This window comes from Triticum urartu, chromosome 3A (assembly GCF_056163025.1).
Source record: "Triticum urartu cultivar PI428250 chromosome 3A, HENAU_Tu73, whole genome shotgun sequence".
Classification (NCBI taxonomy): Eukaryota; Viridiplantae; Streptophyta; class Magnoliopsida; order Poales; family Poaceae; genus Triticum; species Triticum urartu.
Genome location: NC_141875.1, coordinates 700,727,884 through 700,872,062, shown reverse-complemented (window position 1 = coordinate 700,872,062; position 144,179 = coordinate 700,727,884). Strand labels below are relative to the sequence as shown.

The following is a 144,179-nucleotide window of genomic DNA, read 5'->3' as shown; positions in this document are numbered from 1 at the left end:
CCTGATATTTCTTCTGTCTCATTAAATATTGATAACCCAACTAAGATCCAGGAGAGATATGAAAAAATTATGATTGAAGAATTTTCTTTAGAGGAAATCAAGAAGGTTGTCTTTAAAATGGCACACAATAAATCACCTGGACCAGATGGCTTCACTGCTGAATTTTATCAGCACTATTGGGAACTGGTGAAACATGACCTAAAAGCTTTGCTTGATGATTTTGCTAGTAGGAAAATTGATATAAGTAGATTAAACTATGGGATCATAACTCTAGTCCCAAAAGGAAATGATGCTAATAAAATACAAAAATTCAGGCCAATTTGCTTGCTGAATGTTTGCTTCAAAAATTATTACAAAGGTGTTAATGAACAGGTTGAATTTGGTAGCTGCTGATGTTATTTCTCCTGTATAGACTGCTTTTGTTAAAGGCAGATATATTATGGAAGGAGTGTTGATCCTTCATGAGGCTTTGAACAGGATAAAAAAGAAAAAGCAAAGTGCTCTGCTTTTGAAAAGGCATATGACAAAAATCAAATGTTCTTTCCTCTTTCAAATGTTGAAAATGAAAGGATTTCCACACAAATGGATTGATTGGGTTATGGAGACTATTAGAGGGGGAAAAGTCTGTGTCAAAGTCAATGAGAACCTAGGGAAATATTTTCCTACTCACAAAGTATTAAGGCAGGGAGATTCCCTATCCCCTCTTAATTTTGATTTGGCTGCTGATGCCCTGGCAATCATATTAGATAATGCCAGAAAAAGTGGGCTGGTGAAAGGGGTTTTAAATGAATATATACCAAATGGGGTTAATATGTTACAATATGTAGATGATACTATATTTCTATTATAAGATGATATAGAAAGTGCACATAATTTGAAATACATTATGTGCCTGTTTGAGCAAATGTCTGGGTTGAAGATTAATTTTCACAAAAGTGAGCTATTCCTGTTTGGGGGGGGGGGGGCATTGACAAAAAAGATGAATATGCAAAAAAATAATCACAAGTCCAGTGGGCACCTTGCCTATGAAATATTTAGGACTGGCTATAGATAAAAATACAATTTTTAATAAACATTGGAAACCTCCGGAGAGTAAGATGGAGAGAAAGTGTGAAACCTGGCAAGGCAGACTGCTTGCTAGCGCAGGGAGGGTTACGCTGATTCAGTTGTCTCTGACGAGCATACCCTATTTTATGATGTCCTTTTATGAGCTCCCCATTGGGGTGGAAAGCGCATGGATTTCTTTAGAGCCAAACTTCTATGGCAGGAGAATGACCAAAAAAGAAAATATTTAGAGAAGTGGTCTGAGGTGTGCAGACTAAAAGATATGGGGGGTTTGGGAATTCAAAACATTATGCATATGAACAAAGCATTGCTATGTAAATGGTGGTGGAAATTATACACAACTGAGGGTTTGTGGCAAGATATTATTTGGAAAAAATATGTTAAAAATAAAAATCTGGGCAGTGTACTTGCCAAATAGGGAGATTCCCAGTTTTGGAGGGAGTTATTGAAACATAGAAACCATTTTGCCTCTCTATGTAAGTTTAGAATTGGAAATGGAGATAAACCACGTTTTTGGGAAGACTGGTGGATTGGCTCTGCCCCACTCAGTAAAAACTTCCCTAGACTATATGAGCTTTGTTTTGATAAAAACAAAACAGTTAAGGAGGTGTTAGAAAACAGCTTAGATAATGTGCATTTTAGAAGAACTCTGATAGGAGACGCTAGAGAGCTATGGGAACATATTAAAGAAGCTTGTAGTTCGGTGACTCTAAATGATGATAAAGATGAGGTGAAGTGGACTCTGACCAAAAAAGGAGTATACACTGTAAAATCCTTTTACAGACACTTGATTGAAAATGGTATCAAATATCCACACCATTACATGTGGAAGATTAAAATGCCACCCAGAATCAAGGTGTTCATGTGGTTGGCTCTTAGGAATAGTATACTTACCAAAGACAATTTGCTTTGTAGGGGATGGAAAGGAGATGATAGGTGTCCCTTTTGTGGACGTAAAGAAAATATCAATCACCTTTTCCTATCTTGTTCAGTTGCTACATTGTTGTGGAACATTTTGAAATGTGCTTTTAATTTGAGAAACATTCCAGATAACCTGGATGCAGTAATGAAAACCTGGGTAAAGACCTTTGGAAAAGAAGAAAAGGCTTTGGTCATGATAGGCATCTCAGCAATTTGCTGGACCATTTGGAAACTAAGGAACATCGTTATTTTTTATAACAATAGGGTGAATGACCCTTGTGTGCCTGTTAACCTGCTTCTCAAAAATCTAAATGATTGGAATGTTTTGCAGACAAACCCCGTAAGAAGTAAGATGACGGAGGCTGGAGTGAGACAAGTAAGCGAGGTGGCGGAAGAAGTGTTCAAAGCAGCTCATGGATGGTGCCTGAAGACCGGGAGAATCCTGGGGTGATTAGCTAATCTACTTCAGGACGAATTCTGTTGCTGCGAAGAACAACTGCTTCCACTGCAATAAAACTTGCCCCATTCTGTTTTTTCAGTCAGCCTTTGATCTTTCGATGATAAGACTTTAATCATGATGTATGCCTCTGTTAAAAACAAACATGTTTCCATTCCAGGGCTGAGTTCTTGTTCTGAATCCAGGCCTTGGACCACTCTTGTAGGTTATTGCCTTGAGGATAGTTGGGAGGGAAGGGATGGCTTTCCTCCCCTCCTCAGTAGGGCAGTGATAACTACGTAGGGGGGGGGTGGAGTTTTATGATGCATCTTTAGTTTCTCCGCTTTGCCTGTAAGACATGGTGATTTCTTTTAATGGAAATCGGAGAGAGTGCTCTCTTTTGTCAAAAAAAATCATCCAAGAGCTGCAAGTGGCTGTAACAAAAGGGAATGATGCGGCTGCTCAAGCCAGGCTCCAAGCTTACACACGCTTGTCGAAGAAGGCCAAGAATCATTTCAAGAAGACCGCAAAGAAGATTTCTGCAGATTGAAGGATGGTTATGCTGTTTGCCAAGGCCAGAGAGATCTCCTCTCTGCTGGAGACCACACTCCGTCTATTGTCGAAGCAAATCGAAATGCCTAAACAGTCTCTTGTTTCCAAGGCATTTGACAAAACGAAGGCAGTTGCTTGCAAGGATGAACTGTCGGAGTTAGAGCGTAGTATCGGAGAAAGCGGAGCAGGACATCTATTCAGGAAATTAGCCCAGAGCAGAGTTTCTCTACTCAACATCCTTAGCTCATAGATACTCCCAAGTCACTCTTGACGCCCTCCTATTGGCATCCGCCTTTTAAGGAATAGCAGAGTTTCTCTACTGAACATCCTTAGCTCATATATACTATATAAATATACATGACACTGTAGAAAGAGAAACAGAAGTTTTGATCCATTTGGTCATTCCATGCTTGAAGATATGTTTGTTTCATGCTCCTTATGCATGAAACATGCCAGATCAAAGTCAAAAGGTCCCTACTTGTAGTTAGCAGAATCAGTGATATTACCCATACTCTCCACCACACCACATGGTGTGCAGTCTGGCACTACAATTGAATACATTTTTGTTTCATACGACAAAGTCGAAATTACTGCACTCAAAGTTTAAAATCGTCAACATCTATATCATCCAAGCATTTAGGGAGAAAAAGTATCAAAAACATTTACTTTAGAACCCCAACTTTTTTTGCATGTTCTACGGGATTAACAATAATCTGACAAAAATGTAATCCGAACTTGCCAGTGCTCAAAGTTTTTGTTGCTTCCCATCTAATAATATCACTAGAAACTATGTTCAAATACGAATCTAACGATATAACTTTTTATCACAAGCATTATCAATTTGTTAGTTAAACCAATGGTCAAAATTTGGCATAAAATGTCAGGGGACCAACAAACCAGGATGGAGATAGTACAAAAATAATAAGAAAGAGAAAATATAGTATACAAAAATAATGAGAAAGGGAGCCTCCCCGGACTTGTAGTACTATAATAATTGTATTGATCTACTTTGATGTTGTGTGTGACCATGAGAAGTGTGAAATGGAGGAGTGGAATGTTCAAACCGCTGACACCGGTTTCACAAAAAAATTATTAGCAGTTCGGCTCTACCATTGTCGTCTGACATCTTCACGTACCGATACCCTGGTTGACCAAACTACTAGTAGAAGCAAAGGCGCGCATTGCCGTCCCATTAGTTGTCCTTTATCGCTTTAGATAAAGTATTTTTTTCCTTGCAATGTCTGTTGTATCGTATATCTAGGTCAAATATAAATACAGTGCACGGTGTACCAATAACTCTGCTATGTAAGAAAGAACACAGTCTCAGTGTCGAGTGCGGCGTTTCGATGCCCAGACTCATCTGCACCCGTCCAGGACAAAAATCACAAAAAATTCAAAACAAACTTAAAAAATTCCAATATTTTTTTACATCATAGACAACTTATCACGTGAGGTCGGCTCCAGATTTGAGATCATTTGGAGTTCTGGGAAGCTGTCAGCAAAAAAGACAAATCGGATCAGAACAGTGCATGAATAGTAAACATTTTTACAGACTCCGAATTTGTCTTTTTTGCCGAGAACTGTTCAGATGTCCAAATGATTTGAAAATTGGAGTGTACCTCATGCATCAAATTATCTACCCCACACAAAAATTTGAATTTTTTTTGAATTTTTCTAATATTGGTTTGGATTTTTTTCATAAGGGCGGGTGCAGCTGAGCCTGGGTTGAGAAGTGGATTACCGCTCAGTGTCTCACTATCATAATTTTTTTTCTCTTTTCATCGAAAACATTAGTTGTAGGGAAGCAGCTCGGAGGACTTGAAAGGCATAGCTAAACATGAGACAAAAAAGGAGGAAGACGTCCAGAGTATATCTTAGCTATTATATCTCTCACTACATTTTTAGCTATACCTAGTTACCAGAGATAATCAATTCTACACCATGCTTTCATTGTCATATATAGAATACGTGTTAGGTTCAAGATAGGTGCCCTTATACACACGTGTAATTCTCCTACCTCTGTCTAGAAAGTTTCCGCATGTTCACGTGAGTAGTACTCGCAACTAAGAGCATCTCCAACCGCGTCCCCAACAGCCCCCCCCCTTCCCGGCGATTTTTTAGCGTAGGTGGGCGAAAATCGGCCTAGTCACGTCCTCAGAATCTCATTTAGCGCCAGTTTGGGCCGAAATAACAGTCGGCACACCCGAGCCGAACCTAAGCGCCCGGGTGTCGCCTAGGGGCGCCGGCAGAAGCGAAAAGGGGCGTGGGCCGCTCTGTCGGCGAGAGGAGGGCCTTTTTCCGCCGTTTCCTCCCACTTTCTCCCCTCGGCTTTCCTCTCATTCTCCAGTCCTCCTGCCAATCTCCTCCTCCTCGCCTCCCAGCCGGCCTCCATGCCGCCGAAGAAGTACGTGGTCCCCCACGGCATGACGGATGCCACCGGCGTCGCCCAACCGAAGCAGAGGAAGCAGAGGGCGCCTCCGTCCAAGCTCCCGGGGATGTCTAACGCCGACTTGAGACCGGAAGTTCAGCGCTGGGAAGCTGTCACCACCAACCGGCGGAACAGGGCCAATGCCAAGAAGGCCCGGGACAGTACGGCGCTCGCGGCTGCGGCGGTGGCGGAGCAGGCGAAGCGCTCGGCCGAACAAGCCGAGGTGGCTCGCGCGGGAATGATGAATCCACCTTGCGGCCACGGCCCGTACGCGCCCTGGAGCCAGCAAAGCGTCGGTTCTCCGGCCGGCTTCTCGTCGTTGCCACAACCCTGGGGCGGCACGCCGTCGCCGGGCTACGCCGACGGTGACGCGCACGGTGGGTTCAACCCCAACATCACCTTCCCCCATGGTCACCCGGCCCAGCGCACGCCCTCGCCCGCCTTCGCCGGCATGCAGTACCCTCTATACACCTACTCACCGCCGGCCTACACATCCTCCCCGATGCCACCTCTCCGCCGTGGCGTGCTGCCCTTCTCACAAGCCTCCTCGTCGCATCTCGGCGACACCGACGCGACGGAGGCCGACATGGACGACATCATCACGACCGGCTTGGCCGCCGCCGCGTCCCCCGGGTTCACTGACCAAGACGACACAATGGACCTCAAGGGTGACATGGACGGCGAGCTCGGCTAGGGCGAGGAGGAGCTAGAGGAGGAGGTGGAGGAGGAGGAGGAGGAGCCGGCGCCTGCTCCGGCGAGGAAAGGGAAGAAGAAGAAGGGGGCAGCCTGGACCGGCGAGCCGCGCATCAAGTGGGCGTCCAAGGAGGATGAGTGCCTCGCCGAAGCGTGGAAAGTCGTCTGCCTTGACCCGATCACCGGCACGAACCAGAGCATCGAAACATATTGGGACCGCATCAAGGCCGAGGTCGACAAGCGCAAGTTTGTCGACCCCTACTTCAAAGGCGTGCACATGCAGCGCGGGTCGAAGGAAATGGCGAACCATTGGGGGCTCATCCAAATGGCGTGCAACAAATGGCATAGGATCGTCGAGGAGATCGCGGCTCGGCCGGAGAGCGGCGCCAGCATCGAGGATCAGGTATGCCATGCCAGGCTCTCCCTTTTTGTTTCGGCTTGTACGCGCGCGCCGACTGTTGTTTCTCGGCGCAGCTGGTGCGGATGTTCGCCATGTTTTGCCAGGACAATAGCGACCAAGACTTCAAGTTCCTTCATCTCTTCAAGGGGATCCAGAAGTGCGAGAAATGGGTGGATGCTAGGAGCACCCTCGCCAAGGCTAAGGAGACGTACAAGCCGAATGCACCAACGCCGGGCGCGGCCGACGGGCGCCCGAACGGCAACAAAGGGGCCAAGAAGGGGAAACACGCCGAGTCGGCTACCGCACATGTGCATGAGTCCATCGAGCATTGCCTCGCCGACACCAAGACCCGGGCCGCCCAGCGGGAAGAGAAGACCGAGGCGCGGTGGTCGGCGTTGAGGACGAACAGCGCCTTCAAGCTCGACCTGCTCCGGACCAATGTCGCCCCGAAGAAGAGGAACACCGAGCTGGCTTTCCTGATGGGAGGGGCGGACATGTAGGCGATGGACGAGCAGGTCAAGGCATGGTACATGGCGGAGCACGACCTCATCCTGAACCAGATACCGTCGACGGCGCCGCCAACTCCCACGCCGCCGCCAAGCCCGAGCGATGATGCCTCCACGACGCCCAGCAGCACAGAAGCTGCGCCGACGCCGCCTTGCACAGAAGAAATCGCGCCGACGCCGCCCAGCCCGCGCACGCCGACTCCTCCGACGCCGGAGGCCGACACCGCCGTTTGATGCGTTGAGTCTTTTCTTTTTTGCGCGCCGAACTACGGTGATTGCCGGACTTGTGGCGTTTTATGGGGGCGGGAAATGGACAACGTTTGAATTTGTGATGCCTTGGGGGCAGCACCTGGGACCTAAATCACCCCTAGGACCTAAAAATCGCCAGGCGGGCGCCCGAAAGAGCGCCAACCTTTGTGCTGGGGGTCGAACTAGTGGAGATGCTCTAGGAATAGAAGGGGCCAGAGATTATGGTACTACAAGAAACCAGCAAGCAGATGAGAGAGAGAGGGAGAGAGAAAGGCGTGCAGCGGTACAACCATACACAATTTTGAAAACATAAAATTTACACGATGACAAAATAAATTATAACGTTGTAGACAATAATTTCTTTATTAATTAATGAGTTGCACAACTCCACTAGTCATGGTTTTTTCAACACAGCACAGACCATATGTCAGACACTCGCCCCTATGAATGTGAGCATGCACACCCTACTCGCACCTATGAACATCTTCGTAGTCGACGAAAATATTTTCTCTCACTGAACACATATCGCCGGAAGGCCTAAAATAAATCAAGGAAAATGTGACCACCAAGGCCAAGTCAAGGACTTGAATCATGGTGGGTTAGTTCCACCACAATGAACCTAACTATCTGAGTTACGCTTAGTTCGCGTTAGTCATAGTTTACTTAAAGTCACACTCACCCCATGTGTATATATCTTTCTCTTGGAAATATTTTGAAATTAGCATATTTATTATACTTCCATGTCTATGTGTTTGTATCGATCTTAGAGAAACCAAGTTAATGGATATTAACAATTTAATTACACAATAAATAAAATTGACATATTTCCCCTGCAAAAATTACATTTCGCAACACATACATATGCTACATTTACTAGTACACATAAGGATGTTAACCCAGATTAATATATAGGATTATACTCTCTTGGAGTCTTGGTTGTTCTCCGCTTGTTAGGCCTTGGTTTTTTTTGGCACCTTGGTGACTAAACGGGCAGTGGACTCCCAGATTCTTTGAGGCTTTATTTTAGGCTAAACGGGTAGTAGGCTCCAGGATGGGAGCTCCTAGTCAGCGCCTTAGGCACCAATTAGGGGTTCCGGCGCCCACGCAGCCACTCTTGGGCCTGGCTCAACACACACGCTCATTGGCTCGGTCACGTCGGTTCTGTTGTTGACTAGTCACTGGGTTCGCCGCTAACTGGTCACAATTGACTGGTCAACCGTTAACTTACAAAAACAAAAAAAGTAACAAAATACTAGAAAACATCTCATGAATTAAAAAATGTACATGAATTTTGAAGAAAAGTTCATTGCATTTAGAAAAAAGATCATCAAACTTGAAATTTTAAAAAAGATCATTGAATTTAAAAAGGTTTATTGAATTTGAAAAAATTTAGAATAGTTCATCATTTTTAAAAAAAAAGTTCACAAAATGAAAAAACATTGATTTTGCTAAAAAATTGTTTTTTCAAATCACGCATTAAAAAACGTAAAAAGAAGAAAATCCGAAGAAAACCTTATAAGTAAACTAAATCACAAACCGGGGCTTTTGCGAATGTGAAGAAAAGAAAATAAAACAAAAAATGAAGTAACTTTGCGCCAACGGGTCAATGGCCTAGTGGTTAAAGCGGAGCCCTCACAATGAAGAGGTTCCGAGTTCAAATCCCAATGCCCACAACTTTATTGACGTTTAAAAACAGGAAAATAATACAATGGGCCGTCCATAGCTGAGGCGGCAACCGGGGGCGCCCCTGTGTCTGAAATCACTGCTTAAGAAGCATTCTTTGTCAAAGATCACTCACCATCCTAGGTTGTGACAAGTCACATTGCAACCCGAGAGTTTTTCCTTTTTTCGTAGAATCATTTATTCAAAACGTTTTATCTCTCAAACCATGCGTCCAAATCTTGAACCTTTTTCACCGTTGGATTCCTCGCGTGGAGATTTTCAAAAATAGATCACATGTTGATAGGTTTCAACGAACTATTTTTTTTTTCACGAAAATACCCCAAACTTTAAGTACGTTTTTTCCTTTCCGAAAAGCACGACCGTGCCTCTGCCAAAAGCAAATTCATGTCTATACGAGAAGCAAATCCGGGCCTCTTGCGGAAGCAAATCCATGCCTTTCCAAAAAAACATGTATATTTCCCCTTTTCCGATAGACACGACCGTGCCTCCACGAGAAATAAATCTGTGCCTCTCACGGAAGAAGAAAAAAAAGAAAATGCATTGTTCCCTTTTTCGAGAGGCACGACCGTGCATCTCGCGGTAGCAAATCCGTGCCTCCTCGAGAAGCAAAGCCGTGCCTCTCTCGGAAGGAAACAATGCGTTTATTCAAGGGGAAAAACTAAATTTATTATTTCAAATGCAAGGAAAAACCGGGGGAAACCAAATAGCCAAAATACCAGGAAAATTTCATCTAAAAGCCAAAAACGAATATGAAAAATAAAAAATACCGAAGGGAGCGCACAGAGCGCGACACGTGACAGACGTTGAGAGCACACCAAGTGGCACGCTCTCAGCCCCCCCCCCCCCCCCCCCCCAAGTGACCCTTGGGAGGCTCCAGAACGTGTGCTCCTCCATTAGTTGCTCCCCCCTATGTCTCGCTGCCAGCGAGACCAAAGGAACGCTGGCTGAAGAGGAGGGGGGGGGGGGTGGGCAAAGATGGTCCGGCCCATATGCGCGGGATGCCATAGCTGCGTTTCTTTTTACATTTTTCGTTTTTTGCTTTATTTCTTACTGTCGTATATATTTATACATGCTGAATATAAATATTACAAAAAAACATTTGAGAAATGTTGACCAAGAAATTGAAATATGTAAAATGTGTATAGAGAAAATATTTATCATGCATACGAAAAATGTATACAAAAAAATGTATATGCAAAAATTTGATTATATATTTTAAAATGTAAATCAAGGCATTTATAAAAATGTGGAACCAGTATTCAAAAATGTTAATCAAGCATTCTAAAAATGTTAAATGTGTATAGAAAAAATGCTAACCATGTAAATGATGAAAAAAATTGAGGATGTATATAAAAATGTTAACCAAGCATTTGAAAAAAATGTTGAACAAATACTCCCTCCGTCCGGAAATACTTGTCATCAAAATGGATAAAAGAGGATGTATCTAGATGTATTTTAGTTCTGGATACACCCCTTTTTGTCTATTTTTATTACAAGTATTTTCGGACGAAGGGAGTAATAGAGAAATATTAATCAAGAATTTGAAAAATGTTAAATGTGTATAGTAAAAATATTAACCATGTATTAAAAGAATGAATGATGTATATAAAAATGTTAATCAAGCATTTAAAAAAATGTTGAACAAATAAAAATGTTAATGAAGCATTTAAAAAATGTAAAATGTGTATAGAAAAAACGTTGACCATGTATTAAAAAATGATGTAATTTTTTGATTATGCATATAAAAATGTAAATCTAGCATTTGAAAAAAAATTGAACAAGTATTTGAAAATGTTAATCAAGCATTTGAATTGTTTTAATATTTATACAGAAAAATGTTGACCATATATTATAAAATGTTAATCTTTTATTTGAAAAATGATAATTAAGCATTTCAAAAATGTTATAATATATATAAAATAATTTTAACCATGTATTCAAAAGGTGTTAATCTTATATTTAAAGACTGTTAATCAAGAGTTGGAAAAATATGAAAAATATGTACATAAAAAATGTTGACCATGTATTAAAAATTGTAAAACTTGTTTCTAAAAAAATTAAATGTTTATTAGAAAAATGTAGAGTACTTGATATATACCAAAAGTGTGTATAGATAAACAATAAAAAATAAAGGGGGAGCAAAAAGAACATGTGAAAACGGGATACAAACAAAACAAAACTAAAGAAAAATGAAGAAAAAGGAAAGAAAAGAAAAAAGGCATTGAAAACTGGAGTAAAAGAAAAATAAAAAATAAAAGAAAAGAAAACACCAACGAGGACCGTGAAAAGAATTAAATAAAAAGAAAGAAAAAGAAAGAAAATAAATAAAAAATGAAAATGGAGAAATTAATGAAGAAAAACCGTGAAAAAAAGGAAAACCCTATGGAAAACTAGCTCTTGTCTCCTTAAGTGGATCGCGCCGTACATGACACTAGTGCAATGGTTTGCAGCGATACATATCATCGCTGAGACCCAGGATCGAATCCAGTATCTCCCCCTTTTTCTTCTACATTTCGGCCCGAAACAGTAGATGCTTAAGCGAGATATCCTATTGTCTCTCCTAAGGCGAGATATAGTCGCCGTGTGCAACCTGCGCGTAAGCGCCGTATAGGACACACCCTCCTGACTGGCCTTATCTGCCCAATAGCGGAGCTTAGGCCATGATCCTGGTGGGTAAATGGACTTTGAGGGCAAGAAAACAAGTTTTGGACTGTTTTTAGTAGAGATTTAGCCCGTTTAACAATGGGTATTCGGAAGAAGAAAAAAACTTAGGCTACCAAAGCTTTGTCACTATAGCTAGCTTGCAATCTTGCCTCAAAAAAAGCTAGCTCGCAATCTTGCCTAAAAAAAGGTAGCTCGCAATCTAATCGCGCCTGGGCTATATATGTCCGTTGCGAGGCGGAGTTATGTTTCGCCTCTGGCAAGCACTGTACTAGGTCGGCCCTTTACTGTAGCTCGTTTTCTTTTGGTTTCCACCGTTTTGCATGGTTGCCTTCGGTTTTTTTCAGCTTCCTTTTTCAATGTATTTTTTGTTCGGTTTTCTTTGTTTTCCTTCTTTCTCGGTTGTTGTTTCTTTCTTCAGCTTTTACCGTTTTTACTAGTACACATAAGGATGTGAAACCAAGCTAATCCATAAGGATGTGAAAAAGTATGGCTAGGACTCGCTGTTGGCGGCACCCATCTAATCGGGGTGCAGTGATGCCTCTACTTGATGCTTGCACCATTGATGCTATATATGGATTGTGTGGGTCGAAGATGCATGGGGAAAGGTAGCTAAAGCAGTGGAAGTGGTCGATGGCTCTAGACAACAAAGTTTATATATATGGTAAGAAATTATAATGTGCCCTATATATGTATATGAAATGAAAAAGAAAAGTATAACATGTGAACACTTGTAAGTAGAACATTAACCAGTACCAAGAAAAAAGACAGTGCAAATTTAGCAGGATACACATGTATACGTTTTAGGATGGAAAACGAACTTGAAAACAAAAGAGGATGTAAAACCAACTAACGAACGAAGAGCAACTGATTCAAAGAGAGCTGTTTCCCGCTAGCCCATTTTTGGCACCTCATTAAACCTTCCACTGGCCGGAGCGCAGCCGCGTCGCCGGACCTGGAGCAGCTACAAATACCGGCCCATTCCCCATCGACCCATCATCTCTTTCTCGCTCTCTCCGGCCATCCATCCATCGCCTATCTAGAGCTAGCTAGCTACCTTCTCCGGCCGGCCGGTGGAAGCAACCAGTTAACCAGAGTAACCATGGTGGCCGTGACAGTGCGCGACGTGCTGTACATGTACAGCGTCGTGCGGCAGGCGTACGAGCGGCTCGTGTCCGTGTGCGCCAGCCCGGAGCAGGCCCAGAACGTGGTGGCGCTGCTCCTGTGGCTTGACCAGGGCACCATCTCCGCCATACACCACGTCCCAGCCATGGCGCCCGACGCCGTCGCCGTCGTCGCAGAAGAGGCCAACGCCGTCTTCAAGTGCCTCCGCCACCAGTTGCCCGTGCTCCCGCCCATCCCGCTCATCTCTGCGCTCTGCATGCAAGGCGGCGTCCGCATCGAGCCGGCTTTCTTCACCATCCACCAGGACCTCATCGTCCACGGCGTCGCCCACTTCCTCGACGGTGCCGGCAAGTTTGTTTTTGATGACCGCTTGCACGTCCTGCTCCGGAAGTCCGAAACTGGGCTGGTGGGCAACCCGCCGGAGCTCATGGCGCCCTATACATCCCAGCTTGTGGCCGTGCCGGAGGACTGCCGCTCCATGTTCATCACCTTCTCCAAGGGCATGCCACCCCACCGTGAGGAGATCTTTGAGTACTTCAGAGAGTAAGTGTGCACCGAGAATGAGATACACTCTACTCGATGTCCGAACTACTCCGTATTTATTAAGTTTACATACGTGGATCTACTAAGATCTGCATGCATACATGCATGATGATCATATCTGATGATTGGAGGTGCATGCGTGGGTGCAGGAAGTGGGGTGACTGCGTGGTGAGGGTGCTGATGGAGAAGACAAAGGGACGCCACATGCCAATGTACGGCCGGATCATCTTCAAGACGGAGGCGATGGTGAGGCTGGTGCTCAATGGCGAGAGGCTCATCAAGATCTCCATCGGGCATCGTCAGATCTGGCTCCGCAAGTACGTCCCCAGGCCAACCAACGCCACTGCCTGATCAAGGAATCCATATAATCAATGTTCATGCTAGCTAGCTAGCCAGATCTACCAATTATGGATTTGTAGCGCACAACTTCAAATAAGATTTGTAATGTTGTGTTTAAGGGAAAGAAAGATGTGCTTGAGATTGGAAGAAAAAGTTAGTTGCTCTTAATTTTATACTAAAGAAACCATTTGATCACATCATCGCCTAGCTCCTTCACGTCACGAAAACCTTTCTTTTTGCGGTGTCACGTCACCAAAACCTTGATGGGCGATGACATCATCGGCTAGTTCCTTCGCGTCACCAAAACCTTTCTTTGCGGTATCAGGTCACCAAAACATTGACCGGTAAAAGTTGTTGGTTTTGTTTTTTAAACTACGCATGTCGGACCAAGCAAAGATCTTAACTGTTGCACAACGGTCACCCATGTTACAACGTAGATCCCTCCATCCCCTACTGCCATGTTCCGTTATTTGGACATGAGCACCTCCATGCACCTTCCGGCCCCAACCGTGGTCCTCCTCTGATTCTCCGAGTCCATCTCAACTTTACTTCAATCCTCGCTCTATATATAGCTCTCGTTATTTTTTGTCATTTTTGGTGCATGACACCAATTTGGGAGCCACGTACGGTTTCTGCTCTACGAATGGAGGCATGCCTAATTAAGCTTGCTGGCATGGTAGAAACATTTGTCATTGTCTCAATATCCTTTAGGTTCTTTCCCAAATCGTTGGTGCATGAAAGTTGTAGGTTTTGATTTCACATTGCATATATATTGACACCTTTGATTTTTTTTTTACTTCTTATTTTTTGGCTATTGGATCAAGCCACATACATACCCCACATGCATTGCATATTTCTATACTTGCATGTGCTTTGTCATATGTTCTATACAAGGCCGTTTAGTTGTTTGTGGTTGAGACAATTTAGAACCGCATGAGACTGAACAAAAATGCTTGTTCCTCCTTATCTTTGGTGGCATCGGTATTATTGAAGAAACCATGTGACATCATTGCCTAGCTTGCGAGCTCGGTATTATTCCCTTCCTCCCCACAAAACCTTGGCGTGCAAAAGTCCCTAATTGCGATTTGAAACTGCATATTAGACCGAACAAAAAGTACAATCATTATACATCGGTAAATATGTCATGATATAGATTGTAGGGTTCCACTATTTGGATATTTACGACCTGCTTACATACCCCCACCCCCAACATACCGCCATCTAATTAAGCTTGTTGTTCCTTTGTCGCTTGTCGGTATGGAAGGAACCACATGCCATTTTCTCGATATCCTTTGGTTTCTTTCCTAAACGGTTAGTGCACATAACTTCTACTCCCTCCGTTCCACAATGTAGTGTGCATAGATTTCTTGGAAAGTCAAACTATGCAAACTTTGACCAAGTTTATAGAGAAAAATATTTATATCTGCAATATATATATATATATGAAACTACATCTCATGATGAATTTAATGATATATGTATGGCATTCTAGAAGGAAATGATTTTTCTCTACAAACTTGGTCAAAGTTTGTGAGGTTTGACTTTAAAAAAATCCATATGCACTAATTATGAAACGGAGGGAGTAGGTTTTTATTTCACATTGCATATTTGCGAGCATCCTGCTTTGTGCACATTGTTTCAAATAATAACAAACTATCTATTTTACTATTGGGTCAAATCACGTGAGACATGTCTGACTTGCATCACATGTTTTCTATACTTGCCTGTGCGCTTGCAGCGTCCATGCTGCCACTGAAGAAACCACATGTCACCTAGGTATCCTTTGCTTCCTCTCCTAAAACCTTCATGCACAAAGTTATTATAATTTATCCAAAATTGCATATCTGATAGAGCAAAAGCCATAATCGTTATACAACGACCACCCCATTGTTTGGACATTGACCACATCTACATACACCTTCCGACAATGCCCCGCCTCCTCTAATTTTCACTATCCATTTCCACTTATTCTAGTCCTCTCATAGTCCTAGTTCTTACATGTCTTTTCTTGGCGTGTGACACCTCATTTGGAGCCATGTACCACGAATATAAAATCACCTTTTACTTATGGGCGGCTAAGCACCTCTATTGACAGGTTCAGTGCACGTCGTTCATCAGCGGAGATGTTAGATCACTATTGAGTGACGATTTTATACTTGTCAGTAATGACTTGGTATACTCTTTTTCGACCGCCAGCGAAGCTTTTGGGCATTTAAATCTGTTTTTCTTTCGCGAAGTCCAATCCCTATGTTTAAATAAGTTTTAGCTGCTGAAATAGAATCTAATTGTGCTTGTTTATGGGCTAAACTCACAAAAGTTGAGTTAACTAATAGAGAAATTAAATTAATCTTGCAAAAGGCTGTTAATAATTCTAGAAAGAATTGGTCTAAGAAACTAATGATGCACTATGGGCATATAGAACTACTTATAAAAATCCTATGGGAATGTCCCCTTTTAAAATAGTTTATGGAAAAACATCTCATTTACCTATTGAGCTAGAATGTAAATCCTATTGGCAATTAAATAGCTTTACTATGATTTCAAACTTAATGGAGAAAAGAGGTTATTTAATATGAGTTCTCTTGATGAGTGGAGAACACAAGCTTATGAAAGTGCCAAGTAGTTCAAAGAAAAAGAACAAAAATGGCATGATAAAAAGATTTAGAAATGACATTTAAACGTTGTTGTTTAATTTCTTTGGTACAAGTCTCATTCCAGACATTTTGTAGGCAAACTTATTTCTAGGTGGGTTCATATATCATAAAAGAAGTATACCATTCCGTAGCTATCAAGATCAATAACGCTAAAGGACATAAACCGAAGGTAGTTAATGAGCAAAGACTAAAACATTATATTGTAGGTAATCCCATTCACATAGATTCGGACGTTATCAAGTAATTAGACCAGAAGAATGCATAGAAGAAAACATTTGGGAAGCCTCCAGAACCCGGGAAAACGAATAGGTACGTAGTACACTAAGTAGACTGATTTTAAAAATTCAGAAAATAATAATATATGTGTCAATTTTGGAATATTTAATAATTTTTTGGGAAAATAAGGAGCCTGGGGTGCATGAAGGGCCCACACACGCCCCTGTGGGCCCCCCTAGGGCACGCCGTGTGGCCGTGTGGGGCCCCCGTACACCTTTCTGACTCCGTCTCTTTCCTGTATGCTTGTTTCGCGCAGAACAATTCCTATAAATTCCCGTGGATGTTTTGATATATGTATGGCATGTTTTCCACCTGTTTTCATTTCAATCTTGCTTCTATCAGGGTTTCGAGAGCTGATGTCGCTTGAACTACGTCAGTATTTCCCCAAAGAGGAAGGGATGATGCAACACAACTACGGTAGGTATTTCCCTCAGTGATGAGACAAGGATTATCGAACCAGTAGGAGAACCATGCAACACTATGTAAACACTACCTGCACACACAAATACTTGCAACCCGACTTGTTAAAGAGGTTGTCAATCCCTTTCGGGTAACGGTGCCAGAAATTGTCAAGTTGACGGGATAAAAATTGTAGTAGATTGATAGATGTAAATAACAGAAAATAAAACTCAGCGAGGTATTTCTGGGTTTTTGATAATATAGATCTGAAAATAAAGGTGGCAAATAAATAAAAAGGCAAATAGCAATATAGATCTAAAAATATATTACGAGAAAATAGACAGGGGGTCGTAGATTTCACTAGTGGCTTCTCTCGAGAAAAATAGCATACGGTGGGTGAACAAATTACTGTTGGGAAATTGATAGAACTTCAAATAATTATGACGATATCCAGGCAATGATCATTATATAGGCATCACGCCCAAGATTAATATACCAACTCCTGCCTGCATCTACTACTATTACTCCACACATCGACCGCTATCTAGCATGCATCTAGTGTATTAAGTTCATGGAGAAACACAGTAATGCAATAAGAACGATTACATGATGTAGACAAGAATTATTCATGTAGGAATAGACCCCATCTTGTTATTCTTAATAGCAAGAACACATACGTGTCATTTCCCCTTTTGTCACTGGGATTGAGCACCGTAAGATCGAAGCCAACACAAAGCACCTGTTCCCATGGCAAGAAAAAATGATATAGTCGGCCTAACTAAACCAAAGATTCGAAGAAGAAATACGAGGCTATAAGCAATAATGCATATAAGAGATCAAAACTCAAATAACTTTCATGGATAAAATAGATCTGATCATAAACTCAAAGTTCATCGGATCCCAACAAACACACCGCAAAAAGAGTTACATATAATAGATCTCTAAGAGACCAATGTATTGAGAATCAAGAGAGAGAGAGAGAGAGAGGAAGACATCTAGCTACTAACTACGGACCCATAAGTCTATAATGAACTACTCACGCTTCGGAGAGGCACCAATGAGGATGATGAACCCCTCCGTGTTGCTGTCTAGATTGGATCTGTGGTTTTTGGAATTTGCGGCGGCTGGAATTAGGTTTCGTCGACTCCCCTAGGGTTTTTGGATTTTCGGGGTATTTATAGAGAAAAGAGGCGGTGCCGGAGGCGGCCGAGCTGGGCACAACCCACCAGGGCGCACCTGGGCTCCCAGGCGTGCCCAGGTGGGTTGTGCTCCCCTCGAAGCCCCCTCTGGTACTTCCTTGGCCTATCGTGTGTCTTCTGGTCCAAAATAAATCTCCAAAAAGTTTTTCTACTTTTGGACTCCGTTTGGTATTGTTTTTTTGTGAAGTAAAAAATAAGCAAAAAATAGCAACCGGCACTAGGCACTATGTCAATAGGTTAGTCCCAAAAAATGATATAAAGTTGCTATAAAATGATTGTAAAACATCCAAGAATGATAATATAACAACATGGAACAATCAAAGATTATAGATACGTTGGAGACGTATTAGCATCCCCAAGCTTAATTCCTGCTCGTCCTCGAGTAGGCAATTGATAAAAACAGAATTTTTGATGTGGAATGCTTCCTAACATGTTCATCACATATTCGTTTTTTGTAGCATGGACATTTGGACTTTTATATGATTCAAAGCAATAGTCTTGTTTTGACATGAAGATTTCAATACTCAAGCATATCAACAAGCAACCATGTCTTCCAAAATATCAACACTAAAGCAAGTTATCCCTAGCCCATTATGCCCAATCATTGATCCATTCATGAAACACACTCACATATTAGCTACACCCAATGCTCAAGTACGATCATAGTGCCCCTTAGTTGGTGCTTTATAAGAGAAGATGGAGACTCAAATAAAATAATAATTGCATAAATTAAATAGAAAGGCCCTTTTGAAGAGGGAAGTAGGGATTTGTAGAGGTGCCAGAGCTCAAAGTGAAAAAGCTAGAGATAAAACATTTTGGGTGGCATGCCTTTCCTCTTAACGAAAACGATCGAGTAGTTCCCAATACTTTCCATGCTAGATATATCATAGACAGTTCCCAAACAGAAAATAAAGTTCATTCCTTTTTCCACCATACTTTCACATTCCACGGCTAACCGAATCCATGGGTGGCGTCCATACCAACACTTTCCAAGGAGTTTATTATTTGACAACAAAAATTAAATTCATTTTTCATTCGGGATTGGGCATCCCTAATACCTTTGTTGTATTCTCGTGCACTGACAAGTGAATAAACACTCATCTTGAGAATAACATATCTAGCATGAAAAAATAGCAGCTACCCCCTACCATTTCATGAGCGGTACGAGCACACAAAAAGGAAATTTATTTTGAAAATAAGAGATGGCACATACAAATTTGCTTATAACAACACGAAAATACCGCATATAGGTAGGTATAGTGGACACATATGGAAAAACTGGGTTTAAGGATTTTGGATGCACAAGTAGTACTCATACTTAGTACAAGTGAAGGCTAGCAAAAGATTGAGAAGCATCCAACCAAGAAACGAAAAATCTCATAATCGAGCATTAATCATAACTAACACCGAATAATGCACCACAAGTAGGATGTAATTTCATTGCATAACTATTGACTTTCGTGTTTGCATAGGGAATCACAAACCTTAACACCAATATTCTTACTAAACCACAATTACTCATCAACATGACTCGCATATCACTATCATCATATCGCAAAACTATTACAAAGAATCAAGTTTATTTTATCCAATGATCTTCACAAAAGTTTTTATTACATCCCTCTTGAATATCTATCACTTCGGGAGTAGTTTCATATGTTGCTTTTAATAGCTCAAACAAATATAAGTGATGAGCATGAGCATACAAATTTCTTCTCTCAAAATAATATAAGTGAAGCATGAGAGAATTTCTTAAATTTTTTTGCTAACTCTCAAATAAATCTAAGTGAAACATGAGAGCATTTCTTGAAAAATAATAAAGCAAACCGTGATAAAAATATATAAGTGAAGCACTATAGCAATTCCATGGCTCAAAAAGATTTAAGTGAAGCATAGAGAGCAATTCTAACAATCATAGCATAATTTTGGCCCCCCAAATAGGTGTGTCCAGAAAGGATAGATGACAGAAAATAAAAAGCAAAAAAGCAAATACTCATATCATACAAGACTCTCCAAGCAAAATTCATGATATGTAACGAATAAAAATATAGCTCCAAGTAAAATACAGATGGTCGTTAGAAGAAAGAGGGGATGCCACTCGGGCATCCCCAAGCTTAGTTGCTTGCTTCTCCTTTAGATAATAGCTTGGGATTCCATGGGGCATACCCCAAGCTTAGGCTCTTCTTACTCCTTATTCCTTCATCCATCGTGATCTCACCCAAAAATTGAAAACTTCAATCACACAAAACTCAACAAGACCTTTGTGAGATCCGTTAGTATAACAAAGCAAACCACTACTCTAAGTATTGTTGCAAACCCATTCATATTTTATTTTTGCATTATATCTACGATATTCCAACTTTACCATGGATTATACCTCCAATACAAACCATGGATTCATCAAAATAAGCACACAACGCAAACAAAACATAATTTGTTAAAAACAGAACAATCTGTAGCAATCTAAAAACTCCATATACTTCTGTAACTCCAAAAAATCTGAAACATTAGGACAGCGTGGGCAATTTGTACATCAATCTTGTGTAAAAAAATCAGGATTTTATCGCGCTTCTATTAACAATTAAAATTATTTTACTGGGCACAAAAGTTTCTGTTTTTCAACAAGATCAAATCAACTGTCACCCAACATGATCCCAAAGGCTTTGCTTGGCACAAAAACTAATTAAAACATAAAAAACACAATCACAATAGTAGCATAATTACGCAAACACTCAAGAACAGAAAGAAAAAGAAAAGAAAATAAAATTTATTCATTGGGCTGCCTCCCAACAAGCGTTATCGTTTTATGCCCCTAGCTAGGCATAATGCATAGATCTAAGTATTGGCATTTTTATTTTCATTTTCCTTAGAGGTATTTTTGTCAGGAGGTTTTGCAAAAACAACATAAAACACCTTATCCATTGAGACTTTATCACTATCAAGTTGCTTATCATCATATCCCCTTTGATTTCCAGCAACAATCCAAGAATAGTGTTGAATAACATCATTGAAAACTTGTTGGATTACGTCTAAAACAGGGACTTCCTTTTTAAGATTCACATCAAAGATTCGATTATCCCGAAGAAAATGTCTTAGCACATAATCACTGTTATAAAGAATCTCATCTATCACCGGTTTTTCACGATCCATACCATAGAAATCAAAATTTTCCCTGGCTTCCCGTATTATGTAATCAAATTCATTCATAAGAACAAGGATGGCCAACTTTTTAGCTTTGGGATTCTTTATAACGGGTAACTCAAAAAACAATCTTTGCAAGGTAGGGTGGGTATGGATAAATTTATTTTCAAATTTCAGAACTAGTGCTGAAATAGCTTCCGCATAAGATTTAGTCCTTTTAAGTATGGGAACATCGTCAAGACTTAAATTTCCAACAAGATTAAAAAAAATTCTTGGATACGTTCTTTTCCTATAACATTCCCTTGCCCCAAAACAAAAGTTTAGCATTCAGATTACCAGATCGTCCAATTTTAGGAGTTATGCACTCATGATTGCAAGCAAAAGAATGGATCTGACAAGAAAACGGCAAATGAAAAAGAGGGCGAATAAACCGGCAATTTTTTGTGAAGTAGGGGAGATGAAAACAAGAGGCAAATGGAAAATAATGTAAATTGCAAGGAGATTATATTTGTGATTAGGAACATGTTAGATGTTGATGATGTCTCCCCGGCAACGGCGCCAAAAATTCCTTTTGATGTCGCTTGAACTACGTCGGTATTTCCCCAAAGAGGAAGGGATGCTGCAGCACAACTACGGAAGGTATTTCCCTCACTGATGAGAACAAGGCTATCGAACCAGTAGGAGAACCAGGAAACAATATGTAAACGGTAACTGCACAGAAAGAACAAATACTTGCAACCCGACGTGTTAAAGGGGTTGTCAATCCCTTTCGAGTAATGGTGCCAGAAATTGTTGAGTTGACGGGATAAAAATTGTAGTAGATTGATAGATGCAAATAACAGCAAATAAAACTCATCGAGGTATTTTTGGGTATTTGATAATATAGAAATGAAATAAAAGTGGAAAATAAATAAAAAGGCAAATAGCAATATAGATCTGAAAATATATGATGAGAAAATAGACCCGGGGCCGTAGATTTCATTAGTGGCTTCTCTCGAGAAAAATAGCATACGGTGGGTGAACAAAATTACTGTTGGGAAATTGATAGAACTTCAAATAATTATGACGATATCCAGGCAATGATCATTATATAGGCATCACGTCCAAGATTAGTAGACCGACTCCTACTGCATCTACTATTATTACTCCACACATCGACCGCTATCCAGCATGCATATAGTGTATTATGTTCATGGAGAAACGGAGTAATGCAATAAGAACAATGACATGATATAGACAGGATCTATTCGTGTAGGAATAGACCCCATCTTGTTATCCTTAATAGCAGCGATACATACGTGTCATTTCCCCTTCTGTACTGGGATTGAGCACGAATATAGAATCCATCACAAAGCACCTCTTCCCATGGCAAGAAAAAGCGATCTAGTCGGCCTAAATAAACCGAATATTCGAAGAATAAATACGAGGCTATAAGCTAGCAATCATGCATATAAGAGATCAAAACTCAAATAACATTCATGGATAAAATAGATCTGATCATTGACTCAAAGTTCATCAAATCCCAACAAACACACTGCGAAAAGAGTTACATCAAATAGATCTCCAAGAGACCAATGTATTGAGAATCAAAAGAGAGATAGGAAGCCATCTAGCTACTAACTACTGACCCGTAGGTCTACAATTAACTATGCATGCATCGTTGGAGAGGCACCAATGAGGATGATGAACCCCTCCGTGATGGTGTCTTGATCTGATCTGTGGTTTCTGGAACTTGCGGCGGCTAGAATTGTGTTTCGTTAACTCCGCTAGGGTTTTGGATTTTCGGGGTATTTATAGAGCTAATAGGCGGTGCGGGAGGCGACCGAGGTGGGCACAACCCACCAGGGCGCGCCTGGGCCCCCAGGCGCGCCCAGGTGGGTTGTGCTCCCCTCGGAGCCCACCTCTGGTACTTGCTTGGCCCATCATGTGTCTTCTAGTCCAAAAAAAATCTCTGAAAAGTTTCGCTACGTTTGGACTCTGTTTTATATTGATTTTCTGCGAAGTAAAAAACAAGCAAAAAACAATAGCTGGCACTCGGCACTATGTCAATAGGTTAGTCCCAAAAAATAATATAAAGTTGCTATAAAATGATTGTAAAACATCCAAGAATGATATTATAACAACATGGAACAATAAAAAATTATACATACGTTGGAGACATATCAAGAGCTAGATCACTTCGTCATCGTCAAGCTCCTCCAAGGATCAGCTCTTTCAGAAGGTCATCAACCCTTATCTCCCTGTGGTTATGATGCATACCAAAACCTTGGAGTATGGGGAGGGGGTGTTGCACATCAAGGATCTTGAAGGGCCCAAGAAGTATTGAGACGAGAAGGCTAGGGTCAGGGACATGGATCAAGAACTCTTCAATTGCCAGAGGATGGTGTATCATCGACTAGATGCAAATAACACCATGATCACATAATTGCTCCATGAACAGAAGTGAGAGAGTGCCAAGACTTGGGAGGCAATTGATCGCCTCCACGTCAAAGTTGAAGATCCACAAGCTCAAATTTATGATTTGCATAATCAAAACTATGAGTATGAACCCAAGTTCAAGATGATGGGTTTGGCTGCAAATTTCAAGATCCCTGAGACTACTTATTTTCTTGATGGAGAACCTATTCCTTGGAAGAAGGATGACAAGCGTGTTCCATCACCACAGCCATCACCAAAGAAGGAAACTTGAGTACTTGGGTATGGGCGCCACCCTTGGCTTGTGCCAAACTTTGGGGGAGGTGCCCTAGAATCGTATCACAACATTTATCATTGTTACAATCTACTATCGTGGTTTAGTAAAAGTTGTAGTATGAAACAAATTTCAATGTGCGCTATTGTTCCTTCGTGTTTTCGTTGTATCTGTTGGTGAGAGTATCTATAATAAAGAATAGCATGAGTATAATGTTTGCTTTTTCTTTATTGTGTATCCTAGCATTGCAATTTAATTTCATATGTTGATCTTATGGGAAGTAGTGTCTTCACATTGGGTTTAGGAAGTAAAATCCATTGAAATTTGTCAAACACAGCATTGTTCATTTGAACAATTCATGAAAGATTAGTACAAGGAGGAGGAATTTCACATGCAAATATACTATCTTGGACATATATTGTGATTATGAACCCTCAATGAATATTTCCACAATTGATCAAATAGTTGATGTTGGACAAGAAAACAAGGTAATGAGTTATATTTATGTATATTTCCATACAAGTTATATTGTCATGGATCCTCCAACATATTGTATTTTTTATAATCTTTGCTAGCCAGGTACTTCTACACTAAGTGGGAATACCACTTGTGTATAAAAAAACCCTAGAACCAATTTCTTCCCTAAAAGTCCACTATAACTACCTATGGATTGATTAAGATCCTTCAAATAAGTTGTCATCGGTGCATGCAATAAAATTTGTCTTTAAATATGTATGATCTTTTATTGGAAGGGAAATAAGCTTTGTATGAGCTTGAGATAAAGTAATAAAATATATATAATGCTAAATATTGCTTAGTATCACAAGGGGCAATGTTAAAGTGATGTTCATTTTCATTAAAAACCCACACGTCTAACTCAAAAGCACATGACAACCTCTGCTTCCCTATACAAAGGGTAATTTTTTTTCTTTTTCCATCAACTTTATTTTTATGTTTCAGTCAACTTCTCTTATTCCTACCTCAAATATTCTCCACTTGGCAAACATTGTACTATGTTAGGGAAAGATCCTGACACATATATCTAGTTGAATATATATGATCATGAGTTATTACTGTTGACAATTATCTCTGTGATAAGTAAGTTGGGTTGTGCATCATTAAACCTCTATCTTCCTTTGTGTTTGATTGAAACTGTTTGTTCTAAAAATATGCTCCCGAGTGCCAGCAATCATTAGAAGACTATATGGTATTTGAGTACGTGAAGTTTGCTAAACGAAAGCTCTTATAGACTCTTCTGAAAAATAAGATGAGTTGTAATTATTTCATGATTGATAACATAGTTTGGAAGATTTCAAGAGAATTTATTGTCTATGCATTAACATGTTAATGGATTGCTACTTGATCATTAGAAGTTTTATAAGGAAGAGTTGTTTTTTATGGTATATAATGGTGTTAGTAAATATGATGTTGTGATGTCTGTATTTTTTATTATCAACACCTCTTTAGTAAACTTGTGGTCATGTTTACTAAGCTCAGTATTTTCTTATGGATAAGCGGAGTCTAAGCTCGGGGGACCTGACACGTCCATTTTGCATCACTATTTACTAGTATAATGTGTTCTATTAAATGATATATTTCAAAATATGATGCAATTCTAATTGCTTCTCTCTTAAAATGCAAGGAACACAAAGGGAGGGTGATTGCTGGACTACTGGAAATCTGACCTGAAAATGCAACAGAAGAGAAATCAATTCTCCGGCGCTCAAAATGTAGCTTTGATTTTTGGAGAATTATATTAGAATATATGATGAATTATGGAGAAAAAATGGACTGGGTGGGACCCGCCGGGGCGCCATGGGCCCATGGTGACTTATCTCTCGATGTCCTTTGGCTATAAAATCACATTTTCCCTAGAAAAAATCATAAAAATATGTGAGGCTGAACTTGGGCGGATCACTTTTCTCTAAGGTGGAGCTATTCTGCCGGCGAAACTTCCCTCCGAAAGGGGGAATCAAAGCCTTCATCATCACCAACACTCGTTCATCTTCGGGGTCATCATCTTCATCAGCACCATCTCATCTCCACACCCTAGTTCTTCTCTTGTTCTCAATCATTGTATCAAACCTCTGATTGGTACCTGGAAGTGCTTGTAGATGTTGATGCTTATGGTTTTATTGGTGGAAGATTGTTATGTTAAGATTTTTAATCATATATTTATACCCACCGATCATGATCAATTTGATGAGTTGTGAGTACTTCCATTAGTTCTTGAGAACATGGGAGAAGTCTTGTTACTAGTAATCATGTGAAGTTAATTCCCGGTCATGTTTCGATATTATGTTTTGTTGTTCTTCCTCTACTGGTGTTATATGAACATCGTAGATGATCATTCACCATCTTTGGGCCTATGGAAAGGCATTGATGAATTAGTTTGTATATGATGGGTTGCGGGAGTGATAGAAACTCAACCCTAGTTTGTGAATTATTCTGTAAGGGGCCCTTTTGGATATAATTGTTTAATTCTATGGTTAGACTTATCTTTATTACTTCTATTGTAGTTGTGGATGCGTGGAGAGTTTAATCATAAGTAGGTTATTGTTTAAGTTAGGACAACACCTTAGCTCTAGTTCACCCACATAACACTTATCAAGACAATGAACGTTAATTCAATGAATCATGGTGAAAGTAACTTGGCAATATTCCCATGTGTCCGGTTAGTCACTATAAGAAACACCACCAGCTTGTCCTTAGCACTATTAAGGATCGGGCCACTTGCTACACTTTTTTTTACTGTTGTTACTTGTTACCTTCTTACTATTTATCTTGCTGTCAAATATGTATCAAAACTATCGTACAACACTTGAAGTGAAACCTAGCTAAAAGCTGCCTATCAATTCTTTTTGCTCCTTGTTGGGTTCGACACTCTTACTTGTTGAAAGGAGTACGTTGATCCCATATACTTGTCGTTCATCAAGGTGCAGCTAGATCATAGCAAACCTGTGGACCCGACCGACTTCGAAAACGAGTCGTCAATCAAAAGCACCATAGAGAACATCTCTACTTCTCACACTAACCTTGACGGAGATAGTCACTGGAGAGACATAGAAGAATTGTAGAGATACAATAGGGACAAACGAGTGATGAGATGGGGGAGAAACACTCATACTATAAAATAGGATTCATGATTATACTCCCATGAAACATATATGTGAAGAACTCTTACGAGCTTTATACAAGAACATTGTGTTATATCAGGGAAAAAATATCCAACTAAAGAGAAGAGATACATTTTAAAATCTATTATACAAAAGTAATGAGAAAGATAGCCTCCCTGAACTTGTTTGTGTTGACCGTGAGAAGTGGGAAATGGAGTGAAGTGTCCTAACCACTGACACCAGTTTGACAATACATTATTAGCACTTTGGCTCTAAAACCATCGTCGTTGACATCTTGACATATCAACACCCTGGTATACCAGACTAATACTAGAAGCAAAGGCGCATGTTGCCACACCATTTCTTTCCTTTGTTTATATATATGGAGTTGTTTTCCTTGCTATGTCTATTGTATTGTATATCTTCTACCAAATTTGGTAGGCCACACAAAAATACAGTGCACCCATACCAATAACTCTGCTATTTAAGAAAGAACATGGTCTCGCTATCATAAATAAATTTTCCTTTCCATCTAAAACATTAGCTGTAGCGAAGTTACTCAGAGACCTTGAAGAGCGTAGTTAATTAGACATGAAAAAAAACAGGAAGACATCAGAACTGTCATTGATTTTCTCCTTTTGTGATTATATTTCTTTGTATTCAAGGCTATATATATTCATCACCCAGGCTGCAGAATAAGTTATTCTTCATCCGAGGTAATCTTACGATCATTTCATAATTAAATTATATTTCGAATTCAAATAGTTACATTCCTATTGATTCACTACGTAAAATTTGACATAAGAAAATAAAAATATAGGTCATAAGACAAGAAAATTTACAGTTTATGTGTATTTTAGACTATGTTTTTATGTTTAATTTACATAACATAAAATATTTTTTACGGCAATTATATTTTTTTTACGGTCCCTTTTTGCGTCGGAAATAAGACAAAACTTACGGAACGTAAATTACGGTGCATTGATGGTAAAATAGAGGGGGGGGGGGGTGAAGAATAACTAGTCGTCACCCAGGGTGACGAATAGCGCGACCCTATATATAGTTGTATTAGGTATTCATGTTTTTTGTATTAAGTTTAATATGAAGTACCTAAAAGAGACACTTCCAAGAGAAAAATGTGGTAGATATATTTTACCAGAGTTTTTTTTAGTATATACCATGACGTTTTCAAGTAATTTGCAGCTATAATATGCTATTTTTTATGGAATGGGATAAAATAACTAATATCCTTATAGTTCATCCATGTGCCTAAAAAAATTATACACCTATTACAATAAAATATGTCAGCATTTGGCAATACTTTGATTATCTAAGTTTTCATGTGCAATGCACGTATTACTTAGTAGTGCACACAAGGCTGTGAAACCAAACCAATCCACGGGATGAGACTCTAGGACTCTAGGTTGTTTCCCGCTTTGTTAGGCCTTGTTTTTTTGACATCATGGTGGTTGAACGGGCAATGGACAACTAAGCAAGCTTAGCTCGCCAGTAGCGGAGTTTGGGCCATAATACTGGTGGGTAAATGGACTGGGAGGGCAAGCAAAACAAGTTTTGGACAGGTTTTAGTAAAGATTTAGCCCATTTAACAAGGGTTATTGAGAAGAAGAAATATCTTGGGCTCTGAGGCAGCGGCCCAGGATGTGCAGATGATATCTATCAGTCAAATATTCAAATCGCTTCAGATTGTCTGACGGCGGTGAATGACATCAATCACAACTCTTTGGCATTATATGGAGCGATTGTACAAGAGATAATAGAGAGATCGATGAGTTTTACTTCTTGTAAAATATTTCACGCGTTTAGGAGCTCGAATTTCGAGGCTCACAATCTTGCTAAGCACGCTTTAACCCCGGAGGTTGGTCGCCATGTTTGGTTAGGCGAACCGGGGATCTTCATTTCATACCTGTAAATGCATTGGAAGTTTGAATAAAGCTTAGCGAGAGTGTCTCAAAAAACAGCTCACAATCTAATGGTGATGGGGGAAGCAGGTAGCTAGAGGGACAATAAAGTTTATATAGAGAGTAAGGAATCACAATGTGCTCTATATATGTAAATGAAATCGAAAAGAAAAGTATAACATGTGAACTCTGGTGAGTATAAAATTAGCCAGTACCAAGAAAAAGGTAGTAAAAATTTAGAAGGATATACAAATGCTGCGCCCCATCCAAAATTGTTAAGCAACGACATATGTATACGTTTTAGGATGTAAAACGAACTAAAAACCAAAAAAGGATGTAAACCCGGCCAACGAACGAAGAGCATCTAGGTCTACACGCTGGCGTTCGTAACTGATTCAAAGAGAGCTGTTTCTCGCTAGCCCATTTTTGGCACCTCATTAAACTTTCCACCGGCAGGAGCAGCTACAAATACCGGTCCATTCCCCATCGACCCATCACCCCTTCCTCGCTCCTCTCTTGCTAGCTTCTCTTCTCAGGCTAGCCATCCATCGCCTCTTCTCCGGCCGGCCGGTGCAAGAGCATCCATGGCCGCAATGATGGTGCGCGAGGTTCTGTACATGTACAGCGTCGCATGGCAGGCACACGAGAGGTTCTTGTCCGTGTGCGGCAGCCCGGAGAAAGCCCAGAACGCGGTGGCGCTCCTGGTGTGGCTGGACCAGGGCATCATCTCCGCCATCCAGCACGTACCAGCCATGGCACCCGACGCCGTCGCCGTCGTCGCAGAAGAGGCCAACGCCGTCCTCGAGTACCTCGGACGGCGTTGGCCTGAGCTCCCGCCCATCCCGCTCATCTCTGCGCTCTGCATGCAAGGCTGTTTCCACATCGAGCCGGGCTTCTTCGCCTTCCACCAGGACCTCATCGTCCGCAGGGTCGCCCACTTCCTCGACGGTGCCGGCAAGTTCGTATTCGACGACCGCCTGCACGCCCTGCTCCGGAGGTCCGAGACTGGGCTGATTGTCAACCCGCCGGAGCTCATGGCGCCCTACACCTCCCAACCAGTGGCCGTGCCGGAGGACTGCCGCTCCATGTTCATCACCTTCTCCAAGGGAAATGCCCTCCACCGCGAGGAGATCTTTGAGTACTTCAGGCAGTAAGTGTGCACTGACATACACTACTCGATCTATTGATTAACTTTATTTGTACACATGGATCTACCAAGATGTCTGCATGCATGATCCATGATGATTGGAACTGGATCATGTCTCATGGTTTGCATGCATGGGTGCAGGAAGTGGGGTGAGGGTGCTCATGGAGAAGACGAAGGGAGGCCACACGGCCATGTACGGCCGGATCATCTTCAAGACAGAGGCGATCGTGAAGCTCGTGCTCAACGGCGAGAGACTCGTCAAGATCTCCATCGGACAACGTGAGATTTGGCTCCAGAGGTACATCCCCAGGCCAACCAACGCTGCCGCCTGATCCACGATTCCATCCATCGTCGTCTCATCTATGCTTGTCTATGCTCATGCTAGCTAGCCAGATCTACCAATGGATTTGTAAGGTACCATTTCAAAATGGATTTTGTATTGAAATTAAGGGGAAGAAACTAGAAAGGATTGCTTGAGATTTGAAGAAGAAGTTTCTTATCTCTTACTCAATTTGATAGCAAAGTAACAATTTGGCGACATCATGGTCTAACTTGGTATACTTCGCATACTCTCCCAAAATCTTGGCGCAAAAATGTTCTTTGTTTCAATTTTTAACTAGAAATGTCAGACCAAATTAAAAAGCCCAACTGTTACATAATGGTCACCCATGTCGCAACGTGGATCCTTCCGCCACCTGCCTCATTCCGTTATTTGGAGATGAGCACCTACATCCACCATCCCCCCTGTAATTCTCCCCGTCCATCTCAACTTTACTTTAATCCTCTGTCTACAGATTTATTGTTATTCCTTTCCTTTTCTTGGCATGTGACACCTCATTGCGAGCCACCTACCATTTCCACTACATGGAGAGAGACATGCCTAATTATAAGCTTGATGCTCCCTTGCTGGCATGGAAGAAACCACTGACATTGTTTGAATATCCTTTTGTTTCTTTCCCAAATCGTTGGTGCATGGAAGTTGTAGGTTTTAATTTCATAGTGCATATATACGAGCACCCTTGATTTTACTTCTTATCTTTGACTGTTGGGTCAAGCCACACAAGGACATACCCCACATGCATTGTTTTATTTCTATACTTGCATGAGCTTTGTCTTATGTTATATACTCGCATACACCTTTTTCCAAAAGTTGCGCCCAAATTCGTTTTTACAGTGTCGTTAGTTGTTTGTGCTTGAGGCAATTTATAAGAGAACTAAAGAGTTGCATGATACTGAACAAAAAGTTTGTTGCTCCTTTCATTTGGTGGTACTATTGTCTTATTGAAGAAACCATGTGACATGATTGGCTAGCTTTCCAGGTTGGCATCCTTCGCTTCCTCCCACAAAAGCACAACCATTATACAGCAGTCAACCTGTCGTAGATCCTTTGTTCCATTAGGCCATGTACAACGGGGGCGCTTAGTCCGATTTGGTCAACCCCCCCCCCCCCCCCCCCCCCCCCCACATCCCAGGATTTGTGCTGGCATGATGCCGAGCCAGTCGCCAAGCGCTTACCCTATTTTTTGCACGCGAGCCTTTTTCTTCGTTCGAATCTGGCAGCAGGCGCTACCTAGAGCGCTACAAATCGGCAATTGCTCAACTAACTCAGCTGGTCGTTGTACTAAAAACCAGCTCTACTAAACTAACTCAGCTGATTTCCTTTTGAAGATGGACAAGTAATTATTTTCTTTCCTCTTCACGCACAACAATAATGTACAATAAACTATAGAGCTTATTTATCTATCATAAATCTGCATGAAACATGAATACTTAAAATAAAATTGAATTGATACAAAATAAATGTGTAAAAAATGAAATACTTGTGGTTGACAAGCTGGTCCAACAGGGACAAAGATCACAATCTTAAAACCTGAAAGCACGGTGAGATAAAGTTAGAAAAATATATGTCAAGTTACTTCAACCATTCTTTCAATCATACACAGTTAAATCGGCCTAACTAAATCATGCATGCAGTGCTGACTAAATCATGCATGCAGTAAAGCTATCTCGTTATATATAGTCCTAGTTGCAGGTTCTAGTTCCACGCCCATCCCAAGATTTTGTGCTCATACACAAGCACAATCCTACTCAAATCTGATACAAGTTTTTGTTCATACACATCACATCTTTCAATGGATATCGGCCACGCCAACATCGGAGACATACACTTACAATGGACTGAAGAGGATAATCTATGCCTAGTAAGTCATTTGTTTAATTATTAGTAGTTACTATATCATGAAAAGCTTGGCCTAACAACATTTTATGAATTGAGTAGGTAAATGCTTGGTTAAATGTTCCCACTGATTTTGTTATTGGCAATGAAAACGCTGCACGGGATTACTGGAATCAAGTCGCTGAAGAATATAACGCAAATACCGCCGATAATCGAAGAAGACAACCTATCCAAATCAAACGCCGTCCGGGTAAGATGAGCTCGAAAATTCTGCTAATCGATGGCATGTGGCCCAGGGTCGATGATGCATCCGTAGTTACTGGACAATATAACCAGGGCTTGGTTTCCAAATCTCTAGAGATGTATAGGTTAGAACAAAATCAATCATTCAAATTTCTCAAGATGTGGATGTCCATGCGGAACAATCGCCAGTGGTATGCAATGTACTGTGAAGTCAAAAAGCCATGATTTAATCCTCTCTCTATATAGTTCTTGTTATTGCTTGTCTTTTTTTGGCGCATGATACCTCACTGGGAGCCACGTACGGTTTCCACTCTATGAAGCGAGGCATGCCTAATTAAGCTTGCTGCTCCTGTGCGAGCATGGAAGAAGCATTTTCCATTGTCTGAAGGTGCAATGTGAAATCAAAACCTACAACTTTCGTGCACCAATGATTTTTGAAAGATACTACATAAAACGTACAAAACAAAACGGGGAGTAACCACAAACAATTGTCCTATATATATACTTCTCAATTTTTAGCTATTGGATCAAGCCACATACATATCCCACATGCATGCATTGTATATCAGACCGAATAAAAAGTAGAATCGTTATACATCAGTCAACCATGTCACGATATAGATCATCGGATTCCACTATTTGGATATTGACCACCTGCTTACATACCCCCACCCACCCACCCCCAACGTACCACCGTCTGATTAAGCTTGTTGGTCCTTTGTCCTTTGTTAGTATGGAAAGAACGCATGTCATTTTCTCAATATCATTGGTATACTCTTGTTCGCTCATCAGCGGAGCTTTTGGGCATTTAAATCTGTTTTTGTTTCTTTCGCAAAGTCCAATCCCTAAGTTAGAATCTGTTTAGCTGCTGAAATAGAATCTAATTGTGGTTGTTTACGAGCTAAACTTGCAAATGTTGAATTAACTAATAGAGAAATTAAATTAATTTTGCAAAAAGGCAGTTAATAAATCTAGAAAGAATTGGTCTAAGAAACTAGATGATCTAGTCTGGGCATATAGAACTGCTTAGAAAAATCCTATGGGAATGTCCCTTTTAAAATGGTTTGTGGAAAAGCATGCCATTTACCAATTGAGCTAGAACATAAATCCTATTGGAAAATTAAATATCTTAACTATGATTTCAAACTTGTTGGATAAAAGAGGTTATTTAATATGAGTTCTCTTGATGAGTGGAGAACAGAAGCTTATCAAAATGCAAAGTTGTTCAAAGAATAAGATAAAATATGGCATGATAAAAGTATTTAGAATGGCATTTCAACATTGTTGTTAAAGTTCTTCTGTACAAGTCTCATTTTAGACATTTTGCAGGCAAACTTCTTTCCAGGTGGGAAGGTCCATATATCATCGAAAAATTTCACCATTCCAGAGCTATCAAGATCAATAACGCCGAAGGAGATAAACCGAAGGTGGATAATGGGCAAAGATTAAAATATTCTACTCTAGGTAATCCCATTAACATAGATTCAGACCTTATTCAAGTAATTATACTAGAAGAATGCATGGAAGAAACTACCCATGAAGCTTTGAGAACCCCGTAAAAGAAATAGGTACGTGGTACATTAAGTAGACTAACTTTCAAAATTCATAAAATAATAATATATCTGTCAGTTTTGGAATATTTAATAATTTTTAGGAAAAAGAGGGAGCCTAGGGTGCACCAAGGGCCCACACGCCCTGGTGGCTTCCCCTAGGGTGCGCCGTGTGGCCGTGTGGGGACCCCGTACACCTTCCCAACTCTGTCTCTTTCCTGTATGCTTGTTTTGCACAGAAAAAAAATCTATAAATTCCGCCCGGATGTTTTAATACATGTGTCACAAGTTTTCCTCCTGTTTTTGTTTCGACCTTGTTTCTGCTAGGGTTTTCGGAGCTAGATCACTATGTCGTCGCCAAGCTCCCAAAGGATTAGTTCTTTGAGAAGGTCATCAACCCTTATCTCCCTGGGGTTATGATGCATCCCAAAACCTTGGAGTATAGGGATGGGGTGTTGCACATCAAGGATCTTGAAGGGCCCAAGAAGGAGGGAGAAGAAAAGGCTAGGCTCAGGGATGTGGAGCAAGAACTCTTCAAGTGCCAGAGGATGGTGGAGCGTGGACTAGATGCAAACCACACAGTGAGCACGAAATTGCTCCGTGAACAGAAGTAGGAGATTGCCAAGACATGGGAGGCAATTGATTGCCTCCACATGAAAGTTTGAAACCTCCAACCTCAAATTTATGATCTGCATAATCAAAACTATGAGTATGAAACCAAGTTCAAGATGATGGGTTTGGCTGCAAATTTCAAGATCCCGGAGACCACCTTATCTTTTCTTGATGGACAACATATGACTTGGAAGAAGGATAACAAGCTTGTTTCGTCACCACCATCATCACCAAAGAAGGAAACTTGAGTACTCCCTCCGTTTCTTTTTAGTCCACATATAAGGTTTGGTCAAAGTCAATCTTTGTAGAGTTTGACTAAGTTTATATTAAAAAATATAAACATTCACAATATGAAATCAATATTATCAGATGCACCATGAAACGTATGTTCATACTATATAGTTTTAGTATTGTAGATGTTCATACTTTTTAATATAAATTTGGTCAAACTTTGTGCAGTTTGACTTTGACTAAATCTTATATGCGAAGTAAAAAGAAACAGAGGGAGTACTTTGGTATGGGCACCACCCTTGGCTTCTTCCAAGCTTGGGGAAGGTGCCCTAGTATCATATCACAATCTTTATCATTCTTATTATCTATTATTGTGGTTTAGTAAAAGTTGTAGTATGAAATAGATTGCAATGTGTGCTATTGCTCCTTCGTGTTTTCGTTGTATACCTTTGTGAGAGCATCTATAATAAAGAATAGCATGAGTATCCTGTTTTCGCTTTCTTTATTGTGTATCCTAGCATTGCAATTCAATTTCATATGCTGATCTAATAGGAAGTAGCATCTTCACATTGGGTTTAGGAAGTAGAATCTATTGAAATTTAACAAACACAACATTGATCATTTGAACAATGCATGAAAGATTAGTACAAGGAAGAGAAATTTCACATACAAATATACTATGTTGGACATATTTTGTGATTGTGAACCCTCAATGAATATTTTCACACTTGTTCAAATAGTTGATGTTGGACAAGAAAGACAATGTAATGAGTCATGTTTATCTATATTTGCATAGAAGTTATATTGTCGTTGATGGACGACATAGGAATTCCGCTGCCTATGAACAGTTGGATCTTCCAAAATATTTTTGAGTTGGCCGCTGTACCCCTTAGCACAAATTCGTCCAGATTTCTGTCCAGTTCAATAGGGCTCCAATGTATCGCAGATTGCAGGAGATTCCTCCATCAGAATACGAGAAAATTTACAGGGTTGTTGTAGACTCAATTTTGCACAATTCCACCAAAGAAATCGTCAAAGCGACGTTCGAGGAGATGGGGACGGCGAACGCAATTCCGCCATCCAAAAAAATCTCCACAGTCGCCCGAGGGTAATGTTGACGTCGAGCCCCTGAGCTTCATCGATGATTTCACCATGATCTTGATGGAGATTGGAGTTAAAATTGACGAGAGCGCCCGTCCAATCTTGACAAGCCGACACGACCCACAATCCTAGGTCAAGCTGAGGTGACCAGTCGAGCCGGCGAGGAAGGTGCTGATGTCGACGATTGTTGGTGGGAAACGACACCTATGGGGTCACTGGGATCCCTTCTACGGTTGGCGGGCACGGGGTTGTGCAAAGAGCGGGTCTGGCGGTCAGCACGCAAATCGTTTACCCAGGTTCGGGCCAAGGAGACTGATGACCCACAAGTATAGGGGATCTATCGTAGTCCTTTCGATAAGTAAGAGTGTCGAACCCAACGAGGAGCAGAAGGAAATGATAAGCGGTTTTCAGCAAGGTATTATCTGCAAGCACTGAAATAACAGGTAACAGATAGTTTTGTGATAGGATAATTTGTAACGAGTAACAAGTAACAAAAGTAAATAAAGTGCAACAAGGTGGCCCAATCCTTTTTGTAGCAAAGGACAAGCCTGGACAAACTCTTATATGATGTAAAGCGCTCCCGAGGACACATGAGAATATCGTCAAGCTAGTTTTCATCATGTTCATATGATTCGCATTCGGTACATTGATAATTCACTACTAGGAAAAGGGCTATAGATGATATGGCCACTAATGGTGCACCAGAAACATGGTGCGCCACTACTATATAGTAATGGCGCACCATGAGCTGGTGCACCATTAGTGTGGTAGACACTAATGGCACACCAGACCCACGGTGCGCCATTAGTAACAATTTTTTTCCAAAAATAGTAATGGCGCACTAGCTCCAGCACAGTGCGCCACTACTATATTTTTTTTTTGCAAAACTACTATCATTTTTATTTTTCGAACTCATGAATATTTTTAAATTTAATTCATGGGCACGTTTTGAATTCATGAATATTTTTTCAAATTTGATGATATTTTTTCATATTCAATATGAAAAAATATTGAATATTCATGAGGACACTCGATCTCGATCCCCCTTCCATCTCGATCGCTATTCCCCTCGCCAGATCCCCCTCGCTACCGAGCACCCCCCGCACCCACCCCCCCGCTCCACTGCCGCCGACGACCCCCCGCACCCTCCCCCGCTCCACCGCCGCCGATGACCCACCGCACCCTCCCCCGCTCCACCGTCGCCGGCGACCCACCGCACCCTTCCCCGCTCCACCGCCGCCGCCGACGCCCCGCACCCTCCCCCGGCCCGCTCCACCGCCGTCGCCGACACCCCGCACCCTCCCCCGTTTTTTGATGATATTTTTAAATAACAAATTTGATGATATTTTCAATTAAAAATAAAAAAACAAATTTGATGATATATTTTTAAAAAAAATTGATGATATTTGATGATATCTTCTATTCTAGTCCTCATGAAAATAACAAATTTGATAAAAAAACAAATTATTAGATGCAACAAGAAATAATGAAAAAAAGAAGTTACTAACGGCGCACCGGAGGAGGGTGCGCCATTGCTATGAGTGTTTTTATGGTGCACCCCTAGATGGTGCGCCATTACTAACATTCCCCCTCTAGATGGATACCCCTTCGCCCGATCCCCCCTTCCCTCTCCCTCGCCAGATCCCCCTTCCCTCCCCGGGCCCGCTCCACACCCGCTCCGGCTCCCCCGCGCCGCCGCCACCGTGCCCCCGCACCCCCTACCACTCCATTCGCTACACCGCCGACGACCGCACGGGGTGCAAGACGACGACTGCCGCCGACCCGCGAAGCACGTGGGCCCCGGCCTCCCCACGACCAACCGAGGTGCCCAGGAGGACCGCCGTTGTCTTCCTCTTCGACTACGAGGACCCGGACAAGCTCGGACGCCCTCGAGCCATCCCTTCGACGCCGCCGCCGCCGTCGACCCCGACCCCGACCCCTCCGGCGACCGGCCACGCCCGCCCAGGTACCTCTCCTCCTTCCTCCTTCCTCCCTCTCCACCCTTCCTCCCCATTACCTCCCTCCCTCCCCTCGACCGTTTGTATTGGTAATGGGCACTGGACTGCGTTCATCAGTTGGCAAAAAGGAGCGAGATCATTCTGCAGTTTATTCAGTTCTAACCGAATAAATGCCTAACCTCACACGTTCCTGCTCGTTCCAGCCTTTCAGATGACCACTTACTAGCTAGAGTAGATATATTATCAGCCTAGGTACACTTCGCTAACCCATGCATCGTTCGTTTCGTCTTGAGCTAATAAGCAGGTCCAACAACAAACACACATCTAGGTACACCTAGGTTTTTCTTGACGAACACACCTAGTAAGTCCAACAATGAACACACCTAGGTACAGTGGCGGAGCTTGAAAGAAATCTTAGGAGGGGCAAACATTTTTTCTTCTCGAATATGGAATTGTACCACTACGACAAATTAGACACTGAAAACTATTGAGAAACTTCGATAATTATTTTATCACATTTCTAACACTGATTATATATTATTTAACTGCAGCTAGTCCATGAAAAAATACCAAAATATTATTTAACCATGGAGTATTGGGTTGAGTTCTGAGAGAATCCTCTTGGCTTTTGGCTATGGATTGTAATCCTATTCACTAATCAATAAAGCTCTCAATCTTCCCGGCAAAAAAATCAGCTCTTTGTTTCTTTGTCCTTAGTACAAAATCTATGACCTATTCAAAACTTTCCACAAGAAATTAAGATGCAAGAATCTATACAAGGAAGAAATTTCCAGCGGGGAGTGGGTGGGCAAACTGCTCTTGCTTGCTTGCTGCTCACTAGCTCACTGCGTGCGGCGCCGATCTCAGCTCTGACCTCTTCGCCACCTCTGGCTGGACGCCCTGCTAGCTGCCTGCCAACCCACACGCAGGCATGCTGATCAGTGCCTCACCTCTACCTCTATGCAGGCGCTCACCCATGCTCAGTCAACACAAGATGGCAAGAGGAAAGAATAGAAGATGATAGAAATCAGAGTTGGTCGCTTGCTACACTAGGTCGGAGCTAGTTTGTCTCCGTAAGGAGATGTTAAAAGGGCCCTACAGGCTGGTATGTGCAGTGCCGCCTCATTACTATGAAGGGGTATTAAAAAAGTTTCATTTTTGCTGGGGGGCGACCGCCCAGGTTCTTTTGGGGATCGTAGCAGAAATTTAAAATTTTCTACGCATCACCAAGATCAATCTATGGAGTAATCTAGCAACGAGGGGAAGGGGAATGCATTTACATACCCTTGTAGATCGCTAAGCGGAAGCGTTGCAAGAACGCGGATGAAGGAGTCGTACTCGCAGCGATTCAGATCGCGGTTGATTCCGATCTAATTGCCGAACAACGGCGCCTCCGCGTTCAACACACGTGCAGCCCAGTGACGTCTCCCACGCCTTGATCCAGCAAGGGGAGAAGGAGAGGTTGGGGAAGACTCCATCCAGCAGCATCACAACGGCGTGGTGGTGAAGGAGGAGCGTGGCAATCCTACAGGGCTTCGCCAACCACCGCGGGAGAGGAGGAGGACTTGGGAGAGGGGGAGGCCTGCGCCAGAACTTGGGTGCGGCTGCCCTCCCACCCCCCACATATATATAGGGGCAAGGGAGAGGGGGGCCGTCCCCCTCAGATCCAATCTGAGGAGGGGGCGGTGGCCAGGGGGGTTGCCTTGCCCCCCAAGGCAAGGGGGGCGCCCCCTTTTAGGGTTCCCCCAAACCCTAGGCGCATGGGCCCTAGGGGGGAGGCGCCCAGCCCACTAAGGGGCTGGTCCCTCTCCACACACAGCCCATAGGCCCCTCCGGGGCAGGTGGACCCCCGGAACCCCTTCGGTGGTCCCGGTGCAATACCGGTAACCCCCCAAATTATTCCGGTGACCGTATGATGACTTCCCATATATAAATCTTTACCTCCGGACCATTCCGGAACTCCTCGTGACGTACAGGATCTCATCCGGGACTCCGAACAACATTCGGTAACCACGTACATCTATTCCCTATAACCCTAGCGCCATCGAACCTTAAGTGTGTAGACCCTACGGGCTTTGGAGTCATGCAGACATGGCTGAGACAACTCTCTGGTCAATAACCAACAGCGGGATCTAGATACCCATGTTGGCTCCCACATGCTCCATGATGATCTCATCGGATGAACCAATCCTGTATACAATTCCCTTTGTCTATCGGTACGATACTTGCCCGAGATTCGATCGTCGGTATCCCGATACCTTGTTCAATCTCGTTACCGGCAAGTCTCTTTACTCGTTCCGTAACACATCATCCCATGACCAACTCCTTGGTCACATTGTGGACATTATGATGATGTCCTACCGAGTGGGCCCAGAGATACCTCTCCGTTACACGGAGTGACAAATCCCAGTCTCGATTTGTGCCAACCCAACAGACACTTTCGGAGATACCCGTAGTGCACCTTTATAGCCACCCAGTTACGTTGTGACGTTTGGCACACCCAAAGCACTCCTACGGTATCCGGGAGTTGCACAATCTCATGGTCTAAGGAAATGACACTTGACATTAGAAAAGCTTTAGCATACGAACTACACGATCTTGTGCTAGGCTTAGGATTGGGTCTTGTCCATCACATCATTCTCCTAATGATGTGATCCCGTTATCAACGACATCCAATGTCCATGGTCAGGAAACCGTAACCATCTATTGATCAACGAGCTAGTCAACTAGAGGCTTACTGGGGACATCGTGTTGTCTATGTATCCACACATGTATCTGAGTTTCCTATCAATACAATTCTAGCATGGATAATAAACGATTATCATGAACAATGAAATATAATATAATAATAACTAATTTATTATTGCCTCTAGGGCATATTACCAACAGGTTCGCCCCCGAGAAGCTCTGCCGTTGCCTCGGTACACCAAGTTTGCAGGGGCACCATCTTTTCATTTAGACGAAATATATACTTCCTCTGTTCAGAAACACTTATCGCAAAAATAATAAAAACTTCAAAAACATTTATGAATAGTTCATCTGTTTTATTTGGCCAGTTGTGCAGATAGAATGCTAACTAAGTTGGGCCTATTTGATAAGTTATATAACTGCAGCGCCTATTATTGCTACTGATATCATTGGCTCATTGCTGCCTTTGTGCAATGCAGAACTGTTAAGAGTGATTTGGAGGATTCAAGATTCTGTGAAGCTCTTTTGACATTTAAAGCTCAGAACTGAAGGTACTTAATAAACTCAAAAGCTCCAGACCTTGCAATTTCTGTGTTTTTTTGTATTGCTAGATGAATGGTAACATCGTTTGACAGGTGAATGTAGTTTGGTCCTACTTTCCTAATTAAATAGCACATGTTTGGTTGAACATCTAGAGATTGTTGGCATGGATAGACATGCTGCTGATTGTCATAAGTACATTAAAAAACAAGTATAAGACCAACATCCTTGATTTTTTTCAGCTAAAACTATTGATGATTTTTTGTTGGGTGACCTATTAGATCTGGAATGGAAGCTCACATAAGTTGAGCTGATTTTTGTCCATATGAAAGCAGAGGACCATATGGTCTATGGCCTTTTCATCCATATATGAAAGTAGAGGCACATTGTGGTGCTAGTTTGCTGGGTTTTGTCTCCGACCATCGTGTCGTGATGATTTTGCAGGTACCCCGAGAGGCCCTTGAGTTTGCCGGAATGTCGATTAACTTCCGTTCCGGCAAATTCGGGTACTCCATATGTCCTATTTTCAGCAAAGGTCATGCTGAAATTTTCCGTGAATTTTAGCATGAATTTACTAAAAATAGGACATATGGGGTACTTGCGACTAATGCATGGGCCGGGGTATCTTAGTACTTAATTAAGTAGGATCAACTGCCTCTTGTGTTATACATATTCTATTTGGATGGCCCTGCTAACCCTTGACCATAAATACATGACATGGATGTTGCAGGCTTAAAGAAAGAAATATCTTTAGGCCAACTCCACTGTAACACTCCAAAAAAATTGATTTGGTTTTTATCAATTTCCTTTTTCTTTTGATGGAAAGGAGGTTATTAAATTTTTCTAAAAGTCTCTCCTTCTCAAATCCTTTTATGACAAGTATGTCATGGGTTCTTTCCAACCTTGATTTTGGTCTTGAGGGTTTTTCATATTGGGTTGGCTCAACCCAAATGGTTTTTTGGAAAGTTTTTACAATTCCTTCTATTAAAAAGAAATCCTATGGATTATGGATTTATTCTTTTCCCATTCAAACCTTTCTCTGTTGCCATGTCACATGTTGAAATCTTTCTTCCAAACCCACCTCCCTACTTTGGGGTCAAGTCAAACATCCAATTCCTGCAAGTTTTAACCTCTTTTAGATTTTAGTTCTATTTGATTTATCCTCAAACATTTTTCTGTAATTTAGTTTGGACTCTTGGGATTTACAAAGGAAGTACCAGATCCTTTAAGTTTCTGAGCCCAAGCAAATTACCCCAACTAGTCCTTGGTACCCTCAACCAAGATCCATCAAGATCCACTGGTCCACAGTTCAAATTTTTCAAAATTTGCTTACTGCAAGTTTGGACCAGATTTGCCTTTTTTGGTGAAATTCATTCTTTTTCTTTTCCTAAAAATCTGAAATAAATAAGGAAGCCTCTAGATGCATCAAGAGACCACCTCACCAAGTCCCAGCTCCAGAAATTTTTTTCACGTGCCTAAATCATTTCGTCAAACAGTTGGCGTGCACTGTTCCTGTCAAATTCAGAGTTTCAGTGTTTCGGTTCAGTCGTCAGTGTCGTTTTCTTCAGAACTTGGCGTCGATCTCGCCAGTGCGCGCGTTGGCGCCTTGCTCACTGCTCCCCCTTCTTATCCATCGCGCCGCACGGTTGCCTGGACGGTTGCGAGCATCGGCGGTGAGCTGGCAGGGGTACATCACCCCCATGAGCGGCGACAGCAACACTCGTTGTAGCCGCCAGAGAGGCTCAGCGTGGAACGGCGCTGTCCAGCACCGCCCAATCCTCCAAGAGCCTCCGCGTGGCCGTCCCCTTCCCTGTACGTGCTGCAGAGCCGTCGTCGTGGCCTGGAAAGCACAGAGCGCGCTCCCTGCCGCCGACGTGCCTGTGAGGCCGTTCCGTCGAGAGCATGGAGTATCACCCAAGTCATAACAAGTTTAACCCTTGAACGGAACCAGTGGACCAACACGATGATGCCCAATAACCTAAACCTCCAGCCCGACCACTGCATCGTCGGTTCTGTTGTTGACTAGTCACTGGGTTCGCCGCTAACTGGTCACAATTGACTGGTCAACCGTTAACTTAAAAAAACAAAAAAGTAACAAAATACTAGAAAACATCTCATGAATTAAAAAATGTACATGAATTTTGAAGAAAAGTTCATTGCATTTAGAAAAAAGATCATCAAACTTGAAATTTTAAAAAAGATCATTGAATTTAAAAAGGTTTACTGAATTTGAAAAAATTTAGAATAGTTCACCATTTTTTAAAAAAAAGTTCACAAAATGAAAAAACATTGATTTTGCTAAAAAATTGTTTTTTCAAATCACGCATTAAAAAACGTAAAAAGAAGAAAATCCGAAGAAAACCTTATAAGTAAACTAAATCACAAACCGGGGCTTTTGCGAACGTGAAGAAAAGAAAATAAAACAAAAAATGAAGTAACTTTGCGCCAACGGGTCAATGGCCTAGTGGTTAAAGCGGAGCCCTCACAATGAAGAGGTTCCGAGTTCAAATCCCAATGCCCACAACTTTATTGACGTTTAAAAACAGGAAAATAATATAATGGGCCGTCCATAGCTGAGGCGGCAACCGGGGGCGCCCCTGTGTCTGAAATCACTGCTTAAGAAGCATTCTTTGTCAAGATCACTCACCATCCTAGGTTGTGACAAGTCACATTGCAACCCGAGAGTTTTTCCTTTTTTCGTAGATTCATTTATTCAAAACGTTTTTTCTCTCAAACCATGCGTCCAAATCTTAAACGTTTTTCACCGTTGGATTCCTCGCGTGGAGATTTTCAAAAATAGATCACATGTTGATAGGTTTCAACGAACTATTTTTTTTCACGAAAATACCCCAAACTTTAAGTACGTTTTTTCCTTTCTGAAAAGCACGACCGTGCCTCTGCCAAAAGCAAATTCATGTCTATACGAGAAGCAAATCCGGGCCTCTTGCGGAAGCAAATCCATGCCTTTCCAAAAAAACATGTATATTTCCCCTTTTCCGATAGACACGACCGTGCCTCCACGAGAAACAAATCTGTGCCTCTCACGGAAGAAGAAAAAAAAGAAAATGCATTGTTCCCTTTTCCGAGAGGCACGACCGTGCATCTCGCGGTAGCAAATCCGTGCCTCCTCGAGAAGCAAATCCGTGCCTCTCTCGGAAGGAAACAATGCGTTTATTCAAGGGGAAAAACTAAATTTATTGTTTCAAATGCTAGGAAAAACCGGGGGAAACCAAATAGCCAAAAAACTAGGAAAATTTCATCTAAAAGCCAAAAACGAATATGAAAAATAAAAAATACCGAAGGGAGCGCACAGAGCGCGACACGTGACAGACGTTGAGAGCACGCCAAGTGGCACGATCTCAGCCCCCCCCCCCCCCCCCCCCCAAGTGACCCTTGGGAGGCTCCAGAGCGTGTGCTCCTCCATTAGTTGCTCCCCCCTATGTCTCGCTGCCAGCGAGACCAAAGGAACGCTGGCTGAAGAGGAGGGGGGGGGGGGGGGTGGGCAAAGATGGTCCGGCCCATATGCGCGGGATGCCATAGCTGCGTTTCTTTTTACATTTTTCGTTTTTTGCTTTATTTCTTACTGTCGTATATATTTATACATGCTGAATATAAATATTACAAAAAAACATTTGAGAAATGTTGACCAAGAAATTGAAATATGTAAAATGTGTATAGAGAAAATATTTATCATGCATACGAAAAATGTATACAAAAAAATGTATATGCAAAAATTTGATTATATATTTTAAAATGTAAATCAAGGCATTTATAAAAATGTGGAACCAGTATTCAAAAATGTTAATCAAGCATTCTAAAAATGTTAAATGTGTATAGAAAAAATGCTAACCATGTAAATGATGAAAAAAATTGAGGATGTATATAAAAATGTTAACCAAGCATTTGAAAAAAATGTTGAACAAATACTCCCTCCGTCCGGAAATACTTGTCATCAAAATGGATAAAAGAAGATGTATCTAGATGTATTTTAGTTCTGGATACACCCCTTTTTGTCTATTTTTATTACAAGTATTTTCGGACGGAGGGAGTAATAGAGAAATATTAATCAAGAATTTGAAAAATGTTAAATGTGTATAGTAAAAATATTAACCATGTATTAAAAGAATGAATGATGTATATAAAAATGTTAATCAAGCATTTAAAAAAATGTTGAACAAATAAAAATGTTAATGAAGCATTTAAAAAATGTAAAATGTGTATAGAAAAAACGTTGACCATGTATTAAAAAATGATGTAATTTTTTGATTATGCATATAAAAATGTAAATCTAGCATTTGAAAAAAAATTGAACAAGTATTTGAAAATGTTAATCAAGCATTTGAATTGTTTTAATATTTATACAGAAAAATGTTGACCATATATTATAAAATGTTAATCTTTTATTTGAAAAATGATAATTAAGCATTTCAAAAATGTTATAATATATATAAAATAATTTTAACCATGTATTCAAAAGGTGTTAATCTTATATTTAAAGACTGTTAATCAAGAGTTGGAAAAATATGAAAAATATGTACATAAAAAATGTTGACCATGTATTAAAAATTGTAAAACTTGTTTCTAAAAAATTTAAATGTTTATTAGAAAAATGTAGAGTACTTGATATATACCAAAAGTGTGTATAGATAAACAATAAAAAATAAAGGGGGAGCAAAAAGAACATGTGAAAACGGGATACAAACAAAACAAAACTAAAGAAAAATGAAGAAAAAGGAAAGAAAAGAAAAAAGGCATTGAAAACTGGAGTAAAAGAAAAATAAAAAATAAAAGAAAAGAAAACACCAACGAGGACCGTGAAAAGAATTAAATAAAAAGAAAGAAAAAGAAAGAAAATAAATAAAAAATGAAAATGGAGAAATTAATGAAGAAAAACCGTGAAAAAAAGGAAAACCCTATGGAAAACTAGCTCTTGTCTCCTTAAGTGGATCGCGCCGTACATGACACTAGTGCAATGGTTTGCAGCGATACATATCATCGCTGAGACCCAGGATCGAATCCAGTATCTCCCCCTTTTTCTTCTACATTTCGGCCCGAAACAGTAGATGCTTAAGCGAGATATCCTATTGTCTCTCCTAAGGCGAGATATAGTCGCCGTGTGCAACCTGCGCGTAAGCGCCGTATAGGACACACCCTCCTGACTGGCCTTATCTGCCCAATAGCGGAGCTTAGGCCATGATCCTGGTGGGTAAATGGACTTTGAGGGCAAGAAAACAAGTTTTGGACTGTTTTTAGTAGAGATTTAGCCCGTTTAACAATGGGTATTCGGAAGAAGAAAAAAACTTAGGCTACCAAAGCTTTGTCACTATAGCTAGCTTGCAATCTTGCCTCAAAAAAAGCTAGCTCGCAATCTTGCCTAAAAAAAGGTAGCTCGCAATCTAATCGCGCCTGGGCTATATATGTCCGTTGCGAGGCGGAGTTATGTTTCGCCTCTGGCAAGCACTGTACTAGGTCGGCCCTTTACTGTAGCTCGTTTTCTTTTGGTTTCCACCGTTTTGCATGGTTGCCTTCGGTTTTTTTCAGCTTCCTTTTTCAATGTATTTTTTGTTCGGTTTTCTTTGTTTTCCTTCTTTCTCGGTTGTTGTTTCTTTCTTCAGCTTTTACCGTTTTTACTAGTACACATAAGGATGTGAAACCAAGCTAATCCATAAGGATGTGAAAAAGTATGGCTAGGACTCGCTGTTGGCGGCACCCATCTAATCGGGGTGCAGTGATGCCTCTACTTGATGCTTGCACCATTGATGCTATATATGGATTGTGTGGGTCGAAGATGCATGGGGAAAGGTAGCTAAAGCAGTGGAAGTGGTCGATGGCTCTAGACAACAAAGTTTATATATATGGTAAGAAATTATAATGTGCCCTATATATGTATATGAAATGAAAAAGAAAAGTATAACATGTGAACACTTGTAAGTAGAACATTAACCAGTACCAAGAAAAAAGACAGTGCAAATTTAGCAGGATACACATGTATACGTTTTAGGATGGAAAACGAACTTGAAAACAAAAGAGGATGTAAAACCAACTAACGAACGAAGAGCAACTGATTCAAAGAGAGCTGTTTCCCGCTAGCCCATTTTTGGCACCTCATTAAACCTTCCACTGGCCGGAGCGCAGCCGCGTCGCCGGACCTGGAGCAGCTACAAATACCGGCCCATTCCCCATCGACCCATCATCTCTTTCTCGCTCTCTCCGGCCATCCATCCATCGCCTATCTAGAGCTAGCTAGCTACCTTCTCCGGCCGGCCGGTGGAAGCAACCAGTTAACCAGAGTAACCATGGTGGCCGTGACAGTGCGCGACGTGCTGTACATGTACAGCGTCGTGCGGCAGGCGTACGAGCGGCTCGTGTCCGTGTGCGCCAGCCCGGAGCAGGCCCAGAACGTGGTGGCGCTGCTCCTGTGGCTTGACCAGGGCACCATCTCCGCCATACACCACGTCCCAGCCATGGCGCCCGACGCCGTCGCCGTCGTCGCAGAAGAGGCCAACGCCGTCTTCAAGTGCCTCCGCCACCAGTTGCCCGTGCTCCCGCCCATCCCGCTCATCTCTGCGCTCTGCATGCAAGGCGGCGTCCGCATCGAGCCGGCTTTCTTCACCATCCACCAGGACCTCATCGTCCACGGCGTCGCCCACTTCCTCGACGGTGCCGGCAAGTTTGTTTTTGATGACCGCTTGCACGTCCTGCTCCGGAAGTCCGAAACTGGGCTGGTGGGCAACCCGCCGGAGCTCATGGCGCCCTATACCTCCCAGCTTGTGGCCGTGCCGGAGGACTGCCGCTCCATGTTCATCACCTTCTCCAAGGGCATGCCACCCCACCGTGAGGAGATCTTTGAGTACTTCAGAGAGTAAGTGTGCACCGAGAATGAGATACACTCTACTCGATGTCCGAACTACTCCGTATTTATTAAGTTTACATACGTGGATCTACTAAGATCTGCATGCATACATGCATGATGATCATATCTGATGATTGGAGGTGCATGCGTGGGTGCAGGAAGTGGGGTGACTGCGTGGTGAGGGTGCTGATGGAGAAGACAAAGGGACGCCACATGCCAATGTACGGCCGGATCATCTTCAAGACGGAGGCGATGGTGAGGCTGGTGCTCAATGGCGAGAGGCTCATCAAGATCTCCATCGGGCATCGTCAGATCTGGCTCCGCAAGTACGTCCCCAGGCCAACCAACGCCACTGCCTGATCAAGGAATCCATATAATCAATGTTCATGCTAGCTAGCTAGCCAGATCTACCAATTATGGATTTGTAGCGCACAACTTCAAATAAGATTTGTAATGTTGTGTTTAAGGGAAAGAAAGATGTGCTTGAGATTGGAAGAAAAAGTTAGTTGCTCTTAATTTTATACTAAAGAAACCATTTGATCACATCATCGCCTAGCTCCTTCACGTCACGAAAACCTTTCTTTTTGCGGTGTCACGTCACCAAAACCTTGACGGGCGATGACATCATCGGCTAGTTCCTTCGCGTCACCAAAACCTTTCTTTGCGGTATCAGGTCACCAAAACATTGACCGGTAAAAGTTGTTGGTTTTGTTTTTTAAACTACGCATGTCGGACCAAGCAAAGATCTTAACTGTTGCACAACGGTCACCCATGTTACAACGTAGATCCCTCCATCCCCTACTGCCATGTTCCGTTATTTGGACATGAGCACCTCCATGCACCTTCCGGCCCCAACCGTGGTCCTCCTCTGATTCTCCGAGTCCATCTCAACTTTACTTCAATCCTCGCTCTATATATAGCTCTCGTTATTTTTTGTCATTTTTGGTGCATGACACCAATTTGGGAGCCACGTACGGTTTCTGCTCTACGAATGGAGGCATGCCTAATTAAGCTTGCTGGCATGGTAGAAACATTTGTCATTGTCTCAATATCCTTTAGGTTCTTTCCCAAATCGTTGGTGCATGAAAGTTGTAGGTTTTGATTTCACATTGCATATATATTGACACCTTTGATTTTTTTTTTACTTCTTATTTTTTGGCTATTGGATCAAGCCACATACATACCCCACATGCATTGCATATTTCTATACTTGCATGTGCTTTGTCATATGTTCTATACAAGGCCGTTTAGTTGTTTGTGGTTGAGACAATTTAGAACCGCATGAGACTGAATAAAAATGCTTGTTCCTCCTTATCTTTGGTGGCATCGGTATTATTGAAGAAACCATGTGACATCATTGCCTAGCTTGCCAGCTCGGTATTATTCCCTTCCTCCCCACAAAACCTTGGCGTGCAAAAGTCCCTAATTGCGATTTGAAACTGCATATTAGACCGAACAAAAAGTACAATCATTATACATCGGTAAATATGTCATGATATAGATTGTAGGGTTCCACTATTTGGATATTTACGACCTGCTTACATACCCCCACCCCCAACATACCGCCATCTAATTAAGCTTGTTGTTCCTTTGTCGCTTGTCGGTATGGAAGGAACCACATGCCATTTTCTCGATATCCTTTGGTTTCTTCCCTAAACGGTTAGTGCACATAACTTCTACTCCCTCCGTTCCACAATGTAGTGTGCATAGATTTCTTGGAAAGTCAAACTATGCAAACTTTGACCAAGTTTATAGAGAAAAATATTTATATCTGCAATATATATATATATATATATATATATATATATATGAAACTACATCTCATGATGAATTTAATGATATATGTATGGCATTCTAGAAGGAAATGATTTTTCTCTACAAACTTGGTCAAAGTTTGTGAGGTTTGACTTTAAAAAAATCCATATGCACTAATTATGAAACGGAGGGAGTAGGTTTTTATTTCATATTGCATATTTGCGAGCATCCTGCTTTCTGCACATTGTTTCAAATAATAACGAACTATCTATTTTACTATTGGGTCAAATCACGTGAGACATGTCTGACTTGCATCACATGTTTTCTATACTTGCCTGTGCGCTTGCGGCGTCCATGCTGCCACTGAAGAAACCACATGTCACCTAGGTATCCTTTGCTTCCTCTCCTAAAACCTTCATGCACAAAGTTATTATAATTTATCCAAAATTGCATATCTGATAGAGCAAAAGCCATAATCGTTATACAACGACCACCCCATTGTTTGGACATTGACCACATCTACATACACCTTCCGACAATGCCCCGCCTCCTCTAATTTTCACTATCCATTTCCACTTATTCTAGTCCTCTCATAGTCCTAGTTCTTACATGTCTTTTCTTGGCGTGTGACACCTCATTTGGAGCCATGTACCACGAATATAAAATCACCTTTTACTTATGGGCGGCTAAGCACCTCTATTGACAGGTTCAGTGCACGTCGTTCATCAGCGGAGATGTTAGATCACTATTGAGTGACGATTTTATACTTGTCAGTAATGACTTGGTATACTCTTTTTCGACCGCCAGCGAAGCTTTTGGGCATTTAAATCTGTTTTTCTTTCGCGAAGTCCAATCCCTATGTTTAAATAAGTTTTAGCTGCTGAAATAGAATCTAATTGTGCTTGTTTATGGGCTAAACTCACAAAAGTTGAGTTAACTAATAGAGAAATTAAATTAATCTTGCAAAAGGCTGTTAATAATTCTAGAAAGAATTGGTCTAAGAAACTAATGATGCACTATGGGCATATAGAACTACTTATAAAAATCCTATGGGAATGTCCCCTTTTAAAATAGTTTATGGAAAAACATCTCATTTACCTATTGAGCTAGAATGTAAATCCTATTGGCAATTAAATAGCTTTACTATGATTTCAAACTTAATGGAGAAAAGAGGTTATTTAATATGAGTTCTCTTGATGAGTGGAGAACACAAGCTTATGAAAGTGCCAAGTAGTTCAAAGAAAAAGAACAAAAATGGCATGATAAAAAGATTTAGAAATGACATTTAAACGTTGTTGTTTAATTTCTTTGGTACAAGTCTCATTCCAGACATTTTGTAGGCAAACTTATTTCTAGGTGGGTTCATATATCATAAAAGAAGTATACCATTCCGTAGCTATCAAGATCAATAACGCTAAAGGACATAAACCGAAGGTAGTTAATGAGCAAAGACTAAAACATTATATTGTAGGTAATCCCATTCACATAGATTCGGACGTTATCAAGTAATTAGACCAGAAGAATGCATAGAAGAAAACATTTGGGAAGCCTCCAGAACCCGGGAAAACGAATAGGTACGTAGTACACTAAGTAGACTGATTTTAAAAATTCAGAAAATAATAATATATGTGTCAATTTTGGAATATTTAATAATTTTTTGGGAAAAGAAGGAGCCTGGGGTGCATGAAGGGCCCACACACGCCCCTGTGGGCCCCCCTAGGGCACGCCGTGTGGCCGTGTGGGGCCCCCGTACACCTTTCTGTCTCCGTCTCTTTCCTGTATGCTTGTTTCGCGCAGAACAATTCCTATAAATTCCCGTGGATGTTTTGATATATGTATGGCATGTTTTCCACCTGTTTTCATTTCAATCTTGCTTCTATCAGGGTTTCGAGAGCTGATGTCGCTTGAACTACGTCAGTATTTCCCCAAAGAGGAAGGGATGATGCAACACAACTACGGTAGGTATTTCCCTCAGTGATGAGACAAGGATTATCGAACCAGTAGGAGAACCATGCAACACTATGTAAACACTACCTGCACACACAAATACTTGCAACCCGACTTGTTAAAGAGGTTGTCAATCCCTTTCGGGTAACGGTGCCAGAAATTGTCAAGTTGACGGGATAAAAATTGTAGTAGATTGATAGATGTAAATAACAGAAAATAAAACTCAGCGAGGTATTTCTGGGTTTTTGATAATATAGATCTGAAAATAAAGGTGGCAAATAAATAAAAAGGCAAATAGCAATATAGATCTAAAAATATATTACGAGAAAATAGACAGGGGGTCGTAGATTTCACTAGTGGCTTCTCTCGAGAAAAATAGCATACGGTGGGTGAACAAATTACTGTTGGGAAATTGATAGAACTTCAAATAATTATGACGATATCCAGGCAATGATCATTATATAGGCATCACGCCCAAGATTAATATACCAACTCCTGCCTGCATCTACTACTATTACTCCACACATCGACCGCTATCTTGCATGCATCTAGTGTATTAAGTTCATGGAGAAACACAGTAATGCAATAAGAACGATTACATGATGTAGACAAGAATTATTCATGTAGGAATAGACCCCATCTTGTTATTCTTAATAGCAAGAACACATACGTGTCATTTCCCCTTTTGTCACTGGGATTGAGCACCGTAAGATCGAAGCCAACACAAAGCACCTGTTCCCATGGCAAGAAAAAATGATATAGTCGGCCTAACTAAACCAAAGATTCGAAGAAGAAATACGAGGCTATAAGCAATAATGCATATAAGAGATCAAAACTCAAATAACTTTCATGGATAAAATAGATCTGATCATAAACTCAAAGTTCATCGGATCCCAACAAACACACCGCAAAAAGAGTTACATATAATAGATCTCTAAGAGACCAATGTATTGAGAATCAAGAGAGAGAGAGAGAGAGAGAGAGAGAGAGAGAGAGAGAGGAAGACATCTAGCTACTAACTACGGACCCATAAGTCTATAATGAACTACCCACGCTTCGGAGAGGCACCAATGAGGATGATGAACCCCTCCGTGTTGCTGTCTAGATTGGATCTGTGGTTTTTGGAATTTGCGGCGGCTGGAATTAGGTTTCGTCGACTCCCCTAGGGTTTTTGGATTTTCGGGGTATTTATAGATAAAAGAGGCGGTGCCGGAGGCGGCCGAGCTGGGCACAACCCACCAGGGCGCACCTGGGCTCCCAGGCGTGCCCAGGTGGGTTGTGCTCCCCTCAAAGCCCCCTCTGGTACTTCCTTGGCCTATCGTGTGTCTTCTGGTCCAAAATAAATCTCCAAAAAGTTTTTCTACTTTTGGACTCCGTTTGGTATTGTTTTTTTGTGAAGTAAAAAATAAGCAAAAAATAGCAACCGGCACTAGGCACTATGTCAATAGGTTAGTCCCAAAAAATGATATAAAGTTGCTATAAAATGATTGTAAAACATCCAAGAATGATAATATAACAACATGGAACAATCAAAGATTATAGATACGTTGGAGACGTATTAGCATCCCCAAGCTTAATTCCTGCTCGTCCTCGAGTAGGCAATTGATAAAAACAGAATTTTTGATGTGGAATGCTTCCTAACATGTTCATCACATATTCGTTTTTTGTAGCATGGACATTTGGACTTTTATATGATTCAAAGCAATAGTCTTGTTTTGACATGAAGATTTCAATACTCAAGCATATCAACAAGCAACCATGTCTTCCAAAATATCAACACTAAAGCAAGTTATCCCTAGCCCATTATGCCCAATCATTGATCCATTCATGAAACACACTCACATATTAGCTACACCCAATGCTCAAGTACGATCATAGTGCCCCTTAGTTGGTGCTTTATAAGAGAAGATGGAGACTCAAATAAAATAATAATTGCATAAATTAAATAGAAAGGCCCTTTTGAAGAGGGAAGTAGGGATTTGTAGAGGTGCCAGAGCTCAAAGTGAAAAAGCTAGAGATAAAACATTTTGGGTGGCATGCCTTTCCTCTTAACGAAAACGATCGAGTAGTTCCCAATACTTTCCATGCTAGATATATCATAGACGGTTCCCAAACAGAAAATAAAGTTCATTCCTTTTTCCACCATACTTTCACATTCCACGGCTAACCGAATCCATGGGTGGCGTCCATACCAACACTTTCCAAGGAGTTTATTATTTGACAACAAAAAGTAAATTCATTTTTCATTCGGGATTGGGCATCCCTAATACCTTTGTTGTATTCTCGTGCACTGACAAGTGAATAAACACTCATCTTGAGAATAACATATCTAGCATGAAAAAATATCAGCTACCCCCTACCATTTCATGAGTGGTACGAGCACACAAAAAGGAAATTTATTTTGAAAATAAGAGATGGCACATACAAATTTGCTTATAAAAACACGAAAATACCGCATATAGGTAGGTATAGTGGACACATATGGAAAAACTGGGTTTAAGGATTTTGGATGCACAAGTAGTACTCATACTTAGTACAAGTGAAGGCTAGCAAAAGATTGAGAAGCATCCAACCAAGAAACGAAAAATCTCATAATCGAGCATTAATCATAACTAACACCGAATAATGCACCACAAGTAGGATGTAATTTCATTGCATAACTATTGACTTTCGTGTTTGCATAGGGAATCACAAACCTTAACACCAATATTCTTACTAAACCACAATTACTCATCAACATGACTCGCATATCACTATCATCATATCACAAAACTATTACAAAGAATCAAGTTTATTTTATCCAATGATCTTCACAAAAGTTTTTATTACATCCCTCTTGAATATCTATCACTTTGGGAGTAGTTTCATATGTTGCTTTTAATAGCTCAAACAAATATAAGTGATGAGCATGAGCATACAAATTTCTTCTCTCAAAATAATATAAGTGAAGCATGAGAGAATTTCTTAAATTTTTTTGCTAACTCTCAAATAAATCTAAGTGAAACATGAGAGCATTTCTTGAAAAATAATAAAGCAAACCGTGCTAAAAATATATAAGTGAAGCACTATAGCAATTCCATGGCTCAAAAAGATTTAAGTGAAGCATAGAGAGCAATTCTAACAATCATAGCATAATTTTGGCTCCCCCAAATAGGTGTGTCCAGAAAGGATAGATGACAGAAAATAAAAAGCAAAAAAGCAAATACTCATATCATACAAGACTCTCCAAGCAAAATTCATGATATGTGACGAATAAAAATATAGCTCCAAGTAAAATACAGATGGTCGTTAGAAGAAAGAGGGGATGCCACTCGGGCATCCCCAAGCTTAGTTGCTTGCTTCTCCTTTAGATAATAGTTTGGGATTCCATGGGGCATACCCCAAGCTTAGGCTCTTCTTACTCCTTATTCCTTCATCCATCGTGATCTCACCCAAAAATTGAAAACTTCAATCACACAAAACTCAACAAGACCTTTGTGAGATCCGTTAGTATAACAAAGCAAACCACTACTCTAAGTATTGTTGCAAACCCATTCATATTTTATTTTTGCATTATATCTACGATATTCCAACTTTACCATGGATTATACCTCCAATACAAACCATGGATTCATCAAAATAAGCACACAACGCAAACAAAACATAATTTGTTAAAAACAGAACAATCTGTAGCAATCTAAAAACTCCATATACTTCTGTAACTCCAAAAAATCTGAAACATTAGGACAGCGTGGGCAATTTGTACATCAATCTTGTGTACAAAAATCAGGATTTTATCGCGCTTCTATTAAAAATTAAAATTATTTTACTGGGCACAAAAGTTTCTGTTTTTCAACAAGATCAAATCAACTGTCACCCAACATGATCCCAAAGGCTTTGCTTGGCACAAAAACTAATTAAAACATAAAAAACACAATCACAATAGTAGCATAATTATGCAAACACTCAAGAACAGAAAGAAAAAGAAAATAAAATAAAATTTATTCATTGGGCTGCCTCCCAACAAGCGTTATCGTTTTATGCCCCTAGCTAGGCATAATGCATAGATCTAAGTATTGGCATTTTTATTTTCATTTTCCTTAGAGGTATTTTTGTCAGGAGGTTTTGCAAAAACAACATAAAACACCTTATCCATTGAGACTTTATCACTATCAAGTTGCTTATCATCATATCCCCTTTGATTTCCAGCAACAATCCAAGAATAGTGTTGAATAACATCATTGAAAACTTGTTGGATTACGTCTAAAATAGGGACTTCCTTTTTAAGATTCACATCAAAGATTCGATTATCCCGAAGAAAATGTCTTAGCACATAATCACTGTTATAAAGAATCTCATCTATCACCGGTTTTTCACGATCCATACCATAGAAATCAAAATTTTCCGTGGCTTCCCGTATTATGTAATCAAATTCATTCATAAGAACAAGGATGGCCAACTTTTTAGCTTTGGGATTCTTTATAACGGGTAACTCAAAAAACAATCTTTGCAAGGTAGGGTGGGTATGGATAAATTTATTTTCAAATTTCAGAACTAGTGCTGAAATAGCTTCCGCATAAGATTTAGTCCTTTTAAGTATGGGAACATCGTCAAGACTTAAATTTCCAACAAGATTAAAAAAAATTCTTGGATACGTTCTTTTCCTATAACATTCCCTTGCCCCAAAACAAAAGTTTAGCATTCAGATTACCAGATCGTCCAATTTTAGGAGTTATGCACTCATGATTGCAAGCAAAAGAATGGATCTGACAAGAAAACGGCAAATGAAAAAGAGGGCGAATAAACCGGCAATTTTTTGTGAAGTAGGGGAGATGAAAACAAGAGGCAAATGGAAAATAATGTAAATTGCAAGGAGATTATATTTGTGATTAGGAACATGTTAGATGTTGATGATGTCTCCCCGGCAACGGCGCCAGAAATTCCTTTTGATGTCACTTGAACTACGTCGGTATTTCCCCAAAGAGGAAGGGATGCTGCAGCACAACTACGGAAGGTATTTCCCTCACTGATGAGAACAAGGCTATCGAACCAGTAGGAGAACCAGGAAACAATATGTAAACGGTAACTGCACAGAAAGAACAAATACTTGCAACCCGACGTGTTAAAGGGGTTGTCAATCCCTTTCGAGTAATGGTGCCAGAAATTGTTGAGTTGACGGGATAAAAATTGTAGTAGATTGATAGATGCAAATAACAGCAAATAAAACTCATCGAGGTATTTTTGGGTATTTGATAATATAGAAATGAAATAAAAGTGGAAAATAAATAAAAAGGCAAATAGCAATATAGATCTGAAAATATATGATGAGAAAATAGACCCGGGGCCGTAGATTTCATTAGTGGCTTCTCTCGAGAAAAATAGCATACGGTGGGTGAACAAAATTACTGTTGGGAAATTGATAGAACTTCAAATAATTATGACGATATCCAGGCAATGATCATTATATAGGCATCACGTCCAAGATTAGTAGACCGACTCCTACTGCATCTACTATTATTACTCCACACATCGACCGCTATCCAGCATGCATATAGTGTATTATGTTCATGGAGAAACGGAGTAATGCAATAAGAACAATGACATGATATAGACAAGATCTATTCGTGTAGGAATAGACCCCATCTTGTTATCCTTAATAGCAGCGATACATACGTGTCATTTCCCCTTCTGTACTGGGATTGAGCACGAATATCGAATCCATCACAAAGCACCTCTTCCCATGGCAAGAAAAAGCGATCTAGTCGGCCTAAATAAACCGAATATTCGAAGAATAAATACGAGGCTATAAGCTAGCAATCATGCATATAAGAGATCAAAACTCAAATAACATTCATGGATAAAGTAGATCTGATCATTGACTAAAAGTTCATCAAATCCCAACAAACACACTGCGAAAAGAGTTACATCAAATAGATCTCCAAGAGACCAATGTATTGAGAATCAAAAGAGAGATAGGAAGCCATCTAGCTACTAACTACTGACCCGTAGGTCTACAATTAACTATGCATGCATCGTCGGAGAGGCACCAATGAGGATGATGAACCCCTCCGTGATGGTGTCTTGATCTGATCTGTGGTTTCTGGAACTTGCGGCGGCTAGAATTGTGTTTCGTTAACTCCCCTAGGGTTTTGGATTTTCGGGGTATTTATAGAGCTAATAGGTGGTGCGGGAGGCGACCGAGGTGGGCACAACCCACCAGGGCGCGCCTGGGCCCCCAGGCGTGCCCAGGTGGGTTGTGCTCCCCTCGGAGCCCACCTCTGGTACTTGCTTGGCCCATCATGTGTCTTCTAGTCCAAAAAAAATCTCTGAAAAGTTTCACTACGTTTGGACTCTGTTTGATATTGATTTTCTGCGAAGTAAAAAACAAGCAAAAAACAATAGCTGGCACTCGGCACTATGTCAATAGGTTAGTCCCAAAAAATAATATAAAGTTGCTATAAAATGATTGTAAAACATCCAAGAATGATATTATAACAACATGGAACAATAAAAAATTATACATACGTTGGAGACATATCAAGAGCTAGATCACTTCGTCATCGTCAAGCTCCTCCAAGGATCAGCTCTTTCAGAAGGTCATCAACCCTTATCTCCCTGTGGTTATGATGCATACCAAAACCTTGGAGTATGGGGATGGGGTGTTGCACATCAAGGATCTTGAAGGGCCCAAGAAGTATTGAGACGAGAAGGCTAGGGTCAGGGACATGGATCAAGAACTCTTCAATTGCCAGAGGATGGTGTATCATCGACTAGATGCAAATAACACCATGATCACATAATTGCTCAATGAACAGAAGTGAGAGAGTGCCAAGACTTGGGAGGCAATTGATCGCCTCCACGTCAAAGTTGAAGAACCGCAAGCTCAAATTTATGATTTGCATAATCAAAACTATGAGTATGAACCCAAGTTCAAGATGATGGGTTTGGCTGCAAATTTCAAGATCCCTGAGACTACTTATTTTCTTGATGGAGAACCTATTCCTTGGAAGAAGGATGACAAGCGTGTTCCATCACCACAGCCATCACCAAAGAAGGAAACTTGAGTACTTGGGTATGGGCGCCACCCTTGGCTTGTGACAAACTTTGGGGGAGGTGCCCTAGAATCGTATCACAACATTTATCATTGTTACAATCTACTATCGTGGTTTAGTAAAAGTTGTAGTATGAAACAAATTTCAATGTGCGCTATTGTTCCTTCGTGTTTTCGTTGTATCCGTTGGTGAGAGTATCTATAATAAAGAATAGCATGAGTATAATGTTTGCTTTTTCTTTATTGTGTATCCTAGCATTGCAATTTAATTTCATATGTTGATCTTATGGGAAGTAGTGTCTTCACATTGGGTTTAGGAAGTTAAATCCATTGAAATTTGTCAAACACAGCATTGTTCATTTGAACAATTCATGAAAGATTAGTACAAGGAGGAGAAATTTCACATGCAAATATACTATCTTGGACATATATTGTGATTATGAACCCTCAATGAATATTTCCACAATTGATCAAATAGTTGATGTTGGACAAGAAAACAAGGTAATGAGTTATATTTATGTATATTTCCATACAAGTTATATTGTCATGGATCCTCCAACATATTGTATTTTTTATAATCTTTGCTAGCCAGGTACTTCTACACTAAGTGGGAATACCACTTGTGTATAAAAAAACCCTAGAACCAATTTCTTCCCTAAAAGTCCACTATAACTACCTATGGATTGATTAAGATCCTTCAAATAAGTTGTCATCGGTGCATGCAATAAAATTTGTCTTTAAATATGTATGATCTTTTATTGGAAGGGAAATAAGCTTTGTATGAGCTTGAGATAAAGTAATAAAATATATATAATGCTAAATATTGCTTAGTATCACAAGGGGCAATGTTAAAGTGATGTTCATTTTCATTAAAAGCCCACACGTCTAACTCAAAAGCACATGACAACCTCTGCTTCCCTATACAAAGGGTAATTTTTTTTCTTTTTCCATCAACTTTATTTTTATGTTTCAGTCAACTTCTCTTATTCCTACCTCAAATATTCTCCACTTGGCAAACATTGTACTATGTTAGGGAAAGATCCTGACACATATATCTAGTTGAATATATATGATCATGAGTTATTACTGTTGACAATTATCTCTGTGATAAGTAAGTTGGGTTGTGCATCATTAAACCCCTATCTTCCTTTGTGTTTGATTGAAACTGTTTGTTCTAAAAATATGCTCCCGAGTGCCAGCAATCATTAGAAGACTATATGGTATTTGAGTACGTGAAGTTTGCTAAACGAAAGCTCTTATAGACTCTTCTGAAAAATAAGATGAGTTGTAATTATTTCATGATTGATAACATAGTTTGGAAGATTTCAAGAGAATTTATTGTCTATGCATTAACATGTTAATGGATTGCTACTTGATCATTAGAAGTTTTATAAGGAAGAGTTGTTTTTTATGGTATATAATGGTGTTAGTAAATATGATGTTGTGATGTCTGTATTTTTTATTATCAACACCTCTTTAGTAAACTTGTGGTCATGTTTACTAAGCTCAGTATTTTCTTATGGATAAGCGGAGTCTAAGCTCGGGGGACCTGATACGTCCATTTTGCATCACTATTTACTAGTATAATGTGTTCTATTAAATGATATATTTCAAAATATGATGCAATTCTAATTACTTCTCTCTTAAAATGCAAGGAACACAAAGGGAGGGTGATTGCTGGACTACTGGAAATCTGACCTGAAAATGCAACAGAAGAGAAATCAATTCTCCGGCGCTCAAAATGTAGCTTTGATTTTTGGAGAATTATATTAGAATATATGATGAATTATGGAGAAAAAATGGACCGGGTGGGACCCGCCGGGGCTCCATGTGTCCTGGTGGCGTGCCACCCTACGGCGTGTCGTTGGCCATGTGGGCCCATGGTGACTTATCTCTCGATGTCCTGGCTATAAAATCACATTTTCCCTAGAAAAAATCATAAAAATATGTGAGGCTGAACTTGGGCGGATCACTTTTCTCTAAGGTGGAGCTATTCTGCCGGCGAAACTTCCCTCCGAAAGGGGGAATCAAAGCCTTCATCATCACCAACACTCGTTCATCTTCGGGGTCATCATCTTCATCAGCACCATCTCATCTCCACACCCTAGTTCTTCTCTTGTTCTCAATCATTGTATCAAACCTCTGATTGGTACCTGGAAGTGCTTGTAGATGTTGATGCTTATGGTTTTATTGGTGGAAGATTGTTATGTTAAGATTTTTAATCATATATTTATACCCACCGATCATGATCAATTTGATGAGTTGTGAGTACTTCCATTAGTTCTTGAGAACATGGGAGAAGTCTTGTTACTAGTAATCATGTGAAGTTAATTCCCGTTCATGTTTCGATATTATGTTTTGTTGTTCTTCCTCTACTGGTGTTATATGAACATCGTAGATGATCATTCACCATCTTTGGGCCTATGGAAAGGCATTGATGAATTAGTTTGTATATGATGGGTTGCGGGAGTGATAGAAACTCAACCCTAGTTTGTGAATTATTCTGTAAGGGGCCCTTTTGGATATAATTGTTTAATTCTATGGTTAGACTTATCTTTATTACTTCTATTGTAGTTGTGGATGCGTGGAGAGTTTAATCATAAGTAGGTTATTGTTTAAGTTAGGACAACACCTTAGCTCTAGTTCACCCACATAACATATCAAGACAATGAACGTTAATTCAATGTATCATGGTGAAAGTAACTTGGCAATATTCCCATGTGTCCGGTTAGTCACTATAAGAAACACCACCAGCTTGTCCTTAGCACTATTAAGGATTGGGCCACTTGCTACACTTTTTTTTACTGTTGTTACTTGTTACCTTCTTACTATTTATCTTGCTGTCAAATATGTAACAAAACTATCGTACAACACTTGAAGTGAAACCTAGCTAAAAGCTGCCTATCAATTCTTTTTGCTCCTTGTTGGGTTCGACACTCTTACTTGTTGAAAGGAGTACGTTGATCCCATATACTTGTCGTTCATCAAGGTGCAGCTAGATCATAGCAAACCTGTGGACCCGACCGACTTCGAAAACAAGTCGTCAATCAAAAGCACCATCGAGAACATCTCTACTTCTCACACTAACCTTGACGGAGATAGTCACTGGAGAGACATAGAAGAATTGTAGAGATACAATAGGGACAAACGAGTGATGAGATGGGGGAGAAACACTCATACTATAAAATAGGATTCATGATTATACTCCCATGAAACATATATGTGAAGAACTCTTACGAGCTTTATACAAGAACATTGTGTTATATCAGGGAAAAAATATCCAACTAAAGAGAAGAGATACATTTTAAAATCTATTATACAAAAGTAATGAGAAAGATAGCCTCCCTGAACTTGTTTGTGTTGACCGTGAGAAGTGGGAAATGGAGTGAAGTGTCCTAACCACTGACACCAGTTTGACAATACATTATTAGCACTTTGGCTCTAAAACCATCGTCGTTGACATCTTGACATATCAACACCCTGGTATACCAGACTAATACTAGAAGCAAAGGCGCATGTTGCCACACCATTTCTTTCCTTTGTTTATATATATGGAGTTGTTTTCCTTGCTATGTCTATTGTATTGTATATCTTCTACCAAATTTGGTAGGCCACATAAAAATACAGTGCACCCACACCAATAACTCTGCTATTTAAGAAAGAACATGGTCTCGCTATCATAAATAAATTTTCCTTTCCATCTAAAACATTAGCTGTAGCGAAGTTACTCAGAGACCTTGAAGAGCGTAGTTAATTAGACATGAAAAAAAACAGGAAGACATCAGAACTGTCATTGATTTTCTCCTTTTGTGATTATATTTCTTTGTATTCAAGGCTATATATATATTCATCACCCAGGCTGCAGAATAAGTTATTCTTCATCCGAGGTAATCTTACGATCATTTCATAATTAAATTATATTTCGAATTCAAATAGTTACATTCCTATTGATTCACTACGTAAAATTTGACATAAGAAAATAAAAATATAGGTCATAAGACAAGAAAATTTACAGTTTATGTGTATTTTAGACTATGTTTTTATGTTTAATTTACATAACATAAAATATTTTTTACGGCAATTATATTTTTTTTACGGTCCCTTTTTGCGTCGGAAATAAGACAAAACTTACGGAACATAAATTACGGTGCATTGATGGTAAAATAGAGGGGGGGGGGGGTGAAGAATAACTAGTCGTCACCCAGGGTGACGAATAGCGCGACCCTATATATAGTTGTATTAGGTATTCATGTTTTTTGTATTAAGTTTAATATGAAGTACCTAAAAGAGACACTTCCAAGAGAAAAATGTGGTAGATATATTTTACCAGAGTTTTTTTAGTATATACCATGACGTTTTCAAGTAATTTGCAGCTATAATATGCTATTTTTTATGGAATGGGATAAAAGAACTAATATCCTTATAGTTCATCCATGTGCCTAAAAAAATTATACACCTATTACAATAAAATATGTCAGCATTTGGCAATACTTTGATTATCTAAGTTTTCATGTGCAATGCACGTATTACTTAGTAGTGCACACAAGGCTGTGAAACCAAACCAATCCACGGGATGAGACTCTAGGACTCTAGGTTGTTTCCCGCTTTGTTAGGCCTTGTTTTTTTGACATCATGGTGGTTGAACGGGCAATGGACAACTAAGCAAGCTTAGCTCGCCAGTAGCGGAGTTTGGGCCATAATACTGGTGGGTAAATGGACTGGGAGGGCAAGCAAAACAAGTTTTGGACAGGTTTTAGTAAAGATTTGGCCCATTTAACAAGGGTTATTGAGAAGAAGAAATATCTTGGGCTCTGAGGCAGCGGCCCAGGATGTGCAGATGATATCTATCAGTCAAATATTCAAATCGCTTCAGATTGTCTGACGGCGGTGAATGACATCAATCACAACTCTTTGGCATTATATGGAGCGATTGTACAAGAGATAATAGAGAGATCGATGAGTTTTACTTCTTGTAAAATATTTCACGCGTTTAGGAGCTCGAATTTCGAGGCTCACAATCTTGCTAAGCACGCTTTAACCCCGGAGGTTGGTCGCCATGTTTGGTTAGGCGAACCGGGGATCTTCATTTCATACCTGTAAATGCATTGGAAGTTTGAATAAAGCTTAGCGAGAGTGTCTCAAAAAACAGCTCACAATCTAATGGTGATGGGGGAAGCAGGTAGCTAGAGGGACAATAAAGTTTATATAGAGAGTAAGGAATCACAATGTGCTCTATATATGTAAATGAAATCGAAAAGAAAAGTATAACATGTGAACTCTGGTGAGTATAAAATTAGCCAGTACCAAGAAAAAGGTAGTAAAAATTTAGAAGGATATACAAATGCTGCGCCCCATCCAAAATTGTTAAGCAACGACATATGTATACGTTTTAGGATGTAAAACGAACTAAAAACCAAAAAAGGATGTAAACCCGGCCAACGAACGAAGAGCATCTAGGTCTACACGCTGGCGTTCGTAACTGATTCAAAGAGAGCTGTTTCTCGCTAGCCCATTTTTGGCACCTCATTAAACTTTCCACCGGCAGGAGCAGCTACAAATACCGGTCCATTCCCCATCGACCCATCACCCCTTCCTCGCTCCTCTCTTGCTAGCTTCTCTTCTCAGGCTAGCCATCCATCGCCTCTTCTCCGGCCGGCCGGTGCAAGAGCATCCATGGCCGCAATGATGGTGCGCGAGGTTCTGTACATGTACAGCGTCGCATGGCAGGCACACGAGAGGTTCTTGTCCGTGTGCGGCAGCCCGGAGAAAGCCCAGAACGCGGTGGCGCTCCTGGTGTGGCTGGACCAGGGCATCATCTCCGCCATCCAGCACGTACCAGCCATGGCACCCGACGCCGTCGCCGTCGTCGCAGAAGAGGCCAACGCCGTCCTCGAGTACCTCGGACGGCGTTGGCCTGAGCTCCCGCCCATCCCGCTCATCTCTGCGCTCTGCATGCAAGGCTGTTTCCACATCGAGCCGGGCTTCTTCGCCTTCCACCAGGACCTCATCGTCCGCAGGGTCGCCCACTTCCTCGACGGTGCCGGCAAGTTCGTATTCGACGACCGCCTGCACGCCCTGCTCCGGAGGTCCGAGACTGGGCTGATTGTCAACCCGCCGGAGCTCATGGCGCCCTACACCTCCCAACCAGTGGCCGTGCCGGAGGACTGCCGCTCCATGTTCATCACCTTCTCCAAGGGAAATGCCCTCCACCGCGAGGAGATCTTTGAGTACTTCAGGCAGTAAGTGTGCACTGACATACACTACTCGATCTACTGATTAACTTTATTTGTACACATGGATCTACCAAGATGTCTGCATGCATGATCCATGATGATTGGAACTGGATCATGTCTCATGGTTTGCATGCATGGGTGCAGGAAGTGGGGTGAGGGTGCTCATGGAGAAGACGAAGGGAGGCCACACGGCCATGTACGGCCGGATCATCTTCAAGACAGAGGCGATCGTGAAGCTCGTGCTCAACGGCGAGAGACTCGTCAAGATCTCCATCGGACAACGTGAGATTTGGCTCCAGAGGTACGTCCCCAGGCCCACCAACGCTGCCGCCTGATCCACGATTCCATTCATCGTCGTCTCATCTATGCTTGTCTATGCTCATGCTAGCTAGCCAGATCTACCAATGGATTTGTAAGGTACCATTTCAAAATGGATTTTGTATTGAAATTAAGGGGAAGAAACTAGAAAGGATTGCTTGAGATTTGAAGAAGAAGTTTCTTATCTCTTACTCAATTTGATAGCAAAGTAACAATTTGGCGACATCATGGTCTAACTTGGTATACTTCGCATACTCTCCCAAAATCTTGGCGCAAAAATGTTCTTTGTTTCAATTTTTAACTAGAAATGTCAGACCAAATTAAAAAGCCCAACTGTTACATAATGGTCACCCATGTCGCAACGTGGATCCTTCCGCCACCTGCCTCATTCCGTTATTTGGAGATGAGCACCTACATCCACCATCCCCCCTGTAATTCTCCCCGTCCATCTCAACTTTACTTTAATCCTCTGTCTACAGATTTATTGTTATTCCTTTCCTTTTCTTGGCATGTGACACCTCATTGGGAGCCACCTACCATTTGCACTACATGGAGAGAGACATGCCTAATTATAAGCTTGATGCTCCCTTGCTGGCATGGAAGAAACCACTGACATTGTTTGAATATCCTTTTGTTTCTTTCCCAAATCGTTGGTGCATGGAAGTTGTAGGTTTTAATTTCATAGTGCATATATACGAGCACCCTTGATTTTACTTCTTATCTTTGACTGTTGGGTCAAGCCACATAAGGACATACCCCACATGCATTGTTTTATTTCTATACTTGCTTGGGCTTTGTCTTATGTTATATACTCGCATACACCTTTTTCCAAAAGTTGCGCCCAAATTCGTTTTTACAGTGTCGTTAGTTGTTTGTGCTTGAGGCAATTTATAAGAGAACTAAAGAGTTGCATGATACTGAACAAAAAGTTTGTTGCTCCTTTCATTTGGTGGTACTATTGTCTTATTGATTGAAGAAACCATGTGACATGATTGGCTAGCTTTCCAGGTTGGTATCCTTCGCTTCCTCCCACAAAAGCACAACCATTAAACAACAGTCAACCATGTCGTAGATCCTTGGTTCTATTATCTGTCCATTGACCACCTTCTTGCATCATCCCCCCCCCCCCCCCCCCCCCCCCAAAAGCACAACCATTATACAGCAGTCAACCTGTCGTAGATCCTTTGTACCATTAGGCCATGTACAACGGGGGCGCTTAGTCCGATTTGGTCAACACCCCCCCCCCCCCCCCCACATCCCAGGATTTGTGCTGGCATGATGCGGAGCCAGTCGCCAAGCGCTTACCCTATTTTTTGCACGCGAGCCTTTTTCTTCGTTCGAATCTGGCAGCAGGCGCTACCTAGAGCGCTACAAATCGGCAATTGCTCAACTAACTCAGCTGGTCGTTGTACTAAAAACCAGCTCTACTAAACTAACTCAGCTGATTTCCTTTTGAAGATGGACAAGTAATTATTTTCTTTCCTCTTCACGCACAACAATAATGTACAATAAACTATAGAGCTTATTTATCTATCATAAATCTGCATGAAACATGAATACTTAAAATAAAATTGAATTGATACAAAATAAATGTGTAAAAAATGAAATACTTGTGGTTGACAAGCTGGTCCAACAGGGACAAAGATCACAATCTTAAAACCTGAAAGCACGGTGAGATAAAGTTAGAAAAATATATGTCAAGTTACTTCAACCATTCTTTCAATCATACACAGTTAAATCGGCCTAACTAAATCATGCATGCAGTGCTGACTAAATCATGCATGCAGTAAAGCTATCTCGTTATATATAGTCCTAGTTGCAGGTTCTAGTTCCACGCCCATCCCAAGATTTTGTGCTCATACACAAGCACAATCCTACTCAAATCTGATACAAGTTTTTGTTCATACACATCACATCTTTCAATGGATATCGGCCACGCCAACATCGGAGACTTACACTTACAATGGACTGAAGAGGATAATCTATGCCTAGTAAGTCATTTGTTTAATTATTAGTAGTTACTATATCATGAAAAGCTTGGCCTAACAACATTTTATGAATTGAGTAGGTAAATGCTTGGTTAAATGTTCCCACTGATTTTGTTATTGGCAATGAAAACGCTGCACGGGATTACTGGAATCAAGTCGCTGAAGAATATAACGCAAATACCGCCGATAATCGAAGAAGACAACCTATCCAAATCAAACGCCGTCCGGGTAAGATGAGCTCGAAAATTCTGCTAATTGATGGCATGTGGCCCAGGGTCGATGATGCATCCGTAGTTACTGGACAATATAACCAGGGCTTGGTTTCCAAATCTCTAGAGATGTATAGGTTAGAACAAAATCAATCATTCAAATTTCTCAAGATGTGGATGTCCATGCGGAACAATCGCCAGTGGTATGCAATGTACTGTGAAGTCAAAAAGCCATGATTTAATCCTCTCTCTATATAGTTCTTGTTATTGCTTGTCTTTTTTTGGCGCATGATACCTCACTGGGAGCCACGTACGGTTTCCACTCTATGAAGCGAGGCATGCCTAATTAAGCTTGCTGCTCCCGTGCGAGCATGGAAGAAGCATTTTCCATTGTCTGAAGGTGCAATGTGAAATCAAAACCTACAACTTTCGTGCACCAATGATTTTTGAAAGATACTACATAAAACGTACAAAACAAAACGGGGAGTAACCACAAACAATTGTCCTATATATATACTTCTCAATTTTTAGCTATTGGATCAAGCCACATACATATCCCACATGCATGCATTGTATATCAGACCGAATAAAAAGTAGAATCGTTATACATCAGTCAACCATGTCACGATATAGATCATCGGATTCCACTATTTGGATATTGACCACCTGCTTACATACCCCCACCCACCCACCCCCAACGTACCACCGTCTGATTAAGCTTGTTGGTCCTTTGTCCTTTGTTAGTATGGAAAGAACGCATGTCATTTTCTCAATATCATTGGTATACTCTTGTTCGCTCATCAGCGGAGCTTTTGGGCATTTAAATCTGTTTTTGTTTCTTTCGCAAAGTCCAATCCCTAAGTTAGAATCTGTTTAGCTGCTGAAATAGAATCTAATTGTGGTTGTTTACGAGCTAAACTTGCAAATGTTGAATTAACTAATAGAGAAATTAAATTAATTTTGCAAAAAGGCAGTTAATAAATCTAGAAAGAATTGGTCTAAGAAACTAGATGATCTAGTCTGGGCATATAGAACTGCTTAGAAAAATCCTATGGGAATGTCCCTTTTAAAATGGTTTGTGGAAAAGCATGCCATTTACCAATTGAGCTAGAACATAAATCCTATTGGAAAATTAAATATCTTAACTATGATTTCAAACTTGTTGGATAAAAGAGGTTATTTAATATGAGTTCTCTTGATGAGTGGAGAACAGAAGCTTATCAAAATGCAAAGTTGTTCAAAGAATAAGATAAAATATGGCATGATAAAAGTATTTAGAATGGCATTTCAACATTGTTGTTAAAGTTCTTCTGTACAAGTCTCATTTTAGACATTTTGCAGGCAAACTTCTTTCCAGGTGGGAAGGTCCATATATCATCGAAAAATTTCACCATTCCAGAGCTATCAAGATCAATAACGCCGAAGGAGATAAACCGAAGGTGGATAATGGGCAAAGATTAAAATATTCTACTCTAGGTAATCCCATTAACATAGATTCAGACCTTATTCAAGTAATTATACTAGAAGAATGCATAGAAGAAACTACCCATGAAGCTTTGAGAACCCCGTAAAAGAAATAGGTACGTGGTACATTAAGTAGACTAACTTTCAAAATTCATAAAATAATAATATATCTGTCAGTTTTGGAATATTTAATAATTTTCAGGAAAAAGAGGGAGCCTAGGGTGCACCAAGGGCCCACACGCCCTGGTGGCTTCCCCTAGGGTGCGCCGTGTGGCCGTGTGGGGACCCCGTACACCTTCCCAACTCTGTCTCTTTCCTGTATGCTTGTTTTGCACAGAAAAAAAATCTATAAATTCCGCCCGGATGTTTAATACATGTGTCACAAGTTTTCCTCCTGTTTTTGTTTCGACCTTGTTTCTGCTAGGGTTTTCGGAGCTAGATCACTATGTCGTCGCCAAGCTCCCAAAGGATTAGTTCTTTGAGAAGGTCATCAACCCTTATCTCCCTGGGGTTATGATGCATCCCAAAACCTTGGAGTATAGGGATGGGGTGTTGCACATCAAGGATCTTGAAGGGCCCAAGAAGGAGGGAGAAGAAAAGGCTAGGCTCAGGGATGTGGAGCAAGAACTCTTCAAGTGCCAGAGGATGGTGGAGCGTGGACTAGATGCAAACCACACAGTGAGCACGAAATTGCTCCGTGAACAGAAGTAGGAGATTGCCAAGACATGGGAGGCAATTGATTGCCTCCACATGAAAGTTTGAAACCTCCAACCTCAAATTTATGATCTGCATAATCAAAACTATGAGTATGAAACCAAGTTCAAGATGATGGGTTTGGCTGCAAATTTCAAGATCCCGGAGACCACCTTATCTTTTCTTGATGGACAACATATGACTTGGAAGAAGGATAACAAGCTTGTTTCGTCACCACCATCATCACCAAAGAAGGAAACTTGAGTACTCCCTCCGTTTCTTTTTAGTCCACATATAAGGTTTGGTCAAAGTCAATCTTTGTAGAGTTTGACTAAGTTTATATTAAAAAATATAAACATTCACAATATGAAATCAATATTATCAGATGCACCATGAAACGTATGTTCATACTATATAGTTTTAGTATTGTAGATGTTCATACTTTTTAATATAAATTTGGTCAAACTTTGTGCAGTTTGACTTTGACTAAATCTTATATGCGAAGTAAAAAGAAACAGAGGGAGTACTTTGGTATGGGCACCACCCTTGGCTTCTTCCAAGCTTGGGGAAGGTGCCCTAGTATCATATCACAATCTTTATCATTCTTATTATCTATTATTGTGGTTTAGTAAAAGTTGTAGTATGAAATAGATTGCAATGTGTGCTATTGCTCCTTCGTGTTTTCGTTGTATACCTTTGTGAGAGCATCTATAATAAAGAATAGCATGAGTATCCTGTTTTCGCTTTCTTTATTGTGTATCCTAGCATTGCAATTCAATTTCATATGCTGATCTAATAGGAAGTAGCATCTTCACATTGGGTTTAGGAAGTAGAATCTATTGAAATTTAACAAACACAACATTGATCATTTGAACAATGCATGAAAGATTAGTACAAGGAAGAGAAATTTCACATACAAATATACTATGTTGGACATATTTTGTGATTGTGAACCCTCAATGAATATTTTCACACTTGTTCAAATAGTTGATGTTGGACAAGAAAGACAATGTAATGAGTCATGTTTATCTATATTTGCATAGAAGTTATATTGTCGTTGATGGACGACATAGGAATTCCGCTGCCTATGAACAGTTGGATCTTCCAAAATATTTTTGAGTTGGCCGCTGTACCCCTTAGCACAAATTCGTCCAGATTTCTGTCCAGTTCAATAGGGCTCCAATGTATCGCAGATTGCAGGAGATTCCTCCATCAGAATACGAGAAAATTTACAGGGTTGTTGTAGACTCAATTTTGCACAATTCCACCAAAGAAATCGTCAAAGCGACGTTCGAGGAGATGGGGACGGCGAACGCAATTCCGCCATCCAAAAAAATCTCCACAGTCGCCCGAGGGTAATGTTGACGTCGAGCCCCTGAGCTTCATCGATGATTTCACCATGATCTTGATGGAGATTGGAGTTAAAATTGACGAGAGCGCCCGTCCAATCTTGACAAGCCGACACGACCCACAATCCTAGGTCAAGCTGAGGTGACCAGTCGAGCCGGCGAGGAAGGTGCTGATGTCGACGATTGTTGGTGGGAAACGACACCTATGGGGTCACTGGGATCCCTTCTACGGTTGGCGGGCACGGGGTTGTGCAAAGAGCGGGTCTGGCGGTCAGCACGCAAATCGTTTACCCAGGTTCGGGCCAAGGAGACTGATGACCCACAAGTATAGGGGATCTATCGTAGTCCTTTCGATAAGTAAGAGTGTCGAACCCAACGAGGAGCAGAAGGAAATGATAAGCGGTTTTCAGCAAGGTATTATCTGCAAGCACTGAAATAACAGGTAACAGATAGTTTTGTGATAGGATAATTTGTAACGAGTAACAAGTAACAAAAGTAAATAAAGTGCAACAAGGTGGCCCAATCCTTTTTGTAGCAAAGGACAAGCCTGGACAAACTCTTATATGATGTAAAGCGCTCCCGAGGACACATGAGAATATCGTCAAGCTAGTTTTCATCATGTTCATATGATTCGCATTCGGTACATTGATAATTCACTACTAGGAAAAGGGCTATAGATGATATGGCCACTAATGGTGCACCAGAAACATGGTGCGCCACTACTATATAGTAATGGCGCACCATGAGCTGGTGCACCATTAGTGTGGTAGACACTAATGGCACACCAGACCCACGGTGCGCCATTAGTAACAATTTTTTTCCAAAAATAGTAATGGCGCACTAGCTCCAGCACAGTGCGCCACTACTATATTTTTTTTTGCAAAACTACTATCATTTTTATTTTTCGAACTCATGAATATTTTTAAATTTAATTCATGGGCACGTTTTGAATTCATGAATATTTTTTCAAATTTGATGATATTTTTTCATATTCAATATGAAAAAATATTGAATATTCATGAGGACACTCGATCTCGATCCCCCTTCCATCTCGATCGCTATTCCCCTCGCCAGATCCCCCTCGCTACCGAGCACCCCCCGCACCCACCTCCCCGCTCCACTGCCGCCGACGACCCCCCGCACCCTCCCCCGCTCCACCGCCGCCGATGACCCACCGCACCCTCCCCCGCTCCACCGTCGCCGGCGACCCACCGCACCCTTCCCCGCTCCACCGCCGCCGCCGACCCCCCGCACCCTCCCCCGGCCCGCTCCACCGCCGCCGCCGACACCCCGCACCCTCCCCCGTTTTTTGATGATATTTTTAAATAACAAATTTGATGATATTTTCAATTAAAAATAAAAAAACAAATTTGATGATATATTTTTAAAAAAAATTGATGATATTTGATGATATCTTCTATTCTAGTCCTCATGAAAATAACAAATTTGATAAAAAAACAAATTATTAGATGCAACAAGAAATAATGAAAAAAAGAAGTTACTAACGGCGCACCGGAGGAGGGTGCGCCATTGCTATGAGTGTTTTTATGGTGCACCCCTAGATGGTGCGCCATTACTAACATTCCCCCTCTAGATGGATACCCCTTCGCCCGATCCCCCCTTCCCTCTCCCTCGCCAGATCCCCCTTCCCTCCCCGGGCCCGCTCCACACCCGCTCCGGCTCCCCCGCGCCGCCGCCACCGCGCCCCCGCACCCCCTACCACTCCATTCGCTACACCGCCGACGACCGCACGGGGTGCAAGACGACGACTGCCGCCGACCCGCGAAGCACGTGGCCCCCGGCCTCCCCACGACCAACCGAGGTGCCCAGGAGGACCGCCGTTGTCTTCCTCTTCGACTACGAGGACCCGGACAAGCTCGGACGCCCTCGAGCCATCCCTTCGACGCCGCCGCCGCCGTCGACCCCGACCCCGACCCCTCCGGCGACCGGCCACGCCCGCCCAGGTACCTCTCCTCCTTCCTCCTTCCTCCCTCTCCACCCTTCCTCCCCATTACCTCCCTCCCTCCCCTCGACCGTTTGTATTGGTAATGGGCACTGGACTGCGTTCATCAGTTGGCAAAAAGGAGCGAGATCATTCTGCAGTTTATTCAGTTCTAACCGAATAAATGCCTAACCTCACACGTTCCTGCTCGTTCCAGCCTTTCAGATGACCACTTACTAGCTAGAGTAGATATATTATCAGCCTAGGTACACTTCGCTAACCCATGCATCGTTCGTTTCGTCTTGAGCTAATAAGCAGGTCCAACAACAAACACACATCTAGGTACACCTAGGTTTTTCTTGACGAACACACCTAGTAAGTCCAACAATGAACACACCTAGGTACAGTGGCGGAGCTTGAAAGAAATCTTAGGAGGGGCAAACATTTTTTCTTCTCGAATATGGAATTGTACCACTACGACAAATTAGACACTGAAAACTATTGAGAAACTTCGATAATTATTTTATCACATTTCTAACACTGATTATATATTATTTAACTGCAGCTAGTCCATGAAAAAATACCAAAATATTATTTAACCATGGAGTATTGGGTTGAGTTCTGAGAGAATCCTCTTGGCTTTTGGCTATGGATTGTAATCCTATTCACTAATCAATAAAGCTCTCAATCTTCCCGGCAAAAAAATCAGCTCTTTGTTTCTTTGTCCTTAGTACAAAATCTATGACCTATTCAAAACTTTCCACAAGAAATTAAGATGCAAGAATCTATACAAGGAAGAAATTTCCAGCGGGGAGTGGGTGGGCAAACTGCTCTTGCTTGCTTGCTGCTCACTAGCTCACTGCGTGCGGCGCCGATCTCAGCTCTGACCTCTTCGCCACCTCTGGCTGGACGCCCTGCTAGCTGCCTGCCAACCCACACGCAGGCATGCTGATCAGTGCCTCACCTCTACCTCTATGCAGGCGCTCACCCATGCTCAGTCAACACAAGATGGCAAGAGGAAAGAATAGAAGATGATAGAAATCAGAGTTGGTCGCTTGCTGCACTAGGTCGGAGCTAGTTTGTCTCCGTAAGGAGATGTTAAAAGGGCCCTACAGGCTGGTATGTGCAGTGCCGCCTCATTACTATGAAGGGGTATTAAAAAAGTTTCATTTTTGCTAGGGGGCGACCGCCCAGGTTCTTTTGGGGATCGTAGCAGAAATTTAAAATTTTCTACGCATCACCAAGATCAATCTATGGAGTAATCTAGCAACGAGGGGAAGGGGAATGCATTTACATACCCTTGTAGATCGCTAAGCGGAAGCGTTGCAAGAACGCGGATGAAGGAGTCGTACTCGCAGCGATTCAGATCGCGGTTGATTCCGATCTAATTGCCGAACAACGGCGCCTCCGCGTTCAACACACGTGCAGCCCAGTGACGTCTCCCACGCCTTGATCCAGCAAGGGGAGAAGGAGAGGTTGGGGAAGACTCCATCCAGCAGCATCACAACGGCGTGGTGGTGAAGGAGGAGCGTGGCAATCCTACAGGGCTTCGCCAACCACCGCGGGAGAGGAGGAGGACTTGGGAGAGGGGGAGGCCTGCGCCAGAACTTGGGTGCGGCTGCCCTCCCACCCCCCACATATATATAGGGGCAAGGGAGAGGGGGGCCGTCCCCCTCAGATCCAATCTGAGGAGGGGGCGGTGGCCAGGGGGGTTGCCTTGCCCCCCAAGGCAAGGGGGGCGCCCCCTTTTAGGGTTCCCCCAAACCCTAGGCGCATGGGCCCTAGGGGGGAGGCGCCCAGCCCACTAAGGGGCTGGTCCCTCTCCACACACAGCCCATAGGCCCCTCCGGGGCAGGTGGACCCCCGGAACCCCTTCGGTGGTCCCGGTGCAATACCGGTAACCCCCCAAATTATTCCGGTGACCGTATGATGACTTCCCATATATAAATCTTTACCTCCGGACCATTCCGGAACTCCTCGTGACGTACAGGATCTCATCCGGGACTCCGAACAACATTCGGTAACCACGTACATCTATTCCCTATAACCCTAGCGTCATCGAACCTTAAGTGTGTAGACCCTACGGGCTCTGGAGTCATGCAGACATGGCTGAGACAACTCTCCGGTCAATAACCAACAGCGGGATCTAGATACCCATGTTGGCTCCCACATGCTCCATGATGATCTCATCGGATGAACCAATCCCGTATACAATTCCCTTTGTCTATCGGTACGATACTTGCCCGAGATTCGATCGTCGGTATCCCGATACCTTGTTCAATCTCGTTACCGGCAAGTCTCTTTACTCGTTCCGTAACACATCATCCCGTGATCAACTCCTTGGTCACATTGTGGACATTATGATGATGTCCTACCGAGTGGGCCCAGAGATACCTCTCCGTTACACGGAGTGACAAATCCCAGTCTCGATTTGTGCCAACCCAACAGACACTTTCGGAGATACCCGTAGTGCACCTTTATAGCCACCCAGTTACGTTGTGACGTTTGGCACACCCAAAGCACTCCTACGGTATCCGGGAGTTGCACAATCTCATGGTCTAAGGAAATGACACTTGACATTAGAAAAGCTTTAGCATACGAACTACACGATCTTGTGCTAGGCTTAGGATTGGGTCTTGTCCATCACATCATTCTCCTAATGATGTGATCCCGTTATCAACGACATCCAATGTCCATGGTCAGGAAACCGTAACCATCTATTGATCAACGAGCTAGTCAACTAGAGGCTTACTGGGGACATCGTGTTGTCTATGTATCCACACATGTATCTGAGTTTCCTATCAATACAATTCTAGCATGGATAATAAACGATTATCATGAACAATGAAATATAATATAATAATAACTAATTTATTATTGCCTCTAGGGCATATTACCAACAGGTTCGCCCCCGAGAAGCTCTGCCGTTGCCTCGGTACACCAAGTTTGCAGGGGCACCATCTTTTCATTTAGACAAAATATATACTTCCTCTGTTCAGAAACACTTATCCAAAAATAATAAAAACTTCAAAAACATTTATGAATAGTTCATCTGTTTTATTTGGCCAGTTGTGCAGATAGAATGCTAACTAAGTTGGGCCTATTTGATAAGTTATATAACTGCAGCGCCTATTATTGCTACTGATATCATTGGCTCATTGCTGCCTTTGTGCAATGCAGAACTGTTAAGAGTGATTTGGAGGATTCAAGATTCTGTGAAGCTCTTTTGACATTTAAAGCTCAGAACTGAAGGTACTTAATAAACTCAAAAGCTCCAGACCTTGCAATTTCTGTGTTTTTTTGTATTGCTAGATGAATGGTAACATCGTTTGATAGGTGAATGTAGTTTGGTCCTACTTTCCTAATTAAATAGCACATGTTTGGTTGAACATCTAGAGATTGTTGGCATGGATAGACATGCTGCTGATTGTCATAAGTACATTAAAAAACAAGTATAAGACCAACATCCTTGATTTTTTTCAGCTAAAACTATTGATGATTTTTTGTTGGGTGACCTATTAGATCTGGAATGGAAGCTCACATAAGTTGAGCTGATTTTTGTCCATATGAAAGCAGAGGACCATATGGTCTATGGCCTTTTCATCCATATATGAAAGTAGAGGCACATTGTGGTGCTAGTTTGCTGGGTTTTGTCTCCGACCATCGTGTCGTGATGATTTTGCAGGTACCCCGAGAGGCCCTTGAGTTTGCCGGAATGTCGATTAACTTCCGTTCCGGCAAATTCGGGTACTCCATATGTCCTATTTTCAGCAAAGGTCATGCTGAAATTTTCCGCGAATTTTAGCATGAATTTACTAAAAATAGGACATATGGGGTACTTGCGACTAATGCATGGGCCGGGGTATCTTAGTACTTAATTAAGTAGGATCAACTGCCTCTTGTGTTATACATATTCTATTTGGATGGCCCTGCTAACCCTTGACCATAAATACATGACATGGATGTTGCAGGCTTAAAGAAAGAAATATCTTTAGGCCAACTCCACTGTAACACTCCAAAAAAATTGATTTGGTTTTTATCAATTTCCTTTTTCTTTTGATGGAAAGGAGGTTATTAAATTTTTCTAAAAGTCTCTCCTTCTCAAATCCTTTTATGACAAGTATGTCATGGGTTCTTTCCAACCTTGATTTTGGTCTTGAGGGTTTTTCATATTGGGTTGGCTCAACCCAAATGGTTTTTTGGAAAGTTTTTACAATTCCTTCTATTAAAAAGAAATCCTATGGATTATGGATTTATTCTTTTCCCATTCAAACCTTTCTCTTTTGCCATGTCACATGTTGAAATCTTTCTTCCAAACCCACCTCCCTACTTTGGGGTCAAGTCAAACATCCAATTCCTGCAAGTTTCAACCTCTTTTAGATTTTAGTTCTATTTGATTTATCCTCAAACATTTTTCTGTAATTTAGTTTGGACTCTTGGGATTTACAAAGGAAGTACCAGATCCTTTAAGTTTCTGAGCCCAAGCAAATTACCCCAACTAGTCCTTGGTACCCTCAACCAAGATCCATCAAGATCCACTGGTCCACAGTTCAAATTTTTCAAAATTTGCTTACTGCAAGTTTGGACCAGATTTGCCTTTTTTGGTGAAATTCATTCTTTTTCTTTTCCTAAAAATCTGAAATAAATAAGGAAGCCTCTAGATGCATCAAGAGACCACCTCACCAAGTCCCAGCTCCAGAAATTTTTTTCACGTGCCTAAATCATTTTGTCAAACAGTTGGCGTGCACTGTTCCTGTCAAATTCAGAGTTTCAGTGTTTCGGTTCAGTCGTCAGTGTCGTTTTCTTCAGAACTTGGCATCGATCTCGCCAGTGCGCGCGTTGGCGCCTTGCTCACTGCTCCCCCTTCTTATCCATCACGCCGCACGGTTGCCTGGACGGTTGCGAGCATCGGCGGTGAGCTGGCAGGGGTACATCGCCCCCATGAGCGGCGACAGCAACACTCGTTGTAGCCGCCAGAGAGGCTCAGCGTGGAACGGCGCTGTCCAGCACCGCCCAATCCTCCAAGAGCCTCCGCATGGCCGTCCCCTTCCCTGTACGTGCTGCAGAGCCGTCGTCGTGGCCTGGAAAGCACAGAGCGCGCTCCCTGCCGCCGACGTGCCTGTGAGGCCGTTCCGTCGAGAGCATGGAGTATCACCCAAGTCATAACAAGTTTAACCCTTAAACGGAACCAGTGGACCAACACGATGATGCCCAATAACCTAAACATCCAGCCCGACCACTGCAGCACCGTAATCGCGCGCCGGAGTTATCCCGTTCTCGGCAACCGCTTCGGGCCGGCTATAAATAGCGACCGCGAGCTCGTCCTCAACCCAGCACCTCCCCTCCTCTCCTCAGAACCTCGCCACACTCATTAGAGGGCCTCGGGAGAGTCTTCTTCCCCAACTCCGGCCGCCCCGATCCGCTTCGGGCTCCGACACGATTCTCTCCGGTGAGGGCACCCCCGCCTCCCAAACCATGCCAGTAGACTCCTAGTGCTCCCACTCTTCTGACCCTAGCCTCAATTTTGCGTCTGCAGCCCTCCTCGGCGAGATCCACCACCGCCCGAACCACCGTCCGCCGGAGTGGAGGCCGCCGTCGACGTGGTGCTCACCGACGACCAACTCCACCACCCACAGATGCGGAAGAGCTCTGTGAACCCGTAGGTACTCTCCGTTTCCCCTACCTCGCCGTGGATCGACGCCGGCGACCACCGCGATCCTTGGGCGCCGGTGTGCTCTGTTTTCTTTTTCAAATTTTTAAACCTGACGGGTGGGACCCCCTCGTCAGCCCCTCCTCTTCTATTTGAAACATTTTCTGAAAGCGCCTTCAGGCAAAGTACGTTTTTCCTTTGGGCTGGCGTATTTTTAACCGAAGCGTTTTCTGTTTTTTCTAAACTAGCCCCTGAAAATTTTCTATTTCATCACAGATTAGTCCCTGGACTAAAACCTTTATAACTTTTAAACAAAAGATGATTTTGAGTTGATTCTTTTTCTGTCATCTTTATTTTTCTGTCTAGTTTTTTATCATATTTATTTGAAAAATATTTGGAGCAATTTTTATGCACGCACGGTATTCACGTTAGTATCTGATTTTTTTATATTGTAGATACCGAAGGAGGTGATGGAAGCGCAAACTTCGCCGAGCTAGACTCCGACTACTCCGAACCAGGCAAGCATGTTTGACCCTTTGATATGATGAGTGGTTTGCATGTTTGCTTGAGTAGTTTCCTCATGGCATGTTTACATAAGCATTAGTGAATGTTATATTGCATGCAAGGCAAGCTACAAGTGGACTTCGAAATATGATGTGTTCATATGATGGTGATATAACCTGATCATGTGGTGGCATGATAGGTGGTAAGCTGGTATTGTTGAAGCATGCCAGTCTTGTGTCAACCGTTTAACTCCGGTATTATCGTGGATCAAGTCATGTCCCGTTCGTCCCCTTTTTGTGCCGCCACATGTCTTCTATAAAGAATACGGTCTAGTCAGTTGCTAACCTCTTCCCTTGTACGCACCAAATAGAGGGACCATGATGAGGGTTCCATGGCCCTGGATTAAAGCTCGTCATCCAGTCAGGGGGCATGGGTGTTTCCGGTTGGGATCGAGAGGGGGCACCCCTTAGAGCGCGTGAATATAAATTTGATCCCATGCTACTCGAGGTTGTAGCCTCCCCGTCTCAGAGTTTTTCTTGATCGTTGCCTAGGGTGACCCCTGGCAGCAGAATGTGGAATGGGTGTTTATTGGTTAGATGTGTTTCTTCTAAAACACCGTAAACGGAACTAGTCCTTTGTGACTACTGAAATCCGTTGGCTGTGGGTGAAGAGTACAAACTCTGCAGAGTCAAAACCATCCGAGTAACCGTGTCCATGATCAAGGACTTTGATCAACATATCAGTGTCAGTCTCAGTGACAGTCTCCGGAGGATAAACATGAAACTAAGAGCTGTAATCCCGGCTGAAAGTTATTCCCGTGGACGGACTAACCAGTTTATTATTATGTACTGAGTATTTCTTTGGGATGATTTAAACTCATGAGCTACTTGAATTCGAATGATGAAATATAAGTCCTTTATGTGATGTCGCCCAGACGTCCGACTGTGGCATTATTGTTATTTACTTTTGATATAAGCCCTTTATGTGATGTTGCTCAAACGTCCGACTGTGGCATTCCTGTTATTTGCTTTTGATATAAGCCCTTGATGTGATGTCGCTTAGACGTCCGACTGTGGCATTCTTGTTATTTACTTTTGATATAAGCCCTTTATGTGATGTTGCTCGGACGTCCGATTGTGGCATCCTTGTTATTTAATTTCATTATAAGCCCTTTTCGAGATGTCGCCTAGACGTTCGACTGTGGCACGTACTGTCATTTACATTTCAATATAAGCCCTTTATGTGGTGTCGCCTTGACTCCCGACTGTGGCATGTTAATTTATTTTTCCTTTTGAGGCGTCGCTTCAGACACCCGATCGGCCTTTAGTTATTTTATTAGGATTTCGGGAGGATTACCGCCTGACTTCCTTTCATTTATCATGCAGTGCAAATTTATTACCTAAGTGTGCATTACTAATCTGCTCATGTGCATCATGTTTGCATTTGTTATATCCTATGTCCAAACTGTCTTGCGAGTACATTCAAAGTACTCACCTGGCTTGTTGATTTGGCCAGATGTTGACAAAGGCGATCTTATGGATGAAGAGTTCGATAGCGAGTCCGACGCCTAGAGGAGTCCCAGTCTGTCCCGTGTGATCCTGGAGTTGGTCACTTGTATTATATACGCTTCCGCTACCCTAATAAAATAATCGAGCCTCACTCCGACGCTTGATTAGCTGTAAGATTTGGAGTCATGTCACCCACTTCACTGTAACATACCCACCACCACTTTTATTTTGAGTCAGTAGTTATGCCACCATACCCCTCTGTGTCATATCCGCCTTTATGTATAATATCGGCATGCTTGTAATAAATTGTTGAGCAGCCTCAGCTCAACCTTGTATAATATTTAGTACTTCTGGATTTCTGTATCAAGGATTTGTCTACTAGTAAGAAGGATTCTTCTATACTGGTCCAATAAAATGGTCGGTTTTCAATAAATGTTTTATTGGAAAACTGGACCTGACATCCACTGGGCCTGGCTGAAAATGCACAAGTGTGCATGACTAACAATATTTTATTCTAAAGCTAAACAGGAAAGAGGAACCACTCATCCTAACCATTTGCTCTCAAAATTACCACTTCACTTCTTACTACTGAAAATCTTAGACCATCTCCATTCACCAATATCTCAAACCAGTTCGAAGGGCGTGTTTTCACCACACTGTGGATTATCTTATTGGACCCAACGCAAGAGATGATGTTGTTTTGAATTATGAACGTAGGATATGTCGTCATCAGACGATGAAAGTCTCCCGGGGGAGTATGGCTAGTGCTACGATGATCGAGGCCTGTACGACAAGCCTCACCTGGACGATGATCGGCGCTTCAGCATTAAGCTCGAGGAGACCTTCGAAGTTGAAATGGTACACAACGACGACAAGTGTTATTTTCATAATTAAGCATGACTTCAACTATTTCAACGTGTAATTTTCATCTTTTACAATTCGAGTATAGCTTATCCCATGCCATGCAAGACGCTATGTCTTGGAGAGGATGGATTTTGAAGACCATGAAATTTCTGAAACAAAGAAAATTCACCCAAGGACTCATCACGATGTGGATTTTGAAGTAAATATGTATAATTCTGGGAGCGTAACCCATTTTGGATGCAAAAATTGGGAAGCATTTTGCAATATGTATGGTTTTGATGAGGGTATGCTTGTCACCATGGATCTTGGTGATCCTGACATCGACCAAGACAATATGGACATTTGGGTCCTTGTTGATACGCCTCCAGTTCTACCGCTATGTGAGTTTCTCAAACATAGTTAATTATAAACTAATTTATATTGTTTATTTCAAAATAGTTGACAGCTTATTTCCATTGACAACTTATTTTTATTGTTCGAAGAATGTGCGGGAGATGGTAGACAAAACCCACTACACCGATGGCTCCGAATTAACAACTTACAAGGAGAAAAATCATCTGGTCGGATTTTGTACTGACATTGAGAATTACAATATCTACAATCAAACTCCTCAACATTATGGTCAATACGTGCCACTAGTGCATGTGTTCAACTACGGTAACTACCATGGAGATACCCTGGTAAGATTTTTTACTATTACGACATCCGTGCATCTTTTGCATACTTCTAAAACTAGTACATCATTGCTAACTACGAAGTTATTACTATGTTTTTCAACAGATAATCCCAGAGAATTGTGTGCCTCATTTGATGTATAAGAAAGGTAGTCTTAATGTTTTGAACATACAGCCAGGTCATCCTACGAATCTCAACTATCCATACGAGATTTCTAAAAGAAGTGGAGACATGAAAATCAAAGATGGAAAAAATGTATGGACAGTCGTAAGGAGGTTCTTGGAAGCAAAAGGAAGCGAAGCGCAAGAATTGGAGACAATATGATCTCCATTCTCCATAATGGAGAGTCAGGGTCTATATTGTTTTATGCTATTTTACCTTAAATAGGGTATTTAGGTCCTGCCTAATACTGATGATCATGTGCTAAGAACAATTAAGTAGGGTTGGTTCGATGACTATCAAGATGATGATCATATGACTTGTTATTAGTAACGAGTAGAAGTTGTATGAAGATGATTAGTAGGACCTGTTAGGATCAGTATTACTTCCGACAAACTCGCTACTCGCGGTCTCGAGACTTGTAATGTTCTATCTTTGTTCGGTCTTTTGAATTCGGAGACTAATATGATGAATTGTATTCAGAGACTAATCTTCTATTGTATTCGATGAATCTGTTGTTGCTGTGTGGTGCTAGCTATATTCTGTCCAATAATATATTTTGTAACCTGTGAAAATATTAGAAAAGAAAAAAAATCCCTAATATTCATACTAGTGGCGCACCACCACACAGTGCGCCATTAGTAAGCCAGAGCACACTAATGGCGCATCATCCACCAGTACGCCATTAGTATGCCAAAGCACATGGGTAAATATGGCCCCCTGGGAGGCATACTAATGTCGCACCATGGGCTATACTAATGGCGCACTGCATGCCGCGCCATTAGTATACCAGATACTAATGGCGCACCATAGGTGCGCCATTAGTAAAAAATACTAATGGTGTGCTACTAGTGGCGCACCTGTATTGCGCCATTAGTAGGCAAAACAGGTGCGCCACTAGTAGGCCTTTTCCTAGTAGTGATTTTGTATGTGGGTGGACCGGTGCTTGGGTGCTATCCTTACTTGGAAATCATCCCACTTATTATTAACCTCGATTGCAAGCATCCGCAACTACAACAAAAGTATTAAGGTAAACGTAACCATAGCATGAAACATGTGGATCCAAATCAGCCCCTTATGAAGCAACGCATAAACTAGGGTTTAAGCTTCTGTCACTCTAGCAACCCATCATCTACTTATTACTTCCCAATGCCTTCCTCTAGGCCCAAATAATGGTGAAGTGTCATGTAGTCGATGTTCACATAACACCACTAGAGGAGAGACAACATACATCTCATCAAAATATCGAATGAATACCAAATTCACATGACTACTAATAGCAAGACTTCTCCCATGTCCTCAGGAACAAACGTAACTACTCACAAAGCATATTCATGTTCATAATCAGAGGGGTATTAATATGCATATAGGATCTGAACATATGATCTTCCACAAAATAAACCAACTAGCATCAACTACAAGGAGTAATTAAGACCACTGTTCAAGATATCTTCCGATATTCCAATAAATCGGCTGATTTATCGCTTACCGTTGTCTGACCGATAAGATAAATCATCCGATAAATCAGCCGATATGGCGATAAATCGGCTGATATGTCGATAAACTGGCCGATTTACCCCTTATCATGGGTCGACCGATAAGTTCCCGATAAGCGATATCCCCAACATTGATTAAGTCTACTAGCAACCCACAGGTACCAATCCCGGACTTGGAGACAAGAATTGGATACAAGAGATGAACTAGGGTTTTGAGAGGAGATGGTGCTGGTGAAGATGTTGGTGGAGATTGGCCTCTCCCGATGAGAGGAGCGTTGGTGATGACGATGGCAATGATTTCCCCCTCCCGGAGGGAAGTTTCCCCGGTAGAACAGCTCCGCCAGAGCCCTAGATTGGTTCCACCAAGGTTCCGCCTCGTGGCGACGGAGTCTCGTCCGGGAAGATGGATTATGATTTTTTCCTCATCGAAAGACTCCATATAGCAGAAGATGGTCATCGGAGGGCCACCAGGGGGCCCATGAGGTAGGGGGCGCGCCCAGGGGGGTAGGGCATGCCCCCCACCCTCGTGGGCAGGGTGTGCCCCCCTGGTGAACTTCTTGCGCTCAGTATTTATTATATATTCTGAAATTGACTTCCGTGAAGTTTCAAGACTTTTGGAGCTATGCAGAATAGGTCTCTAATATCTGCTCCTTTCCCAGTCCAGAATCCTAGCTGCCGGCATTCTCCCTCTTTATGTAAACCTTGTAAAATAAGAGAGAATAGGCATAACTATTGTGACATAATGTGTAATCACAGCCCATAATGCAATAAATATCAATATAAAAGCATGATGCAAAATGGACGTATCAAAGAGGCGTAAAACCCTAGTCCTGCTTTGGTGTATATTTGAGTGTTCTTGTGTTCTTGAAGTAGCTATGGTGTCTCTCCAGTCCCAAAGATCCGAATCCCTCTTCAGTACGCCTCGGTCCTCCTTTTATAGACAAAAGGGGTCGCCACAGTGGCACACAGGAGGTGGAAAGGTATACAGTGGCTGAGTCTCTCCTCTGGCATCGTCGGACAAACGCATTTAATGCTCTGCCGACGTGCCCCTCTTGCTTTATTGGGGATGGCAAAGAAGCTCGTCCCAGCTGTTGTCGCCTCGCCTGGCTCCGATGCGCGTCCAAGCTGACGAGGCGTTGTAGCACCACGTTGGCTGGTTGCTGGGCTAGCGCGGTGGTGGATCTGACGTCTACTACACAACCTTCTTCTTGTAGACGTTGTTGGGCCTCCAAGTGCAGAGGTTTGCAGGACAGTAGCAAATTTCCCTCCAGTGGATGACCTAAGGTTTATCAATCCGTGGGAGGCATAGGATGAAGATGGTCTCTCTCAAGCAACCCTGCAACCAAATAACAAAGAGTCTCTTGTGTCCCCAACACACCCAATACAATGGTAAATTGTATAGGTGCACTAGTTCGGCGAAGAGATGGTGATACAAGTGGTATATGGATGGTAGATAATAGTTTTTGTAATCTAAAAATATAAAAACAGCAAGGTAACGAATGATAAAAGTGAGCATAAACGGTATTGCAATGATAGGAAACAAGGCCTAGGGTTCATACTTTCGCTAGTGTAAGTTCCCTCAACAATGATAACATAATTGGATCACATAACTATCCCTCAACATGCAACAAAGAGTCACTCCGAAGTCACTAATAGCAGAGAACAAACGAAGAGATTATGGTAGGGTACGAAACCACCTGAAAGTTATTGTTTCCAATCAATCTGTTGGGCTATTCCTATAAGTGTCAGAAACAGCCCTAGAGTTCGTACTAGAATAACACCTTAAGACACAAATCAACCAAAACCCTAATGTCACCTAGATACTCCAATGTCACCTCAAGTATCCGTGGGTATGATTATACGATATGCATCACACAATCTCAGATTCATCTATTCAACCAACACAAAGGACCTCAAAGAGTTCCCCAAAGTTCTACTAGAGAATCACGACGAAAACGTGTGCCAACCCGTATGCATAGGTTCATGGGCGGAACCCGCAAGTTGATCGCCAAAACATACATCAAGTGAATCACGTGGTATCCCATTGTCACCACAGATACGCACGGCAAGACATACATCAAGTGTTCTCAAATCTTTAAAGACTTAATATGATAAGATAACTTCAAAGGGGAAACTCAATCCATTACAAGAGAGTAGAGGGGAAGGAGAAACATAAGATCCAACTATAATAACAAAGCTTGCGATACATCAAGATCGTGCCAAATCAAGAACATGAGAGAGAGAGAGAGAGATAAAACACATAGCTACTGGTACATACCCTCAGCCCCGAGGGAGAACAGCTCCCTCCTCGTCATGGAGAGTGCCGGGATAATGAAGATAGCCACCGGAGAAGGATCCCCCCTCCGGCAGGGGGCCGGAACGGGTCTAGATTGACTTTCGGTGGATACGGAGGCTTCTGGCGGCGGAACTCCCAATCTATTGTGCTCTCCGGTAGTTTTAGGGTATATGGAGATATATAGGCGGAAGAAGTACGTTAGGGGTCCACGAGGGGCCCACGAGGGTGGGGGGCACGCCCCCCTACCTCGTGGCCTCCTCAAAGCTTCCTTGACGTAGACTCCAAGTCTCCCGGGTTGCTTTCCTTCCAAAAAAGAGTTTCGTGAAGTTTCAGGTCAATTGGACTCCGTTTGATTTTCCTTTTCTTTGAAACCCTAAAATAGGCAAAACAACAGAAACTGGGACTGGGCTCTGGGTTAATAGGTTAGTCACAAAAATAATATAAAAGTGTATAATAAAGCCCATAAACATCCAAAACAGGAGATAATATAGCATGGAGCAATAAAAAACTATAGATACGTTGGAGACGTATCAGCATCCCAAGCTTAATTCCTGCTCATCCTCGAGTAGGTAAATTATAAAAACAGAATTTTTGATGCGGAGTGCTACTTGGCATACTTTCAATGTAATTCTTCTTAATTGTGGCATGAATATTCAGATCCGAAAGATTCAAGATAAAAGTTCATATTGACATAAAAATAATAATACTTCAAGCATACTAACTAAGCAATTATGTTTTCTCAAAATAACATGGCCAAAGAAAGTTCATCCCTACAAAATCATATAGTTTAGTCATGCTCCATTTTCGTCACACAAGAATGCTCTCATCATGCACAACCCCGATGACAAGCCAAGCAATTGTTTCATACTTTAGTAATCTCAAACCTATAAACTTTCACGCAATACATGAGCTTGAGCCATGGATATAGCACTATGGGTGGAATAGAATATAATGAGGGGGTTATGTGGAGAAGACAAAAAGGAGAAAGTCTCACATCAACGATTGATGTTAATGCAAGGAGTAGGGATTGCCATGCAACGGATGCACTAGAGCTATAAATGTATGAAAGCTCAACAAAAGAAACTAAGTGGGTGTGCATCCAACTTGCTTGCTCACGAAGACCTAGGGCACTTGAGGAGGCCCATTGTTGGAATATACAAGCCAAGTTCTATAATGAAAATTCCCACTAGTATATGAAAGTGGCAAAACAAGAGACTCTCTATCATGAGGATCATGGTGCTACTTTGAAGCACAAGTGTGGCAAAGGATACTAGCATTGTCCCTTCTCTCTTTTCCTCTCATTTTCTTATTTGGCCTTTTTTATGGCCTTTCTCTTTTCCTTTTTTGGGACTTCTCCTTTTTATGGCCTTTCTCTCTTTTTTTATTCCTCAGTTGGGACAATGCTCTAGAAAATGATGATCACCACACTTCTATTTATTTACAACTCAATGATTACAACTCGATACTAGAACAAATTATGACTCTATATGAAGGCCTCCGGCGGTGTACCAGGATGTGCAATGACTCATGAGTGACATGTATGAAAGAATTATGAACGGTGGCTTTGCCACAAATACGATGTCAACTACATGATCATGCATAGCAATATGACATTGATGAATGTGTCATGATAAACAGAACGGTGGAAAGTTGCATGGCGATATATCTCAGAATGGCTATGGAAATGCCATAATAGGTAGGTATGGTGGCTGTTTTGAGGAAGATATAAGGAGGTTTATGTGTGATAGAGCGGATCATACCACGGGGTTTGGATGCACCAGCGAAGTTTGCGCCAACTCTCAATGTGAGAAACGGCAATGCACGGTACCGAAGAGGCACTACTAGGGAAAAGCCTAGCAGCAGCATGGGTTTTGGGCCTCTCAATAGCGTGGGGACCGGCGCTACTAATAAGGCGCTACAGCTAACGTATAGCAGTAGCGCCTGTTGTCCCACACTACTGCTATACATGAATAGCTCTAGCACTGTTTAGAAAAGGGCGCTGCTGATATTATCTGCAGCGCTGTTTACTGGGAAGCGCTACTGGTAAGGCGGCCTACTGCTAAATTTCCCCCTTGCTACTACTAGTTTTATTATTTTTCCCTGCATATTTGTTTTGTATTTGTTTTGTATTTGAATAGGCTTTATACAATAATCTTTAGCATATCATACACATACAAATCTAATCATAGCATATACATACAATTAGTCTCATCAAATCATGTCATCATCATAATCATAATCCAACACAAAGTGGTCTCTCATCATCATCTCGAAAATAGCGATACAAGTCTCGATTACTTGCAAATACATCGTCATCCATCTAAACAATGATATACGCGAGAAGAGCTATCACTTTGAGTACATGAGTTCGTATCCCTCTCTCGCATTAGTGTGAACCTAAACTAACTACTGCCTGTCGCTTGGAAACTGGAAACCGGTACACTGGGCCTGACACTCCGGCCACTTGTCGTATATATACTCCTGGCGTAGCATTTCTTCGCCATCTATGATCTATGCACCGGCATCGTCACATGAGTCGATGATATGCAACATATATAGCTGAGCAACAGAAAGAGACAGACTTGGCAAAAATAGAAACAACATATCATAAGCATAAATAACAAAGTTCATCGTACCCCAAAATGCCCTAACTAGAGTGATTTTCACTAGTCGAGGAGGAGGACGGTTTAATTACATCACAAATAAAGTTTCACCGTGCATAATTCAAAGTTTTGTCACACACAAAGTATGGACTAAACGGACACATTGTCATATATCGACAATCACTCCAACATGTCGTTCCATCCATCCAAGTCAGGGAGATAGTCCTCGAGCTTAGTGAAAGGGTTCATGTCGAGACGCTGAGAGGCTATCCATGTTCGGACGTCTTCCCACGACATTTGTCCTTCTCCGTAGAACATCCCTATTTTTCCGACGACCTCCTTCATGATGATTTGGGCAAGTTCGCGCTGGATGTTATAGAACTCAACTCGAAGTCGATGATCCTCAATATCTCCTATGTCCTTTGCCCATTGCAGAATATGGGCATCACCAGATCTAGGTGACATGCGAAGGTTTTGGTGATCCCGTCTGTACTCCAGCATGTGGTGTACGGCATAGAATCCATCATTAAGAGAATCGTTCGGTTGCTGGATGCAGCAGAAGTGAGTCATATGGCCGAAGGCGACCCTGCAGCCCCTTCTCTTCTTGTCCCTGACCTCTCCACCCCCTGCTTGGTAGCAAAACATAGCACTGTCGAGAACATCCTTGATGTGGGTGTAATCCTTTTTGTGAATGTTCTTTAGGTGGGAGCTCCTCATATTTTCTATCTTCGGTAGTTTCTCATCGTTGATGGTGGCAGTTGTCCGTACGATGCAACCTATTTGATTGTCGTAGCATCGACGCGCTTCCTTGGGCGCCTTTGGCTCAAAATTGCCGTCGTCCACCTCCGTGACCACCAGTCTAGTAGTCTTGAGTTTGTTAGGAAGCCGTTGCCTCTTTGCTTTCAGTTCTACACCGGCTCTGCTCCCCGAGGCAGCGCCGGTCTCAGTCTCAACGCCGGTCTTGATGCCGGTCTGAGTCTCAGCGCCGGTCTCAGTCTCAGCACCGGTCTGCGTGTCGGTCTCAGTCCCCGATGCCACCGGTTGATCATTGGCAAGGCTAAAAAATTCGTCTGCCGTCCGGAACACATCGTCGCAATCACCAGAACCCTGTCCTTCATCGTTGCTAGCCATGTTTCCTATGATTAAATCTAGTAAATTAATTCTAGACCTAATAAAATGAATAATGACATACAAAAGGCCTATGTTTTGCAGGAACGTTGACTCCTTCCTGGTGCGGCAAATCCCGGGCACTCGATATGTCCTAGTTTGTAGCACAAGTCATGCCGAAATTCACGGAAAATTTCGGCATGACCTTTGCTAAAAAGTGGAAAAATCGAGAACCTGAAATTTTCCAGAACGGAAATGAATCAACATTCCGGCAAAACGTAGGCCACTCAGCTTCATTCCCTGGAAACAACAAAAGGCCACTTGGGCACAATCGAAACATGGGCAAACACAACTGAGGAATTTGCATATATCCTGACCACTTCAAATTTGCATGTCCTAGCGTTTGACACTTCAAGAAAATCTACACAAATCACATGCTCTCTCAAACTCAATTCAAAAACCAAATATAGATTATATTTAGTTAACTACTGAACTGAACTTTACTCTAAACTAAACCCTACTGCCGTAATTAACATCTAGTTAAACAAACTCAATTCAAAAACTAAACCCTATTGAACTAATTAACATCTACATTATCTACTACTTAATATCGTCTATTATTACGCTAACTAAAAAACATCAACATTATCTACTACTTAACATTAACATCTATTAACTAAAACGGATGGGTTGGGGGGCTTACAGAGAGGGGAGAGACGGTAGCGGGGAGGTGCTTGGCGACAGAGGTAGGGGTGGGGCGGGCGGGCTCAGGATCGGGACGCAGCGGTCTTGGCGGGCTCGGGGGCGGTGCGGTTGAGGGCGGCAGCGGTGAGGTCGAGGGAGGCGACGATGAGGTCGAGGGCGGCCCGAGAGGCGGCAGCGCTGAGGCTGGGCGGCCTCGGGCGGCGGTTGTGAGGATGAGCGCGGCGTCGACGCCGGCAGGAGACGACGGCGAAGTGGGGGAGACGGCGGCGAAGTGGGGCGAGGGATCGATTTGGGGGAGAAGTGGTGGCCGGGGGGAAACCGTTTTTGGTTAAGTCAAAAGTAATGGTAGCGCTTTACAGAAAATGTGCTATAGCTAAGTTAGCTATAGCGTGGTTCAGAGAGCGTGCTACTGCTACGTCTTCATCATTTTTTCCCTGTTTCATTTTTTTCTTTACATTTTAAATTTTTCCTTTCTCCTTTTTCTATTTCTTTCATTTTCATTTACTTCTCTATTCGTTTTTCATTTCATTTTCTTTTCGTTAGCAGTAGCGATTTACACATAAACGCACTGCTATAAGTTTATTAGCGGTAGCGCGGTTTTTGGAAGATCGCTACTACTATGTGTAGCCCATCGGCTAAGTGATTGGAATTTTAGTAGTAGCGAGTTTTCGGTGAGACGCACTACTGATAAATGTCCATCTGCAACGCGCTTATTTTGCACGCGCTACTACTATCTAGCAGTAGCGTGCTCTTTTAACAAGCTCTACTGCTAAAGTTCTGTGTATAACATTTTCCCTAGTAGTGAGGCTAGCAATGATGGAAGGGTGAGAGTGCTTATAATCCATGGACTCAACATTAGTCATAAAGAACTCACATACTTATTGCAGAAATCTACAAGTCATCAAAAACCTCGGCACTACGCGCATGCTCATAGGGGGATAGATCGGTAGGAAAATACCATCGCTCGTCCCCGACCGCCACTCATAAGGAGGACAATCAAATAACACCTGATGTTTCAAATTTGTTACATAACGTTTACCATAGGTGCATGCTATGTGACATGCAAACTTCAACACAAGCATTTCTTAATTTCACAACTACTCAACTGGCACGACTTTGATATTATTACCTCCATATCTCAAAACAATCATCAAACATCAAACTTCTCTTAGTATTCAAAACATTCATAAGAAAATTTTACTAATCTTGAATACCTAGCATATTAGGATTTTAAGAAAATTACCATGCTATTTAAGACTCTCAAAATAATCTAAGTGAAGCATGAGAGTTCATCTATTTCTTCAAAATAAAACTACCACCATGCTCTAAAAGATATAAGTGAAGCACTAGAGCAAATGACAAACTACTCCGAAAGATATGAGTGAAGATCAATGAGTAGTCGAATAATTATGCAACTATGTGAAGACTCTCTAACATTTAATAATTTCAGATCTTGGTATTTTACTCAAACAGAAAGCAAAGCAAAATAAAATGACATTCTAAGAATGGGAAACATCATGTTAAGAAGCAAAAACTTAGGATCAACCGATACTAACTGATAATTATTGAAGAAGAAAGGTGGGATGCCAACTGGGAATCCCCAAGCTTAGATGAGACTTCTTGAAATATTATCTTGGGATGCCTTGGGCATTCCCAAGCTTCAGCTTTTGTGTCTCCTTAATTCCTCTCATATCATGGTCTCCCTAAATCTCAAAAGCTTCATCCACACAAAACTCAACAAGGACTCGTGAGATAAGTTAGTATAAATCATTGCAAAAACCTTATCATACTCTACTGTAGCAAATCACTAGAATTATTATTCAACATTGCATACTAAATGCCTCTGCATATTTAATATTCCCATCCTCAAATAGAATCATTAAAGAAGCAAACATATGCAAACATAACAGCAATCTGCCTAAACAGGACAGTTTGTAAAGAATGCAGCAACATCCATACTTCCCTAGCTCCAAAAATTATGAAAGAAAATTCCCACTGTAGTAAATTTATCAGATCTTAATATGCAAAAGGTTTCAATATTTTATCACATTCTGACTTTTCTAGGGAATTATTTCAACAGCGGTAAACTTTCTGTTTTCAAACAACAACATGTGGACTAAAATAGGCATAGTAAAGGCTATCAATGCCACTTTTAGTGAAATAAAAGATGCTAAACACTGTTCTAGATAACAGCAAGAAAATCCTAACAAAATAAATTGATGCTCCAAGCAAAACACATATCATGTGGCGAATAAAAATATAGCTCCAAGTAATGTTACCGATGAACGAAGACGAAAGAGGAGATGCCTTCTGGGGCATCCCCAAGATTAGGCCCTTGGCTATCCGTCAATATTACCTTGAGGTTCCTTGGGAATCCCCAAGCTTAGTCTCTTTCCACTCCTTGTTCCATAATCCATCGAATCCTTACCCAAAACATGAAAACTTCACAACACAAAACTTAACAGAAAACTCGTAAGCTCCGTTAGTATAAGAAAATAAATCACCACTTCAAGGTACTGTAATGAACTCATTCTTTATTTATATTGGTGTTAAACCTACTGTATTCCAACTTATATATGGTTTATAAACTATTTTACTAGCCATAGATTCATCAAAATAAGTAAACAACACATGAAAAACAGAATCTGTCAAAAACAGAACAGTCTGTAGTTATCTGGATCAAACGTATACTTATGGAACTCATAAAATTCTCAAATAAACTTCTGGACCTGAGGAATTTATCTATTAATCATATTCAAAAAGAATTAACTAAATAGCACTCTCCAAATAAAAATGGCAGCAATTCTCGTGAGTGCTAAAGTTTCTGTTTTTTACAGCATGATCAACGAGACTTTCCCCAAGTCTTCCCAACGGTTCTACTTGGCACAAACACTAATTAAACACAAAAAAACTCAATCATAAAAGAGGATAAGTAAATTATTTATTACAAAACAGGATCAAAAAGCAAGGTACAAAAATAAAATTGGGTTGCCTCCCAACAAGCGCTATCGTTTAACGCCCCTAGCTAGGCATGATGATTTCAATGATGCTCACATAAAGGATAAGAATTGAAACATAAAGAGAGCATAATGAAGAATATGAATAGAACATTTAAGTCTAACCCTCTACCTATGAATAGGGGATTTGTGAGCAAACAACTTGTGGGAACAATAATCAACTAGCATAGGAGGGCAAAACAAGCATAACTTCAAAATTTTAAGCACATAGAGAGGAAACTTGATATTATTGCAATTCCTACAAGCATATGTTCCTCCCCCATAATAATTTTTAGTAGCATCATGAATGAATTCAACAATATAACCAGCACCTAAAGCATTCTTTTCATGATCTACAATCATAGAAATTTTATTAATCTCCTCACAAGCAAGATTCTTCTCATGAATAATAGTGGGAGCGAACTCAACAAAATAATTATCATGTGAGGCATATCCAATTGAAAACTAAAATCATGATGACAAGTTTCATGGATATCATTATTCTTTATAGCATACAAGTATCACAATAATCATCACAGATAGCAACTTCGTTCTCATAATCAATTGGAACCCCTTCCGGAATAGTGGATTCATCACAAAATAAAGTCATGACCTCTCCAAATCCACTTTCATCAATATAATCATCATAAATAGGAGGCATGCTTTCATCATAATAAATTTGCTCATCAAAACTTGGGGGACCAAAAGTATAATCTTCATCAAACATAGCTTCCCCAAGCTTGTGGCTTTGCATATCATTAACATCATGGATATTCAAGGAATTCATACTAACAAGATTGCAATCATGCTCATCATTCAAATATTTAGTGCCAAACATTTTATAGATTTCTTCTTCTAGCACTTCAGCACAATTATCCTTTCCATCATACTCACTTAAGATATTAAAGAGGTGAAGCGTATGAGACAAACTCAATTCCATTTTTTATAGTTTTCTTTTATAAACTAAAATAGTGATAAAACAAGAAACTAAAAGACTCGATTGCAAGATCTAAAGATATACCTTCAAGCACTCACCTCCCCGGCAGCGGCGCCAGAAAAGACCTTGACGTCTACTACACAACCTTCTTCTAGTAGATGTTGTTGGGCCTCCAAGTGCAGATGTTTGTAGGACAGTAGCAAATTTCCCTCAAGTGGATGACTTAAGGTTTATCAATCCATGGGAGGCGTAGGATGAAGATGGTCTCTCTCAAGCAACCCTGCAACCAAATAACAAAGAGTCTCTTGTGTCCCCAACACACCCAATACAATGGTAAATTGTATAGGTGCACTAGTTCAGCGAAGAGATGGTGATACAAGTGGTATATGGATGGCAGATAATAGTTTTTGTAATCTGAAAATATAAAAACAGCAAGGTAACGAATGATAAAAGTGAGCATAAACGATATTGCAATGATAGGAAACAAGGCCTAGGGTTCATACTTTCGCTAGTGTAAGTTCCCTCAACAATGATAACATAATTGGATCACATAACTATCCCTCAACATGCAACAAAGAGTCACTCCAAAGTCACTAATAGCGGAGAACAAATGAATAGATTATGGTAGGGTACGAAACCACCTCAAAGTTATTCTTTCCAATCAATCCGTTGGGCTATTCCTATAAGTCTCACAAACAGCCCTAGAGTTCGTACTAGAATTACACCTTAAGACACAAATCAACCAAAACCCTAATGTCACCTAGATACTCCAATTTCACCTCAAGTATCCGTGGGTACGATTATACAATATGCATCACACAATCTCAGATTCATCTATTCAACCAACACAAAGGACCTCAAAGAGTGCCCCAAAGTTCTACCGGAGAATCACGACGAAAACGTGTGCCAACCCCTATGCATAGGTTCATGGGCGGAACCCGCAAGTTGATCACCAAAACATACATCAAGTGAATCACGTGGTATCTCATTGTCACCACAGATACGCACGGCAAGACATACATCAAGTGTTCTCAAATCTTTAAAGACTCAATCCGATAAGATAACTTCAAAGGGGAAACTCAATCCATTACAAGAGAGTAGAGGGGCAGGAGAATCATAAGATCCAACTATAATAGCAAAGCTCGCGATACATCAAGATCGTGCCAAATCAAGAACACGAGAGAGTGAGAGAGAGATCAAACACATAGCTACTGGTACATACCCTCAGCCTCGAGGGAGAACTACTCCCTCCTCGTCATGGAGAGCGCCGGGATGATGAAGATAGCCACCGGAGAAGGATTCCCCCTCCGCCAGGGTGCCGGAACGGGTCTAGATTGGATTTCGGTGGCTACGGAGGCTTCTGGCGGCGGAACTCCCGATCTATTGTGCTCCCCGGTAGTTTTAGGGTATATAGAGATATATAGGCGGAAGAAGTACGTCAGGAGGGCCACGAGGGGCCCACGAGGGTGGAGGGCGTGCCCAGGGGGTGGGCGCGCCGCCATACCTCGTGGCCTCCTCGAAGCTTCCTTGACATAGACTCCAAGTCTCTCGGGTTGCTTTCCTTCCAAAAATGAGTTTCGTGAAGTTTCAGGTCAATTGGACTCCGTTTGATTTTCCTTTTCTTCAAAACCCTAAAATAGGAAAGAAAACAAAAACTGGCACTGGGCTCTTGGTTAATAGGTTAGTCCCATAAAAGTGTATAATAAAGCCCATAAACATCCAAAACAGGAGATAATATAGCATGGAGCTGTCAAAAATTATAGATACATTGGAGACGTATTAGGAGCCTCCACGAAGATCTGCATGCCACCACGCAGGTGCTTCCTGAGTTGGTGTGGAGGCCGCGCACTGCCACGCAGATGCCTGCCCAGCTGGTCGAGCTGGTAGCTGCATAGGAGTGGCGGTGGTGTCTTGGCAGACGCGGGCCTGGCTGAGGCCCCGCAATGGTCTTGCCGAGGGCCCAGCAAGGGTCTTGCTGCGGCACCACGGTCGCCCCCGTCAAGGATCTTGCCGGGGGTCTCGTGGATTTCCTTGGGCAGGATCTCGCCAAGGATCGCTGACTTCTGGTTCTCATATGATCTTGTGTATTTATGATCTCTACAAAGATCTGCATGCCACCACGGAGGTGCCTCCCGAGCCTTGGTTCCAATGTGGCTGATGGCGTTGGGAACCCCTAGGCTCAAGGGTGGCGTGCTCTGCTGGTGTCAGGCAAGTTGCCCCGGCAAGGATCTTGCCAGGGCTACGGAAGCCACCCCGGCAAGAGTCTTTCTAGGGGAGTCCACCTCGCCCTCTTTGCGTCCCTAGTCTTGGAGTTGCTCTAGCTGTCTTGCGCTCCGGCATCCCTTCTCTTCCCTGCTTAGTGCGGCCGGGGGCGCGGCTCTGACCGCCCGTGCACAAGTAAAGGGGTGCAAAGTAGAGCCCCTACTTTTGTACACCGACAGGAGCCCCCGGGCCTGGGCCACACATAAGTGTGACGCATTGTTGGGCTAGGCCCAGAACGATGCACGGGCAGGCGGGGCGGATTTTTACTGCAATAACTTTCCGTCCACTGCGCTTCCCCACGACCCGCGTTGAACGCGTGTTAGGACCGCGATTCTAAGTCACAACGATCAAGCCTGTAACACCTCATATCACTTTGCGGCCTCACACACGGTATTCCCACGGGTGTCGCCTTACCATGGCCCGGGACCGTTTGCGCCTTTTGGCTCACGTATATGATAGTGTCGCTAGCATCCATATGACAGAGAACCCGGGCCGACATGACTAGTCGTGAACCCAAAGTGGCACTAACCTACGGGGACAGGCATACATGAATCAACATTGATCATGTCGGTCAGCAGCGTGTGAATCCGGGCTGTAGCACTGGGCTAACAGGACTCCGGGAACCCGGGCTGTAGCAAGCTAGGCAGGACTCCGGATGTCACCACGTGACATTTCCCCGAAGGGACAGACACAGGAACGAAGTGAATCACACGACGGCTAGTCAAGTGCTCCGGAGCAGTAGTGCTGGGCGAGCAGGACTCCGATGAACCGGGCTGTAGCGGACTACTATGGCTCATGGAAGCACAAGACTACATTTCCCCATAAGAGAGGCTACCAAGGATAAACAACTAGGTTGTCGGATCCCACACATACCAAGCATTTCAGAGGAGCGAGATATTACAAACATGGGTCTCATGACCCAACATTCAGAGCATACAAGTCAAAGCACATGCGGAAGCTTAACTTGTCTGAGTACAGACAACTAAAAAATGAAGAAGGCTAAGGAGCCTGACTATCTACCGGACCCTCCCAAGGGTACAAGATCGTAGCTGAGGTAACAAGCTAAACGTCGAAGTCCACGTGGAACTACTAGCGAGACTGAAGTCTCTCTGCAAAACATAAAATAAGCAAACGTGAGTACAAATGTACCCATCAAGACTTACATCATAACTAACTACATATGCATCGGTATCAACAAAGGGGGTGGTGGAGTTTAACTGCAGCAAGCCAGCTTTGACTCGGTGGCTATCCTGAACTACGACTACAAGTAACTCTTTCGAGGTGGCGCACACGAGTCCACATATTCACCATATCAATACACCACTATGGATCCGCTCCCGTCTCCCTACGAGAAGGCCATCCATAGCAATCACGCTTATCTTGCGCATTTTAGAGTATCCACTTTCACTTGTCTATGAACTATGCAAGGGGTCCAAGTTTCCATATCCGAGGAATCCGGCTATTCGAATAGATAATGATAACTCTGCAGGGGTGTACTTCTTCGCATATTCGGGTTCCATCCGCAAGGAGATCCGGCCGGGGTGTCGCTCACGGCCCCAAACGATGTGTGTAGGGTTCCCAAGCCCACCATCCGGGTGCCACTTGGTACACCGTGCCACTGTGCCTAGTCTGTACCGGGTGCCACTTGGTAGACTACTAACACTGCCTACAAACACCAGAAACTAGTTGCAACTCCTGGACAGAGATCGAGTTGATTAATAAGCTGAGAGGGGCCGAGTTACCGGAACCCAATGTGTGGTAGTAACTGTTCATGGATCAAAAACACAGAACTCAGTTCCTGAGAACGGCTGCAATGAGACAACCCACCATGTACTCCTACATGGCCTCTCACCGCTACCTTTACCAAATCGTGTTCACACACTTAGCTCTCAACGGTAGGACATGTTCACCACGTTCCAATTCATTCCCGATGAATCAGACGTGACTCAACTCTAAGCAGTAGCAGGCATGACAACAAGCATGAATGAGTAGGCACATTAGGGCTCAAACAAATCCTACTCATGCTAGTGGGTTTCATCTATTTACTGTGGCAATGACAGGTCATGCAGAGGAAATGGGTTCAACTACCGCAGCATGTAGCAATTGAATCACTGTTGTCCTAATGCAGTAAAAGAGAGCAGGAGCGAGAGAGTGGGATTATATCGGAATGAACAAAGGGGTTTTGCTTGCCTGGCACTTCTGAAGATAGTATAGTTCTTCATCGGTGTCATCGATCAAATCGTCGGAACCATGTCTATCGAGAGGGGACAAACATCGGCAACCGTGAAAGAACACAATCAATGCATCTAGCTATGATTTAAATGAAGTTGGTTTGAATACATGATTCAAATTCCAACTCCATATATGATTATTTAAATGCATTTTATTTATTTTGTCCAAACCAGAGGACAACACTGTTCAAACATGCATGAAAATGGTACAGATGGATTCCTTGAATTTTTCTGATAATTTTCCGTATATAATTTATTTAATTCTGAGCTACGGTTGATTTTCTATGACTTTTAGAAGTTTGGGGTACTTTCTGAAATTTATAAATCATTTCTGATTTATTTTAATTCCAGAAAATTTTACTGCGTCAGCACTGCATCATCATCATGTCAGCAGGTCAACAGGGCGCGGTCCAGGTCAAACATGACAAGTGGGACCCGCACGTCAGTGTAATCGGGCCGGGACAGAGGCTGACTAGTGGGTCCGGGTCAACGTACACGTCAGCATAGTCAAAGCTGACGCGTGGGCCCGCTGCAATTAGATTAACCTTAATCTATTATTGTTAGTCGATTAGTTAGGCAGTGGGGCCCATATGTCAGTGGCTAACTAACTAATTTAATTTAGATTAACCCTAACTAACTTGGTTAGCCGGGCAGGGCCCGTATGTCAGTGACCCAGGTGGGTCAAATCCCTGGTCAACCGGGGCTAATCCACCGACGACTCGACGCCGGCGAGGCCAGACGCGGCGGCCAGGTGCGGGATTCCTCCTTCGGCGACCAAATGGCCGGCAGAGGGCATCTACGTGATGCTGGGGGCTGCCGCCTCGAGTGGTGGTGGTGTTTGGGCTCGGGGTGGTGGGAAAAGACGCCGGCGATGACGTTGGTGGCTGCCGGAGCTCGGCGAGCTCGGGGTCATCGCTAGGAGGCGCGGCAGGAGGTGCGGAATGGTGCTACAGGCACTTGGTGATGCGCTGAGCACTATGACGCGCTCGGTTGCATCTCTAGGTGACGGTGGCCACGGCGGTGGCATGTTGGGCGGCGACCGGAGTTCGGCCAAGGCGGCGCTAGGGCCTAGAGGTCAAACGCGACCAGGGAAGAAGGGGAAAAACGACTCGGGGCTCACCGCGAGTTGGTAGGGAGGGTAAGTGGGCTCGGGGACGTCCCACTGGTGGCGAATTCAGCGACGGCGGTCATCGGTGCCGAAGCTTGAAGACGACGAAGATGCCAGCAATGAGGGGCTCCCGAGGTTGTGATCGTTGGCTTGTCGGCGTGTGGTGGTGAGGCGGAGCCAATGGGCGCGCTAGCTTTGTGAGGGAGGCTCTGTGGGTGAGGCGTCAGTGAACGGCGGCAACAGAGCTCCGCTCGGGTGGCTGCGGCGCGAGCACTGGGGAGAGAGGGAGGAACCAGAGAGAAAGAGGAGAGGGGGAGAGAGCTCTGGGCATCTCCCTGGCGAGGGGAGAGGAATGGGGGCGCGCGGGACAGCACGAAGCAGGAGGTGGCGTCGATGCGCGCGCGTCCAGCACACAGCTGCTTCGGTCGGCGGGGGTTGAAGATGACTGGCAAGCTACTGGTGGGCTGGGCCAGCCAGCTGGGCCGGCCAGGTAAGTGGCTGGGCTTCTCTCTCTCTGTCCTTTTCTATTTTTCTTTCTGTTTTGTTTGTTTTTTCTTTTCTTTTGCCACTGTTTTTAAATTCAAAACAGAATCGGAACAGTGCTAATAAACCTTTGAATATTTTTATGTTGCTAACTAGATTGTTCCCGATGCACATAAAATATTTCAATGTTATTTGAATATATATTCTATATATTTAAGAATATAGATCGAAATTCGAATATAATATGATTTAAATTCAATGTCCCAAAATATTCCATAAAATTGTTCCAGAATTTTGGATTGATGTATAGCTCTTTCCAAAATTACCAAAACTATTTTTAGGGCATTTTGGCTTCACTGAATGCATTTTCAGGGTTCTTGCCCTTTATTTAAAATTTTGAGGCTTCCACTTTCCTCAATTCAAGTTTCATATGAATTTAAACATGATGACATGATGATCATGCAAGGGCAAGCAAAGGCTAAGCTAGGGCTGTGACAACTCACCCCTACTAAACAAGAATCTCGTCTCGAGATTCAAGTGTAGGGTAAGGTGAAGAGGGAACACAAACTAGCATAATCTTCACGATCCAGGTTGCACCTTATAAGGTTGTTGATTTGTTGCATACGTTGATCTTGACATCCTCGCTTTTGAGATCTTCATCCACGCGAAGACGACGGAAAGAAACTCTACTAGGACTGATCTTCTTGAAGATCGAGCTATACAATATCAACTTGGAGAATGAGATGTTGAAACATCTTGAGTTGAGGCACAAAACACATCGAGAGGGATGGAATAACAAACGACAGGGTTTGATTTGGTGGGCAACAATTCCACGCTTAAGAAGGTGGTGAACGGCTGTCAACGTAGCGAGGAGTTGAGTTGCCATGATACCACAACGAGGCATCTTAGAGGAGGTGACTCATAGAGCTATTTCCTCAAGTGGCAAAAAGAATTACTTTTGATACATAGATCATTGAAACTCTCTAAACCAGCCCAAGGAAAATTACAAACGATCGGTCGAAGGTGTTCAGAGAAATGGCATACTCAGACTAGAATGGATGATGTGGACTACCTTGTTGAAGACAATGCAATGAGTGATTTTTGCTTATCATTGGAGATGGATGGACCCATGGTAAGCCCACTTTGAAGATAATCCTGAGTAGTAATTACCGAGAGGGCAATCCATGGTTGGATTGGCACAATGGGGTGCAAGCTGGGAACAAAATGCAAATGGTGGGAATGTTCCAATCATCATATCTTCCTGAGATTCAGATCTGGTTACAAACAAGATACTTCAGACTCAACATGTCTGAAAAGAAGAGTTGCAACCCAAATCGACGAGATGATGTTGCGAGATTCTCGGGAGATGAACTATGATAGCAAGCTCTAAGACATGAGCGGGTTCTGCTACTCGCATGTGAACACGTTGTCACAGACAAGCATGACCACATGGTAGTCTTACAATGAAACACTACCGAGTTCTGATTGGAACCATCATTGAAATAAAGAAGTCTTGTGCATGTCCGTCTGGGCCCTTTGGGAATAGCATTTGAACTTCTTATCCTTGAACAAATCAATCAGTGGCTTCGTGTGCTAGGGATACATATAGAATGAAGGTTTCAAGTCTCCAAACCATAGAATACTTCGCACATGTGCATGACTGACTTGGGATGATTCCAGAGGAAGCAAAACTAACTTTCTTGAATTCATGGCGGCAACTTTCACCAAATGCACGTGAATCAGAGGTAGTCACTTTTTTTCATCCAAACATATGCTTCATGAACGAAACATGAAGATAATGCTTATAAAGTTTCCAATACTAGCTGGATGTTCAACACGAATCATGGAGAAGGTAGCAGTGTTGCTGATGGGATCAACAACAATTCATCCAGGTTTCCAAGGAGATGGAATTCCATAATTATGTGAACAAGTGATAGCATTGGTCAGACCCAAAAGATATAATGGTGTATGCTCGAGGGATCAACCACGAGTAAGACAACATTATGAATATCGTTGGATCTAATTTGATTTGATGATAGCCCATACTCAAATCAAAGTTTTGATACGACAATAGGTCCAACAACTGATCACAGGGACCAATTGATGAAGATATCATCTATCTTCAACACACGCAAATATATTCCTTGAGATGAACTAAGCTGGCAAGATTTTATGTTCCAACTCTCCAAGTTATTGTTTAGCTTAACCAACTAGCTCAGGGGGGGTAACCGACACAGATTCTTGGAGAATGGCTGGTTTGCAAGAAACCAACTTGATCACGAACTCCACATAGCGGTCAGGTGACAACCTGGTAATACTTCCGAGAAGATATTCGAAAAATCATGAACCACTGACGTGATACTAAGCTCGAGATCAATCTTGCTTTTCAAGGCAAGACGATATGATCAAAAGAGCAAGGGTTTGGCAAAATCCTAACCCGTTGATCGAAGAGTGCACCAAGAAATAAGGACTAGGTAGCACGATCAACCTTAGGGTGATGATTCAATAATCAGCACACTAAGAATGATATTAATGTCCATTAACTACCAAGCAAAGGGTTGCTAGGAGTATTGATTTCACACATCACAATTCACTTGTCGGCATTCCGGTTGCAATAACACGGGAACCAAGGAATGAACAATGATGGCAAGAAGTATCACTGCAACAAGAATTTATAAGAGTTGGTGCAATTATCATGACATTCCTGGCATCAAGAGGGCAATACTTCAGGGTAGAACAGAATCAAAAGCTGGATTGGCATTTTGATCTGCGGAATACAACTGCTTTGACCCAATCCTAGATATGGATGAGGTACTGGAGTTTGTTTCTCGTAGTCATCCTGAAATAGAACGGCTCGACGGACCACAAGAATAATAGGCATCGATAACATGAATGCACAACTAGTCCCGACTATCAATTGATAGACAAAGCTCAGAATACAACTAAAGAGAGACAACTCAAAGGAACATATGTTTTTCTGAGTTGTGGATGCATAGATTAGTATGTCGAACCAAGTTCAACAGGTTTCTTCCAGACAACCCATGCAGAAAGGTAGAACTGGCAGAATCACAATTATGAATGGAGAACTCCTCAAGAGTACTATGATTGTGATATTTGGTTCAACAAGGAACTTCTGCCATAAGTAGTGCATGTTATTGAAAGAAGGATTTACCACGGACCTTGAGGACTATCGCAAAGATTACTAATATCCTAAAGGAACGAGCAAGCACTACCAACAGAGATGTGCAGAATGACTCATGGGTTTCAGGAACCCATGGATAGAATACCTACTAAACTAGATGGCATCACGGGATGCTTTCAAGAATGATGGCCAGAATAATCATACTGGGAATACGAAAGCATTGCTAAATTCTCGAGGACACCTAGGGTCATAATACTAACTCCAACATACACGTCAAGGTAACGGAGTACCTCAACACACCGATTAGTGTGCTTAATCTGGCCCAAAATACAACGGGAACATGGACGAAAGATTTGCAAGTGCATCAGATTATTTAGAAACCTAGAATGACTCGGACAGCATAACGGCTGTAAATGCTCAAAATGATTTGAGACATCCTGCAAAAAAATGGTGGCATAACCACTCAACATCACAATATCAAGGTTCTGAGGTCAGCTATGAACATATGGAAGTAGTAGGAACTGAACTGAGGCTTGAACTCAACTCCTAGGCAACTACGGTTTAGTAACACGTCATCCTGAGAGATAGAAGAGAAGCCTAGTTCTTAAACCCCGTAGAAAAGAAGAGGTTGCACTGGTAGAAAAAGGGCCTGTTGTCCCGGTTCGTAAGGGCCTTTTGTCCCGGTTCCTGAACCGGGACTAAAGGGTCGGTACTAATGCCCTGTCCCTTTAATCCCGGTTCAATCCAGAACCGGGACTGATGGGCCTCCATGTGGCCTGTGCACGGAGCCCAGGCAGGAGACCCTTTGGTCTCGGTTGGTGGCACCAACCGGGACCAATAGGCATCCACGCGTCAGCATTTCTGTGGCTGGGGTTTTTGTTTTTTTTGAAAGGGGGGGTTGGGGGTTTTGGGGGGTTAATTTAGGTGTTTCATATATTGCGTTAGCTAGCTATAATTAATAGAGAGAAGTGTCCTCTCTTATGTCCGTGCTTGGTCGACGCTACGTACTATAAATACGTATAGAGAGGACTAGACACGCTAGCTAGCTAGCTAGTAAGCAAACGAAGGAAACAGAAGATCGTCATGAACCTATATGCATACAGAGAGAAGTGATATCGACCACCTCTCCTTCTCTGAGAGAGTGGTCGAACAACAAGTTCTCGTATATCTATCCGACACTACCGGCTACATATATACAATAATTATCTCTTACAAATATAATCATACGCACTCATGGTCCACATAGTATTCTCCGTCTTCAGCGATCACGTGGTAAAGAAGGGGGTCATCCCGCCAATTCCTCTTGAATTGCTCGCATGTGAGATGGTGCTAGGAGTTCATCCCGCTTCCGAAACATCTAATTTGAAGAAGGGGGTCAATACATATATATATATATATGAATGAATGAAACTCAACACAAATGATGGTACTAAAATAAAATTGTGAATGTTGTTATTTACGTACTTCGTATTGTTCGTCAGTGTAGCCCCGCTCACAGGTCGTGTGGCAGATGGACTCATAAATGTAGTATCCACAGAAATCATTGCCTTGTTCCTGCCACAACCACTTTACAAGAAATAGAGGTCAACCAAACTGATAAGTAAGAATGTCAAATCAATAGGAGATGCGCAGAACATGCTACTATAGTACTTACTTTCGGGTGTCTAAATTGCAGCTTCATCGGGAGTCCTGGAGCTTTTTTGGAGAATTTTTTCCAAACCCTGCGAGACAAAGAAAACAATTACTTGATATATGAGGAAATGAACAAAGTTGCTGATATGGTGGATAATGATCGATTTGACTTACTTCTCGAACATTTGAGTCATGTCCGCATAGTCCTGGGGATCTTTTCGTCTTGAGTCTAAGACGGTTACTAGTCCCTGCTCAAGCTTAATCTCTAGGAGAATATAGTGGTAACTGCACACGCATGCATAACTCATCAATTACATTACTATAACCTTGACTAATATATAAGTGAAACCGAATGCGCACAAGACAGTAACACTCACTTGAAGTTGTAAGGAAAGAGTATTATATCTTTGTTTTCATTTATTACCAATGATCGTAGCAAGTTGGCCTCGGTAGCTGCGGCATGAAATTTAACCTGAGTTGCATCTATGAGATATGTGTTAATGAACCCAATATCACCGACTTGTCTTTTCTTCAATTCGGCGATCTTCAATCTTCATAATATAGTGAGGATGATTATAAATACATGCAATGAAAGAGCTGAGCTATATAGAGAGACTTAATGAAAGAAGTAGTACTACTTACAGACAGTAGCAGGTGACCGTTGTTTTATCAAGGGCCAATTGATTAAAAAACTGAAAGAACTCCTCAAATGGAATAGGCAACAGTTCAATTCCAACGAGGTCATGCTCCTTTTTAACTTTCACATACAAAGTACTCCTCCCCCCAGAGTCTCTGCATATTTTCAAGTACCAATCATGCAATCTTTGCATCATCGTTGATAGAGATCTTTCATCTTTGACGAGAGGCTTCCCGTACTCGTATCTTTGTATCTGCACCTCCATGAAATCATAATGTACATCGTCGGGCAAGTAATCGCCAAGATTGCTATAACCGGGCACCATCCTCGGATCATTAGCGATGTTGTCGCTAGGCACCTTGCGCGGGGGGCACGATTGCTTCGCTTGTTCACCGAGCTGGGCAATTTTTTTCCCAGCTCGTCGTTCTTTCAGCCTTTGATCACTGAGAGTACTTCTCGACCGCTCCGCTTCGGCAAATTCCTTTCCAATAATACGCTCATAGTTTCCTTTCGGTGGATACTTGGGTGGTTTTGTCAGGGCAGCCAGAGTGCGCTTCGCTTTCACCGGATCTACCTTCTCCTCCGGAGGTGGATGTTTCTTTGCTTTCACCCCTTCAAAGTAGTTCCTCACTTCTTCTCGTGCGATCTCGGTGTTCTCCTCCAGGGTCCTCTCGTATGGTAACTTCTCTGGAGTCTTCAGAGAAGGACCAAATCTGTATTTCCTCCCGCCTCTGGCTGTACTGCTAGACGCCGGTAGAGTAGACGGAGCGGTTGTCTTCTTTACTTGCTTACGAGGCGGAGGAGAACGACTACGACGCGCCAGAGCAGCCGGAGCGGCGGCAGGTCTCTTCCGCCATTGCTGACGAGGCGGAGAAGGAGGAGGCTGGCTGCTCGGGCGCGTCGGCGCAGGCGGAGAAGGAGGCGGAGTGCCGCCACGCGCCGGAGAAGGATCCGGTCGAGTGCCCTGATCATCACTCGCCGGAGGAGGAGGCGGGGTGCCCTGACTCGTCGGAGGAGGAGGCGGGGTGCCCTGACTCGCCGGAGGAGGAGGCGGTGGAGGAGGCGGCGTGCCCTGACTTGCCGGAGAAGGAGGAGGCGGAGGCGTCTAGTTCGGAAGGTTGATGAGCTCCTTTCGCCATAGGCATGGAGTCTTCAGAGCAGACCCAGGCCTAGTCTCCCCTTCACCGGTAGGGTGGTCAAGCTGGAAGTCCTCAAATCCCTCCGTTATTTGATCCACCATCACCCTAGCATATCCTTCTGGAATCGGCCGGCAGTGAAAAGTTGCTTCGGGTTTAGTAGGATAAACAGAGCCAACAGCCGCCTTGACCTTCAAATTCATCCATTGCATCATAAGGTGGCAATTTTGAGCTTCCGTGATAGCATCCACGGGATACCTGGCAGGAGCCGTCAAGGCATGCTCCGGCTGAAGCAGCTCGGTGGAAGCCACGCTGCTTCTCCGCTGAGATGGCGGGGTAGCTTCGGGGGAAGCTTCGGCAGTACGTTTGCTGCGATTTGCTTCTCGTTCCTCTATCGCTTGTACCCTTGCTTGCAGCGCCTACATTTGGGTCTTCTGCAATTTTTTCCTCCTCTCCTGGGATTTGTAACCGCCTGCGTCTGGAAACCCAACCTTCCACCGAATGGAGCCTGGCGTGCCTCGTGTCCGTCCAGGGTGCTCAGGATTCCCGAGGGCCATTGTGAGCTCGTCGTTCTCTCTATCTGGAAAGAATGTCCCTTGCTGCGCTGCTTCGATATACTGCTGAAGCTTCCTGACTGGTACGTCCATTTGATCATTTGTCTAAATGCACTTCCCTGTTACAGGGTCCAAGGTTCCGCCAGCCCCGAAGAACCAGGTCCGGCAACGGTCTGGCCAGTTAATTGTCTCTGGTTCGATCCCTTTATCAACCAGATCATTCTCAGTCTTGGCCCACTTAGGCCGGGCTACGAGGTAGCCATCTGACACCGTGCGATGGTGATGCTTCTTCTTCGCAGCATTTTGCTTGTTTGTCACCGACATCTTCTTAATCTTTTCTGATGTCTTGTGGGCCACAAATGCGGGCCAGTGATCTCTAATCTTCTCATATCTGCCCTTGAATTCGGGTGTCTCTTTATTTTTGACAAACTTATTCAGCTCTTTCTTCCACCTCCTGAATAGTTCTGCCATCCTCTTAAGAGCAAAAGACTTGATTAATTGCTCTTTAACTGGCTTCTCTGGATCATCCTCTGGCGGTAGGGTGAAATTTGACTTCAGCTCAGTCCAAAGATCATTTTTCTGCATATCATTGACGTAAGACACCTCAGGGTCTTCTGTAGCTGGCTTTAACCATTGCCTGATCCTGATCGGGATCTTGTCCCTAACCAAAACCCCGCACTGAGCAACAAATGCGCTCTTTGTCCGGAGGGGTTCAATCGGTTGGCCGTCGGGCGCGATTGCTATGATCTCAAACTTTTCATCCGAGCTCAACTTTTTCTTCGGGCCTTGTCTCTTTACCGAAGTTGTGCTCGATCCGGAGGGCTCGAAAAAAGAACAAAGACTTAATTAATATGTGTACATACCAAAACAATGAATGCATCAATTAGTTAGTCAGCAGAAGCTTAACTAATATATATACCTGGCCAGACTCGGTTCGGTCACCGGAGACGTCATCACGATCTCCTTCTTGCACCGGCATTGGGTCACCGGAGCCGTCCTCACGGTCTCCTTCTTGCACCGGCATTAGGTCACCGGAGCCATCATAATCATAGCCAGCTGCTTCCAGACCATCGATGTCATTGAGAAACAACGAGACGATGGCATCACTTCCTCGTGCGATTATTTCCCCCAACAACTCTTCTTGTACTTCGTCTCAGGCGGTGTCCATAGTTTCTACAAATATTGACAACATGGCAATTATTATTCAAACATGACAGATGGATATATTAGTGGAAAACGAAGAACTAATATTAATTAGTGGCCTCAACGCTGCTTCTCTAGGGTTTGGGGTGGCCTCGACGCTGCTTCTCTAGGGTTTGGGGTGGCCTCGACAACGCTTCAAGGATAAAAAAAGAAGAGGAAGAAGAAAAAAAAGAGGAGAAGACAGAATAGAGGATTAAGAACTCCTCTATTCTTTCTTCTCCTCTTTTTTCTTCTTCTTCCTCTTTTTTTTATCGGGAACGAGGGTCACCAAGCGGTAGAGGAAACCCTAAATAGCAAGTATCGTGGGTGTGAGATACATGTGGCCATTGGTGTCAGACACTACATCCACGTCCCACAAGTGACGTGGGCGTCGAGCCCACGTCACTTGTGGGACGTGGATGTAGTGTCCGACACCGACGGCCACATGTATCTCACACTGACGATACTTTCTATTTAGGGTTTCCTCTACCGCTCGCCAACCCTGACCCTCGACGACCCTCGTTCCCAATAAAATAAAGAGGAAGAAGAAGAATAAAAAGAGAAGAAGGGGAAGAAGAAGAAAAAAAGAGAAGAAGAAATCTTTCTTCTCCTCTTTTTTTCTTCTTCTTCTCTTCTTCTCTTTTTTTTCTTCTTCTTCTTCCTCTTTATTTTATCGGAAACGAGGGTCGTCGAGGGTCAGGGTCACCGAACGGTAGAGGAAACCCTAAATAGAAAGTGGGTGTGAGATACATGTGGCCGTCGGTGTCGGACACTACATCCACGTCCCACAAGTGGTGCGGGCTTCGACGCCCACTTGTGGGACGTGGATGTAGTGTCCGACACCGACGGTACATGTATCTCACACCGACGATACTTTCTATTTAGGGTTTCCTCTACCGCTCAGCGACCCTCGACGACCCTCGTTCCCGATAAAATAAAGAGGAAGAAGAAAAAAAAGAGCAGAAGAAAGAATAGAGGAGAAGAACTCCTCTATTCTTTCTTCTCCTCTTTTTTTTCTTCTTCCTCTTCTTTTTTTATCCTCTTCTTCCTCTCATGTTCGACGACCCTCGACCCCTCGACGACCCTAGACCCCCTCTCGACCCCCTCATGTCGAAGTTATCGGTTAGGGGGTATATCGACAACGACAAGCCCGATACATACATACATACATATCACATGCATCCATACATATATGAACAAAATTAATATCTACTAATTAACAACCTAAATAAAAAAATTAATACATATAGGAAGAAGAAGAAAAAAGAAGAGAAGAAAGAATAGAGGAGAAGACTTCCTCTTCTTCCTCTCCTCTTCTTCTCCCTCTTCTTCCCCTTCTTCCTCGCCTCTCTCATGAATGTCCGACGTTCTCGACCCCCCCCACGTGTCGAAGAAAAAAAAGAGGAGAAGAATAAAGGAATAGAGGAGAAAAGAGAAAATAGAATATATATTCTATTTTTCTCTTCTTCTCCTCTATTCCTTTATTCTTGTCCTCTTCTTTTTCTTCTTTTTTCTTCTTATTATTTATTTCTCCTCGTCTTCCTCTCCCCTCTTCTTCTTCTTTGTTCCTCTTCTTATTTCCTTTTTCCTCTCATTCTTTTTCTTCTTCTTCCTTCTTAAAAATACATGAAGTAGTATTGCCTAATTCATTGTTCATATGAATATACAAACATTTGCATATTTACAATAATTAATATCACCAAAAAAATCTATGAACCGAAAAAATTCCTAATTTTTCTAAAAAACTATTGCATATATACATGAACATATATATACACAGAGAACATATATACATATATATATATATATATATAAACAAGCATATATAAGAAAAAAATGGCATATATATGAAAAAAATGCTAGCTAGGGAGGGCGCCGGCCAGACCAGGAGGACCGCGCGGTCGGCGGCGAGGATGGCGACGGGGCAGTGGGTGCGCGCTCGGGGTAGGGGGCGCGGGCGACGGCGACGGTGGGCCAGGGCGGCGCGCGTCGGGGAAGGGGCCGGCGCGGGCGACGGCGAGGGCGGGCCAGGGTGGCGCACGTCGGGGCAGGGACGCGGGCGACGGCGATGGGGGCGGGCCGGAGCGGCACGCGTCGGGGCAGGGGCGCGGGCGACGGCGATGACGGGGGCGGGCCGGGGCGGGCGGCGTCAGGGCAGCCTGGCGGCGTCGGCGTCATCGGGGGCGGCAACTGCAAGATGAGAGTGAAAATTTCCTAAGTGTGGACTTATATAGAAGAGCCTTTAGTCCCGGTTCGTGGCAGCAACCGGGACTAAAGGTGGGCATTAGTCCTGGTTGGTGCTACCAACCGGGACCAAAGGCCTCTTTTCAGCAGCCCAAAGGGCGGGAAGAGGCGGCCTTTGGTCCCGGTTGGTAGCACCAACCGGGACTAAAGGGGGGCATTGGTCACGGTTCGTGTCACCAACCATGACCCATGCACCCCTTTAGTCCCGGTTGGTGCCACCAACCGGGACCAAAGGCCTTGTGCGGCTGCTGCGTCGAATGTTTAGTCCCACCTTGCTAGTTGAGAGGGGTGCGCAGTGGTTTATAAGCCCCACTGCCGCACCCCTCTCGAGCTTCTCTCCATTGCAGGCTTACGGGCCTAATTGTCACTGCTATGCCTGTGGACCTACTGGGCCTCCTGCGGGCCTGAATCCTGGCCCTTGGATGCGTTTCTAGTCGTATTCAGGCCGTGGGGGCCCAGTAGGTGGCATTTTTTTTGGTTTTTTTGTTGCTTTATTTGATTTTCTTTTGTTTTTTGCTTTATTTCATAATTCTTTATGCTTTTAGTTTTAGAAAAATTATAAACTTTTTGTTAATGCCATTAGTTTTCAAATTTGAAAACACTTTTTTTGTTTTTTTGTTTTCTTTGTTTCTTAATTTATTTTATTTTGTTTCTACTTACAACAAAATACTTATTGTTGCTATTTTTCCCAGTTTTTTGTTTTGTTTTCTACATTATTTATTTTCTTTTGTTTTCGCTTTATTTATTTTTTTCTTTTTGGCTTTAGTTTTAGAAAAATTATAAACTTTCTGTTAGTGCCATTAGTTTTCAAATTTGAAAACACTTTTTTTGTTTTTTTTGTTTTGTTTGTTGCTTTATTTATTTATTTTGTTTCTAATTACAACAAAATACTTATTGTTGCTATTTTTTCCAGTTTTTTTTGTTTTGGTTTTTGCATTATTTATTTTCTTTTGTTTTTTGCTTTAATTTTTAATTCTGTTTGCTTTTAGGTTAGCAAAATTATAAACTTTCTGTTAGTGCCATTAGTTTGAGAAAAATTATAAACTTTCTGTTAGTGCCATTAGTTTACAAATTTGAATAGTTAAAATTTGAATTCTTTGAAATTTGTGTGAATCAAGTTTGTGATTAACTTACTAAAAAATGAGAATAGATGCGCTTATAGAGAAAATTCAACCTAAATTCATACTAAATTTCTATGAATTTCAGAGAAATTCACTATGAATTTAGGTTAAACTTTTCTCTATTAGGGCATCTATTTTCACTTTGAGAGGAGCTAAACAAGGCAGAGAGGGAAGGGCTTATAAACCGGTGTGAGCCCCCTTTGGTTGGCGAGGTGGGACTAACCTCTGTCCGCAACGAGGACCAACCCTTTAGTCCCGGTTTGTGGCACAAACCAGGACTAATGGTCATGGGCCAGCGGCGAGGAGCAAAATTATAAACTTTCTGTTAGTGCCATTAGTTTTAGAAAAATTATAAACTTTCTGTTAGTGCCATTAGTTTTCAAATTTGAATAGTTAAAATTTGAATTCTTTGATATTTGTTTGAATCACAAGTTTGTGATTAACTTTACTTTTTCCAGTTTTTTTTGCATTATTTATTTTCTTTTGTTTTTTGCATTTTTTAATTCTTTTTGCTTTTAGGTCAGAAAAATTATAAACTTTCTGTTAGTGCCATCAGTTTTAGAAAAAAATATAAACTTTCTGTTAGTGCCATTAGTTTTCAAATTTGAGTAGTTAAAATTTGAATAATGGTATTACGAGGGACGAACCATAAGACATGAAAGCATTTCAAATGAACTCTGAAAAAGTTAAAAGTTGGCATGGTATCATAATTTCACCCACATAGCATGTGCATGTACAAAACGGACAAAGTTGGCATGGTATCATCATAATAGTTGCGGGAGAAAGTCTTCACTTTTTCTTCGCTTGTGTCATTTGCTTATTGCGCTGTAACCATGGATAATCTTCATTGTTTATCAGGATGCTTGGGTCAGCCTTGACATTGAAGGGAGGAATTTCATGAAACTTTTCATAATCTTCAGACATGTCTGTCTTGCCGTCCACTCCCAGGATGTCCCTTTTTCCTGAAAGAACTATGTGGCGCTTTGGCTCATCGTATGATGTATTCGCCTCCTTATCTTTTCTTTTTCTCGGTTTGGTAGACATGTCCTTCACATAGACAACCTGTGCCACATCATTGGCTAGGACGAACAGTTCGTCAGTGTACCCAAGATTTTTCAGATCCACTGTTGTCATTCCGTACTGTGGGTCTACCTGTACCCCGCCGCCTGACAGATTGACCCATTTGCACTTAAACAAAGGGACCTTAAAATCAGGTCCATAGTCAAGTTCCCATATGTCCACTATGTAACCATAATATGTGTCCTTTCCGCTCTCGGTTGCTGCATCAAAGCGGACACCGCTGTTTTGGTTGGTGCTCTTTTGATCTTGGGCGATCGTGTAAAATGTATTCCCATTTATCTCATATCCTTTGTAAGTCAATACAGTCAAAGATGGTCCCCTGGAAAACAAGTACAACCCATCACAAAAAGTGTTGTCACCTCTGAGACGTGTTTCCAACCAACTGCTGAAAGTCCTGATGTGTTCACATGTAATCCAGTCGTCACACTGCTACGGGTGTTTGGAGCGCAGACTGTTCTTGTGTTCATCGACATGCGGGGTCACCAAGGCAGAGTTCTGTAGAACTGTGTAGTGTGCTTGAGACCAAGAATATCCGTCCCTGCATATTATTGAGTCTCTTCCAAGAGTGCCTTTTCCAGTCAGTCTCCCCTCATACCGCGATTTAGGGAGACCTATCTTCTTAAGGCCAGGCATGAAGTCAACACAAAACCCGATAACATCCTCTGTTTGATGGCCCATGGAGATGCTTCTTTCTGGCCTAGCGCGGTTACGGACATATTTCTTTAGGACTCCTATGAACCTCTCAAAGGGGAACATATTGTGTAGAAATACGGCCCCCAGGATGACAATCTCATCGACTAGATGAACTAGGACGTGTGTCATGATATTGAAGAAGGATGGTGGGAACACCAGCTCGAAACTGACAAGACATTGCAACACATCACTCCTTAGCCTTGGTATGATTTCTGGATCGATCACCTTCTGAGAGATTGCATTGAGGAATGCACATATCTTCACAATGGCTAATCGGACGTTTTTCGGTAGAAGCCCCCTCAATGCAACCGGAAGCAGTTGCGTCATAATCATGTGGCAGTCATGAGACTTTAGGTTCTGAAACTTTTTCTCTGGCATATTTATTATTCCCTTTATATTCGACGAGAAGCCAGTCGTGACCTTCATACTGAGCAGGCATTCAAAGAAGATTTCTTTTTCTTCTTTCGTAAGAGCGTAGCTGGCAGGACCTTTATACTGCTTCGGAGGCATGCCGTCTTTTTCGTGCAAACGTTGCAGGTCCTCCCGTGCCTCAGGTGTATCTTTTGTCTTCCCATACACGCCCAAGAAGCCTAGCAGGTTCACGCAAAGGTTCTTCGTCACGTGCATCGCGTCGATTGAAGAGCGGACCTCTAGGTCTTTCCAGTAGGGTAGGTCCCAAAATATAGATTTCTTCTTCCACATGGGTGCGTGTCCCTCAGCGTCATTCGGAACAGCTAGTCCACCGGGACCCTTTCCAAAGATTATGTAGTGTAAATCATTGACCATAGCAAGTACGTGATCACCAGTACGCATGGCGGGCTTCTTCCGGTGATCTGCCTCGCCTTTGAAATGCTTGCCTTTCTTTCGACATTGCTGTCTAATCTCAACAATATTTTGACTGACACTGATGTTGCTTTTGACGTTGTAACCACCTCTTGTGCTGACGAAGGAAACACGGCAGCACTGATGTTGAGTGCTGGCATTTCACCTGGAACTGAGCCGCACCTGAAAGCATTGCTATTGGCTATAAGGTCCTCACAGCTACTGGGTCTTTTGGAAAAATCAAGGATTTTTGTTCCCAAGGGAAGGTGGTTGATGGGCTGCCTTGATGAACTTGGGATCCTTGAGCAAGGACAGTGCTTTATTCGGGCCTCATCTCCAGTGCTCAATAATTCTCTGCTGAAGCATGGACCAAGATCTTACTCAGCAAACAACAATGCAGAGACTGTTAAAGGTACTGTTGTAATGGCAAAGAATCCGTGCCTTCATCCAGGGGATGTCCGGATCCTTGAAGCCATTGATGTGCCTGCTTTGCATCACCTTGTTGATTGCTTGGTCTTTCCCAAGAATGGCGAGAGGCCACACGCCAATGAAGCATCTGGGAGTGATCTTGATGGGGATCTATACTTTGTGACCTGGGATGAAAAACTTATCCCACCGGGCAAAAGAAGCTGGAACCCTATGGACTACTCCCCAGCCGAAGCAAAACAATTACCGCGCAAAGTAACCCAATCTGTAAGTTAGTAACCTTGGCACTTATGCATTTCTTCCCTGAAAATTCAGTGTATGGATATATTCCATTAAATACTTGTTCACCTCTCTGATGTCTTCCTATTAGTAACTTCTGCTTAACATGTTAGTGTTCTTACTGAAATAATCCCTGCCGTAGCTAAATAAGCAACTTAAATATAAATAGTCAAGGAAATTGTATCATAGTTTGGACCCTGAATCAGGGATTCTGTTTCTTCCTACTAATTCCATGCCTGTTAATTGGCATGGGAAACCCTAAACTTCTTGAACTGTTGGATTATAATGTCTACTCCCCATTTGACCTATCTATTTGGTTATATTGTCTTTAATTTGATTAACAGATGACAATAGCTTTAACTACATTTGTTTAGGGACAACCCAGCAAGCACTTTGTTACTTCATTTATATCCCATTTCCTTTGCTTTGAGATCTGGATTAGTTCAATTAAACTAGTTTTGAGTCGAGTCGATCCAATGACCCAGAGAAAGTAAAACTTGCACCCTTGATATTTTTGTGTGTATTAGGTAGGGGCTAAAGGCTTGACAAATTCTGAAGGTAGCCTAATGTGTACGGCTGGATTTCAATATAATTTGATTTTATTCTTGGAAAACTGTAGCTGTAGAGTACAATCATAAATTTAACTTGCCAGATGTCTGGTATTGCAGTTGTAGATCGATACCCCTTTTGCTTCATTTGAAGTGAGATTACCCTGTTTCCAAAAGCTAAGTTAGTTCTTTCCATAGGTTGAAATTGAAGTCAAGAACTACTGATTATTACTCAGGCATAAACACTTTTCAGTTCATAATCAACTAGCTCTTTCTCTTTGCTTTTGTAAATTAACATATGCTCTTATCATCCAATTGATCTGATACAAGCAGCTACTATACACAAATTATAAGGTGCATCTTCATTTCATCCGGTTTCTTCAAATTGCTTCGTCCTTGAGTTGTGATAAATATTAGTACTCTTTTTCAATACAATATTTACTAATACAAGGTCTTTGTACTGTTAACAACAGGACATCGTTGATTTCTTTTTGAAGAACATGGTAAATGAGAAACTGGGTCCGATAAGCAATGCTCATGTTGTTCATGCCGATATGAGCGAGTATGGAGCAATGGACGAGAAGTGCATTCAGTTGGCAGAACTAGCAGCATTCGCTGTTGACTTCCCCAAGACGGGCAAAATCGTGTCGATGCCGCCAGCCCTTCGACCAAAACTCTACCCCGACTTCATGGGAAAGGATGATGCCATCTCCTACAAATCAGAGAAGATCCTCGGAAGGCTCTACCGATCGATCCAAGAAGCCTCCAGCAGCGATCTGGTCCCAGAAGAAACCTGCACGCTGAACGACCTGCCTTACGACACGGACATGGAGGTTCCCGGCGCGGCGGATTTCCTGTCGAGCGCGTGGCAGTGCAAGTGCTCGTACGAGGCGCAGCTGGACGCGCTGCTCAAGCAGTACGGCGTGCGCACGGAGGCGGAGCTCGTGACGGAGCACATATGGTCGCTCCCCAAGTACAACAGCAGGAAGCAGGGGGACATAAAGGAGAGGCTGAAGAACGCCTACTCTGCTCTCCGCAAGGAGTTCCGGGCCATCTTCGAGAGCATTGAGGCGCCGGGCCAGACCGAGGCCGTCTTGGACGACGACGAGAGGAACCGGGTGTACGAGATGAAGGCCTCGGCGTGGTACCAGGTGACCTACCACCCCAAATGGGTCCAGAGGTCGAGGGAGGCGCTGGAGCCTGACCGCGAGGAGGAGGACGCGCCGGCGAGGCTTAGCTTTGCATGGATCCCGGTGGAGCACCTGGCGCGGATCAAGTTACGGTGCCGTGGGGAAGTGAAGGTGGGCCGCCGGAGGCCCATCGAGAGGCTCGCTGCCTACATGTCTGGGAGCCTGTGATGCTCTTGGCGTGAAGCAGACCCCTGCAGCACGTACTGAAGCAAGACCACTCTGCCCTTTTGCCATGCCATCTGCAGCGCATGCCTCACGATTCTTATCTGGGTTAATGTATCCCAAGCCCAACTTGTTGGAAACTCTCTTAATTAGGTACCAGGAGTGTTTGTGCTTGCATAAATAAATGCTCCATAACCCTGCCAAAACTGACTGTGTGTGTGTCTGTGTGTGTGAGGCCTGCAGCAATGGTGCTATCTGAATTTTTCAACTGTCAAAACTGATCTGGTAGTAGTATGTCCTTGTGGCCTTCTGAATATGACTTGGGAACATGGGGTTTCCACTGTTCATTTACAAAATCCCTTATTCTTGAGTTCTTTTAGAGCATTTACAACCACACATAGCAAAAGTGAGCCCCCAGACGATGGACGCGTCCGGTTGCGTCCATGGGCAGCGCCCGGTCATCCCCCATATTTCACACATCACAACCACACTCCCCATTTGACTATGTATTTTCGTATCACAACCACACTCCTCATTTGACGATATTTATTTTCATACAAAGCCATGCAACATTCATGATGTACATACCTCGAACATATATAGCAAACCGGAGAAGGCGCCCGTCGGACCGACGGGTGTTAGGTGCCCGGAATATGGGTTGGGTATGGGGTGCCGGTGAGCGCGGACATTTGGGCAGGTCTAGTTGGGTGGCAATTTTCTGTCCAAGTAGTGATCGGCAGGTCGCCAGATGTTTGTGGCGGATATGCGGGCTCCCATTGCAGATTCTCCTGCTTTTTTTTAACCTAGTTTAGCTAAGCCGTGATTCACCAAGTCCATGTCACGACTAATCTTAACAAGTTGTACTTGTACATCTATGTATACACAATTATCTAGCGAGGCATCGCTCAAAACGCTAAAACATGCTATTAGTGATGTTATAGTGTGCTATTTTTTCAGTGGTACAATACAAAACCAAAAAAGAACTGTGTTAAAAAACTCAAAGTTAACCGGAAGGAAAACCGGACACATGTCGCTCAATGAAGACCTCAAGGCTACTAGCGCTGTGAATGCACGAGAGGAGCCGTAGGTTAGGCGCTTTAATTCTTTTTATATATTATCGGGTGTTGACCCTTGTCGTGGTGGCCATCATCACCTGGTACCCCTGCGATGGTAAGGAGGAGGCACCCGCGGCCATTTACGAAGAACGCCCTTTTCCAGCTCGCAATTTTAATATTATGGACTTTAACTATTATTTTTGGAAGGCCAATATGGCGACAGATGTGCCAGCTAGAAACTTGGAGACCTCTCAAACTATTGTGTGAAAGTCAGAGTTTTCGGAGGTTTTAGTTGAAGTTTTTTCAAACCGCCATGATGGCATTTCCTCAAAAAGAAGGAGGCACCTGCGCCGGCCAGCAGGGCTGCAGATGGCGGAGATGGCCCAGACACCCAACACATAACAATATACCTGCTGCTGCTGCTGCTGCTACTACTACTACTATGTATACATACATACTCTTCACACTTCTTCCAAAGGATGTAGGATTGCTAGCTTATTTGGTAACCCTCTTTCTAATACCCTAACTTCAAGCTACAACCTAAACATTGTAGGTGACATCGACCATGATATCTACTAGATGACACCCCCCGCGTTGATGCAAGAACTTATAGTATTGAGTTTATCGAGAATAGAATATATGCGAATAACACACCTCTACATTCTCGTCGTATATGAACTGTAGTGGATCGGTGGTGGAGCCAACATCCAAACAATGGTGTATAGAGTCCGTAAGATTTGCAATTTTACTCATGTTTCCTTTCTTATGTATATTGCTACATAGGTTCTTTTTTGTGAGGAAAAACTTCCAATCTATTCATCCACTATCAAGGTAGTACAAAGAACAACAGAAGTAAAAAATACATCCAGGTATATAGACCACCTAGCGACGGCTACAAGCACTGGAGCGAGCCGAAGGTGTGTCGGCGTTATTGCCCCTCCCACATCGAAGCCGGGCAAACCTTGTTGTACTAGACAATTGGGAAGTTGTTGTGCTAAGGCCCCACAGGACTAGCGCACTAGGACAACAACCGCCGCTAATGACGAGAAGCATAGATCAGAAGGATCCAACCTGTAGACACATGAACACTGACGGACGAAGATCGGATCCACGTGGATCCATCGAAGATAAAAGCCGACCGAATCCCACGAGATCCGCTAGAGACAAACCTCCACACGCCCTCTGACGATGCTAGAAACACCACCGGGATGGGGGCTAGGCGGGGAGGGCCTAATTTCATCTTCAGAGAGTCTCCGCCGCCTCGCCTCTCTGAGAAGGACACAAACCCTATCAAAAATTAAAAAACTATCTGAAAACGGCGCTCTGCGCCCGCAAGAACCGGGATTCAATGTGCTTCCATGACCCTAAGACCATAGAAGACGAGATAGAGCGGTGGCAACGCCGACGGGAGGCACGAGAAACCCTATAGCGCTTAGGGTGCCCTCGTGTACGAGGTTTTTTTTAACAAAGAGGAAGACCCCCGGCCTCTGCATCTGGGCGATGCATCACGTACGAGGGAGCACACCTTGAAGCCTTCTTTGGTTTGTAGGAATTTCGTAGGATTTCTATAGGATAGGATTTGCAAAGGAAAATTTCCTTTGAAGCCCTTTGGTTTATAGGAATGGATTCATATTCCTATATAGGATAGGAATCGATCCTTCACATTTTGGAGGGGAAAAAACATTAGCTAAGACTCAATAGAAAAATCCCTATCCTATGCATCAAATGACATGTCTTTCTCTATAGGAATTGAGATGCATGTCATCTCACTTCCTATGATTTTCCTATTCCTGTAACATTCCTATCCTATGAACCAAAGGAGGCCTGAAAGTTCTGCAAACAATGGGTGTACAGTTGTACACCCAAGTCCCTACGTAGCTTTGCCCATGAATGTGCTCTAGTTTATAGCTATTTTTTAAAATAAATACACTGCATGGAAGAATTCAGGGGAGCAAATTATAAAATATTATAGGGGTGAGCCCTATTTTTCCAGTTTTTTTGTTTTGTTTTCTGCATTATTTATTTTCTTTTGTTTTTTGCTTTATTTTTTTAATTCTTTTTGCTTTTAGTTTTAGAAAAATTATAAACTTTCTGTTAGTGCCATTAGTTTTCAAATTTAAAAGCACTTTTTTAGTTTTTTGTTTTCTTTGTTGCTTTATTTATTTTATTTTGTTTCTACTTACAACAAAATACTTATTGTTGCTATTTTTATTTTTTTTCTAGTTTTTTTGTTTTGTTTTCTGTATTATTTATTTTCTTTTGTTTTTTGCTTTATTTTTTAATTCTTTTTGCTTTTAGGTCAGCAAAATTATAAAGTTTCTGTTAGTGCCATTAGTTTTAGAAAAAAATATAAACTTTCTGTTAGTGCCATTAGTTTTCAAATTTGAATAGTTAAAATTTGAACATAGATGCACCTATAGAGAAAATTCGACCTAAATTCATAGTTTTCAAATGAACTCTGAAAAAGTTGGCATAGCATACTCGTCTGTTACAAATTTGGCATGGTATCATCATAATAGTTGTGGGAGAAAGTCTTCACTTTTTCTTCGCTTGTGACATTTGCTTATTGCGCCGTAACCATGGATAATCTTCATTGTTTATTAGGATGCTTGGGTCAGTCTTGACATTGAAGGGAGGAATTTCATGAAACTTTTCATAATCTTCAGACATGTCTGTCTTGCCGTCCACTCTCAGGATGTCCCTTTTTCCTGAAAGAACTATGTGGCGCTTTGGCTCATCGTATGATGTATTCGCCTCCTTATCTTTTATTTTTCTCGGTTTGGTAGACATGTCCTTCACATAGATAACCTGTGCCACATCATTGGCTAGGACGAACGGTTCGTCAGTGTACCCAAGATTTTTCAGATCCACTGTTGTCATTCCGTACTGTGGGTCTATCTGTACCCCGCCGCCTAACAGATTGACCCATTTGCACTTAAACAAAGGGACCTTAAAATCAGGTCCGTAGTCAAGTTCCCATATGTCCACTATGTAACCATAATATGTATCCTTTTCGCTCTCGGTTGCTGCATCAAAGCGGACACCGCTGTTTTGGTTGGTGCTCTTTTGATCTTGGGCGATCGTGTAAAATGTATTCCCATTTATCTCGTATCCTTTGTAAGTCAATACAGTCAAAGATGGTCCCCTGGACAACAAGTACAACTCATCACAAACAGTGTTGTCACCTCTGAGACGTGTTTCCAACCAACTGCTGAAAGTCCTGATGTGTTCACATGTAATCCAGTCGTCGTACTGCTCCGGGTGTTTGGAGCGCAGACTGTTCTTGTGTTCATCGACATACGGGGTCACCAAAGTAGAGTTCTGTAGAACTGTGTAGTGTGCTTGAGACCAAGAATATCCGTCCCTACATATTATTGAGTCTCTTCCAAGAGTGCCTTTTCCAGTCAGTCTCCCCTCATACCGCGATTTAGGGAGAGCTATCTTGTTAAGGCCAGGAATGAAGTCAACACAAAACCCGATAACATCCTCTGTTTGATGGCCCATGGAGATGCTTCCTTCTGGCCTAGTGCGATTACGGACATATTTTTTTAGGACTCCCATGAACCTCTCAAAGGGGAACATATTGTGTAGAAATACGGGCCCCAGGATGACAATCTCGTCGACTAGATGAACTAGGACGTGCATCATGATATTGAAGAAGGATGGTGGGAACACCAGCTCGAAACTGACAAGACATTGCTCCACATCATTCCTTAGTCTTGGTACGATTTCTGGATCGATCACCTTCTGAGAGATTGCGTTGAGGAATGCACATAGCTTCACAATGGCTAATCAGACGTTTTCCGGTAGAAGCCCCCTCAATGCAACCGGAAGCAGTTGCGTCATAATCACGTGGCAGTCATGAGACTTTAGGTTCTGAAACTTTTTCTCTGACATATTTATTATTCCCTTTATATTCGACGAGAAGCCAGTCGTGACCTTCATACTGAGCAGGCATTCAAAGAAGATCTCTTTCTCTTCTTTCGTAAGAGCGTAGCTGGCAGGACCTTTATATTGCTTCGGAGGCATGCCGTATTTTTCGTGCAAACGTTGCAGGTCCTCCCGTGCCTCAGGTGTATCTTTTGTCTTCCCATACACGCCCAAGAAGCCTAGCAGGTTCACGCAAAGGTTCTTCGTCACGTGCATCACGTCGATTGAGGAGCGGACCTCTATGTCTTTCCAGTAGGGTAGATCCCAAAATATAGATTTCTTCTTCCACATGGGTGCGTGTCCCTCAGCGTCATCCGGAACAGCTAGTCCACCGGAACCCTTTCCAAAGATTACGTAGTGTAAATCATTGACCATAGCAAGCACGTGATCACCGGTGCGCATGGCGGGCTTCTTCCGGTGATCTGCCTCGCCTTTGAAATGCTTGCCTTTCTTTCGACATTGATAGTTGGTCGGAAGAAATCGACGATGGCCCAGGTACACATTCTTCCTGCATTTGTCCAGGTATATACTTTCAGTGTCATCTAAACAGTGCGTGCATGCGTGGTATCCTTTGTTTGTCTGTCCTGAAAGGTTACTGAGAGCGGGCCAATCGTTGATGGTCACGAACAGCAATGCCTTAAGGTTAAATTCCTCCTGTCTGTGCTCATCCCACGTACGTACACCGTTTTCATTCCACAGCTATAAAAGTTCTTCAACTAATGGCCTTAGGTACACATAAGTTTCCTTGCCGGGTTGCTTAGGGCCTTGGATGAGAACTAGCATCATAATGAACTTACGCTTCATGCACATCCAAGGAGGAAGGTTATACATACATAGAGTCAAGGGCCAGGTGCTGTGATTGCTGCTCTGCTCCCCGAAAGGATTAATGCCATCCGCGCTTAAAGAAAACCATACATTCCTTGGGTCCTTTGCAAACTCATCCCAGTACTTTCTCTCGACTTTTCTCCACTGCGACCCGTCAGCGGGTGCTCTCAACTTCCCATCTTTCTTTCGGTTCTCACTGTGCCATCGCATCAACTTGGCATGCTCTTCGTTTTTGAACAGACGTTTCAACCGTGGTATTATAGGAGCATACCACATCACCTTCGCAGGAACCCTCTTCCTGGGGGGCTCGCCGTCAACATCACCAGGGTCATCTCGTCTGATCTTATACCGCAATGCACCGCATTCCGGGCATGCGTTCAGATCCTTGTATGCACCGCGGTAGAGGATGCAGTCATTAGGGCATGCATGTATCTTCTCCACCTCCAATCCTAGAGGGCATATGACCTTCTTTGCTGCGTATGTACTGTCGGGCAATTCATTATCCTTTGGAAGCTTCTTCTTCAATATTTTTAGTAGCTTCTCAAATCCTTTGTCAGCCACAACATTCTCTGCCTTCCACTGCAGCAATTCCAGTACGGTACCGAGCTTTGTGTTGCCATCTTTGCAATTGGGGTATAACCCTTTTTGGTGATCCTCTAACATGCGATCGAACTTCAGCTTCTCCTTTTGACTTTCGCATTGCGTCCTTGCATCGACAAGGACCCGGCGGAGATCATCATCATCGGGCACATCGTCTGGTTCCTCTTGATCTTCAGCAGCTTCACCCGTTGCAACATCATTGGGCACATCGTCTGGTTCCTATTGATATTCACCAGCTCCCCCCGTTGCAGCATCACCGTATTCAGGGGGCACATAGTTGTCATCGTACTCTTCTCCTTCGTCGTCTTCCATCATAACCCCTATTTCTCCGTGCCTCGTCCAAACATTATAGTGTGGCATGAAACCCTTGTAAAGCAGGTGGGAGTGAAGGATTTTCCAGTTAGAGTAAGACCTCGTATTCCCACATTCAGTGCATGGACAACACATAAAACCATTCTGCTTGTTTGCCTCAGCCGCATCGAGAAACTCATGCACGCCCTTAATGTACTCGCAGGTGTGTCTGTCACTGTACATCCATTGCCGGTTCATCTGCGTGCATTATATATAATTAAGTGTCCAAATTAATAGAAGTTCATCATCACATTAAAACCAAAGTGCATACATAGTTCTCATCTAACAACATATAGCTCTCCAGAGCATCTAATTAATTAAACCATACATTGAAACTATGTAAAACATTTCAATGCAAAAACAAATGCGATCATAATCGCAACCAAGGTAACAATTGATCCAACGGCATAATGATACGAAGCCTCGGTATGAATGGCATATTTTCTAACCTTTCTAATCTTCAAGCGCATTGCATCCATCTTGATCTTGTGATCATCGACGACATCCGCGACATGCAACTCCAATATCATCTTCTCCTCCTCAATTTTTTTTATTTTTTCCTTCAACAAATTGTTTTCTTCTTCAACTAAATTTAACCTCTCGACAATAGGGTCGGTTGGCATTTCCGATTCACATACATCCTACATAAATAAAATATATATCACGTTGGTCGGCATAATTTTCATCAACAACAAATGAACCAATAGTTATAAAGATAATATATATACCACATCCAAATCATAGACAGGACGAGGGCCGATGGGGCGGATACCAAAACCATCGCACTATATAAGATGCAATAATAAAAGTAAGAAAATAATACAAGTAAGAATAATACAAGTAAGAATACAAGTAAGAGGCTCACCATGGTGGTGCCGGCGATGAGCTCGGCGCGGGTGATCGACGGCGGTGAAGATGGGGACGGGGCATGACGGACCGCTAAATCTAGACAAATATTATGGAAAATGGAGCTTGGAGGTCGAGCTTGGAGAGGAGAAAGCTTAAGTAGTGTGGCTCGGGCATTCCATCGAACACCTTGTGTGCATAGGAGGTGAGCTAGAGCACCACCAAGCCCTCTCCCCCTCGACCAGAGAAAAACAGAGCACTGGGGTGCTCTGCTCGCGAGCGAGGGGTATATATAGGCACCTCATTGGTCCCGGTTGGTGACATGAACCGAGACTAAAGGGGAGCCTTTGGTCCCGGTTCAAGCCACCAACCGGGACCAATGGTGGTGGGCCAGGAGCGAGGCCCATTGGTCCTGGTTCATCCCACCAACCAGGACCAAAAGGTCCAGATGAACCGGGACCAATGGCCCACGTGGCCCGGCCGCCCCCCTGGGCTCACGAACCGGGACCAATGCCCCCATTGGTCCCGGTTCTGGACTGAACCGGGACTAATGGGCTGACCCGGCCTGGACCAAAGCCCTGTTTTCTACTAGTGTTGACTCAGAGCAGAAGGGCAAAAGGTAAAGGAGTAAAAAGAGCCTTACGTTCCCATCCGCAATCAATTCTCTTATATAAATAAAGCATTTCTAGACACGACTTCAACAAGCTTGGCTTGGTAATCCTACAGGAAGCCAGGCTCTGATACCAAAGCTGTCAAGACCCCGCTTCTAAGTCACACCGATCTAGCCTGTAACACCTCATATCACTTTGCGGCCCCACGCACGGTATTCCCACGGGTGTCGCCTTACCATGGCCCGGGACCGTTTGCGCCTTTTGGCTCACGTATATGATAGTGTCGCTAGCATCCATATGACAGAGAACCCGGGCCGACATGACTAGTCGTGAACCCAAAGTGGGACTAACCTATGGGGACAGGCATGCATGAATCAACATCGAGCATGTCGGTCAGCAGCGTGTGAATCCGGGTTGTAGCACTGGGCTAACAAGACTCCGGGAACCCAGGCTGTAGGAGGCTAGGTAGGACTCCGGATGTCACCGCGTGACATTTCCCCGAAGGACAGACACAGGAACGAAGTGAATCACACGCCGGCCAGTCAAGTGCTCCGGAGCAGTAGTGCTGGGCTAGCAGGACTTCGATGAACCGGGCTGTAGCGGACTACTATGGCTCATGGAAGCACAAGACTACATTTCCCCATAAGAGAGGCTACCAAGGATAAACAACTAGGTTGTCGGATCCCACACATACCAAGCATTTCGATCATACACACAATATGCTCGATATGTGTAAATACAACATGGCACCACAACATAACTCTATGACTCAAGTATTTGTTAGGCTCTGAGGAGCGAGATATTACAAACATGGGTCTCATGACCCAACATTCAGAGCATACAAGTCAAAGCACATGCGGAAGCTTAACTTGTCTGAGTACAGATAACTAAAAAATGAAGAAGGCTGAGGAGCCTAACTCTCTACCGGACCCTCCCAAGGGTACAAGATCGTAGTTGAGGTAACAAGCTAAATGTCGAAGTCCACGTGGAACTACTAGCGAGACTGATGTCTCTCTGCAAAACATAAAATAAGAAAACGTGAGTACAAATGTACCCAGCAAGACTTACATTAGAACTAACTACATATGCATCGGTATCAACAAAGGGGGTGGTGGAGTTTAACTGCAGCAAGCCAGCTTTGACTCGGTGGCTATCCTGAACTACGACTGCAAGTAACTCTTTCGAGGTGGCGCACACGAGTCCACATATTCACCATATCAATACACCACTATGGATCCGCTCCCGTCTCCCTACGAGAAGGCCATCCATAGCACTCACGCTTATCTTGCGCATTTTAGAGTATCCACTTTCACTTGTCTATGAACTATGCAAGGCGTCCAAGTTTCCATATCCGAGGAATCCGGCTATTCGAATAGATAATGATAACCCTGCAGGGGTGTACTTCTTCACACATGCTCTCGCCACTTATCGTCCTGTACACGTCATGTACCTCGGCAACCTTCAAGCGGAAGCCAGACGAGGGTGTCGTCCATGACCTGACTAACCACACAAGTCTCTCGTCCAGGTTTATCGCCTATTCGGGTTCCATCCGCAAGTAGATCCGGCCGGGGTGTCACTCATGACCCCAAACGATGTGTGCAGGGTTCCCAAGCCCACCATCCGGTTGCCACTTGGTACACCGTGCCACTGTGTCTAGTCTGTCCCAAGCCCACCTGTACCGGGTGCCACTTGGTAGACTACTAACACTACCTACAAACACCAGAAACTAGTTGCAACTCCTGGACAGAGATCGAGTTGATTAATAAGCCGAGAGGGGCCGAGTTACCGGAACCCAATGTGTGGTAGTAACTGTTCATGTATGACAAACACAGAACTCAGTTCTTGAGAACGGCTGCAATGAGACAACCCACCATGTACTCCTACATGGCCTCTCACTGCTACCTTTACCAAATCGTGTTCACACACTTAGGTCTCAACGGTAGGACATGTTCACCACGTTCCAATTCATTCCCGATGAATCAGACCTGACTCAACTCTAAGCAGTAGCAGGCATGACAACAAGCATGAATGAGTAGGCACATCAGGGCTCAAACAAATCCTACTCATGCTAGTGGGTTTCATCTATTTACTGTGGCAATGACAGGTCATGCAGAGGAAAGGGGTTCAACTACCGCAGCATGTAGCAATTGAATCGCTGTTGTCCTAATGCAGTAAAAGAGAGCAGGAGCGAGAGAGTGGGATTATATCGGAATGAACAAGGGGGTTTTGCTTGCCTAACACTTCTGAAGATAGTATAGTTCTTCATCGGTGTCATTGAACCACGTCTATCGAGAGGGGACAAACACCGGCAACGGAGAAAGAACACAATCAATGCAATGCCACAATATGATGCATGATCATGACTTGGTAATATGCTGTGATTTGAGGTAATGCATCTAGCTATGATTTAAATGAAGTTGGTTTGAATACATGATTCAAATTCCAACTCTATATATGATTATTTAAATGCCTTTTATTTTTTTGTCCAAAATAGAGGACAAAATTATTCAAACATGCATGAAAATTGTACAGATGGATTCCTTGAATTTTTCTGATAATTTTCCATATATAATTTATTTAATTCTGAGCTACGGTTGATTTTCTATGATTTTTAGAAGTTCGGGGTATTTTTTTGAAATTTATAAATCATTTCTGATTCATTTTAATTCCAGAAAACTTTACTGCGTCAGCACTGCGTCATCATGACGTCAGTAGGTCAACAGGGCGCGGTCCAGGTCAAACATGACAAGTGGGACCCGCACGTCAGTGTAATAGGGCAGGGACTGAGGCTGACCAGTGGGTCCGGGTCAACGTACACGTCAAGATAGTCAAAGCTGATGCATGGGCCCGCTGCAATTAGATTAACCTTAATCTATTATTGTTAGTCGATTAGTTAGGTAGTGGGGCCCATATGTCAGTGGCTAACTAACTAATTTAATTTAGATTAACCCTAACTAACTTCGTTAGCCGGGCGGGCCCGTATGTCCGTGACCCAGGGGGGTCAAATCCCTGGTCAACTGGGGCTAATCCACCAGCGACTCGACACCGGCGAGGCCAGACGCGGCGGCAAGGTGCGGGATTCCTCCTCCGGCTACCAAATGGCCGGCGAAGGGCATCTACGTGATGCTGGGGGGCTGCCGCGTTGAGTGGTGGTGGTGTTTGGGCTCGGTGTGGTCAGAAAAGACGCCGCCGACGACATTGGTGGCTGCCGGAGCTCGGCGAGCTCGGGGTCGTTGCTAGGAGGCACGATAGGAGGTGCGGAGCGGTGCTACAGGCACCTGGTGATGCGCTTAGCGCTATGACGCGCTCGGTTGCATCTCTAGGTGACGGTGGCCACGGCGGTGGCATGTTGGCCGGCGGCCGAAGTTCGGCCAAGGCGGGGCTAGGGCCTAGAGGTCAAACGCGACTAGGTAAGAAGGGGGAAAATGACTCGGGGCTCACCGCGATTTTGTAGGGAGGGTAAGTGGGCTCGGGGACGTCCTACTGGCGGCGAATTCGGCAACGGCGGTCGTCGGTGCCGAAGCTTGAAGACGACGAAGATGCCAGCGATGAGGGGCTCCCGAGGTCGTGATTGTTGGCTTGTCGGCGTGTGTTGGTGAGGCGGAGCCGTTGGGCACGCTAGCTTTGTGAGGGAAGCTCTGTGGGCGAGGCGGCAGTGGACGGCGGCGACAGAGCTCCGCTCGGGTGGCTGCGGCGTGAGCGCTGGGGAGAGAGGGAGGAACCAGAGAGAAAGGGGAGAGGCGAGAGAGCTCTGGGCATCTCCCTGGCGAGGGGAGAGGAATGGGGGCGCGCGGGACAGCGCGAAGCAGGAGGTGGCGTCGATGCGCGCGCGTCCAGCACGCAGCTGCTTTGGTCGATGGGGGTTGAAGATGACTGGCAAGCTACTGGTGGGCTGGGCCAGCCAGCTGGGCCGGCCAGGTAAGTGGTGGGGCTTCTCTCTCTCTATCCTTTTCTATTTTTCTTTCTGTTTTGTTTGTTTTTTTCTTTTCTTTTGCCACTACTTTTAAATTCAAAACAGAATCCAAACAGTGCCAATAAACCTTTGAATATTTTTATGTTGCTAACTGGATTGTTCCCGATGCACATAAACTATTTCAAAGTTATTTGAATATATATTCTATATATTTAAGAATATAGATCCAAATTCAAATATAATATGATTTAAATTCAATGTCCCAAAATATTCCATAAAATTGTTCCAGAATTTTGGATTGATGTATAGCTCTTTCCAAAATTACCAAAACTATTTTTAGGGCATTTTGGCTTCACTGAATGCATTTTCAGGGTTCTTGCCCTTTATTTAAAATTTTGAGGCTTCCACTTTCCTCAATTCAAGTTTCATATGAATTTAAACATGATGACATGATGATCATGCAAGGGCAAGCAAAGGCTAAGCTAGGGCTGTGACAACGCTCGACGTGGGGGGTCATGCGTGACGTGGGGATCATGCGTGGGGTGGTTTCCGCACGGATGCGTCACGTCATGGTAAAGAGGCAGCCCGCGCCTTCCCCGTAAAAAAGGAATGACTGTGGTTGAGGGAGTCCTGCATTAGGGGGTGTTTGGTTAGCCGGACTATACCTTCAGCCGAACTCCAGGACTATGAAGATACAAGATTGAAGACTCCGTCCCGTGTCCGGATGGGACTTTCCTTGGCGTGGAAGGCAATCTTGGCGATGCGGATATTCAAGATCTCCTACCACTGTAACAGACTTTGTGTAACCCTAACCCTCTCCGGTGTCTATATAAACCGGAGGGTTTTAGTCCGTAGGCCAACTTCATCATACAACAATCATACCATAGGCTAGCTTCTAGGGTTTAGCCTCCTTGATCTCGTGGTAGATCTACTCTTGTAATACCCATATCATCAATATTAATCAAGCAGGACGTAGGGTTTTAGCTCCATCAAGAGGGCCCGAACCTGGGTAAAACATTGTGTCCCTTGTCTCCTGTTACCATCCGGCCTAGACGCACAGTTCGGGACCCCCTACCCGAGATCCGCCGATTTTGACACCGACATTGGTGCTTTCATTGAGAGTTCCTCTGTGTTATCGTTTTTAGGCCCGATGGCTCCTTAGATCATCAACAACGATGCAGTCCAGGGTGAGACTTTTCTCCCCGGACAGATCTTCGCCTTCAGCGGCTTCGCACTGCGGGCCAACTCGCTTGGCCACCTTGAGCAGATCGAAAGCTACGCCCCTGGCCATCAGGTCAGGTTTAGAAGCCTAAACTACACGGCTGACATCCGCGGGGACTTGATCTTCGATGGATTCGAGCCACAGCCAAGCGCGCCGCACTGTCTCGATGGGCATGATATAGCTCAGCCGCCGAGCAGCGCTTGGGAGGCCGCACACGCACCAGTTCCGACCATTGATTCGGAGCCTACTGCGCCGATCGAGGATCAGCGGTTAGACGCTGCCTCAGGGGCTGCGATCTCAGAGGCGGTCGAGCCGAACTCCAGCCCCGCACTCCGCATGGCCCGTGACTCCGAAGAGGTGGATTCCTCTCCGAACTCCGTGCCCCCCGCGCCCCCGCCGATCGAATCTGATTGGGCGCCGATAATGGAGTTCACCGCCGCGGACATCTTTCAGCACTCGCCCTTCGGCGACATCCTGAATTCTCTAAAGTCTCTCTCTTTATCAGGAGAGCCCTGGCCGGACTACGGTCAGCAAGGTTGGGATACGAACGATGAAGAAATTCAAAACCCACCCACCACCCACCTCGTAGCCACTGTCGATGACTTAACCGACATGCTCGACTTCGACTCCGAAGACATCGACGGTATGGACGACGATGCAGGAGACAACCAAGAACCAACGCCTATAGGGCATTGGACAGCCACCTCATCTCACGATGTGTACATGGTGGATACCCCTAAAGGAAGCAACAACGAGGAAAACGGGGAGGGGGATCGATCTCTCGAAAAACAATCAAAGCATCAGCGTAAACGCCGACATAAGCCCCGCCTCGATAAAGACCCAGCCATAGAGCAGGATGAGCCAGTAGACGACGAGCATGCCTCAGAGCAACCGTCCCAACAAGACAACCCGGATAGAGAAACCGAACATTCCTCCCCCGGCGAAAATGGCATTCCGGACGACCCTACGCCCGACAAGCCCACGAAGCAGAAGAACCTCGACAAACGGCTCGTTGCAACCGCACGCAGCCTGAAAAAGTAGAAGAGGAAGCTAAAGACTGCGGAAGAGGCACTTAGGATCAGATGGACTAAAGTAATCAATACCGCAGACAAATACGGCGGCAGTCGCCGCATTAAAAGCTATCCGAGGAGAAAACTACTGCCTGAATTCGACGAGGAGGCCTTAGAGCCCTTGCATTCAAAAAGTAAGAAAGCCACACGATCGGATAGACGACCCCAGGGCCAGCTTAAAGCGGCAAACAGTGCCGCACTTAAGCCGGTATGCGACCCACTTAAGGATCCGCATCATGGCCCAGCCAGGTCCATTTATGGGACAAGAAAGCAAGCTCTCGTAAGCAATGCAATAAAGCCATTATCAGAATACGACACCCCCAAATACAGGGGTGCCGCACACCCCCTATGTTTCACCGATGAGGTCCTGGATTATGAATTTCCAGCGGGATTCAAACCCGTAAACATAGAGGCATATGATGGAACAACAGACCCTGGAGTCTGGATCGAGGATTATATCCTCCACATACATATGGCTCGACGAGATGACCTCCACGCCATAAAATACTTACCCCTCAAGCTTAAAGGGCCAGCCCGGCGTTGGCTTAAAAGCCTTCCTGAAAACACAATCGGAAGTTGGGAAGAGCTCGAGGACGCTTTCCGAGCAAATTTTCAAGGGACCTATGTCCGCCCTCCGGATGCAGACGATCTTAGTCACATAACTCAACAGCCCGGAGAGTCAGCTCGGCAATTCTGGAATAGATTTCTTACTAAAAAGAATCAGATAGTCGACTGTCCGGACGCTGAAGCCTTAGCAGCTTTCAGGCATAATGTCCGAGACGAATGGCTCGCCAGACACCTCGGCCAAGAAAAGCCAAGAACAATGGCCACACTAACAAGCATCATGACCCGCTTTTGCGCAGGAGAGGATAGCTGGTTGGCAAGATGCAGCACCAGCAACCCATGTACATCCGAAACTAGGGATGGAAACTGGAAACCGCGACGCAATAAGGACCGTCGCCAGACTAAGGAAAAAAGTCCAAAGAGCACGGCAGTTAACGCCGGATTCAAAAGCTCACGACAGAATCAGAAAAAACCGCCCCTCCAAGATAACAGGGACGACCTATCCAACCTAAACAAAATCCTGGATAGGATATGTCAAATACACAGTACTCCCGGAAAGCCTGCTAACCATACCCACAGAGATTGTTGGGTTTTCAAACAATCCGGCAGACTCAACGCCAAAAACAAGGGGCTCGATACACCAAGCGAAGACGAGGACGAACCCCAAAAGTAGAGTACCGGGAAACAAAAGAATTTCCCACAAGAAGTAAAAACAGTAAACTTACTCCACATAACAAAACATGCGGCGCCCATAAAGGTACGCGCCCCACGGTCTATCCCAAAGGAATCCCGCCACTGGTTGTCAAAACCAATCATCATCGATCATCTGGATTATTCTAGAAGTATCAAGAACCCAGGCTGGACTGCCCTGGTACTCGATCAAATAATTGGCGGACTCCAGTTTTCAAATGTCCTTATGAACGGTGGCAGCGGACTCAACCTAATATATCAGGACTCAATCCGCCACAATGGGATCGACCCAAAAAGAATTCTCCACAGCAAAACCTCCTTTCAAGGAGTAACGCCAGGTCCGGACACCCATTGCATGGGTTTTCTCCGGCTCAAGGTTATTTCCGGCTCTGCCGATAACTTTCGTCGCAAAAAGCTGACTTTCCACATCGTCCCATTCTCAAGTCGCTATCAAGCACTGCTGGGACGCGAAGCTTTCGCCCGCTTTAACGCAATACCGCATTATGCATCTCTTACGCTTAAGATGCCCGGTCCATGCGGCATCATCTCCTTAACAGGGAAGCAGTAAGGGCGCCTCCCCTGAGCGGAGGATTGTGCGGCCGCTTTAACAGCCCCACAATATAATGGCTTCACCAGCAAGAACATCGGAACAGGTCATTAAGACCACGGACATGGATAGACGAGTCCGGCACAAAAGTATCGTTGATAAAGGCTTAGTGGCCATATACCCTTGCACTAGGGGCTTCACACGTATAAAATAAGAGACAATAAAGCTCAATTTTCCATATTTTACTTTACACTTTGTTTATTTCATATAACTTTTGTTCGGCACACCCCTTTTTCAACTTAGTTGCTCTCTTTTTTACAGATGAATGTCGTGCTGCGCCCGTTCAGGATACGGCACAATGGAGACACAGGCGCAGACGTGCAGTAGGGACCCGTTCCAAGGATTCTTTTCAGATTAAGACCCTGCGTAAACCTTTTTTACTGTCTCTTGTTGACACACATCCCCTGGTTCTATGACCAAGGAGGAGGCTGGTGTCTTGGCATGTGGCCACGTCAGAATTCTTGCGCGTACCTGGACACTAGGGGCTTATACCTTAGAGCGTTACTTAGCCCGCTCTCATAAAGACCGAATACCTTAGGGAGTGTTCGGCATCGCGAGTTTGGCCTTATATGCATCCGCTCCGAGTCATGATTTTGGTCAAATGTTGGGTTGCCCGGCTCCTGTGTTCGGCCGCCTTACGTTCTGCTCTATCGGCTAAGGCATCACCAGGAGAACTACTGCGATTGTGCCCTGGTTCAGCCAGGCGAGCACCTCAGTAGAGAAAGTCGAAAACCAACTGTCATGATATGGCGTGAGACTAGTCAACCACTTGATGACTCTCCGGAATCTATAGGATTCCCCCGCATTAACGAAGGGCCGTTTCCCGGCCAGGCACATACGCGCCCCGAATTCGGGCGAGCGCAGTCGCCACCAGGGGCTACCTAAATAGTCCCATTGTCAAGCTCCTATGGCTAAGTGAAAGTGTTAAAGCATTATAGTCCGGTTGCCTAGATCGCTGCGCTATCACCTCCTTTGTAGGACCAAGACGTTGGATTAAGTGTGAAAATGCGCCTTCTGCGAGCACCCCCGCACTATGTGCGTGGGGGCTGAAGCCAATGACTGCCATCTTTCAGATTTTGTATGTGTATCTTAAAACGGCCGCACAGGAGGTGTTCCACATACTTGCAGGCACAAGTATAAAAGGCTACTACAATTCATCAAAATATTGGTTTATAATTACATATGCTATCAGAGCATAGCATCCTTCGAGCACTGTGTCTCTATTACACGAGCGCCTTCAAGGACTTCCTGAAAATAGTGCTCGGAGGGTACTCGGCTTTGGTCTGAATCTCGGGATGCAACAACGGTGGTCTCCATCTCCGCCCAGTATGTCTTGACACGGGCAAGAGCCATCCGTGCGCCCTCTATGCTTGCTGACCTCTTCATCGCATCGATACGTGGCACCGCGCCAAGGAATTGCTGCACCAAGCCGAAATAACTCTTCGGCTCCGATCTCCCCGGCCACAGATGACCCATGACGTACTTCATGGCGAGTCCGGGCAATCTATTCAGTTCGGCCCATTGAGCCAGATGATCGTCCACGGCCAGTGGACGCTCTGGATTGTGGAACTGCGACCAGAAAAGCCTTTCCACTTCGCAATCTTCTTGATCTCGAAAGTGTTCGGTCACATCAGCAGCACTCACTGCCAAATCCAGATAGGTGTCCTTCGCACTCCACATCCGGTCCAACGGAGCAAACTTCCGATCGCCAAACTTCCTCCGCAGCATAAAGGGCTTTCCAGCCGCAGTCTGTCCGGCCTGACGCAGCTCCTCCTTCGCAGCTCTCATCGCAGAGCGAGCGTACTTGGCATCAACAACGGCCTTCTCTAAGTCCGTTTGTCTCGCCCGGTCTTCTTTCTCAAGAGACTTGCAACGGTCAGCAGCGCTTTTTAACTTCACAGCCATCTCGGCCATCTCCTTCTTGCTTCGGCAGTGAGCAGCCTGTTCGGCTCTTAGCTCTTCAAGTGCCTTCTTGGCAGCCGCATCACTTGTCCTGGCTTGTTCCTTAGCTCGGGCAAGTTCCGCCCGGAGACTCTCCACGGCGGCCGCACCATCTGCGTCAAGCACACACATTGTAAGATACTGGCATAAAAGCTCCTCTTACCAGATGCCACCCGAGGAATTGCATACCTTGAGCATCATCAAGTCGCTCGTTGACGAGCGCGATGTCGGCATCTTCCACGTGAAGTTGCCGCTTTAGTTCGGCAAAATCATCAGTTCGGCTCGATTCCGGACACTTCGCCACCTATATACAAAGGCGAGAATTAGACCTGGGATTATGATCCTCTGCGCGCCGTCAATTTTGACAACGCATAGAGTCTCAGGGGCTACTATCTACACAGGGCGCATCTTGTTTATGCGCAACTGACAAAGAAGTACATTATCAAACGTACCTCAAAACCTGTCAACAAACTTCTAACGGCCTCGTGCAATCCGCTTTCCGAGGACGAAATCCTTCCAATCACCGTACCCATTAATGCACGGTGCTCCTTTGAGATAGAAGCTCGCCCCAGCAGAATCATCAGCTCCTCCGACCGCGCACCAGACGGTGCCGGACTCGTCCTATGACCTCCATCGAAGGCAGTACGCGGAGAACCTTGGGGGGCCATATGGCTACCTTCCACCCCTGCCGAATTCGGAGAAACCCTCCGCGATGACACCTCAGGGTCGCCCGCCTCGCTAGGCGGTACGGCAGGGCGAGGCGTTCCACTCTCCATCATCTCCGAAAGAAGATCCCCCGAAGACGAGCTCTACTGAGAAGGGCTGAGGTCCGAGCTACAAGTTAAAATTTCGGTTAATCTTCTCAGATAAAAAGTAAGGATTTCTCTCATCCCTCTAAAGGAAAATCTTTCTCTACTTACGGCTCGCTGGAGGGCTGATCCCTTTGGGGGCGTAGTTCGGCCGAGGATCTCCCCGGCGCCGGACCCTCTGACGAGGACTTCTTCCCCCGCTTTGAGGCCATGGTCTCCGGGTCGTCAGAGGCGGCCCTCTTCTTCCCCCTAGGAGAGGAATTGTCGGTTCCTCCCTTCGGAGCAGCCTCCTTCGAGGAGGCCATAGTTTCCTTTTCCTCCCCCTCACTTCCCTCCAAAGGCACGATCTTCAACATCCTGACTAGCACGGGATCCGGCCTGGTCTCAGGAAGGGGAGCCGGACACCTGATCAGCTTCGCCTTCGCTACCCACTCCTGTTTAAAAGGACAACTCTTTTAGGGGCGAGTTTATGACAATTTTACGGATAGCGAGTCCGGGCACAAGGTTACTTACTTGAGTATCCAGGCGATTGCAGCTTAAACCTGCGTCCTTGGTCAAATCCGGGCACATTGCTTGTGATCCGAAGAACATTTTATACATCTCCACGGGTGTTGCGCCCATAAAATGCTGGACAGCTCGTGGTCCCTCCGGATTAAACTCCCACAGACGAAGGGAGCGACGTTTGCCAGGCAATGTTCGGAGAATCAGCATGACCTGCGTCACCTTGACCAGGTTGAGGTCTCTTTCTAAGAGACCCCTAATGCGGCCCTGCAACAGGGGCACGTCATTGGGTAACCCCCAATCTAATCCTTTGTTGACCCATGACGCTAGCCGTGGTGGGGGACCCGAGCGAAAGGCAGGAGGCGCCACCCACTTGGCGTTCCTGGGAGCGGTGATATAGAACCACTCTCGTTGCCACAAGCCGAGCTCCTCTTGAAAGGAGCCCTTGGGCCATGGAGCATCGGCATTCTTACTTATGACAGCACCTCCGCACTCTGCGTGCCGTCCCTCGATCATCTTCGGCTCCACTCCAAAAGTCTTGAGCCATAATCCGAAGTGAGGAGTAACACAGAGGAACGCTTCGCACACAACGATGAATGAGGAAATGTGGAGGATGGACTCCGGAGCTAGGTCATGAAATTCCAGCCCATAATAGAACATCATCCCCCTCACGAAGGGATCCATCGGGAAGGCTAAACCCCAAAGGAAGTGAGACATGAACACTACGCTCTCACCAGGCTGGGGACTGGGAATAGCCTGCCTTTGAGCAGGCAACCTATGTGAAATTTCGGCGGTCAAAAACTTAGCCTCTCTCAACCTTAGCACGTCCTCCTCCGATCCATTGACCTCGAAGGTCAGAACTGGACATTGTCGAAGGTCCGAAGCGCCTGGAATCTGGAGCCTAGGGTGTTGGAACTCGAGGCGACAGGCGAACTTGTTTTGAGATTGGGGAAAAGGAGTAAGGCCTTGGTCTCTTTATAAGAGGTTGAATACCAGGAGCCCTCCCCGTAACTATTTGGGACTCGCCTTTAATCGAGAAAACATGCTAACGGGAACGATTGGGTTACCCACGTCCGTATTGATGAGAATCCCGCAAATAAAGGGGACACGATCTCTGCTTTGACAAGACGTGCCAAGGAAACTGCCTCGCAAAACACGCTGAGGTGGAAAAGTGAAAACGATTCAAATGAAGGCCTGGCCGTAGCGTGATGTCACGCTACGGAATACGTCAGCAGATTAGATTTGTGTTAATATTATTCTCTCTATGGCAATACGTGGAAGCTTATTTTGCAGAGCCGGACACTACTCTTGGTGTTTACAAACTTTTCTGAAGAATTTGGAGGAGGAACCCGCCTTGCAATGCCAGAGACAATCTGCGCGCCGGGCTCGTCGTCATTGAAGCCTGGTTCAGGGGCTACTGAGGGAGTCCTGGATTAGGGGGTGTTCGGGTAGCCGGACTATACCTTCAGCCGAACTCCAGGACTATGAAGATACAAGATTGAAGACTCCGTCCCGTGTCCGGATGGGACTTTCCTTGGCGTGGAAGGCAAGCTTGGCGATGCGGATATTCAAGATCTCCTACCATTGTAAACGACTTTGTGTAACCCTAACCCTCTCCGGTGTCTATATAAACCGGAGGGTTTTAGTCTGTAGGCCAACTTCATCATACAACAATCATACCATAGGCTAGCTTCTAGGGTTTAGCCTCCTTGATATCGTGGTAGATCTACTCTTGTAATACCCATATCATGAATATTAATCAAGCAGGACGTAGGGTTTTACCTCCATCAAGAGGGCCCGAACCTGGGTAAAACATTGTGTCCCTTGTCTCCTGTTACCATCCGGCCTAGATGCACAGTTCGGGACCCCCTACCCGAGATCCGCCGGTTTTGACACCGACAGCGGGCGCGCTGGTCATTTACCCTCTGTGCCTTCTCCAATCTCGGAACCGCCGTCCCTTCCTTCTTCCTCCTCAAGCTCTTGCCCTCGCTCGCCGCTGCCGCGTTTTTGCTGCCCTTCCCCTTTCACCTCTCAGAAATAAATAACATGCCCATCAATATTATCAGCCAAGAGATCCTTAACAATAGCAATATTAGGTTCAACTTTAACTTGGTTAGGAGGTGTATAGGTTCTAATATTGCTTTTACGAACCACAGTTGAAGCTTTAGCATGATCTTTTATCCTAACAGGAAAAGGTGGTTTCTCAACATAAGAAGTAGGAACAATAGGATCATTATAAGTGATAGTCTTTTCTTGAACTTTAATAGGTGCAGCTACTTTTACTTTTATGGGAGGATGATATTTAAACCACTTCTCCTTAGGGAGATCAACATGAGCAGCAAAAGATTCACAGAAAGAAGCTACTATCTCAGAGTCAAGTCCATATTTAGTGCTAAATTTACGAAAACATCAGTATCCATAAAAGATTTAACACAATCAAACTTAGGTGTCATACCTGACTCCTTACCTTCACCGAGATCCCAATCTTCAGAGTTCCGTTTAATTTTTTCCAATAAATCCCATTTGAATTTAATAGTCTTCATCATAAAAGAGCCAGCACAAGAAGTATCAAGCATGGTGCAATTGTTATCAGAAAGCCGAGCATAAATTTTTTGGATAATCATTTCTCTCGAGAGCTCATGATTGGGGCATGAATATAACATTGTTTTAAGCCTCCCCCAAGATTGAGCGATGCTTTCTCCTTCACAAGGCCAAACATTATATATATAATTGCGATCACGATGAACAAGATGCATAGGATAAAACTTCTGATGATATTCCAATTTCAATCGTTTATAGTTCCATGATCCCATATCATCACATAGCCTATACCATGTCAATGCATCTCCCTTCAAACATAAAGGGAAGACCTTCTTCTTGATAACATCATCGGGCATACCTGCAAGCTTAAATAATCCACAAACTTCATCCACATATATTAGGTGCTGATCAGGATGTAATGTTCCATCTCCTGCAAAAGGATTAGCTAGCAGTTTTTCTATCATACCCGAAGGAATTTCAAAGTAGACATTTTCATTTTAAGTAGGTTCAGTAGGTTGAGTTGGTTGAGGAGTAACTTTTTGCTCTACTGGTCGAGGTGAAGAAACCCCAAAAAAGCCCCTCAAAGGATTACTTTCCATAGTAACAAGTGACAGTAAATTTCAGCAGACAATATAAAATTTTCCTTACCAAATTCCACCTACCAAAGGCGCTTCACTCCCCGGCAATGGAGCCAGAAAAGAGTCTTGATGACCCACAAGTATAGGGGATCTATCGTAGTCCTTTCGGTAAGTAAGAGTGTCGAACCCAACGAGGAGCGGAAGGAAATGATAAGCGGTTTTCAGCAAGGTATTCTCTGCAAGCACTGAAATTATGGGTAATAAATAATTTTGTGATAAGATAATTTCTAACTAGAAACAAGTAACAAAAGTAAATAAAGTGCAGCAAGGTGGCCCAATCCTTTTTGTAGCAAAGGAAAAGCCTGGACAAATTCTTATATAGAACAAAGCGCTCCCGAGGACACATGGAAATTATCATCAAGCTAGTTTTCATCACGTTCATATGATTCGTGTTCGGTACTTTGATAATTTGATATGTGGGTGGACCGGTTCTTGGGTGCTGTCCTTACTTGGACAAGAATCCCACTTATGATTAACTCCTATTGCAAGCATCCGCAACTACAAAAGAAGTATTAAGGTAAACCTAACCATAGCATGAAACATATGGATCCAAATAAGCCCCTTACGAAGCAACGCATAAACTAGGGTTTAAGCTTCTGTCACTAGCAACCCATCATCTACTTATTACTTCCCAATGCCTTCCTCTAGGCCCAAATAATGGTGAAGTGTCATGTAGTCGACGTTCACATAACACCACTAGAGGAGAGACAACATACATCTCATCAAAATATCGAACGAATACCAAATTCACATGACTACTAATAGCAAGACTTCTCCCATGTCCTCAGGAACAAACGTAACAACTCACAAAGCATATTCATGTTCATAATCAGAGGGGTATTAATATGCATATAGGATCTGAACATATGATCTTTCACCAAATAAACCGGCTAGCATCAACTATAAGGAGTAATCAACACTACTAGCAACCTACAGGTACCAATCCCAGACTTAGAGACAAGAATTGGATACAAGAGATGAACTAGGGTTTGAGAGGAGATGGTGCTAGTGAAGATGTTGATGGAGATTGGCCCCCTCCCGATGTGAGGAGCGTTGGTGATGACAAGGACGATGATTTCCCCCTCTCGGAGGGAAGTGTCCCCTCCCGAACAGCTCCGCCAGAGCCCTAGATTGGTTCCGCCTTGTGGCGGCGGAGTCTCGTCCCGAAAGCTTGCTTATGATTTTTTTTGGAGGGAAGACTTCATATAGCAGAAGATGGGCATCGAAGGGCCAGCAGGGGGCGCGCCCAGGGGGGTAGGGCGCACCCCCCACCCTCGTGGCCAGGGTGTGGGGCCCCTCTGTTATTTTCTTCACTCAGTATTTTTTATTATTTCCAAAAATAACTTCCGTGGAGTTTCAGGACCTTTGGAGTTGTGCAGAATAGGTCTCTTATATTTTCTCCTTTTCCAGCCATAATTCCAGCTGCCGACATTCTCCCTCCTTATGTAAACCTTGTAAAATAAGAGAGAATAGGCATAAGTATTGTGACATAATGTGTAATAACAGCGCATAATGCAATAAATATCGATATAAAAGCATGATGCAAAATGGACGTATCAAGTTCTTCGACACCCTGTTGGAGAAGTACGTCCGCGAAGAGCCGCTGCTCATCCAGGACACCACCCAGGTGGAGCTGGACTAAATCGCCGACAGGGCAACGGAGGCGGCGCTCGCCAAGGAGGTCGGCAGCGCTGGCGACATGGAGGAAGAGGCCGCGGAGGAGAAGGAGCTCGCCCAGTGGGCGGAATCCGCTAGGAAGGCCAGTAGCGCCGGCACCGGGAACCCTCTCATTGAAGATAAGGTCAATGAGTCGTCCGGGGAGGAGGTCGAGGCTGTCGAGCCCCCAGCCACGGGGAGAGGGTGTGTGCTGTGGTGGGCCATCTCGGGTGAGCCGGTCCGGTCCAGCAGGACCACACAACTGCAATAACCCGAGGAGGCGTCCATGCGTCAGACGAGGGCTGTGGCGGTGGGGAAGGCGGTGAAGACTGCGGTGGCGAAGAAGAAAGGGCTGCCCCTTCTTCGTCCAAGCGTCCTCGGACTCCACCCGCTTCCCCTCCTCCCACAGATGACGACACGGAGGTCTTCTTCGACCTCGGGTCTCTTAGACCGAGGAGGAAGAGGAAAGCAATGGAAGAAGAGGCGGAGGATGAGTATGTATCTATTTTGTCATCTCCGTCCCCCTCGGACCGTGCCGCTTTTCTTGACTTGTCTTCATCTTCGCAGGGATAGGGAGACACTGGCCTAGAGTGTGGCGAAGAGGGCCAAAGCCTCGACGGGCGGCCAGCCCCCGGTGGGCACCTCGAGTACGCCGCTGGTGGTGGTGGAGAGCAGCCCCCGACACAGCCCCCGGCGTGCGTTCATCACTCGCTCCCCATCGACGTGTGTTGGGGCACGATTTCTTGGTGTTGACCTTGCCGTGGTTGCAGGAGGAGAACGGCAGCAGGAGGAGCCACTAAGGGCCACCCTCAACACGCCACCCCCATCGACCATGCTGCCCAGAGGGGTGTCCCCGGCAAGGGCGACAAGCACAAAGCCCATGCACACGGAGGAGGAGGTGGCGAACCCGGGCGCTGGTGGCTCCGTCCCAGCATAGAATGTTGGTGGGGAGGGGGCCACTTCGTCCCAGCTCGGCACGGGTGAGTTTTTTGCTTCCTGTTCCCACTTTCTTTTCTTCTTTCGAATTTTGGTCTTGACTTCGTCTCATTCCCCTTCTCGGTGTCCAAATTATTCCTCGGCTGCCAGGAGGACATGGACACTGTCATCGAGGAGGTCGCCAGGGATGCCGTGGCCGAGGCTGGCGAGATCACCGCTGAGGAGGCCGCCAAGGATGTTGCTGAGGATGCCGGCGAGGCCGCTGCCGAGGAGGAGGTGGTCGATGACCAGCCTTCCTCCTCCGCCGGCTTGGGCAAGTATTTGAAGGTGAGCGACGACCTGTTCATCCACCTCCCATGGACGTCGAGCACCAGGGCGCCCGCCGAGTGGGAGGTGTTCGATGACGAGGTGTTTGCCATCGCCGGGCTCGAGGTCGTTGACGAACCGAGCGTCGGTGGCAGCGGTTCCCAGAAAGAGCGGCTCCTCCAGAGCATGAGCGCCAGCTTCCACAAGCTTCAGGTGCTTCACCGTGCCTGCCTGGACAAGGCCAAGTCTAGGATGGCAGCGGTGGACAAGGCGGAGGCGGACCTCGAAGGGCGCGTTACCGAGACGCAGGCTTGGTTCCGCCAGGCCCGTGAGGAACTGAAGACCGCCTAGGATCAGCTGGCAGAGTGCAAGCTGGAGCTTCTCATGAAGCAGGCTGATGTCGAGAAGGCCCAGGAGGCGGCGAGTCAACATGCCGCCAAGGAGGAGGCCGCTCGATGTCAGCACCAGGCTCAGCTGAACTCCCAGGAGGATGACCTTGCCGCCTGCGAGGAGAAACTCGTCGCGACACTCCTCGGCAAGGACGAGGAGGTCCAGGAGCTTGTCACACAGCGAACCTAGGAGCTGGAGCAGAGGCACGAGGAGCCCTCAATGCTCAGGCCCAGGCCCATGCCGGCAAGGTGAACGAGCTGGAGGTGTGTCACATCCCTAGTTCTGGTATGACCTAGGCTAGCCTTCATGTTTGCATCATGTTTAAATTTCAATTAAATTTGAAATGGGGATTTGTGAAACCCTCAGAATTCATTTTTGGAAATGACCTAGATAAAAATTGCTCCAAAAAGGCCCAAGAAAATTTTCATGTTGCACTCTGAAAATATTGGTCAGAAGTAAAATTCAAAAAAATATTTTCAGGAGCTCATAAATATTTATTTTGGCCTTTTGGAATTAATACAGTAATTATTTGCATTGGACATATATATGATATATATATATATAATATGTCCAAAAATTATGCTAGTTGTTGAGGAGCTCTGGAATAATACCACTAGCTCCTACAAAAGTTGGCATAAGAAAATAAAATAGTTAGCATTGTTGTTAAATCAAAACAAATGTCAGAAAATAGAAAAGAAAAGAAATGGAAAAAACCTACCTGGAC

The 144,179-nt window shown here is 43.5% G+C and overlaps 5 protein-coding genes and 1 pseudogene across 5 annotated transcripts; all 6 read left to right on the top strand.

Moving 5' to 3' along the window:
• The first annotated feature begins 5,364 nt into the window (after window positions 1-5,364).
• On the top strand, window positions 5,365-6,995 carry LOC147981844 (uncharacterized; annotated as a pseudogene).
• A 5,701-nt stretch (window positions 6,996-12,696) lies between these two features.
• Window positions 12,697-13,613, top strand: LOC147981843 (uncharacterized). The gene is made up of 2 exons (XM_087516128.1): window positions 12,697-13,262; window positions 13,412-13,613. Exons 1-2 carry the CDS (start codon window positions 12,697-12,699, stop codon window positions 13,611-13,613), a joined length of 768 nt encoding a protein of 255 aa, XP_087372254.1.
• Window positions 13,614-29,481: 15,868 nt separating this feature from the next.
• LOC147981842 (uncharacterized) lies at window positions 29,482-30,205 on the top strand. The gene has a single exon (XM_087517226.1). The coding sequence runs from the start codon at window positions 29,579-29,581 to the stop codon at window positions 30,146-30,148; it is 570 nt and encodes a 189-aa protein (XP_087373352.1). The 5' UTR covers window positions 29,482-29,578; the 3' UTR covers window positions 30,149-30,205.
• A 17,331-nt stretch (window positions 30,206-47,536) lies between these two features.
• LOC147981841 (uncharacterized) lies at window positions 47,537-48,453 on the top strand. The gene is made up of 2 exons (XM_087516127.1): window positions 47,537-48,102; window positions 48,252-48,453. The coding sequence occupies exons 1-2, from the start codon at window positions 47,537-47,539 to the stop codon at window positions 48,451-48,453; spliced, it is 768 nt and encodes a 255-aa protein (XP_087372253.1).
• A 15,948-nt stretch (window positions 48,454-64,401) lies between these two features.
• On the top strand, window positions 64,402-65,068 carry LOC147981840 (uncharacterized). Its single transcript, XM_087516126.1, has one exon. The coding sequence runs from the start codon at window positions 64,499-64,501 to the stop codon at window positions 65,066-65,068; it is 570 nt and encodes a 189-aa protein (XP_087372252.1). The 5' UTR covers window positions 64,402-64,498.
• A 124-nt stretch (window positions 65,069-65,192) lies between these two features.
• LOC147981839 (putative RNA-dependent RNA polymerase SHL2) lies at window positions 65,193-117,769 on the top strand. The gene is made up of 3 exons (XM_087516125.1): window positions 65,193-65,359; window positions 114,833-115,541; window positions 116,575-117,769. Exons 1-3 carry the CDS (start codon window positions 65,193-65,195, stop codon window positions 117,457-117,459), a joined length of 1,761 nt encoding a protein of 586 aa, XP_087372251.1. The 3' UTR covers window positions 117,460-117,769.
• The last annotated feature ends 26,410 nt before the right edge of the window (window positions 117,770-144,179 follow it).

Coding starts and splice junctions, on each gene's coding strand:
- LOC147981841 (XM_087516127.1), top strand. CDS start 47,537: ATGGTGGCCGTGACAGTGCGCGACGTGCTGTACATGTACAGCGTCGTG. Junction 48,103..48,251: donor ATCTTTGAGTACTTCAGAGA/GTAAGTGTGCAC, acceptor GCGTGGGTGCAG/GAAGTGGGGTGACTGCGTGG.
- LOC147981839 (XM_087516125.1), top strand. CDS start 65,193: ATGGGTGCAGGAAGTGGGGTGAGGGTGCTCATGGAGAAGACGAAGGGA. Junction 65,360..114,832: donor CGTGAGATTTGGCTCCAGAG/GTACGTCCCCAG, acceptor CGTGATCACCAG/TACGCATGGCGGGCTTCTTC. Junction 115,542..116,574: donor CGCGCAAAGTAACCCAATCT/GTAAGTTAGTAA, acceptor TGTTAACAACAG/GACATCGTTGATTTCTTTTT.
- LOC147981842 (XM_087517226.1), top strand. CDS start 29,579: ATGGCCGCAATGATGGTGCGCGAGGTTCTGTACATGTACAGCGTCGCA.
- LOC147981840 (XM_087516126.1), top strand. CDS start 64,499: ATGGCCGCAATGATGGTGCGCGAGGTTCTGTACATGTACAGCGTCGCA.
- LOC147981843 (XM_087516128.1), top strand. CDS start 12,697: ATGGTGGCCGTGACAGTGCGCGACGTGCTGTACATGTACAGCGTCGTG. Junction 13,263..13,411: donor ATCTTTGAGTACTTCAGAGA/GTAAGTGTGCAC, acceptor GCGTGGGTGCAG/GAAGTGGGGTGACTGCGTGG.